This window comes from Rhipicephalus microplus, chromosome 1, assembly GCF_043290135.1.
Source record: "Rhipicephalus microplus isolate Deutch F79 chromosome 1, USDA_Rmic, whole genome shotgun sequence".
NCBI classification, from domain to species: Eukaryota; Metazoa; Arthropoda; class Arachnida; order Ixodida; family Ixodidae; genus Rhipicephalus; species Rhipicephalus microplus.
The window spans coordinates 106,983,939-107,128,117 of record NC_134700.1 but is presented as its reverse complement, the minus strand read 5'-3'; the positions used below and the strand labels follow the sequence as shown (position 1 = coordinate 107,128,117).

General features: G+C 44.5%; 2 protein-coding genes across 2 annotated transcripts; both read right to left on the bottom strand.

Moving 5' to 3' along the window:
• Positions 1–37,010: 37,010 nt before the first annotated feature.
• Positions 37,011–38,678, bottom strand: LOC142768734 (uncharacterized). Its single transcript, XM_075870742.1, has 4 exons — positions 38,398–38,678; positions 38,148–38,192; positions 37,995–38,036; positions 37,011–37,401 (listed from the first exon to the last, which is right to left on the bottom strand). Exons 1-4 carry the CDS (start codon positions 38,462–38,464, stop codon positions 37,232–37,234), a joined length of 324 nt encoding a protein of 107 aa, XP_075726857.1. The 5' UTR covers positions 38,465–38,678; the 3' UTR covers positions 37,011–37,231.
• An 18,310-nt stretch (positions 38,679–56,988) lies between these two features.
• LOC142796388 (uncharacterized) lies at positions 56,989–143,646 on the bottom strand. The gene is made up of 3 exons (XM_075886885.1): positions 143,229–143,646; positions 73,033–73,180; positions 56,989–57,956 (listed from the first exon to the last, which is right to left on the bottom strand). Exons 1-3 carry the CDS (start codon positions 143,392–143,394, stop codon positions 57,434–57,436), a joined length of 837 nt encoding a protein of 278 aa, XP_075743000.1. The 5' UTR covers positions 143,395–143,646; the 3' UTR covers positions 56,989–57,433.
• Between the last annotated feature and the right edge of the window lie 533 nt (positions 143,647–144,179).

Genomic DNA, 144,179 nt, shown 5'->3' with positions numbered 1-144,179 from the left:
GGTCGAGCATGTCAGTCAAAGTTTTCAATTCACAGTAAATCGCTTCATTAGATTTTAAGACACAGTTACTGATGTCCCACTTAGCATCCAGCAAATTAAAAAAATTAAAGTCCCTATCAAAACGACACACTCTTTAGAAAACGTGCACGACGTTTCTCAGCTGGCGCATAACATTCGGTTCAATTACAGGAGGCCGATGGAAAGCACCATCAATAAAAGTAGAACGATCATTTTGCACTATGCGGCGCCAAACAGATTCAGTTTAGTTGTTATCAATAAAAACTTCTTCGGACATCAAAGAACTCTTTACAAGAACGAAAACACCACAACCATGCGTTGAGCGGTTTTTCCGATACGTTTGAAAAATGCAAGGAAACAATTGAGAGCTCGAAACGGCTTCGTCAAGCCAAAATTCTGAAGCAATGACTATGTCGGTGTTCACTAACTTGATAAGGCTATCGAGATCATGAGCTTTCTTCTTAACACTGCGGCGATTCATCATCAGAAGGACAACATCTTGGGCGCCTTAGGGCTTTCGTCTCACTTTTTTGTTGTCGCATCACGAACGTCTAAATTTAGCGACATCCTGCGCATCATTATCCTAAGTGTAAGTTCTACCATCATTGATAAGCTTATCTAAAAACGTTTCACTGTGTGACCATTAGCGTTTTTTTATTTAGCGTATTTCCATAAGTACTTTCTTTTTCACGCACCTGCTTGGAGTAGTCGTCTCTATTGATAAGCCAAGATCCTTCAACTTGTGTGTATTTTTATAGAGTTCACCTTTTTTGATAGTTGTAAAGCCGTAGTATGACCGGTGTGTTTTTTCCCGCTTCTTTGTTCCAATGTGGTAAATTCTTTCAACACTCATTAAGGAGACACCCATTTTAGCAGTAAAAACGTTGTCTAGAATAATTTTACGGAGTGATTCACTCATTTCCCTGGTAGATTCCCTCATATCATATACAACCAAGTTATTACGTCTGCTTCTGTTTTCAAGATAATCGAGTTTCGCTTGCACCTGACCAATGCCTGCCGATATTCGATCCACTATTTTCTCACTATCTTCCAATTGTACACTTTTACCAGCTGGACACTTCAATTTACTTTCAATTGTATCTAACCTCTGATCTCTACGAGCAATGTAGTCGTCGAGCTTCTTGCTAACTGTTCTGATTACCTCAAGTATTTATTTTTGAATTTCAAGTAGATGTTGAATTGCAGAATCACCAGAGCCTGGGGTCAAATCAATGTCCCCACTCAGAAGCAATACCAACAAACACTCAACCACTCTATCACAAAAGGCTCTTGGGCAAGGCGACACCACCAGTCACCAAAAACTCGTGGTGCACTTGGAATAGGAATAGTTATTCACTAGCCTGCAGAGCGTACAATAGCACATTATTCCGTGGGCACATGCTGGCGGTGAAACCTTGTCCAATGCCGCTGAAAACGGGGGGGGGCATCTGGAGGCCTCCCCTGTCACTGTTGACAAAATCCCAAGTACTACGTCACCACCTTGACGATCTCCACATCCTCTTTCCTACTTTAGTACCCTATTCTCCAAACTTAATTTCATTCTTCCGTACACTTAGCTGACAAGCGTTACACAGCAAAGATAGTGCATGTATAAGTGAGATTTTTTTTTTCGGGGAGTGTCTTACGCGACTTCACCATAAGTTTAACAGTATATTCTTCTAGCATATCCTACAATATATTTGGCCCCTGCTGAAGAAGCCTGCGGTCTCACACGCGTGCACGTTACCAAAACACTCAAATGAATTCAAACTGAAAAATTGCAAAGACCGCGCTTGCATCTGCGGTCTACAGTTCTTTTTTTTTTTGCACCTTAATTGTCTGTACACGCTAAAAAACTCGGCAAAAATGTTTCGCTGCGCCGTCGCTTGGGTCTTTCTAGATCACCCTGAGCGGGTCGGTTGAGACTTGAATGGGCATCACACATTTTCTCCTGACAATAAGGATACGTGGATGACATGATTCTCCAATTATCTCTGCCGTCTGCCTGATGAAAAAGCTGTATAAGCTCAAGTCACAAGACGGTGTTTTACTGAGAGTATTTTGATTGGGTGGCCTTGCATCACGCCGTTACCGCTCAAAGTCTGGGACTTCTTGTCTGAAATGAAAGTCGTTTCACGGCTGACGCCCAAGGTGGGCTCTTAGACCATGTGCTGCTCCCATATCTCGTTGGGAGATCATTCCAGAGAACGATTTCATCCTCCAGCATGATAACATTCCTATACATAGTTGAAAAGATGCTCAGTATTTAAAAAGTCATGACATGTATAATTCTTGAGTGGCCTCCAGAGTCGCAAGACTTAAACATCCTTGATAATGTGTTGGGGAACGTTAAGCTTGCGCAGGCCCAACGCCAACTCTATGTAGTCTCAGCGGATGCACTTTGGGTCATTGTCCAGGAGAAGTGGGAGCAAATCAAGGCCAACACCAACAGTTGTCGGTTCCTATACCTCAGCAACCCCAATAGAATGAATGCGGTTATGGGGCGGGACGGGGTGTCACCCGCATTTCATAGTTGCTAACTTTGGAAAACTCAGAACACAAGCAGTGAACTTGGTATCCTACCGTGTGCAAGTTTCTTTACGTTTTTTTTTAACTGTACAGCATTCCAATGCTTCAGAAAAAGCTGAAAAAAAAACAAAATGTCTCAAGTTTATGAATTTGATACTTTCAGAGTGTGCAGAGCCGCCAGAATGCCCCGCTGTGAAGGCTTACTTGTCAACAGTTCACCTAAAATTAGTCGGGAGACACAAGTCTGATCGCGGCAACACGCTCCGCGCTTAAATGCGGGGGAAATGCAGAAACCTTTGCGCACTTGAATTCAGGCCATGGTAAATATTTTCAGGTAATCGACACTTCCCAGAGCACCGCTCAGTGGCGAAATTCTCTCGCAGACTAAAACACTACAAACAGAGTAAAACCAATACTCGAGAGTTTGGAACAATGCATACACAAGACCGGTATTCTGGTATTGAAACAAGAGGGGTCATCCACGTCTCAAATATGTTGACAACAAAACACGTTGCGCGGAGGTGAGCCCGCTTTTCTGCAGTATTCGTGGTTTCTCAGGTTTTTTTAAGTTTGCTTCACTCCAACGCATGCACGGTGCGTTCGAGCACTTCTTATCGACAAAAAGCCCCACCTCTGGCTTTTGTGTGCCTGTGTCGATAAGTTTCGATGCGCGGCCAAACCGTTAGCGCTGGCGCCCCGCGGAGCGAAGCCACGTGGCGCCATGTTCGTACTAAGAGTGGAAGGCCCTGTACATTATCCATATCACGACAACTAATGTCTGCGTCACAGAAGTGCGCTAAAAGGAGAAGAAATACCACGCTCGTTTTTTTGTGTGTGTGTTTTGAGAGCGTGGTGCTGGCCTAATAAAGAATTTTTAGGTACTGCTACACGCACACTAAAGAGTACCCAAATAAGTCATGAATATTCATAAGTTCTGTGTTTTAGTGAGGCCTTCACTATGCTACCCTTCTCTATTCGTCGGAAAAGCGTGGTAGCATCTACATACTTGCAAGGAATATTGTGCAACATTTTTATGCTGTGGCTGACGAAGATGAAGAATTATGCCTGAAACCTTTCTAAAGGGTTGGAGCATTTGATCACCCACTCACTACGCAATTCACATTGTGTAATGCCTGTTTGTTCCTTTGCTGTTCTAAAATGTTTTATTGCACAAGTTTACGTGATTACTTTCCCGACGTCACTATCGCATAAGGTGTATTTGCAACTGAGTTTCAAGTGCATATTAAATGGTAGAATACTGGGCTGGCACGCAGGAGACACTGGTTGGAATCCCATATTGTCTTTAGGGTTGTTCATTTGCTTAGTTTGTTTTGTGCGATGGTGGTTACGGACACTGCAGGCGCTGGCGGCGGCAGCAGACGACTACGATGCACGAGACCCTTGTTTTATTCTCGGGTTAAGAGACAAGAAGGGAGCTGAGTGGAACAATGAACAAACCGGGGTTAAAGGTTTATCATAGTTCAAATCAAGAAGAAGAAACGGGCATGGGTCGGGCATATAGCGCGTAGGCAGGATAACCGCTGGTCATGAAAGGTAATTGACTGAATTTCCAGAGCAGGCAAGGAGTTAGGAGGAGACAGAATCTTAGGTGGCAAGATAAGATTAACAAGTTTCCAGGTATAAAGTGGCAGCAGCAAGCACGGGACCGACTTGACTGGTGGAACAAAGGAGAGGCCTTTGTCCTTCAGAGGCCGCCGTCAGGCTTATGATGATGATGTCGCTTATAGTCGCGTAACGACGGCACCACTAATCTTTGATATGCCAGCCCCAGCAGTGGTAGGCATGTATATTATGCCGTAGATGACTTCCATGTCATGATTATCATGTTCGCACCGAGCGTGTATGTTCATCGTCCCTTCACGTCACAATATCAAATTTAGTATCTATGAAGGTAGAGAAATGGCTGCGAGCATGCTATGAGCGTAGCATGTAGTCATGTTTTATATGACACGATTATATTCATTTGCACGTTTGGATTTATCACTTACTTTTGTCATGCATTCACGCCACGTTATACTAAATTTGATATACGTAAAGCTAGCACAACGACCGCAAGCGCATCACGAGCATGGTGCATAGCCAAGTCCCTACATGAAAAAAATATCATGATTATCATGTTTGGAGCAGTCATATACCTTCGTTATCTGTTCACGTGATGCATCACTAAATTTCTATATGTGAAGCTAGCGAAATGGCCGCGGGCGCAGTATGCGCATATCATGTATTCATGTTTGAAGTGACACGCATTGTCGTGATTGTCGTGTTAGGACGTGTCACTTCTTTTGTCGTCTGTTCGCGTCTCGTAGTATAAAATTCGGTGTATATGAAGCTAGCGAAGTGGCCGCCAGTGCATAATGAGCGTGTCATGTGGCCATCTTCTTACATGTCATGCATGTCATAATCATCATGTTTGCACCAGTGATATACCTTCGTCGATAATTCACGTCACCTAATGCCAAACTTGGTATATGTGAAGCAAGCGAAAAGTCCGAAAGCGCGCTATGAGCGTAGCATGTAGTCTTGTTTTACATGATGCGCATATCATGATTATCCTGTTTGGACGTGTCATTTGCCTTTGTCGTCAATGCACGCCACGAACTACCAAAATTGATATACGTGAAGCTAGCGAAACCAGCGCGAGCACACCATGAGCGTATGGCGTGTAGTTATGACTCATGACTCACATAACATGCATGTCAAGATTTCCACGTGAGGATGAGCCACGTATGTTGGCTATGCAGTCATGTCAAACCATACCCATTTAGCAATATGTAAGGAAACGAAACCACCGCAAGAGCAGCAGTACCATGACATGTAATTCATGACAGTCATGACATACCTGTAATGATTTTCACGCATGTCAGAATTATTATGTTTGCAGCAGTCATTTGCCATAATCCACTCACGTCACGTAATACCAAATTTGGCGTATGTCAAGCTAGCAAAACGACCGTGAGAGCATCGCAAGCGTGGTATGTAGTCATGTTGTCACGTGACACGAATGTCATGATTTCTACTTGATGGCCCCACACTTATGTTCACCATGCACTCGTGTCATACCATAACAGTTTGCGATATATATGTGACTGAAACCAACGCAGGAGAAGCAAGACCATGATATGAAAACCCTGACATCCTTGACATACACATGATTTTTATAGTATGACTAGCCATTTGAGCTTGTCGTACAGTCATAGTATGCCATGCCGATTTTTATTGGTATGGCATAATGACCCATTATCGAAACGGTCAGGACAGTAGGGTTGAGAGCTGGGCTAGTTGGTGAGACATCATTTAACCATATGGTGTAGTAGCGCAATTTTCACGGGGACGAAGAGGACAAGAACACACGACACTCGCTACACTCGCAACTAATTTTATTTCAGAAGCAGCACATCATATATAACCCATAACCCTAGCGACACAGAAAAGAACTACGAACATTGAATCATTGCCAACAGAAGCTTTTGCGCAGACTCAAGCGATAGTACACGGCAGTTACGCTTACACTTTAAGATGACATAACTAAAAACAGCCCTAGGTAACATCAAATAAAAAAACCAAAAAAAATTTGCGGGAATTCACACGTGTTTGAAACAAAATTTTGAAACGACAAAAAGGAGAGTATGACACATGCAAACACTGATCTCAATTTAGTCCTTCGAGGTAGCTGGCTTCTCGGTCACTTAACGAAACCGATAACTGACTAATGCATCCTTCTTTTCTTTTTTTAATGTGGAAGGCTTCGACAATTTCTCTGGTTAGTTGGTTTCCATGACGGAAGACTACGGTCGTGTCACTGAACAGTGGTGAGCAGCCACACTGGGAACAGTGTCTCTTTATGTGAGAATGAATGTCAGTTCTTAATGATCGCTTGTGTTCTAAAAGTCGGGTGTTCAAACATCGACCCGTCTGGCCGATGTATACCTTTCCACACGTTAGCGGCAAGCAATACACGACTGATAGGCTACACTTAACAAACTTTGTTGTGTGATTTACCGTACAACTACCAGCATTAGTGTTTACTGCTATGGAAACTTTACGGTCTAGTTTGGAACATATTTTACTAAGCTTGTTGGGTGCCGAAAAAACTAGTTCTAGGCCATAGCGATTACCTACGTTTTTTAAGTTATGGGCAATCTTGTGCGCATATAGAACTGACACTATGTTCTTCCTGTTTTCATTACTTGTCATTTTTTTATGACGTAGTGTTGTGTAGATCGGCTAACAAGCTGATTAGTCACGTACGCAACAACTTTCATAAAAAAATGACAAGTAATGAAAACAGGAAGAACATAGTGTCAGTTCCACATGCGCACAAGATTGCCCATAACTTAAAAAAACGTAGGTAATCGCTATGGCCTAGAACTAGTTTTTTCGGCACCCAACAAGCTTAGTAAAATATGTTCCAAACTAGACCGTAAAGTTTCCATAGCAGTAAACACTAATGCTGGTAGTTGTACGGTAAATCACACAACAAAGTTTGTTAAGTGTAGCCTATCAGTCGTGTATTGCTTGCCGCTAACGTGTGGAAAGGTATACATCGGCCAGACGGGTCGATGTTTGAACACCCGACTTTTAGAACACAAGCGATCATTAAGAACTGACATTCATTCTCACATAAAGAGACACTGTTCCCAGTGTGGCTGCTCACCACTGTTCAGTGACACGACCGTAGTCTTCCGTCATGGAAACCAACTAACCAGAGAAATTGTCGAAACCTTCCACATTAAAACAAGGAAAGAAGGATGCATTAGTCAGTCATCGGTTTCGTTAAGTGACCGAGAAGCCAGCTACCTCGAAGGACTAAATTGAGATCAGTGTTTGCATGTGTCATACTCTCCTTTTTGTCGTTTCAAAATTTTGTTTCAAACACGTGTGAATTCCCGCAAAATTTTTTTGGTTTTTTTATTTGATGTTACCTAGGGCTGTTTTTAGTTATGTCATCTTAAAGTGTGAGCGTAACTGCCGTGTACTATCGCTTGAGTCTGCGCAAAAGCTTCTGTTGGCAATGATTCAATGTTCGTAGTTCTTTTCTGTGTCACTAGGGTTATGGGTTATATATGATGTGCTGCTTCTGAAATAAAATTAGTTGCGAGTGTAGCGAGTGTCGTGTGTTCTTGTCCTCTTCGTCCCCGTGAAAATTGCGCTACTACACCATATGGTTAAATGAGGTCAGGACAGCCTAAAGTCGCAGGCGGATAGATAGATAGATAGATAGATAGATAGATAGATACGCTTAAAGTCGCCGAAGTTCACTACGAAATGCTTCGCATATAAAAGCTTAGAGGGCGCTTGGCATCGCTTTGAAAAGTAGACCGTGCTAGCCTAATCGGAGGGTGTTGAGATTGCCTTTTCAGTCGATACTCCACCTTTGCTTCGCAGTAGATTTCTGAATCGTGGCTAAATGGAAGACAACGTGCAAGCACCCTCCTCCTGCTGCCACACATGTGAAGCGTCAAAACACGGTGAGGCGAGCGAGCACTCGTGTTCCTTGTGCCATCTCGTGGGGTGATAGTCAAGTTTGTGTCCCGAACCATTGCAATGTGCCTATCACGAGTGATGAATGGTGTGTATAAGTAGCTCGAGACAGTGAAATCATGTATGCATAATGCGTGAGTTGATAATACTGAGCGGGCGGTGCAAGCTTCAAGTCCTCGATCTCAATCATGCAGAACATTCTTTGTTATTTCTTTATTTGAGCCCTCTAAGAAATTTTGCTCACAGTAAATGTGGAAACACCAAGACTGACACGGCAATTTCTAAGTAATGACATCTTTAATACTATCACGTTATAATAACTAGCTTCTAGAGCGTGATGAGGTGTTTGTTTTATCAGGGCGTGCTTGGCTGACGTAAGGAGACTGAAAAGAAGTGGCATTTTAGAAGTTTTATAACGTTAGGCATGGCGTAGTGAACACCTTTAATTCATATCTCATCTTCAGTGGAAGTCTCTAAGGCTTTCATAACAAAGATAGTTATCAAGGTAGTCTGAACGAACAAGTTAAGGTTAAGCGCTTGTGCCGAAATGTCACCATTGTAAACCTATGCAGCCCTAACTATGACTCCTGCTGTACCTGTCTGCATATTCTCCTTCTGTACACTCTAAAAATACCCTGCTTAATGTCACACTAAACTGCAAATTTAAGCGTGATGCACATGTAAGTGACCCGTGGATGATGTTTCAAGCACCGCGTGACCAAAAGTAAGCGTGCGGTTTCTTCTGCTCAGCGGGAGTGCAGGGCTGCGTGCCATGGTTCTGTCATGTGCAAGCGCGGGCGAGCGGTGTACGCGTGTGCAACGGATATCACACACAATCCCCTGGCGGCAAGGCGTAAACATTTGCCGTCACGCCTATAGAAATCCTAATATGAGAGCCACGGTAGGCGGCGCCGTCTGCCTGAAGGGCAAGCGTTCTCAACGATGAACATGACGAGGCGCATGCGCATTCGCCTCGCCTGCTTCTCGCGCCTGTTGCGGCGAACCTGCTGCGCAACAGGCGCGATTTCTGCTGCACAGATGAATTTTCCTGGATTCGGTGGCCAGCTCAAGTTTCGGTTTCCGGTGCTTTGAACTACACAGTCAAATCGACAGCGACAGGCGAGGCCTCGAGATACGCCCCCCACGTTTACAGCGGCATTGGGCAGGGTTTCACCGCCAGCATGCGGCCACGGAATAATCTGCTCTTGTACGTTCTGCAGATTCTCGCCTTGTGTCTGGGGTTATCATCGGATGGATGGTCACCGGAAAGCCTGCTGCCAGTGATTTTGTCACCCGACGCCAATCAGCGCAGTCCTGAATTCTGCTGCACAGATGAATTTTCCTGGATTCGGTGGCCAGCTCAAGTTTCGGTTTCCGGTGCTTTGAACTACACAGTCAAATCGACAGCGACAGGCGAGGCCTCGAGATACGCCCCCCACGTTTACAGCGGCATTGGGCAGGGTTTCACCGCCAGCATGCGGCCACGGAATAATCTGCTCTTGTACGTTCTGCAGGTTAGTAAAAAACATTCCTATTCCAAATGCACCACGAGTTTCCGGTGCCTGGTGGTGTTGCCTTGCCCAAGAGCCTTTTGTGATGGAGTGGCCGAGTGCTTTGATGCTGCGTGTATGTTGGTATTGCTTCTGAGTGGGGACATTGAAATGAACCCGGGCCCTAATGATTCTGCAATGCAGGAGCTACTTAAAGGTCAAAAAGAAATACTTGAGGTGATGGGAACAATTAGAAAGAAGCTCGACGACTACATTGCTCTTACGGATCAGAGGTTAGACTCAATTGAAAGTGAATTAAAATGCCTTGCCGGTAAAAGTGTACAATTTGAACGTTGTGAGAAAACAGTGGATCGAATATCGGCAGGCATTGTTGAGATGCAAGTGAAACTCGATGATCTTGAGAACAGAAGCAGACGTAATAATTTGGTTGTATATGGGTTGAAAGAAAGTACTGGTGAAACAACTGAATCACTTCGTAAAACTGTTCTTGACGATATTTTTACTGCTAAAATGGGTGTCACCTTAATGAGTGTTGAAAGAATTCACCGCATTGGAGCAAAGAAGCGGGGGAAGAACAGACCAGTCATTCTACGGCTTTACAACTTTCGAGAAAAGGCTGATCTCTACAAAAATGCACACAAATTGAAAGATTCTGGCTTATCAATCAGTGACGACTATTCCAAGCAGGTGCGCGAAAAAAGAAAGCACTTATGGGAATATGCAAAATCAAAAAAAGCAGATGGTCACACAGTGAAACTTTCTTTTGATAAGCTTATCATTGATGGTAGGACTTACACTTGGGATAGCGTTGCGCAAGATGTCACAAAAGTAAGACGTTCGTGACGCGATAACAAAGAAGTGAGACAAAAGCCCCAAGGTGCCCGAGATATTGCCCTTCTGATGATGAATTGCCGAAGTGTTAAGAATAAAGCTGATGAGCTGGGTGGCCTTATTGGGTCAGTGAACGCTGACTTAGTCATTGGGTCAGAATCTTGGCTTGACGAAGCAGTTTCGAACTCTGAAATGTTTCCTTGCAATTTTCAAACATATCGAAAAGACCGGTCAAAGCATGGTGGTGGTGTTTTCATTCTTGTGAAGGATTCTTTGATGTCCGAAGAAATTTTTATTGATAACAATGAAACTGAATCTGTTTGGTGCCGAGTAGTGCAAAGTAATCGTTCTAGTTTCATTGTTGGTGCTTTCTATCGGCCTCCTGTCTTTGAACCGAATGTTATGCGTCAGCTGAGAAAAATTGCCTGCACATTTTCTAAAGAATGTGTCGTTCTTGCTGGTGACTTTAATTTACCGGATGCTGAGTGGAATAACGGTAATTGTGTCTTAAAGTCTCAGGCAGCGACATACTGTGAATTGAAAACGTTGACTGACGTGCTCGGCCTCATGCAGTATGTTTCCAGTCCTACGCGAGGTGACAACATTCTGGATTTGTTGTTTTGTAATACCCCTGATGTCATTAATGAAACACACGTTATTCCCGGTATTAGTGATCACAACGCCGTCTTTGCAAAGCTAACAAGATCTCGGGTAAATACAAAGAAATGCGAATCTAGGAGAATCTTCTTTTATAGTAAAGCAAACTATCAGCAAATATCAGCTGGTCTTGAGCAACAATTTCTGTCTTTTGAATGCAGTGCAGACGAAGCAACTGTTGAGCAGCTATGGCAAGTGTTTAAGGAACGCATTACTGGGCTCATTCGGCGTCACGTCCCGAGCGTCTCAAGCGATAAACTGAGTAAAATAAAGAAACCTTGGATTAAGGGGCATCTTATTCAGCTTATCAAAAAGCGCAAGAGGGCTTTTTCCCGATACTGCCAAAAAAAATCCCCTGAAAATTTTAATAAAATGAAAGATTTGACATCACTTTATAAAATGGAACTGAAAGAAGCCAAGAAAAAGTATTTTAAGAGTCTGGCCGCTGACTTTTCTAATAAGAAAAGGTTTTGGAAATATATGAGACGATGTGGTACTGAGAAGGTTAGCCCACCAAACCTACGTTACGGTGGCGAGATTGTAATTGAGGATCGAGATAAAGCCACACTTTTTAACGACTTCTTTAAATCGGTCTTCCGCCCACCTACACAAGTGATTGTCACGAATAAAAAAGAACAATATTTGCCTATGGGTGAGATAGAGCTTTCATTCAATGGCATAATGAAGTTGTTACAGCGCATTGACGAAGGTAAAGCAACTGGCCCAGATGGCATATCACCAAGAGTTTTAAAACTTTGCTCTGAGGCAGTGGCTCGTTACCTTTATGTTATCTATAAAAAATCACTCGATGAAGGCAAGCTTCCTGATGATTGGAAAATAGCTAATGTTGTGCCAGTTTTCAAAAGTGGTTCTAAATCAGACGTATCAAATTACAGACCAATTTCTTTGACGCCGATTTGTTGTAAAGTACTTGAACATGTTCTTTTTTCTGCTTTAATGAATCACCTGACTTCAATTAAATTTTTTAATCCTAAACAACACGGATTTAGACAGGGTTTTTCATGCACAACCCAATTAATTGAATTCTATCATGATATAGCATCAGTTTTAGATAATCGAGGACAGATTGATTGTTTATTTTTAGACTTCAGAAAGGCTTTCGATACGGTATCACACTCTATTCTGATTCAAAAACTGCAGAACTTGAACATTCATCAAACCATTTGCCGTTGGATTGCGGACTATTTAACTTCAAGAAAACAAAAGGTTGTGCTTGGTGGATCTTGTTCGTGTTTAGCTTCGGTGACATCAGGGGTACCTCAGGGTTCCGTACTCGGTCCGCTTCTCTTCCTTGTGTTTATTAATGATATTTCGGATACAATTAGGTGTCGTATCAGAATGTTTGCTGACGACTGTGTGTTGTATACTGAATTGACCGACCAAACGGATTCCACCCAGCTTCAGGATGACCTTAATCACGTGGAGGCATGGTGTAAAAATAATGACATGGTATTAAACACGAATAAATGTGTTCACGTCAGTTTCACCAAAAAGGTTAATAGATTTACAAATCAGTACATCTTAAACAATGAAGTTATTAGGTATGAACACAAATATAAGTATTTGGGTGTCACGCTTTCTGAGGATGGGGGATGGTCTGAGCACATTGGCAATGTTGTAAGTAGAGCGGGAAAAGCCCTAGGCTTTTTACAAAGAAATCTTAAACATGTAACCAAGGAGGTTAAACAGGCCGCATATTATGCCTATGTGAGACCAATACTAGAATACGCCTGTCCTGTGTGGGATCCGTTTAACAAAATACATATTCATGAATTAGAGCGCATTCAGTCGATGGCAGCAAGATTTGTTCTGGGAAAATATGGCCGAACTGAAAGCTCCCGTTGTATGAAAAGAGAACTTAATTGGCAATACTTACAAGATCGAAGACGTAATCTAAGATTAAAACTATTTTATTCGATATATAACAATAAAACGGGCATTAATGCTTCAGATTATTTAAAAAAAGCGTATTATCAATCCTCCCGTCATGATCACAAATTTAAAGTACGGCCATACAACCCCAGAACGGATCTTTTTAAGCATTCTTTTTTTCCGCAATCCATTGTTGAATGGAACACGTTACCAGCCGATGTAGTTGGCCGCAAGACTGCGGATTCATTTTATGAGGCTCTGTGCCCCCCGCAATAATGCCTAAGTGGCGCTGCGGGTTTTGTTTCAAATAAAAATAAAAAAAAAACCTGCAAATTTACTTCGAAAAGCTCTCAAAGGGTGCGCTTCTGAAAGACTGCATTTTAGTGGCTTTTATGGGTTTAAACCCCATTCAGGCACTGCAAGGCAGATACTTCTGTCATCTTTACTTCCGTAGACACTCTTGGCGTGCAAAGCAGCCGTTGCAAGTACACAAATTGTAATTGTGCTTAGTTAATGCGAGAAAACCCGCCACGGTCTGATGGTTCTTGAGCAGCCATTCTTCGCGGATGGTGTGTATACTGCGACCACTCACCTGCGATTCACGGACGGTTGGAGTATATAAGTAAGAACTTTAGTTATCTCTCTGTCATACTCATTGACAGCAAACATTGAGGATTTGCAACAGTTTCTTGTGTCAGCTTATCACGTGGGTAGTGAAACACCTTATATCGTTTTGCATCCTTCAAACGAACCACGGCTTCCCAAAGGCGTTTGTTGGTAAGTCAGTTTCAGCCTCCTTCGCGGTATTATCTCGCGCTGATTCTCTGCCGGACAATCAACACTTGTAAAGTTCACAACGTGCAGAGAAAAGAACAGCTTTCTGAGCAAAGCTTGCTGCGAAAAAATGGCCCATACCAGTTGTCACAAACAAGTGCTCAAAATAAAGCGCAACGCCAAATTCTATTGACAGTGACGATACCAAGCGCCAAATAGACGCCTCAAGTTCAACCCTAAAGAAACAAACAAGCATCCAGACTCCCCGGGTACTCTGTCTCTCTCCCTCGGAAGCGTAGTTTCGTCGACCAACATCCTCACATCAGCCGCCGAAAAAACCTTGCAAGAATGTCCAAGGAAAGGGGCGTGGTGATGCAGAGTGGCGTCACGTGTCACAGATATATCTCAAGGCGTCTCGCTCTTTCCCCAGCCTTCCCTATGCAGCGCGCCAACGAAACAATTAGAATTTTCTGGAATCTAGTGCGGAAGGTATGCGAGCAGCGGAGAAGGGAGATCAGGAGATGAAGCCAGTTTACGCGAGTGTGCATACGCAGGAGATGAAGACGAAGTTGACGCCAGTGTGCGTAGGCAGGAGATAAAGGAAGTGTTGCGCAAGCGTTCATAGGGTCTTTCCGCCATGTTGGCGAAGGCTTTTGTCCTCTGCGACAAAGGAGGTAATGAAGAGGGTTTCCAAATTAGGGGGGAAGGCTTGTGCTACAAGCAGAAGAGTGTGCTTACCACTCGCGAGTGAAGACGCGTGGCAGCAGCCGTGCGTGAGGAAGCCGACGTGTTACCGGCGAAGAGGTTTGGTGCTTGGAGAGCGGCCAAATGAAGACGCCAGGTTTCCTGGAAGAGAAATTTCTGTGGCGGCAGACTGACCACAGCGCTGGAGTTTGAGTGAGTGATGCTTGGAAGAGTACCATTCAGACTGTGTTTCAAGGACTTTGGACTGAATAAGTTTTCCAACTGTTTAGTCTTTAGGTGTCTTGGTTGTTTGATGCATGTGATTGCTTGTAGCGCATATTGTTGTTCGTGTCCGTTGTTTCTAGTGTAGTTGATTATATTGGGTAGTCCGTTGTTTGATTGGTGAAATATTGTACTGAATAATTGCCGAGTGTGCATATCTGTGTATCTTTTGATCTGCCAAGTTTGATAATATAATTTTCTTTGGTTTATCAACTCTTGGCTCTGACTCATTCTTTGGACCACGGCCGGCGTCTGCCAGCGCGCCAAACAGGACCACTTCTAAATTGTCCGTGCTTTCGTGGTGCAGTTCAGGGGGCTGGTACTTCAGCCCTTAGAATTAGCCCGGTGATCGCCTCCCTAATTAACGGGACCTGTAGCAACTATTCTGGCACCCCAGACAGGACGGTTTTTGTGCACAGTGTGTTCAAAGTAGTGATAAAGATTCTCGAGTGGTTCATAGTGCTATCGGAACAATTTTTGTGTGTTGCTCAGTGTTCTCGCTAACGAGTCTGAATTAGACTGCAATAGACTGAATAGACTGAATTAGGCAGGTATCTTTTGCACGCGGCTAGAATTTCGTTTGAGAAGCACCATGGATCTGGATAAGTTAGTAGCTTTTGGTGAAAATATGGGTCTCTCTGGCGCCAAACTACGGAAGTGAGTGATCCAGAAGAAGAAAGAGGTGGATAGAGAGAGTTTGGCAGCTGAGAAAGCCAAGGAAGAAAGAGTAGCTGAGTTGGATTGATTGAGGTTTGCAGCTGAGAGGGCCAAGGAAGAAAAAGCAGCTGAGTTGAAGAGTTAGAGGTTGGCAGCCGAGAGGTTGAAAGAAGAGAGCAGCAATTGAAGTTGGAGCTGGAGAGAGAAAGGCTGGCAGGTGAGATGGCGAAAGAAGAAAGAGAAGCAGAGATGGCTGAAATGAAACGGCACTGGCAGCACAACATAAAACTCGAGTGGCTCCGTTTGCCACAGCGAAGCGAAACTCCCATCCAGGCTAGAGTCGATAGCAGCGTACGGGAAGAGCATGGCTTCCGCATGAACCCACGCAAGCTGCTCGTAGCGTTTGGCCAAAGGAAGGACGACCTTGACGTGCACCTTCACAGATATGAGACGCTTACAAGGAGCCAAAATCGGCCGGAGCATCAATGGGCAACTGCTTGGACTACTTGCTTGAGTAGCAAAGTGCTCAGTGTGTACGTTGGGCTGACACCAAGCGGTGCAGCCAACTATACAAGAGTGAAGGCTGCTTTAATAATCAGATTTATATTTACTGTTGAAGGTTTCCGGTACAGATTTCGGACAGGAAAACCAGCTGATAAAGACACGACTATGCAGTACGCCGCGCGACTTATTCATTATTTCGACAGACGGACCGAACATTCAGGGACAGCACAGGAGTACGATGACTTAGATAAATCCTTATTAAAGAGCAATTTCTTACCAGTGGCCACCCAAGCCTGTCAATGTACTTGAAAGAGAGGAGAGCTAAGTCACTTGAAGTGGCCGACCAATGGAAGCACAAGGTTGCACAAATCAGGCCAAGGTTAAGAAGGAATGTCCCGAAGACTTGACGAAATTGGCGCCCGAAGAAAAGAAGCGTGCACAGAAGAGTGTTTCGCGATGTTTTCTGTGTAATAAAGGGGGTCATCGCGCTCAAAGCTGTCAAACCAAGTTTGCGAGCCCTGATGTAAAATGTTTCCAGTGTGGTCAGACTGGGCACAAGGCAGACGCATGTCGTAGTGGTGCCAGCAAAATCCTCCAAGTAGCCTGCGTGCAGGCGGAACCAAAAGTCGATGATGACGACGCCACCGACGGATTCGTAGAGTTGTAATTGGGAACAAACTTTCTATTGTGGGTGCTGTATCACGAAACGGTCAACCGGTGTTACAAAGGGGATTCCAACGCTGCCTGGAAAAGTTGCGGGCAAGAAGGTTACAGTATTAAGAGACACCAGTAGCCCCACTGCTATCGTGCAGAGAAACTTGGTTCGGGAAACAAACTAACAGGCAAACTAAACCGGTTTGCCTAATTGACAGTATGGTTCGGATGCTTCCCGAAGCAGAAATTGAGGTTGAAACCACTTACTTCAGCGGGAAGGTTACTGTCCTATGTATGGTGACCCCCCTGTACGACCTCATAATTGGAAACAACGACGGGGCATGAGGGCCGAGCGATCCCAAATGTTTAGGGAAGACCCTAAGATGGAGCCCTCGCCGACACAGGGACCGCAAGATGCAGTGGAAGAACATCGCGCGACGGATTTCTCGCGAGCTCAAGGTGAAGCCGGGGTACAAAAGACAGTAAACTGGGAGATTATCGTGTCCAACGAGAGAATGTGCTGTGCAGGTGGACTTGCGGCGAATCGACCTCAACCGACTAACAGTGAAAAGGTGAGGGAGTCGGCCAGCCAGGCCAGAAGTCGTGACGTGAGTATGCTAGTGAATAACCAGACAAGATTTGTTGAACGTTATGACCCGTAAACAGGGTCGAAAGCTTCAACGTTAGATGAGACGCCACGCCAGATACCGTCGTTTGAAAGGGCTCATCGGAACAGAAACAAAAGCAATAAGAAGAGATCAAGCGCGCACCGCAAGCAGGGGTGTAAGCGCAGCACTCAGTGCACAGGATAGGAGATTGGGTTGGATTTTCTTGCGTGTGGCAGTGTTGAGTGCAACAGGTTGTGGTATTATTGTTGTTATCCTGTGTCACAAGCGTCAATGTGTTTGTTGCGGTGACGTGATGTTATTGGTATACTTGTATAATTGTTTTTAAGAGAAACCTTTGTACGTCTGAGTTGCTGAAAATGTGTGATGGAGAGTTGTGCTCAAGTACATGTGGTTATATTTTATCTTTTGTGAAATTGGATTGCAATGTACATTGTAGCGAGTGTACTGCTGTGAATGTGACGCGCAATGAGCAATGGACTGTGTTACAGACTGCTGTTGTGTAGAGACTGTTGGTGCTCATTTGTGTGGTTGTGAATATTATGTGATAATAATATAAAAGTGGGGCAGTGTCACAAACGAGCACACAGAAAAGAGCGCACCACCGAATTCCAGCGACAGTGATGATACCAAGCGCCTGAGAGACGCCTCAAGGTTCACGCTAAAGAAGAAATCAACCATCCAGATACCCCGGGCGCACCGTCTTCCCCCCTCGGAAGCGTAGTTTCGCCAACCACCCAGCAAACGTTGGAAGGATCTCGAAGGAAAGGAGCGTGGTGTTGCAGAGTGGCGTCACGTGCCACAGACGGCTCTCGGAACGACTCGCCTTTTACCCAGCCTTGGCTGCACATCACGCTGGTGAAACGATTAGAATTTTCTAGAATTTAACGCGAAAGGCATTTAAGTGAGCAGCGGAGAAGGAAGGTTAGGAGGTGAAGCCAATTTACGCCAGTGTGCGTAGACAGGAGATAAAGGAAGTTTTGCGCAAGTGTTCGTAGGGTCATTCCTCAGTGTCGGCAAAGGCTTTTGTCGTCAGTTACAAAGTAGGTAATGGAGAGGGTTTCCACCTGAAGGGTGAAGGCTTGTGCTACAAGCAGAAAAGTGTGCCTACCACCCGCGAGCAAAGACGGGTTGCAGCTGCTGCGCGTGAGAAGCCGACGTGTTATCTACGAAGTTCAGGGCTTGGAGAGCAGCCAAATGAAGACGTGAAGTTTTCTGGAAAAGAAACTTTGGGGGCAGTGGACCGACAACAGCACTGGACTTTAAGTGATTAATTTTTGGAACAGTGTCATTCAGGCTTTGTTTCAACGAGTTTGGACTGAAGAAGTTTTCAATCTTTTAGTCTTTGAGTGTCTTGGTTGTTTGATGCATGTGATTGCATTGTAGCGCATACTGTACTTTGTGTCCGTTGTTTCGAGTGTAGCTGATTCTATTGGGTAGGCCATCGTTTGATCGGCGAAATATTGTACTGAACAATCGCCGAGTGTGCATATCTGTGTATCTATTAATCTGCCATATTTGAGAATATAATTATTATGTTTGGTTAGTCAACTCTTGGCCCTAACCGGTTCTTTGAACCTGAGCCGGCGTCTGCCAGTGCACCAAATAGGACCATTTCTAATTTGCCCGTGTTTTTCTGGTGCAGTTCGGGAGGCCGGTACTTCAACCCTTGGAATTAGCCTGGTGATCGGCTCCCTAATTAACGGGACCTGTGACAACGGCATCGGCCGGTACTACAAACTGACCGCCACGGAGAGACGGAAGAAGGAGTCGCGTCACTCCACCACGCACCTTTTCTCTTTTCTTCTTTGCGAGGATAATCGGCGCGTTTTTAAGCATGCACAGCCGTCACGCCATGATAAGTGTGGGAAAAGTGGTTCACACGTCATGCCTGCTATGCGTGAAGAATATGGTGCTCATCACTCTTAGTACGCGTGATCGGCAAGTGTAGAAAAATATGACGCATACTTTAGGCGCGTAAACAAACTTGAAAGACACGCTTCGGTGAGCATGCAATTTTTTAGTGTATATACACGACCGCGGTTAGAACTCCATGGTTGCGCGGTGGTTAGTTTAGTTTCATTGACTTTGTCCCATGAGCTTTGGGAGGCAAACCAGCCATCGGCAGGTAGCATTGCTTAAGTTTCACTCGGTCGAAGCATGTCCTAACGTATTTGCCGTGAAAGCAGACGGTACGGCGACAGCATGGTACTCCACGTATTTCTTGAGCGCCAGAGATAGTCGAGCCTTTCGAGTTCCTGTTAAATCATAAAAACACCGATCTCCATGTGGGCAACAGGCATTCGAAATGTCATTGTGACGGCGCTCCAATTGCCTTAAGACACTGGCAGTCACCACATTCATGGGCCTATTGCGAGAGCCATAGAGGCGCCTTGACTCCTCACTTTAGTTCAGCTGAAGGCTAGCCATATTAAGCGTTCACGCACGCCGTTTTGAGGCAGTGCGCGTTGAGAAAACTCGGTGGTCCCCGACAAACTTTTGTACCGGTCCGGCTTAGCTCCTGTAGCTCTCTGAAGCGGGTGGGCTGGCCAAATGTGAGAGCGTGGCTGATGTCGCGATAATCGGTAGCCCGGTTGACAATTTGGTCCGTATTGTCGCAGTGGCTTGTCGTCGACTACTCTCAGGTTAATTCTTGAATTTGAGCTCGTAAGTGGAACCGCGGACGGTCAGAGAGTGGTTCTTCTTACAGCGCACAGCCGACAAGTGGATTGTTGCGCTGTCGTAAAGAAGTTGACGTGGTACGGGGAAGCCGTCCTATGGCTGCCAAGACCCAGTACGTGTAGCTCCAAGTTTAGATATTTGTACGCCGCAGAGCTTGCCCAAGCCTCTTTGACATTAAAATGCGAAGCATTTTTTGGCGAAATTCGGTGACTTTGAGCGTATCTATCTAGCCGCATAGGACTTTTAGCTCTCTGGGCCGTTTTCATATTGATATCGATACCAAACTTGGTATGCACACTAAACGAAAATGACCTGAAATAACCTCAAAAACTGGGTAAACCATTTGTCCTCTAGCGCACTACATTTCCTGGGTTTTTTCACCACTTACTATCGAGGTAAAAATTCACTCTCATGCTAACTGAGTTTTTGAACGTAGGGAGAGTAGTAATTATTTACCCCAGTGAGGTTTTGAGCGAGTATAGAGAGAGTAAATGTTTACTGCCTTTCAAGGTTTTTAAGGTGATTTCTGGGAGCTAGTTCTGGTGGTAAAAAATAAAAATTGACGGGTGCATTCGCCCAGAGTCGACTAATTTATTAAATAGCACAATTGATTGAATTTATTAAACGGCAGAATTGGTGACACTTGGATTTACATACAGACAAACACGCACACACAACAAATGCAGAAAATACACCACTCGAACAGACTCACGCGTTGCTTAACTATACTTTGACAATCTGCTATATATAGGCACGACGTTTTGACCGGCTCTGTAGGACCGGTAGGAGAGCTCATTTATACATTGATTAACAACAACAGTTGAAGGTGCAAGCGTAAACTTAAGGTGGGCTGCAGGGAACTAAATGTCACACCGACCTTTTATTATTAATCTACCCAATCTCACCTTTTTGAGTATCCAATAATTACTTGGCACACCGAGCTCATGGCCCCACGCGTGTTAGCACTGCTGATGCACAAGTCCATAAAATATACCTAAGTACGCACAAACCATAGTGGCTCAATGATTTTCATTGAGCGACGGTGCACAAACACAGTAGCAGCACGTATTCATCACAACGGGCGTAGAGGAGCGGTGCACGCCTGCACGCAAGGTTCTTAACCGACGGTGTACTAGGCCTTTTCGAGGAGCACGGCTATCCGATGAAACACAGCTGGCGATCACAGAATACATATCCTCTGCGAATTTCGTCATCATTTCAGACACAAATGAACACGTGACAGCTACTTTACGGGGACGGGGCGGTGTATGCATACTTCCAACGAAAGACCACCATCCGGGTTTTCTTCGCGCTCATCGGCAGGCTCTTGCTGGTTCCGTCTGCCTCGCATCGGCTTCGCGCTACATGTTTGAGAACAGTTGGTGCATGAGGTGGGCAATTCGGGCAGCACTTTACTCACGCAGACATCGCCTACTGCGGATCAAAATATATGCGATGCTTCTTTCACCTGCCCCGGTGACACACTTCCACTGGTCACTGGCGGCCGCGGGTAGGTGCCAACTACAGAGTGAAGCATTTCGCTTATTGCTTCTCCAGTAGGCAAGCACGGGTGATGACACCAGATTGATTTTGTTACCACTGGCAGATATTCGCGATTCGGCTCGAAAGCGAGATATCCACGACGTACAGGTTCGGAGGTGCTCGGAAGCGCACTTGCGTTTGACGATGTAGGAAACAAGTGAGATCCATCAGCCCAACCAGACACACAGATACCGAGCTTCTTGCACCGTCTGTCTCCAAGGCACCACCACCGAGCAAAAGCCAACAATTTGCGAAAATATGCAGGACAACTTTCCACAGCAGGTTTTCTTTCTTTTTTTTCTTCTTTTGAGATCCCCCAACCCGTATTTTTTTCTTTTTCGTTCACAGAAGGCTGTTCTCGCTTGTTCTGCTTATGCTGCCCCCCGTTCTACTGAAAGTGCCTTGACTCTAGGTCAGTCCTGAGGCACGGCGATGCCGAAGAAAAAAAAAGATCTGTGGTCCTCGCGTACCTTTAGGATTCACTGAGAGTGTCACAATGGGGGGTATGGGGCGAATGGGGGGTATGGGGCGAATGGGGGGTATGGGGGTATGGGGCCGAAAAGCCACCGAAGCAGCTGCACCTTGCAGTCACGTGGTAATAAACTCTGAAACGCAGGTTAAAAATCCCGTGATAGAAAACTCCCTACGTGGTAAAACTAGATTTTGACATCTTTTTACTACTTGCCTGAGAGGTGGTGGTAAAACTATGTCATGTACCATCTTTTACTCCTGCACGAGGTAGTAATTTTAAACACAAGAGAGCTTTCAGAGGTCATGAGCCGAAAAAACCCCAAACTCGGATAGTTTTTGCTTACAGTGTGGCATAACATGATTTCACGAAGAACATATTTGGCTAGCCATTACGTGGCAATCACATATATTTCGCGAATGTCATGATTTACATTTCATGGTCCCGCAACTCTTGCTGTAGTTTCGTTCACATGGCATGTTGCAAAACTGTTATGGCATGATTGCATGGCGAACACAAGCGACAGACCCTAACATGAAAATCATGACATGCATGTCGTGTTACAACATGACTACGTGCCATGCTCAGGATGCGCTCGTGGCCATTTCGCTAGCTTCATTTATAACATATTTGTATTATGCGACGTGAATGGATGACGAAGGTATGACACTGGTGAAAACATCACAATCATGAGATGTGTGTCATGTCGGAACATGACTACATGCCACGCTCCAGACGCCAATACGATTGGACATGACTCAGTGCGCGTGCTCGCCAGCTTTCATTTAGTCGTGTCAGGCCATTGTTGCCCCGTTAGGCGCCGGTCCTGCCATATACTCGCAGGCTCGTGCCACGCTGCATTGCTTTGACGCATGCGCTATTCAGCGTGCCCGGCGTCCCTCCGTCACGCAAAGAGGGAGATGCAGTGTTGTCTGGGTAACAGATCGGCACGAAATGCAGCACGTCGCATTTACCGCCGGTTGTCATCGAGCCGCGCCGACTGACGCTTGTCGTGCCTGGTTTCAGACTATAGAGTGCTCGCGTCTTGCTAACGTGACGTCGCTGTGCCTAGCGTGCGCGCCTGTCAACAACACCTTTAATCATATTGAGCCTTTTATGATGCGCTCTTGGCCGTTTTTCTAGCTCCACATATACCAAATGTGGGGTTAACCTCAATTGATGACAAAAGTATATGACTGGTGCAAACATGACAATTCGGACACCCATGTAATGAAAGAATATGACATCATACCTCGCTCATAGCGTATTCATGGCCGTTTCGCTAGCTTCACATACACTAAATTTGGTATCACGTGACGTGAATGAATGACGGAGGTAAACGACAGATCCAAATGTGATAATCACGACACTGAAGTCATGTACGGTATCTTTTACTTCCACCTCGTAAGGTTGTGCTGTTTTAAAAGTGGCATATTAACATTTCTCATTCGTGCCTCGCATATCATCGATTCCCACTGTATGTAGGATCTCCCAATTTTCGGTAGTTTTGTTGTATTTTATTTAGTTTTGGTATTTGCGGCAAGCGGCGTGAGGCCTTCACGTGAAAAAAGGTGGCGTCCTTGTGGCGAGTTTTTGATCGACCATGTGTACTGTTCTATCAGAGGACCAACAGGCGATGATTCGCCGAGAGTTGTGTAAGGGCGGAGCACCGAGGAAATAAAAAGAGGCCCTAGAGTTCTTCCAAGCATTCTGAACCAGGCGTGTGGTGTTAGCACGGTCAGCTATGCCGAATCCCATAGGATCTGCCTACAGAATTCTGTTCATTTCCAAAGTGCTTTTTTTTGACACTTTGTCACACACAGGTCCAGTTTATTAGGGAGGCGATCGCCGGGCTAATTTCAAGGGCCGAAGTATCGGCCTCCCGAACCGCACCACGAAAGCGTGTACAATTTAGAAGTGGTCCTTTTTGGCGCGCCAGCGGACGCCGGCTGTGGCCCAAAGAACAAGTCGGAGCCGAGAGTTGATAAACAAACAAATTATATTCTCAAAATTGGCAGATCGAAAACAATACACGAGAATGCACACTCCACAATAGTTACATACAATACGTCACCAATCAATCAACACACTACACAGTACAATTAGCCCCACTCGAACAACGGACACAGACAACAATACGCACTACAATGCAGTCGCATGCATTGAACAACCAAGACACTCAAAGACTAAAGGGATAGAAAACCTATTCAGTCCAAAGTTCTTGGAACCAAAGTCTAGATGATACTCTTCCGAGAATCACTCACTCAAAGTCCAGCGTTGTTGTCGTTCCGCAGCTCTCGAAGTTTCTCTTCCAGGAAACCTCCCGTCTTCAATTGGCCACTCTTCCAACTTTAACTTCTTCGCCGGAACACGTCGGCTTCACACACGCAGCTGTTGCCCCGCGTCATCGCTCGATAGCGTTAAACACACACTCTTGCCGGTAGCTCGAGTCGTCACCCCTCAGGTGGAAATCCTCTTCACCTCCGGCCTCGTCCCTTTGGACCAAAAACTTCGCCGACTACACGGCGGAATCCCTACGCGCTCTGGCGCTCACTACCATCTCCTTCTGATTTCTCGTCTCGGCCGCTCGATTAAATACCTTCCGCGCCACCTTCCAGAAATTTCTCGTCATTTTGTCGGCGCAATACGCGGCGAAGGCTGAGGGGAGAGTGAGACGGTTGGAATGCCCTCCCCGGAGGATGATTCAACTCGGTATGACCAGGCCCCTTTCGTTCTGGAAAAATCGAGCGCTTGCCCGGCCGCCACTGTGGGGTGAGGAGGTTCATCGCTTCGCCGCTTCCGAGAGGAGAGGCGTCGCGCGCCCGGGGAGCCCTGGATGCTTGTTTTCCTTTTTTTTCTTTTGACCTCGCGGCGTTTCTCCCGCCCGTTGTCGCAAGAATTTGGCGGCGCGCTCATTTTTAGCGCTCGTTCTGTGACACACTTTGATGTCTGTTCTCATGTAACCTTTGTAGAGTCTGTACACAAGTATCTCTCAGCCTACTGGAGCTTCTTAAGTTTTCCTGCTTCTTCTTCAAGCGACCAGAAAGTCAAGCATCGCTATTGGAATAGCGGCAGCAGGTTTTGTCTTTCATTTTGCTATACCACCTCGGGTGGTGCGTCTCGGGCGCCGACTGGTGAGAATTGATTTTTACAACATCGCAAAGAAACTGGATCTTACTCCTTCAGCAGTGTTCATCGCCACAAGCCGATCTCGTCGATACCAGCCGTTCAAGTTTAAAGTGTTAAATTTGGCGCTGCTGCTACGCCACAGTATCGGCTGCTGAAGATTGTAGTCATGTTTAGGGGGTCGCTGTGTTTTACATCAGCCGTGCACTTCATATTCTCAAGGTAAAGATCTCCCTAAAAGATCTCGCTAAAATGCCAAGCTTACCGCATTACGACAAGTTTCGTAATCATATCCTGCTTTCCGAACATAAAACCAATTGATTGATATGTGGGGTTTCACGTCCCGAAACAGCCATATGATTATGAGAGACGCCAAAAAAAGCATAAAACCAAAGAAAGAAAGTCTTGTCTGTCACTGTTAGGTACAACAGCGAACACATATTTGAGTGACCTTCTGAACTCCCCCATATGAAGTTCACTAAACTGAAAATTTATTTGAACAAGCAACCGTATTTGGAAAAGCAAATATCAAGTTGTAATATTGAATGCATTTTAATTTTTAACTTATTATGGGATAACTATTTCGACTTTAACCCTTCAAGCCAAAGCAGTAAAAAAGTTATCGAACGAGTCTACGTTCCTGGGCTATGTGTCTGACGCAGCTTTTAACTGAGGCGTTAAGTTTCACAAATTTGTAATATAGCACGAAAGGAGTGATATGATACATTTGAAACCGAAAGGTAAGCGCTTGCCTGATGTCACATTTCCCGTAAATTAGGGAGGCGATCGTCGGGCTAATTCCAAGGGCTGAAGTTTCGCCCCCCCGAACCGCACCACAAAAGCGCGGACAATTTGGAAGTGGTCCTTTTCGGCGCACCAGCGGATGCTGGCTGTGGCCCAAAGAACAAGTCAGAGCCGAGAGTTGATAAACAAAACAAAAATTATATTCTCAATAAAGGCAGATCAATACAATACACAAATATGCACACTCCACAATAGTTGAGTACAATAGGTCACGACTCAAACAACGTTCTACTCAGTACAATCAGCCACACTCGAAACAACGGACACAGACAACAATACGCACTACATTGCAGTCGCATGCATTGAACAACCAAGACACTTAAAGACTAAAGAGATAGGAAACCTATTCAGTCCAAATTTTTTGGAACAAAGGTCTGGATGATACTCTTCCGAGAATCACTCACTCAAAGTCCAGCGCTGTTGTCGTTCCGCTGCCCCCGAAGTTCTCTTCCAGGAAACCTCGCCGAAGTTTCTCTTCCAGGAAACCTCACGTCTTCAATAGGCCACTCTCCAAGCTTCAAACTTCTTCGCCAGAAACACGTCGGCTACACACACGCAGCTGTTGCCACGCGTCTTCGCTCGATAGCGGTAAACACACACACACTTGCCTATAGCTCTAGTCGTCACCCCTCAGGTGGAAAGCATCTTCTTCTCCTGCTTTGTCTCTACGGACAAAACCTTCGCCGACTACACGGCGGAATCCCTACGCGCTCTGGCGCTAACTTCCGTCTTCTCCTGCTTTCCCATCTCGGCTGCTCGAATTAATACCTTCCGTGCGAGATTCCAGAAAGTTCTCGTCATTTCGTCGGCGCGATACGCAGCGAGGGCTGGGGAGAGGGCGAGACGGGTCGAATGCCGTCCGCGACGGCTGACTCAACCCGTCATCACCCCGCCCCTTTCCATCTAGAACATTCTAGTGCTTGCTCGGCCGCCGTTGTGGGGTGAGGAGGTTCCTCGGCGAACCTACGCTTCCGAGGGGGAGAGGGTCGCGCGCCCGGGGAATCCTTGGATGCTTGTTTTCTCTTTTTTTTCGTTGACCTCGCGGCGTCTCTCCCGCGCGTTATCGCAAGAATTTGGCGGCGCGCCCCTTTTGAGCGCTCGTTTTGTTACACCTGATAAGAACAACCGTTGCCGTTTCGTCGAGCTCATACAAAAGTGGGTGTGAGAACTGTGATGTTCTTACTCGAAACAAAGATGAACAAAAAAAGAAAACCAATGACGCAGAAAACACGCAAGTAGCGTCATTGATCCCTCTGCCATTAAAATCAGTAAGACATGAAAATAAGCCGTGTCTTCACAAAGCTATATAGTTGAGGATTTATTAGGCATTGTTCCACCACAAGGGCGAATGAATGAATTATACAGTAACAAAGAGCAATATCTCTTGAACAACTGCAAGCAGTCCGAAGCTTGCTGGGCACATCTCTAGCAGAAAAAAATTATGAAATGTGCATGCACGGGAGCGCGAATTAAGAACTGCAACGTATCATCACTTGAAGCTTGCTGCTCAAACACGAAGAAATACGCACGCAACGAAAGCGCAAGGTTATGAAGGATGAGTGCGAACTAGAATCACCATTGTTACTTTGTGTGTCAGCAGCGCATTCATTTCGAGAACGCGGCCACTGCGGTGATAAAAGTGGCACTCGTGCACTCTTTGAAAACCCCAGTAAATTTAATGCATACTTATGGTGGAAGCACAGAATATCAGTGAAGGCCTTATTGAACGTTTTGCGTGGTAGTGGTTTATTGAATAGGCTACAGCACCCAAGCTTACTACCCTTTTTTTTGTGCGTCTATTTTTCTCTCCTTTTTTCTTCCCATCTTTGTCCTCTATTTTTCTTTGCTTTAGTGCAGGATAGCAAACAGGATGCTCGAGTTTCTGGTAAACCTCCCCACCTTTCCTTTGTTTTATTCTATCTCTACTGTGGAACCACAACTTGTATTGAGCGCCTTATTTTCCCTACCACGAGATAAATGTGCGACGGACAAGCTATCGCATCATGTCGAGGGCGCGCATCGCTACGAGAGGGGCGAGATACTTTACAGCGCGCCCTCCACACTAGCTTAGCGTTATCTCACTAGCGATGAGAAAAACGCGCTGAACTCACTTCGCTCAGAGTATCGCCACTGGTATGTGGTGTATAAATAAAGAGCTCACTGTTAGCTAACTGAAATATACGCGTGTTGTTTGGTTGAGTGATTGCGCGCCACGCGCTGTAGTGAGATGTAGCTTCAACGCCCAGTGATGAAAACTCTTCTTGTAGTTTTCTCTGAAATCTCTTCTTAGTTTACAGTGTACCACGTCATATTCACGACGAAAATACGTCAGGGAGCCAGGGGACCTCAGCAGAAAGTGTTTTTTGTGTTTTGAAAAAGAGACAAGAGAAATAGAAATAGAGAGGAAATGCAGGGAGGTTAACCATGTTTGGCTCAGTTGGCCACCCTACACATGAGGTAGGGATAGGAGAAATAAAAAAAGGAAAGTTACAGGGAGAAAAGAAGAGTAAGAAACAGATGAATAAACAGTCAGCGCGAGACTACACGGCATGGTCTCATGCCGTTCTTTCGCAAGCGCTTGTTAAGTCCGGTTGTCTTTAGAGCACAAGAAAGCTTTCGTGGTCTTGCCTGTATGTGAAACCGTTCGTCAAGGTCCCAGAATTTTCTTTTCTGTAAGTGGTCGTGAGTTCAGCTGATGGAACTTGGCTTCCAGAAGACGTTGTTCAGACTGGTATGCTGGGCAGTGGCATAAAATGGGTTCAAGCGTCTTTTCACGGCGCAAATGTTGCATGCCGAACTTCTCGCTATTTTAAGGAGACAAGAATGCGAATTCATCAATGCCACACTCGACCTCATGTGACACAGAATTCTTTAGGCGTGTCGTGGGAGCCCAGATGGCATACGAAGTTGCAAGTTTGGGTCGGTTGAATACAGGTGCGTTAGAGAAACCCTGCTGTGATGGTTAACGGACGTTCGTCACTATGCTTGTTGATAGCGGACGAGAAATCATTAACATGAACTTTTTATTTCATGGCATGGGTGGAACGGCTGACGACGCACGGATACGCTACCATGTGCAGCGCCGTTTAGTCGGACGTCGCGGCCAACCCAGCCGTCAGGGTCGCAACTCCGGAGGTCCTGGATCAGGCCACGGCTCATGACGACCACACCTGGTAGGCCTCGTCCACGAACCTGCTCTCGGCCACTGCACCCAGGCAGGAGCTATTCGGCAGGTCTTGGCCTTGGACCTTGAACAGACACACCGGAGCTCGACCTGGCCGACACGTACGGGTCTCACGTCCGGCTCAGGAACGCTGCCATTAACTCGTCCTCTCGAGCGGCGCACTGCTTCGTCTGCCTTCGTGGCCTCCACGCTCGAGCTCGCTTTCCCACGTTCCCTCTTCGTGGCCAGGCAGGGCACCGCCAGGTACCCTCGTGTGCGCCCTGCAGCTCATGAGCTCGTGGCCCACGTCCGAGTCTGGCGCGTCGCTCGGCACCGCTCGGCGATCCTAGATTCAGCCAGCAACTCCCCTGGCATCTGAATCCTCGGCCACGCTGAATCCTCGCCCGGCTCCGTGCTCCTCTGTGCGCACTCCCGCGTCTCGCCCGGCAGAACATCTCGCTCGTCCCTTGCCGATGTGCGACGCTCTAGTGACACCGGCGCTTGGTGGCATGAGTGCGACTACGGAGCAGTCAACCCGCATCGGAGACGCGATACTCCATGCGGGGCATGGCCAGCCCGTCCAGCGAAGAGCGTGCGCCGAGACGCGATGCTCGACGCAACCGTGACCATTAGCCAGGCCACGTTCATCGCTGTGTCGAACGGCTGACCATGGAGACGCCTCGCCGAGATCCGCGATGCCCTCGGCAAGGAAGAGAACAGCAGGCCAAGCCGCGCCCCGAGATGCAGTACTCGTGCCGGCAACGCCGCCCCAGCTGGTAGTTGGACGGCAGTAGCGTGGACGGCCGCGTTCCTTGGCCGGAGCCTGGATCGCCTGCGTCCGACGCTTCGGCCCGCTGTCTCCCGTCTGCCGCTGCTTCGGCTCGTCCCCAGCCACAAAGCCCACTGCCACGTGAAGGTCGCCCGTGGCCCAATCGTGGCACGCCACCTCTATGGGCCACCACAGGTCATCAGCTGATTCGCTGACACTCACGCGCACATTACACGCGCCTTGCCCCGCACTTCCGTCGTTGTCGTTTTCTTCACTCATCACACCTGCGTATTCCATTGTTGCTGAGCTATACGGCGAGGAAGTGATGGTTGTCGCCTTGCAGCATCCGTTCTAAAGAATGGTGTAGGGGTTACTAACGCTCACATTGCTGGTTTTCACCTCACGCAAGGCTGCTTTTTCTTGGTGGCATTGAATGCAGATGTCATGTTGCACTGCCACTGATGCCGGTGAAAGGGTGATTTAGGCGCGCGATGCACTAGCAGCGCCAGCACTGCAGAACGTGAAAAATTGTTCAAATAATTTCATGAATGACTCTGGGTGAGTAGAGCAAATTCTTTTAACTGAAATATTTAAAATTAAGATATTTGTATAACTTGAAGATGCCTTAGCAATGTCAACGAATATTTTCTCAAACGCATCGTTTTAAAATATTCGTTTATTCAACACTCCTACAAGTGACATTCCAGTGTCGTAACAAATTTACCGTCCGAAAACAAGGTACAAGCTTACAAATGCGCAACCAAAGAGAATTGCACATAGAGCACGCGTGATTTCGTTACCGCTAAACACATTCGATCACAAACCTCTATAACCACTATGAGATACGTGATTTATTATGGTTGTACTGAAATGATATATTAACTTCCTAAATAAAAACCAAAATCTCGCATTTCCATGTTACGCTACAAATTATACAGATGTTTGCAGGATGTTGCTCAGCAGGTATTCTGGCAATTAACGATCCAGCCTTCCAGCATATTAACACAACATTTGTTCAGTTTTGCTTTTATACTTCGAATGAGCGTGTTCAAATGCACACCAGAAGTTGCTCCATGTTGCTTAACTTAATGCTACATTGTGAAATGAAGATAAAGCATTTCAACGTATTTCGAAATAAAAGTGTTCTTACACAAATAGTTCCTTTTCCTTATCGAAATACCCAATGATGCATGAAAAGGAAACTAGTGCATGGCCCATAATTAGAATTCATAGTTTCGAATATCCAAATTCCAATAGGATTGCGTTTCGACTACACTTTTACCTTTCTGCTGTGACCCAGTTTCAAGCCTGTCTCAAGCATCTCTAATAATGAGCTTATTCTCACAGTCTCAAAGCTCTCACCTCAAGGACTGCGAGAGGTAGTTAAAGTAATTGTCTTGGGCAGTTGTTTCAATAACATCGCGATATCTTGTTTAGAATAGGGGAGAATTTTTGGCGAAAACAAAGGAACTAAAGTGGCACTGAAAAAGTGAAAAATCCTATTGTCCACTAAACGACTTCCCGCAGTATCAAAAAATCAAACGTTTCGCTCGCAGCAGCATCAGTAGCAGCAGCAGTAGTGGGCTAACACTTCACGCAGCGCCATTTATTTTGTCACTGCCGCAAAACAACTTTCCAGAACTGGGTTTCTTCTAAACGAAGACAAAATAAGGATTGCGTGGAATAGATGTTTCGGCTTCATTTTCGCACTGCGGCCATCCCTCAGTTCTCAACCTTTCCAACACACAGCAGCATCCTCCCGACACTTCAAGCTTCCAGCGCGAAAATTATAGTGCGGTTAAGTGTCTCGACACGTAGCCAAACGCTGCGAGCAAATAGGATTGCTTTGCTGCCGCTGGACGCTCCCTAAACTGTTCATTCGGACGCCTTTCTATGGTATGTACTGAGGCTTGATTTCCCCGAATGAAAAAATTTCACTATGAATTGTCCAATGTGAAAAAAAAGTAAGTGGAAAGCAAGTACTGCGACATAGACGTACGGGACTTGGAAAGTCGATTTTATGTATGCGTTTGGCGATTTTATCTAGCTAGATTTTAACTTCTCCTAAGTTCCTGTCCGTGGCAACCATCTCACTCACGGAATGTCGCGCTATTTTATTGCTTCTTTTTTTAACGCCGGCAAGCTATTTACAGCGTTGCATGTTGGGGCTTGCGTACACTGTTCAAGTTTTAATAAATGCCATTTCTGAAAAACAGATAGAAATATCATGTTATCATGTTGTGGCTGGCGTACACTGTTCAAGTTTTAATAAATGCCATTTCTGAAAAATAGAGAGAAATGGAAATAAAATAAAAGACTGTCATGGAGCATCGAAAACGCACTAACCCTTCCCGTCACTTTTATATCATGGTAACAAAAGAAGTGGTGGGTAGGGATTCCACGAAGCGCACATGCCGCTGTCTTAAAATAGCCTTCACAGATAAAGGAATGGCCGTCTAGACTCGGCAGACCCGTTTGTAAGCTGTTGAAGCTGTGCAGACTCTCCGTCATACTACTTCCCAGTGCTGCGGTAGCTGCCAGAGACCAACAATTTGTTCATTGAACGTGCCACTGACCTTTCGCTCGAGATAAAGAATTCACTCATCTGGGGATGTGCGTTCTGCGAAGGGGCTCTCCTAGTCGCTCTTCCTTCCTGCATCAAATAGGCGCAGTGTTTGCGTTTATTCTATTCGAGAAGAGTGTACACCGTTTTACGGTATTTATATCACGTAAGAACGCTCAAACGAAACGAAAATGCAAAAATACCAGCACGCAGGGAGACGTTAAGATACTTCAGTGATGCTAAATAACTAAATTCTTCTTTCAGTTTGCAGTTCACCTGCAGATAACGCTTTCCTTGCCCCAACCAGGGTCATCAGTGTCATTGTTATTAACAAAACCTGGCCCTGATCTCACGTATATATATATAGAATGGCATACTACAGAAGGCATATATAGAAGGCATACTATAGAATGTCTCAAGTATCACGCAGCACGAGTTAAACTAAAAAAGAGCGTCGTTACGCAAAGCACGCTCAGGGCATCTTGTTCCAAGTATAGTGTTGTAGTCATTACTAAGTTTTTTTCGGTAACAAGATTTGCGAACTTATCTAAGTTATCCTTTCGAACTCGACAAGTACTTGCCTGATCATTAAATTGTCAATGAGGCATATCTAGGCATAATAGAATAGGATCTCACTGCGCTAATTTCAAGGACCCACTAATTATGTACTCTGGCTGACACAGAAAGCAGGAGAAAGTCAGAAACTAACACGTGACCACGCTCCTACTCCCAATAGTTGGCAGCGCTATGGCCAAGTCACATCTCATTTTTCAGATTTCGTGGGTTTTATTTATTACAACCCAAAAAGGCAAGATGTGAGTAAGTACTTAGTTAAAAATATCACTGTTTTAATGCGTTTGAACTCACCAACATGTGCCAAATCAACGTTTGATGTATCAGGCGCGTATTTGTTGCCATGACAACATAATTAGGAGTAAATGAGAAAACCTCCATAATGAAAAAACTTTAATAATAAACAGTATATTGAAAACAATATGCACTAGATGTCTTTCGTGTAACAGCGTTTATCGTTTATAAAATCATGCTGCTTTGTACTTAGGACACCCAAATAATGACGTGGCTGAACTCGCACAACTCCACATATTGGCTCGTCAGATGAGATTTTTTCTTCAAAATCAACGCAAGAGGGAGTCGCGTTACATGTTTGGCCAAGTTTATTCATGCATAGTACTACTGGCAATAAGTGCATCTCCAGCAGAACCTTAACCTTCGTAGCCAAACCTTGTTAGGTATAACAATATCTCTGCTGATGGTTTCAGCCTCTCGCGAGCTGTGGAAGTGAGGCTCTTTATGTTCGACTGATTCACCTAAACTGTTTTTAAGGCGTAATTATAACACAGCAGCAAGAACAAACAAAATAATCTTTTTTGATTCATCTTTGGTCTCACTGCGCGAACGCTCTTCCTAACAAAGGAACCTTCTCTTGATACAGTGCCTCTCTTGACCCTAGCAGTACCATGCCTTATAAAATAACTATCATCTCTTATTTGGCAAGCTAAACTGCAGTATACAAAGGTTAGGTCATAGGCATAACCAGTTAAGCTTACCTGCGCAGCTGTTAGTCAACGATTCAATTGATTGGTTTGTGGGGTTTAACGTTCCGAAACCACCATATGATTATGAGAGACGCCGTAGTGGAGGGCTCCGGAAATTTCGACCACTTGGGGTTCTTTAACGTGCACCCAAATCTGAGTACACGGGCCTACAACATTTTCGCCTCCATCGCAAATGCAGCCGCCACAGCCGGGATTTAAGGTTGGTGCACACCGGCGACTAGCCGTGGTCGCGCGACCATTTGCGACTGGCGACCAAATTGCGAGCGACGTTCACACCGGCAAGGCTTCATGCGAGCGACCGGAAGTCGCAAACCTGGAGAGTCACGTACAGATCTCGTTATCAACGAGAACTTGGGCGACCGGCGACGATCAGCTGATCAGATACGGAGCCCGCTGAGCGCGATGCGTTTGTTTCTGACGGCTGTGTTTGCGTAGCGTTCTCCCGGCAGCATCATAGACTTCGAGTCGAGTGATGAAGAAGAGGTTGTGGCGGTGCTGATGTGCTCAGCCAACGTGTCAGCGCTGGCAGCACGAAAACGTTCAAAGCAAGCAAGGCGGTGGTGGGTGAGACCGTCCCTTCGCTCGCGAGAAGTGGCTGGCCACACAGGGCGTCTGCTTCCCGACTTGCGCTCGCACGACGAGGATTATTTCCGAGAGTAAGTTTATGGTTGTTTTACGTGCTTATAAGATAGTGCATAACATGTTATCTCATTCTTTTTTTGGTGGTTAGCTTCATGCGGATGCCGCCACGAACGTTCGACACATTGCTCGAACTGCTGCGCCCCGCAATATCCAAGCAGGACACAAACCACCGGCCTACAATTTCGGCGCACGACTGCCTGGCCATGACCATTAGGTAAGAGCGTGTGGTTTGAAGATTAATATGCTGTGGCTTGTGGCTGCGCTTCGCTTGTAAGGAAGTTTCGTTTGGGCGGATAGAACGAATTGCATTTATGACGTATGTGGGCTCGATGGTGCAGTCGTTACTGCGGTCGGCAGTTTAGGCGTAAATGACGGGTTTGATTACGGCCGCATCGATCGCCTTTAGGTGGAGGCGAAATGCACTTAAGTTGGCGCGTTTGTTGCGCACGTACGTTAAGAATCTCAGGTGGTGAATATTTCAAAACCATCTGTTGAGGCTTATTGCGTAATCAGTACGTGGTTTCCGCTTGTAAAATCACAGAAAATGGGATTCTGCGCTACACAATGACATTACATTGTGGACGTGTCAGTTCCCGTTTTCTGTTATCCTGATGCACAGGTACTATACAGAGCGCAATTATGATGTTATAAAATAAGTGAAACACAGTCCTCAGCTTTGCGAGTACAATTATGCACAAATTTTTAGGACAAATTGATGTGCTGTTCAAGGCACTCAAAGAGTATTCTTGCCAAAAATATTTTTCAGCATCGAGGAGGGAGGAGGTTCAACCAACCACCCTTTATGTATCTGCATGCACGACGGTGTGTGTTTGCACAAGTACACATGCGAAATTTCTCACAAACGTGGGCAGCATTGAACCCCTGCACCTTGCTACAATTTTACGTATGTTCTGTAAAATTGACAGTGACACAATACACTGTGGACAGTAGCGCAGTGGCAATACATATTGTGGACGGTAGCACATTCTGTGAAAGCAATTTAAACAATAGACTTGAGTGATGTACGTTTTGCGAAATAGGTTCTCCTTGAATTCACAGCTTTTAAGAAATCCATGCTAAGCAAATTGCTACAGGTACGTTTAGGTTGCCCTTCTTCAACCTGAGTGATATGAGCACGTACGCTCTTCCATGAAAAGGTTGATGCATGCTTATGATTCGCCAAAATGTGTAGGCACAGAAATATTCACTGCATATACGACAGCTTGCGGAGTGCACAAGCAGTGCGACTGTTCGCGACCAGTCGCAAATGGTCGCGCGACCGCTCCTAGTTGCCGGTGTGCACCAGCCCTAATTAGGTTTAACTGTACAGCGCAATCGTTCTCTCAAAAGTGTGCAATGGTTTTGTCCAAATGCGAGCAGTTGCTGACCTTGGCTGTCATGGAACTTGACATATCGAAATTTCTAAAGTTAGTCAGTAAATATGCATTCTATCAGAAGCTGTGATGATGCCGTAGAAAATAGACAGCAGAGGTAGCGCTCATTAATACATAAAAATGAGGAACACTTTGGCAATGTAGCGTCATGACTATGACATTGAAATGCAACTATGCGTGAGATTTTCAAGCTCAGCATGCTCCTTTTACAGTGTGTGTCTTCCATCATGGCTGTTCCGACAGAAATTTCACGTGGCACTTATGCATTTTAGGTATGCCAATGAAGTGCGAGATAAATTGGCGCACTACTTCGTCACAGACGGTCAGGTGCCTTGGCAGGACAAAGTGGTGAACAGCACTTGAGGCGTACAAGGTGAAGGTGGGTTGTAAATGCATTTTATTGCTTACAGAACTTATGTACATAGCATCTTCTTAAGCTAAACAAACAAGAGAAAAATCACCCGTGACACAACAGATACATTACGCGGAAAACTGTCATACCCAAATACAATCATGAAAACACAAAAATAAATAATTCATGTTAAAATATTTGAGTTATTGCACGGTTATCACTACAATTATCACAGAAATAAGTTGCCCTAAAGGGGTCATGACACCCAATTTTCAACCATAATGTGTGTTGTATGAGCTGATTCTTGTATGTTCACATACAAGCTGGCGAAATTCGAGCAATTTGGTCAAGCTGCTAATTTTTAATTGCATATTTTTATAAACGAGCTAGTCGCCTGACAGTTGGGCAATACTGACGCAACCACTATCCATGACATCACGAACCGCTTGCTCGACAAGCTGCTGCACAGTGTACAATCTGGCAGACGGTCGTGTTCCGTCATCAACTGCGCTTGCAATCAAATTTTTTCGCATTGTTGAACTCTCCACTAAACCTAAATGACTTCCAGGGGTCGAAACATGGCTACTGTGTCAGCAATGTAGCGCTGGTACTTGCAGCAAATAATTTCGGATGTCAAAATGGGTCCTGTGAATGTGCAATGCGTATACCATTTGCCATTGCTCCTTCGGCTTGTGACGTCTCGCACGCCATGACAAAATGGCGGTCACTTGTGGTTGGTTGAGTTTTAGGAGCCAAGCACTTCTACGGCATATTTTTGATTAAAATGATCTCTTAAGGGCCCTTTTCACACGTGTACTAGCACATTTTACTCTGTAGTTTTGTTTTTTGCTGACAACCGTCAATTGTTGAGTGACCAGTCATGACCCCTTTAAGTTGAGACTAGAAAAGTGAACACAAGATAAAAAAAGATGGGTGTCATTGACATTATACAAACACTTCAATTTGCTTCACTGCTCTGATGCAATTTTGCCTCTGCTTCATACAGCATAAGTTCTACTGCATGCATTACATCTTGTGCAATGTGCACTGGTAGCTCTCTGAGGCGTGCATCGGTACGTAGAGCGAAGATACCAATGTTATTTTTTTTGATGACCCCCTTGTTCGCTCTGATGTGTTCAAGGTGCTCCATGCATGCTTGCGCCACAGCTTCATGGCTTGTGCCCTCTCCTGCATTGCTGCAAAGCAAGTGTGATCTGCGATTCATGCATATGAATGCTTTAAGGTTGCATTGTTACTTCGTGAAGCACCATTTAGCAAAAAAAACTGTGTGAGAACGACAAGGTAGAAACAGAAGAAACAAGACAGAGCACTGACTTTCAACTGATGTTTGTGCTTTTCGGCACTAAGAAAGAAAAAAATATAGAGGAACTGAAGCAAATTAAATAGCACACTTAAAAGATAAATGTGTCAATAGGGCGTCTACCTCTCTGTGAGAAATAAATGGGCTTTTGATCTTTGAAACGGACACTCGTGTTTTGGGACAGGGTGCTGATGTTCTGATATTAACGCCTAAATATTACGGTAGTTACATGGGTTCTGTCTGCCTTAGTATAAATGTGCCCACAATAAAAACATCAGTTTAAAGTCGGTGCTCTATCCTGTTTCTTCTGTTTCTACCTTGTCGTTCTCACACTCTTTTTTGTTACTATGTCTGTGTACCAACTTGACCGAGCGTTAACCTTATAAAGTTTTGTATTTTGTAGCATGCGCAGGATTGTTAGAAAAAAATCTGCAAGTTTATCCTCTAAGAGTTAGCAGTATATCTCACCTAGCGCCCTCGCAGGTCCGTTGTCGTCTTGACGAGCGTGACCTGCAGTGAATTATACATATTGCTTAAATGTACAGAAAGAGATCCTTTTCTAAAAGTTGTGATTGTGATCTCTTGCCAGGATCACCTAAAATAATTTTTTCGTTTACACACCGTTTTGATGGTGGCTGCTCTCTTGAGGTGGTTGCTGAAGCATCACTGCAGAAGGAGGCAGTATTATTATACAACTTATAAAGTGTTACAATTGCATGCAGCAGAATCTGGTGGGAAAACATTAGGCACATTCTCAAAATGTGCTAGAACATGAAGAAGGTTACAAAACATGTTTTTAAGATTTAATAGATTGGCTATCTATGCATGCCCTTCATTTGTCATTACTTAGGTGGATTCATAAAGGTTTTACTCATTGCTGCAGGTGTCGACACCAGTCTCCTCAGTTGTATCAGGGGTACGTTCCGGTTCCGCTGCATGGCTTGGCCGAGGCGGTGATCTGCAGTGATGAAAACTTCTCTCTATGTATTTGATGATGCCACTAGTACATGAACAGTTTTAGGCATTCTTCGGGAGTTAAAATGCCATTATGATTTCACTCAACACGAGGTTTATTTTACACTTGCGTTACCTCTTGATTGAGCACTGCTGTATGGAAGGTGTGCATACAGAAGTTTAATGTGCCTATTATGTTAATAAATTCTATGTAGGTTGCGCATCTAAATGAGATATTGTCACGGAGATGAAGTAAAGGTAGAGGAAAAACTCAAGCAGCTGATAAGCACGCGAGGGTGTTAATCAGCCATTGTGAATCTTGCCTGTGGGTTTTCCCCTGTAAGCGCATTTTGTACAAAAGTCTCTAACCCCGTAACAATATCTCACTGGCTATGTGAATGAAATTTATACAGTCAATCCTAAATGGCTGTGCAAACGATGAGTCTGATGAAACTGTGCCTGCTGTCATTATGTTTCTTGAACACATGCTGCATACGACTTTTGCAGCATCATTTTACTGCTAGGAATGAGTGAATGCTTCACATTATTCAGCTCACTTGTATTGCAATCAGCACTGGGCACTTGTTCATAACGAATGGACATGATTGTGTTGCCAGTGTATGCAGATAATGCATTAGTTTGCTTGATTGCGGCCTGTCGCTGATGAATACTTTGCTTTTTCAGAAATATTTGACGTTGTACAATAACCACATTCACACAGAAACAATGCCTGTGCCCTCATGTATTCCTGTGTGCTTTTGTTCAGTGTTGAGTGCTGAGTATATTTAAAAAAATGCAGTGGTTTGAGCAAGCTAACGACCTGAACACCGCCTTTCAGGCACGCTTGTATTTTTTCATAATTTTGCAAAGTACAATCACCTAGTAATAAAAAATAATTTTTCTAGGGTCAAGTCCATGCGTGTACAGCTTCAAGTGCATGCACATGGTACCGAAAATTTTTGTGCATGCTCACCTCTTGTTAGCCTCTTCTGCTGTGATGTGGCTGCTGCAAGAGAACATGCAATATGTGATTCTGTCAGTGCTACTGTTTGCATTTTTAGAGCATTTTCACTGTTTTGCTACAATATAAGTACTTATGCTGCATTCTTGTAATGAATATGTGCAACGCTTGTCTATGAACAGCCTCATGGCACATGCAATAAGCGATCTCTTTAGATTTTTAGATTTTGTATTAAGCCTTCCTTCTTTTGGTAAATGAGAGCCGAGAATGACACAGAAAGTACACTCAATTCTCTCATTCTTACTGTTCTGTCTTCAATATTCTGTTTTGTGAAGCTGTCCACGTGTTACTTGTACGGTATGCTATACTTTTTGCGTTGTGCTGATGCATTGTGCTATGCTAACCAAAACATTTAATTTTCTGTTCAATGGAGGGTAAGCATTATTCATTACCTTTGGTCAATGGCACTCATGTTGCATAGTACCCTAAAAGAATAATGCACAGAGTTATTCTTCGTAGCTGTAGCCACAATTACTCGACATCAAAACAGCCCATTGCCACCATGTTCATGATCACATGCATGCCCACTGTGAATTACCTCTTGGGACTTCTATGTTTATGTGCCGTGTACTTATGTGTATTGATATGTGTGTATTTATGTGTATGTATAACAGTCATGTGAATTAAATCAACTTTTTTTGTTTAAAACTCAATAGTCAGCTAATATTGAACTTAAGCCACAGGCTCAGATCTCCTCCCATTAATTCAAGCATGGCCTCAAAATGGGGCCATTTTATTGTTGGAATGTCGGCTGCTCCGGCTCCACTTCTTTGTCTTTCACGTATGTCTTGTTGTTTGCTTTTGAAGATATCACGCAGGTTCTTAAATCGTTTCTCAACAAGGACACCTGAAAACAAAACCCTTGCTCTAAGAATGTATTGTGCATACTGTATTGCTGATAAATTTTCTACTTTATTTCAGCACAATTGTGAGCGGTCTTTATTTTCTTTGCCCAGATCATTTCGGCTGCAGCACCCTAGAAATCTGAATATTGGGCATCAAAATGAATCGCATGCCATCTAAACTTAAGTATTGGTAGGGGCTTAAACATTGCAAAATCTCTGCCCATGATTGAGGAAACCTGCAGCCGAGGGTTCCAGATATGACGCCCACCTAGTGTTTTCGACCGTCCACCTACATGTGCACGACATCACAGCTGACGCAATGATTAGTTGCGCAAAGAGTTATGTACACTGTTTCTTGAAGGTAAGCATGTCAGCCAAGCTATTGTAACTAAGAGGCTGTTTATACTGTCGGCAATTGAAGTTCACTTGCAAAAAGTCTATTTCATGAACCAGCACATGATGTCTTTATCACCTTCATAGTGAAACTTTCTAAGCATTACTGCATTGTGCAAAACTTCACAGGTGAGTATATACCATTGGTATCGGCCAAGCGAAACTGTCGTGTACAGCGGGAGCGATTGTTGTCAAACAAAAGCAAACATGTTAAATAACTTGAAAAGAAGGATGAAACTAACTAGAGCAAGATGACAATTCTTGAGAAAAAGAAATGCAGCAAACATAGTATATGACTAAAAGTGTAACATAGAGCGAGAGGAAGGAAATTATAAAAAAATAAAGGGACCAAAACATGAAAACATACCAACACATACAAGCAGACATGAAAAATTTGACTTTAAAATATAGGAACAAAGAAAACAAACAAAAACGAAGCACAGTTGGAAACGGAGAGATATAACCTCTGGGAATAAAGGAATAATCAAAATATAAAGGCACCAATAGACAAAAACACAGGAGAGGAAAGCAACAGTTGTGAAGAAATGAGGATTAGATATGGGCCACATTGCAGAGGAATAAATTCCCCCATCTGTGCTTTCCTTCAGTGTTCGCCCAGCCCCTAGAACACTACCATATCTTTTTTTTTTACGATTGCGTGTCATTTGGCATCAACAGCATGTCTGACTCCCAAATCCGGACATTTGAGAGTGCTGATAAACATGTTTTGTATGTCTTAATTACACGCTCCTCTATGGAGTGCACAAAATGCGCTCGAAGCAGAAGCTACTTTGCATTCTTTTTTAAAACAGCACAACTGCAATGCATAGGCAGAATTAAAGCGTAACACCCCCCGCCCTCCCTCACCGCGCACTAGATATTATGCATTGCAAATGCCGCACGTTCACAAAAGCACACATTCGCTTGGCCAGACGATGACGTACAAACACAGCAAGGAGCATGCGCTAGGTGAGTTGGCAACTGCGAGCAGTATTTCGAACGTCTGAGCTTTATTATCAGCTATACAATGTTCTGTCATGTCGATTTCGATGTTAAACTCGGAAAGTCGCGAGAACAAACGTGCACACAACTGCGCTCGCATACATCACAGTCAATACATCTCATGCAAACTAAAACCTTGCAGTACAAATACCAATATTTTCATTCTTCATTCACTGGCAACGCCAGCCATGCAGTACACACCTGTTCTTGCTTATATAGCTACTGAAACAAAAAATCTCGGTACTTACTCGACATGCCGAACATGCTTCCGATCTCTGCCCAAGCCCGGTCCTTCTTTGTCCGATCTTTAAAAGAAGGGTGCCGCTTGTCATAAAGATATGGGTACATTTTAATCGCGTCGATGAGGAGCTCGGCCGAGTACCCAAAGCTGGCCGTGGTGGCATTCGCCTGATGGGAGGAAAAATCAACGGAGGAACGTACGTGTCGTTCGTACCTCACGGCAGTAGGCAAGCGCAACGAGAAAAAAAATAACATACGAGGTGGCCGGATGTAAACAAAGGTTGACGTCAGTTCTGGTCTTCGCTGATTGGTTAAAGTGTTTTGCGACTGCAGTCGCGCGACCAAAAAATCGGTCAGGAAGCGACTGGCCAAAACAGTCGCTTTGCGACCGTTTGCGACCGTTCGCGACTGCTTGCGACCAGTCGCAAATGGTCGCGCGACCGCGGCTAGTCGCCGGTGTGCACCAGCCTTTATCCCGCGACCTGCGGGTCAGTAGCCGAGTACCATAGCCACTAGACCACCGTGGCGGGGCGTCAACGATTCAATGAACTTGTAAAAATATGAGCTGGCAAAATTTCAAACAACCAGGGGATTCCTCGCGTCGATTTTAAGAGTTTAACATGATAGCGAATAGTTGTCCCTAGTGCGTACTATAGCAACTTCTTGCATACCTTTTACTGTATAATCTTAGTCGAGAAGTTCAAACGTATGATACAGCAATCTGATCAATAAAGTTATAGGTGAATTATAGTAGTGAAGCTTTTGCATATGGCTTCATTTTGTAAAATGGGTAGCATGTTTGAAAGCACAAGGAATTACGCGCGTGAAATTTTTTGAACTTGCTGCAAACCCACTACGCGGAATTAAAGGGCCAGTAAACACGCTCTAACGTGTTTTTTTTTCGAGTCCCCAAACGAACATGTGCTTCTTCGTTGTGCCTGACCAACCTCCTTTCAGGCGCAGTGACGTCAACTTGGTGATCGATGACGTTCACTTTATTACTGTTTGTTAAGACCAATCGAGGAGCAGCGTGCTGCGTCACGTCGCGCATCGCCGAGTTGACGTGACTGTGCGTGGAAGGCGGTCGTTCGGGCGTAGAAAGTTGCGCCTGGTGTTTAGGGGGGTGTAAAAAGAAGTGGAAGCTTGTTCATGGGCCCTTTGATAGAATACTTGAACTAATGTGGGTGTCTTTTGTCGGCGGCTCGAAATTTCGCTATAAATATTACCTCAGAATGACCTAAAGTAATTCATTAAAGATATTCAAAACATAGTTAACTGATTTCAAACAGTCAGTTTCCTTAAAAAACCAAAATCATATTTTTTACTCATCCTAAACGGAATGCCTCCAGGTGGCGTATTAGGTCCCATGTTTTTTTTTACATATAATACCAATAATATTATTTATACCGCTCAATTCATCATATACGCCGGTGACGGTACTTTTTTTGTTTCTGGTCTGGATTCAAAGAAATTATTTTCACAACGCAACGATCTACTTGGTAAGCTATCTGAAAGTTTGATTGCTAGCTGCCTAAAAATAAGTCTTACGAATACTAAAGTATTGTTATTTCACAATAAAGACAAATATTTGACACAAACAAACGGCAATTTTGGCTCCTAAAGAACTGTGAATCATTGATGAAAATGATTTTTTAGGCGCTACTCTCTCTTCGCACCTGATTTGGGACAAACACTTTGAAAACATCTTCAAACAACTGCCAGCAATCACATGTGTTTTGTCTATATGTAGGTATCTTCTTCCATCGATAGCAAAACATGAATTTGTATGCCTTCCTTTCTTTCCTTTAAATTATTGCAGTTTCCCGTGCTGGGTGACCAGTGAAAAAACAAACATTATCAAGAAATTTTTCATGCGAGTTAGGATTATTCCAGACATTGATTTGAGTTTTTAGAAGATTGCCCGGTAAGGTTCTTGTGTTTGCGCCCTGTCCGGTGGCCGGCGGCAAGCCTGCACACCAGTGTTGCCAGTGTAAATCTCTCCGCTTGCCTCTGACTACCTTCCTTCCAGTGACTCAAACAATGCTTACCAGATGGCGCGCCGCCACCCATGGCATCAGTGTTCCGCTCGACAAATTTCACCTTTGCTCGTCTGACGTGCAGTCCCTCCACGCACAGGTTCGTGACATCGAACATGATCCCGTTCTGACCGCAGCCGACTTGATCTATTTCACGTAGGCATGAAAAGCTGGAAGCATGCACGTCAATGGGTTCGTTCCAGTCGTGTGCACCAAGGTAGCGGAGCATCCTGCACGCGGTGTCGGGATCTACGTCAAGCCATACCTGATGGTGCTGAAGATGTCGCGTTGCCAATAACCAGCCCGAGTCTTGTTGGGAGCACACCGCTGCAGTGTGAAGCTCCCATTCTCATCGTTTCACGGTCATGTACTTCACACCGAACTCATCAGAAGGAGACGTCACCAAGTACATCAATAGGGCAATACATCGATACAGGATCGAGTTCAAACACGCTCCCTTCTTACTCGCCACAGATGTGAACGCTAAAATTGTGCAAAGCGATTGGCTAATTAAACACATGATATCACGTTACGCTCTTCGATGCGTATCGTGCGACTGCAAACGTCCCACCACCATCTGGGGTCCATGTATCGATGTTGCCTTCTATAACTTTCCATTACGTCCCATTATATATGCGTCTTTGTTAACACACTTTATGGATCATGTAATAATCCTAAAGGGAAACTAGTTCCGGAGCTCATGGGACAACGCCCGTCTTGTACTTGATGATGATGAATAGTAGGCTATTGTGGCGCAAGGGCCATTGGTCGCCAAGCCCACAGATGTCCTTTGGTGTATATATGATGTATATAGTGCATGCATCGTAAAGTAATATTTTTTAAAGGAAAACAAGTGCTTGAGCTCATCGAGAAACCTCCTTCTTTACAGTAGAAAATAACAACTCTTCTTCATATAAATTACATATATTGCCCATCAAAATGCAAGTCGATAAACATTTTGTATGTAATGTATATATAACAACGTTTTCACGTGTGTATATGATTGTAAGAGACGTGTACGGAGGATTCGCAGGTTACACGATCATCTTGGAGGAAGCTCCTTTAACATCATTCACTTTGTGGATATGCCAATGGTCTTTTTTGGAGACAGCAGTGCCAGTTTTGCTAACTCATAGAATGATTAAAACTACAATATCTCCACACTGTTCACCTACGTCATTCTTTTTATTTCTGTGCTAGTGCCTTCAAAAATTTCCTTGCGCCTACTGCATCTTTGCCTCCGAAAGCCTCTCCTGCCAATGCCAGAAATAGTGATATGTGGTATGTCCTTTGCTTTCGTAATAAATATAGGCCACTATCACTACAGAACTACGTGCCACATATTTTAAATAAACACAAAACTGTCAATTGATTTTTAGCGACGGAACTTCGGATGCATTTTGTAAACATACGACGATGGAACGTAACTATTATTATTCGGAATAGTTGTATTTGATTTTCTCTTATCACAGCCAATTGTGTACGATTTCTGATAACGTTTGCGAATGTTTCTGCATTCTTGTGCATCCATTTTGTTTGAAGTATTCTTTATGATACTTATATCTTGTTTTGTATTTTGCATAAGTACTAGCCGTTTTCTTCAACTTCTAAGAATGTTTCAATTTTCTTCAAACAACCACCACACATGTCTTGTAGCAGATCATTGACCCAGTCAAGCTTTTTGCCAGTAGCTTTTAGGTAATGGTATCCGTCAAAACCCTTGTATTTCTAGAAATATACCTATTCGGTTTTTTCTACATGCCATAGTCTGAAACCTGTATACAATACTTGCGTGTTTGTAAAACATGAAAGTACTTATAGTGATTTCCAAGCAGAGGAATGTATTTTCTCTGAATTTCGAAGTAGATCCCCCGCAGGGGCGCCTGCTTAAGTAGGCGTTTGGTGTGTAGCGACACCACGGACCCGAGCTAACGGGGGAGTTTCTACTCCCTCCCACGCCTAGCCGTGCGTGGCTTTGCCGTGTCCGGGGAAAAGGGGATCCTGGGGGTTGAGCCGACGCTGGGTGATTGGACCTTTAAGGCCCCCCGGCAGAGGCAACACACCCCTTTGGCCCCGGCTTCAGGTAGACGGCACCCCTGGGCTGACCCACCCAGGGGAAATCGGCAGTCGCCTTTTCCTATCTCTCTCTCCCTACATCTTCGTCTTTAACTCTTACTGTTTATCTGTCCTGTCTTCTACCCTCTTCTGTTTACTTCCAAACTTCCTGGCGGCGAGGGTTAACCCTGTGCAAATAGCCTACCTTGGTCTAGGCGCATTGGGTTATAGTTGCGTTGTACGGCTGGCGTCTGCAGGTTTTAGCATCCACAAACTTGTAGCGTCCCCTTGTTGGGCTCCGTGGTGGGTGGCCGCCAACGCTTCTGAAGAAAATTAAACTGGCATGCATAAAGCATTTCCCCTATTAAGTGATCGTGCCGCCTTAAAGCGTGTACGCACCGAAGACTTAGGCTTTTTCAACCGATCAAGTGAAAACTTCCCTCATTTTCATGTTATACATAGTGAAATAAGCAGCAAGCAAGCCAGAACCGTATCACCCTTTGTAGTAGCCAGATGTCTCACAGAAACTCTTGGAGCCGGGTACAAAGTTACCAAAATGGCCAGCGGAGACCTCCTCCTTGAAGTCCGAGGAAAAGAACAGTTCGAAAAGCTACAGAATCTTTCAACTTTTGGTGACACTCCCATCACTGTAACGCCACACAGATCCATGAACACAACCCGTGGAGTAGTATCTGATGCTGATTTGCTCAGCTTGACTGAAGAGGAACTTCTGGAAGGGTGGAAGAGTCAGAATGTGACCAATGTACAAAGGATCACCATTAGAAGAGACAACAAGGCAACACCAACAAAACACCTAATACTCACGTTCGCTTCCAGTAATCTCCCAGAAAGTATTCAAACAGGCTACACAAAGACGTCGATCAGACCATACATACCTAACCCACGTCGTTGTTTTAAATGCCAGAAGTATGGCCATGGCTCACAAAGCTGTCGTGGTCACCAAACTTGTGCACAATGTGGAGTGTCAGGCCACAATTCTGACAATTGCGAAGAACCATCACACTGTGTGAACTGTGGTGGAAATCATGCCGCATACTCACGGTCTTGCTCATTTTGGAAAAAAGAAAAGGAAATCATCACACTGAAAATTAAAGAAAATATTACATTCAAGGAAGCAAGACGAAGAGTGTCGCCATTTTATGGCGCTACATATGCTGATGCGGCGCGTCAGGGGGCAACGCCGCACCAGCCCTCGCCACTCCTTCGGCCAGCGCAGAGCGAGCCGACGGCTGTGGCACCTGCCCCCAAGGCGGCAGTAGTTCAGGCTACTCCGCCTCCTAGCGAATTGAGGCCGAGACTCCAGGGTCCTCTGGTCTCAAGGCCTCCCCTCACCAGGCGAGGCCTAAAATCCGAACCACGAGCTCGCATGTGCGGGCACCCAGTGCCTCTGAGGAGGCAATGAATACAACGGTACCCTTGGTACCAAAAGAGCGGGGCGCCTCCTTGGAGCGCGCCAAGAAAAATAAAAAACCAATAACGGGGCCGGACAACCGTCCTGCCACCTGAATTATTGAGCTCACTCCAACACAGGATACTCTTTGTACACACAGCAGCATCTCTCTTGTTTAAATATGCAGACAGAAATACTACAGTGGAACATCCGAGGCCTTCTTCGAAACCTCGATGACTTACAAGAACTCCTCCATGAACACAATCCAAGAGTGCTGTGTGTACAGGAGACACACCTAAAACGAACTAACACAAACTTTTTACGTAACTATATAATCTTCCGAAAGGATAGAGATGATGCCATGCTACCATCCGGTGGTGTAGCGGTTATAGTAAGTCAAGGTATAGCATGCACACAATTACCCCTTCAAACTTCCCTCGAGGCGGTGGCTGTCCGAGCAGTTATTCTAAACAAACTTGTCACTGTTTGCTCTTTGTACATACCTCCGCACCACCGTCTCAAAAAACTTCAATTCCAGTCTTTAATCGACGAACTACCTGAACCTTATCTGGTCCTTGGGGACCTGAACGCACATAATGGTCTGTGGGGTGACTCGCTGTGATGCCCGAGGTCGTCTCATTGAAAAATTCCTCATTTCATCGGGTGCTTGTCTGTTGAATAGGAAAGAGGCAACATACTATAACCTTGCCAACAAAACTTACTCTTCCATAGACCTCAGTATCGCATCTCCTTCACTTGTACCATTACTTCAGTGGAAAGTCATAAATAATCCATACGGAAGTGACCATTTCCCTTTAGTTTTGAGTACACCAATAACAAATGAATGTCCTCCACATGTTCCCAAATGGCTGGTAGACAGGGCCAACTGGGAACGATTTCAAAAGCTTACTCACCTAGATTGGACTGACATATGTGGGTTAGGCATAGATGAAGCTGTGCAGTACATCACGGCTTTTCTTACTGACGCAGCAACCAAGTGCATTCCACAAACATCTGGAGTGCCCGGCAAACGACACGTTCCGTGGTGGAACACTGAGTGCCAGAATGCGCGAAAGGAACAGAACAGGGCATGGAGGTTGCTGCGGAACTCGCCGACAGCGGAAAACCTTGAGAGCTTTAGGAAAATAAAATCTCGAGGCAGGAGAACGCGTCGGCAGGCGAGAAAAGAAAGCTGGCACAAGTTTTTATCAGGGATAAATTCATATACACAAGAGGCTAAAGTCTGGAACATGGTTCGTAGGGTAGTAGGAAGACAAGTACACTCACTCCCACTCGTAAACACACAAGGCGATAGCCTGGAAGATCAAGCGAACTTCCTTGGTGCACACCACGAGCAGGTGTCTAGCTCGTCACACTACACTGAAGCTTTCCAAAGACACAAAGCAAAGATAGAAAAGCAGAAACTAGAATCCAAGTGCACAAATTACGAGGAATACAACCAACCTTTCAACTTAGCTGAGCTACAAACATCACTAAACTCTAGCAATAATTCTGCTCCAGGCTACGACCGTGTCACATATGAAATGTTGAAAAACTTGCCGCTCGAAACGCGAAAAACTTTACTCTCTCTATACAATGCTATCTGGCTTTCAGGTACCATCCCTGCTTCTTGGAAAGAGGCTATTGTTATCCCTATTTTGAAACAGGGCAAGGACCCTTCCTCAGTTTCAAGTTATAGGCCCATTGCACTAACCAGCTGCGTTTGTAAACTTTTTGAAAAAATGATAAACCGCCGACTTTTGCATTTCCTTGAAACACACAATCTGCTCGACCAATTTCAGTGTGGGTTTCGGGAGGGTAGATCCACCACCGACCGACCATCTGGTGCGTATCGAGGCACAGATCCGAGACGCTTTTGTCCACAAACAATACTTCCTCTCAGTGTTTCTCGATATCGAGAAGGCTTACGACACAACATGGCGTTTTGGGATATTAAGAGACTTGTCTCACCTGGGTGTGCGCGGTAGAATGCTTTCCATAATCGAGAGTTACTTGTCCAATCGGAAATTCCGCGTCCGTGTGGGCAGTACTCTCTCCCAAATATTTGTGCAAGAAACGGGAGTACCGCAAGGTGGTGTGCTTAGTTGTACACTTTTTATTATAAAAATGAATTCCTTGCACCTGTCCATCCCCCGCAACATGTTCTATTCCACATATGTCGATGACGTCCAGCTTGGCTTTAAGTCATGCAACCTAGCAATGCGTGAGCGACAGGTTCAGTTAGGTTTAAATAAGGTCTCCAAATGGGCAGAGGAAAACGGATTCCGGCTTAACCCAGGAAAAAGCGCGTGTGTCTTGTTCTCTCGAAAGAGGGGCATGCACTCAGAACCCCACATTGAACTGAACAGCCAACGTCTGTCTGTGAATGCGGAGCATAAATTCCTAGGCTTAATCTTGGACAACAAGTTGTCCTTCGTACCACACATAAAGTATTTAAAAACAAAATGTTTAAAAGCCATGAATGTTATAAAAGTGTTGTCACGTACTACGTGGGGTAGTGATAGGCAATGCCTCATGAACCTCTATAGAAGCCTTATACGTACCCGCTTAGATTATGGGGCCGTTGTCTATCAGTCTGCCACTCAAAGTGCCTTGAAAATGCTGGACCTTGTGCACCATTTGGGCATCCGCCATTCTACGGGTGCTTTTCGCACCAGCCCCGTAGAAAGCCTTTACGTTGAGTCAAATGAGTGGTCGCTTCATCTGCAAAGAACCTACATGTCCTTTGTATATTTCCTTAAGGTGAAAGCAGACAAGAGGCACCCCTCATACTCTACTATTAATGATCTGTCGAGCTCCATTCTGTTCCAAAACAGGCCTTCAATGAGGCAGCCCTTCTCAGTACGCCTGAAGGGTCTAGCTGAAGAAACTGGAGTGTCACTTGAACACAGTTTAATGGCTCCTGTAGCATACCCGCCACCGTGGCAGTGGCAGATTATAGACTGTGATGTGTCGTTCCTAGAAGTTACAAAACATGCGCCTATTGCCCATATCCGAACATACTTCCTGGAACTTCAACACAAATACACACGTCCTGAGTTCTTCACAGATGCCTCCAAGACTAACTCCTCTGTGTCCTACGCTGCTGTCGGCCCATCCTTTTCGGATGCTGGCCCTCTACATCCACGCACAAGTATCTTCACAGCGGAAGCTTACGCGATACTGGTGGCAGCTAAACACATCAAACAATTACAAATACAAAAAGCAGTAATTTATACAGACTCCCTCAGTGTGGTAACGGCTCTGCACAGTCTTAAAAAACAAAAAAACCCAGTCCTTGTCTCACTTTACTCCATTTTGTGCACACTCTACACACACAAACAACATGTTGTAGTGTGCTGGGTGCCAGGGCACCGTGAGATCCAAGGCAACGTGAGGGCGGATCAGCTCGCTGCATCCGTCCATGAGAGCACCGCCATTACATCTATATCAATCCCGGCCCTCGATCTTAAGCCGTCTCTCAAACGAAACCTCAGGGACTACTGGCAGAGCAAGTGGGAAACACACACACAAAACAAACTACACGTTATCAAGCCACACCTTGGCCATTGGCCACCAGTATCAAAATCACGTCTAACAGAGGTAACACTAACAAGACTCAGGATAGGACACACATACACGACACACACACATCTTTTATCCGGTGGTGATCCACCATTGTGTGATAAATGTGGTGAGACATTAACAGTTCTTCACGTTTTAATTCAATGTAAACATTTAGACAGTCTAAGAAGACACCACTTCCCACTATCCTACCGACAACATTTACACCCTTTACACCCTGCAATGTTCGTCGGTAGGGAACCGCTTTTTGGTCACAAATCACTATTAGCGTTTTTAAAGGAAATTCATAATTTTCATATCATATACCCGGGCATACCGTAGCACGACCTCTCTTGAGAGGTTTTTGCTGCGGTGGCTACACAGGAAAGCACATGCCTCACGGCCCTTGGACGCAAGGGTATGAACGAGTGAGGCACTTGTGCTAATGCCATACATATCCACCATCGTCTTATTATCACCAACTTTTGTCATCATTCACACCACACACATCTTTCACGGCATGGTCATCATTTTATTACTTGTATGTTCTTACCCGCCTTATCGCGAGGAATTTTATGGCCCTTATACAGCCGCTTATCACAACCATTGTCCATATTTTTAGCAAGATGAAATGGCGCTCTTTGGCCAACAAATGGCCCTTGCGCCAAAAAACACCATATATCATCATCATCATCATCATCATCGAAGTAGATCCGCGGTTATGTGATAGAATATCTGCCTGCCACGCAAACAGTCTGAGTTCAGTGCTCCCTCGGACCCGGAAACAATAGTTATTCGTTTTATTTTTATCTGTCTCGTTTTTTAGGTCACGCGCAAGATGAATTTTTCTCCCAACCAATGACACCCACGCTTACGCGAATGTCTACGTTGGTGCCTACGCTGGAGTTTCAGCGATATCAGCTATTTAGCGCTAACGCGTCAATATTAATTACAGTACTATGCCTTATCCAAAATATCCGAACTCCAGTGGCATAGCTGGTTCAAAACTTAAGTGACCATGAACGTCGTTGCATTATGTGGTGCCGTAGCGTAAGATATATTGTATAAAGTGGCCTGCCAATGTTACCGTACAGTTTGCGAGATTTAAATTCAAACAAGAAAATTTTTTGAACAACCACCCAAAACAGCATTTTGGGTGGTTGTTCAACAACTCAACAGCAAGCCTAATAAAAAAAGATAAAAATTTTCTAGATGTGTTGGAATGAATGAGATTTGGGAAGGTCAGTGTTGGCAAGTTTAAGAGTGAATACCCAGATGTGTATTCAGATGATATGTGAAAATTGTGTGGCTGAACTCACACATCACTTAGACACATTCTCTGAAAATGTGCAGTTTCAGCAGAAGAAAATAGAACTTCCCCAGAGGAGGCTGCGGCGTGGTGGACAGCTGAAACTTCAAGATCAACTGTGGGCCATCCAGCAAGACAGGGTCTCCGGTTCTTCTCGGGGGAGGCCTAGGGCCAGGCCTCAAGAAGTTCTTATCACCACCACGTGTTTGAATGCCGGCTTGTGAATTCCCCACCGTCACGCGTTACATATGGCAGAATCATCATTCGCCCGACTACGATTTTTAGGTGCAGAGGAAAGTGGTGCTTAGTGACTTTTTTTATATCGCATGATACAATAATTGAACTCGTCAAAGTATTAAAGCCTTTTGATTCACATTTTACTCATACTGGTACTCGGACAATCACAAAAATTGGTCGTGAACCTCAGTCCCACTGACCTACAATCAAAGCTACTGTGCGCACACACAGTGCATCAAGGGTTAACACCGCACACCTACTCGATACACCAAATACCATTTCACTTCCTTACTGGTTTGTCTTACGTAGACTGAGTGAGAATAATTATTGCGGGCCCGTTATAAGAGGCAACTGCCGTAGCAAAATATGTGCTGAAATTTCACCCCGGAACATATAAATAGGGAAAAACGATTCCACTTCAACAATGAGAGGGTAGTGAGAAACAGCGGGGTTATTGCAAAACACTTTGCGAACAAAGCACATGTAAATTCATGAATTCTGAAGTGATTGCATGCAAGTTTGCAATTGTCATGGGATTGAATATATTCCTTCACATTTATCAGTGGTTACGTAAGTGCACATCCTTTAGCAAGGTTGTACAAAATTTCGGGAAAATACATTTAAAATTTCACACAATGAGAAACAAATCACCACGCTGTTCATTTCTTTATCATAACTAAACCTCAGTCTCAGTGTCTGTCTGCCACACAAAGTAACAGGGCGTCTGACGTGAAAATGCTTTGTACATCAGCTCGCATTGTAGCAAGCGTAGAAAATGCTTCTCGTGCTTCTCAGGCCGCGGGTTCCGCGAGAGTGCTAGCTCTACAGGGAAGCATCGATAATCCAAAGTAGTGCTGTACTTATTGATAATAGCGTTTTTGTCTAAAGCGAAAAACAATGCGCACTTTTCTTTTTTTTCAGTCGCTTTGTATTCGTCTGTACTTAACTGGAACCGCCTTACCCTGAAGGCCGAGAGAATAAGTAAGCAGTGAATACACTACTTTACTCTATGACAGGTACATAGCAGCTATTTCGTTCCAACTAGTTCAAGCTTTCGGAGGATGAATTGTGCCAGTCGTCCGACAATATAATTTTTGGTCATTGTTCCCAGAAGCCATGCTATCATACCGCTGAGTGTCATAAGCCTTGCTCCCCACTGTCAGCCTTTGTTTAAGAAGCATTTGGTAAAAAGTGTCTCTCAAAGTCTCACGCAGATTGCATGAAAGTTTGTTGAGGTGATGTTGTACATATAATAATTTCGAATAACAGGAAACGGTGGTAAATGTCTCGAAGAGCCTAAGTGCTTATATTACTGGCATCATAGCATGTATAAGTAAAGTTATCTACAAAAACGTGTTAGACACAGTACAGGCAAACAGTGGGAATGAAACCGAGTCGGAGATAACAACCACGCACATATGCACAAACCTACAACATAGACACAATAATGACCACGCAATATAAACATATTTATCATGCCATCAAAGAGAAGACCAGGGTGTAATCAACACATGTCAATAAGTGATCTCTGAAGAGCCGGAACAGCGAAATTAAGCCTGTGTTCTTAGGGTGAGCTGTAATACGATAAAGCACCCCCTTGTCAAGCCCTCCTCAAACCTTCAGCAATCCTACCTCTTGCTCATAAACATTTTTACGAACTCTACAGTGCAGTCTCATTTACATTCGTGCGTTTATAAGGTTCTCAATGGGCACCACAGCGGGGAGGAATGTACAGGCGCCGAATGTATTGCGTAACAGTGAGGACGAAAATCCGACTTTTCGACTCTCATAAACAGCAATCCTCAAGACATATTATGAATGTTGTGCACACACCTGCCTTGTTAGTATTCTTCGTTGGTGACCCTTATGCAGAAACATACCGTCTGTGTGTATTCGCAGATGTTGTTGACTTCACTGACAGATAAATTTGAAAACGCCTTACAAATGCGTTACCACGTTGTTATTTTATGTCTTTCGCCAGCGTTTGGAGATAGCAAAAAACGAGCCGTCGTACGCCCAGATGGTGCTCACGTAGAAAACAAGATAAATATTCCCAACAAGCACGCACACGGCTTGACTCACCGATGTCAGTTGCAACCACTCTTCCATGCAAGAGATTACCGTGCCGCCAAGCAAGAACAGAGACACATGGATCGTGCCTTTCAAATTAAAACTCTTAACTTTTTTAACGTAGCCTGTTGTCCCATACCTTGCCATGACTTGGAATTAATCAAAAATCGGAGTGCACAGACAATTGGCACAGTGACTTGCCAAGCGGCTGCCCACTAATCCGCGCGTGAGACTTGCGTGCTCCTCAAGGAGATCGTTCAGACAACTTCCCCTCTGACGGATGTAGTATCGAACACATGTCAAATACATGCGACACACAACGCCTATATAGCATTGTATGAATATTTCGACATGCTTACTATTATTGTACACAACACTTAAAGATCCTCTGAAATGGTGTCCCGAAGAGGACACAATTCCTTGTGAGTTGGTGGTGTCCTTTACGGGTCATTGTGTTGGAGCATCACTCCTGCATAAACGTGTTGGGTGGTATCTACAAGTGCATATTACAGCCCTGACCATTCAAGATGCATTCAATATGAGGAAACCCCGGGATATTTTAGTTTTCTGAGTGATTCATGTCCTCAAAGATTTCGTGCGCTTTGCGATGACCTTAAATACTTATTGAATTCCCTAGCTCAGGTCATACTGTGCGACGAGGTGAAACGCTGCATTCAATGCTATTGTGAAAATAGTCTTTGTAAGATTTATCGAGCTTCTGAACTTTAATTTGCAGTCGACGTTAACCAGGAGAAGCGCTAAGTGGTCCATTTAAAGAGAGGGCGTGTTCATTGTGTTCATTGTGTCATGTGTGGCTTCTGTTCTGAGTGATGTTTAATCAGCTCGTTATGACGAACGCATACCAGTGAGGTTTGCAGAGACAGACACCGGTAATGTATTCCGCTAGGTTGACGACTCTTTTAGTCATTTACAGTGAAGAACAGTGCGAAACAGTGCAGAATGCTGTTGAGAATTTTAGCATTTTTTTCTGAGAACATGACTAACATGCCACTGAGGATGAAGTTCTCTGAGAACAACAAACTTTGATTTCTTTACCTTGAGCTCATGTTTATGCCAGAGCATGTCTGCTGAGAATACGCTGCCAGCTCCCAAGCTCTAACACGTTTTAGTTCAGTGCACTGCAAGCTTGCTAAGTGAGGAATCGCGAAAGCACGCATGATGGCATCATTGATAGGGTCCTCTGATTGAGAGCGATTTCGGCAGCCAAGTTAAGAGGCTCACAAATGCACGTTTTCTTAATCGATTGCTTTCACACATGGCAGAATCACTCCTGAAAAAATTGAAGCTGGTTAAGAATACAAATACACCATTCAGGAAAAATCAAAGCTGACACTTTTCTGCCGCAACTTCTGTGTACAATGTTTTACACTGCTTAGGAATAATTGCTGAAATCATAAGGTTGAAGGTTGGTTAAATGGTAAAAAACAAGGTAGGGTCTATTTTCAAAAGAGTCCATTATGAAGGATCTTCAAGTGTCGGATGTAAAGGAAAGCTTGCGAAAATTCTGGAGGATGTAATATAGGTGTTGCGTATCGCATCTCTTCATCACGTGGACGACACTTTATCAGTCAAATGGAGCGTTGTCTGAACGATCGCCTTAGGAAGACCGCGAATCTCATGCGCGAATCAATGAGCAGCTACTCAGCCCGTCACGGCGCGAAATGTGTGTGTAGTCCAATCTTTGATGAATGCCAAGCAATGGCAATATGTAGGAACAAGAGGGCCCGAGAAATATATCAAGCGTTTTTATTTCGGAAGGCAGGAATAGAAGGAGGATGTGCTCTATGTGGTAACTTCTGTTAACTTGTTGGACAATGAGTACAAGCATCTTTTATGTTAAAATCCAATTTCAAGACTTGAATAAGATGTTTTGCCACATGCGCCACTATTTTGCCTTTTTTGTGTGTGTTATCTTATCGTCTTCTTGATTGTATATATATTCCCAAAATATGTTCAATTAGGTGGTTGTAAGTGTGGGGTATGTCTTCAACGACTTCTTTCCGAAACTTTTTGCACGCTAAGAAAGTATATTTCTTTTAGAATGTCATTCATTAGCAACTGCTGTTCTTGCGTTCCGAAATGCAGATTGCTTGAAATAATTCACCCTGTTACATCGTTGTACACCCCTTTTCTGTGACTGGAACATATTGATAATGTGTCACTATGTTTGAACAAGAGAGCTTCCATAATAACTAAAGGTTAATAGTACCGTTCATATACCTTTTTCAGACAAGCAGCTGTGATTAGACATCCAAGAATCTGGCTGTCTTTCGAAGAAAAAATAATAGAAAAACGTCGTGCCTCTTAGTCGTGAAGTTGCTTTTCTCTGTAGAGTGCATCCCCCAAAAAAGAGCGCGAGCAAGTTTATTGACAGAAATACATTCAGAAGCTCCGTAAAAGAAACAAATATAGCTACTTTCAGTAAAACACTACGTTTTGTATTTTCACTAAGATCAACCAAAATGCACAATGCGAGGCTTCAATTCACGAAGCGCTCCTCCACCAGCCACCATTGCGCGAAGACGACTGGTCTCGGGAAATAAAGCTGTCATATCAAAATTTTCAATTTTCGTGGTAGCGTTTGTGCACATATGATCGAAAAATCGTCAATCGGTATCAGCACCGCTGCTCACCACCTGGAGCAGAGCGTCCACATGCAGTCTACAAAGCCAAAAGCCTAATCACTCTGAACACAGTCAGAGAGCGTCACCACGACGGCGGTGGGCCTTTCACCGCCGCCTCACCACGGCTACCTTCCAGCATCCTTGACTTCATACTTGGGAGAGTCCGGATCGTCCTCGTCGTCCGCATCGGCATCGTATCCGTTGATGACGAAGGGCTCAATCACGAAGCTCACAGAACCAGAGCGCACGTGCGTGGGAGATTGAGGAGAGCTTGATTGCGGAGAAGAGGACGGTGCCGATCGAGGCGAACTTGGTCGCGGTTCGGTCACCACGGGAACTTGAAGCACCGTTGCAGCGACGGCGGCAGCGCCAAAAGTCACTCGACTGCCACGCCGAGACCCTTCTGTGCCGGAACTCACCGACAAGGACTTCTTTCGCCCTGGATCGCGCACTGCTGTGATTTCATCGACGAAGTGGTAACCCCCGGAAGAAGAGGACGAAGAGGCACCTGGCTTAGAGAGGCGCCGGGAGTCTTCGCCACTTTCAGGTGGTCGCCAGCACGATGCTTCCCCCGAGGAGGAGTCGTGGGAGAAGAACGATGGCCGCTCACCCAGGCGGCCTAATCCGTCCAAGCGTCCCACACGGGTGCTGAAAGCAACAGGCCGCACGTTAGTCGGAGTGGGCTGTAATTCATCCAGTGACATACCATCAGCTCACTATATTTAACGCAAATGTTCAAAAGAAGATGAAAGCTTTAACGGTCGTAAAATCGCAATTCGGGATTGTCTCTACAGCTAAGTTTCACGCTGGGCATCCCGTATTCATTTGAAGAAAAACAAGCCTTTCATTTTAATTTTCGCTGACAGTGACATTCATTATACAACCATATTTAAGTACTTAGCTCCCTAGACATTTTTAATAAATACGGTATGAAATTCGGTGACGACAATTCGGATGTATGTCGCGAAAAGGGTGTATATCGTTAAGGAACTGAGTGACGCTGCTATGTTTAAAGCAGATATAAAACTTAAAGTGGACGCAGGCTTGACTGCCGCCGCAGCTAGGTGGAAGAGCATCGGATGCGTTATTCGAAGGTCGCATGTTCCGTCCCGGCCAGCTGTGAGCGATCTTTTCGTCCACAATTTTTTCTTCACATTTGCATTATAACTGCTGTATAATAGCCCGTACACTTATCTTGGAATCATTTTCTGTTAATTCTTACCATTATTGCGTCTGACCAAGCAAACGAGCTTTAAAACTTATACAGATCTCACCGTGAATACAGTATCTGTCACTTGAGGGGTTCATGCTATAGTCAAACCTGAAGTTCGGGATTGTTGGCTTTTAACTAAATACATATTATAGTGGAAGAAAACAAAGACGTGTAACTGTAAAGTTTGAGTCTTGTGGTGGTCGCGTGTGCATCTTCCTGTGTCCTTGTTTTGTTCCACTATATTGTGCATTTCAACAGCTTCGAAACACCCCAGGACCATTTCCTTCACTTAGTTCGTAGACAAATATTTTGTTGGTTAGCTACGAAATGGCAAAGATCACATGGTAGTTCGAGCACCCTTACGAAACGAAAAATCTAGGTTCACTGATATGGCAGCGAGTGACTATGGCTAAGACTTTAATAGTCACGTATGGATCAATGTCCATAAAAGAAAGGGAAGTTGCCGCCGCAGTTCAATTATAACGACACTTATTGTGTCATATATACATATCGCCAAAGAAGCACGCAGGGACCCTTCCGCAAATGCCTAAGACGACTAAAAAACAACGGTCATACGCTGTTGCTGTGTTATTTCACTGCCATCGTTGTGCTTTAAAAATTCGTGTGAGTATATGACCTGGCTGATGTTAATGATGATCATTATGATGACCATAAGAAGCCCTACCTTTTGTAATAGGCGGGAAGTTTGTCATCAACAATTTGTTACCTAGATCACGAAGTTGTAGTGGTATGATGCCTGGCGTGTTTGTGTTTTTCAGCCCTGCAATGGGCGTGGCAGAAGGACACGCTTCGCCATACTATCAGCACCACACAACCATACTATCGGCCTGACATAACGACTGCCTACTTCTTTTAAAGTTACCTCAAGCGTTAGCAAGGCTCTGCTGACAGCAACAGAGAACACCTCAGTTTGAGTTGGGTTTGCACCCCTAATAAGATCACGTGTCACACGTGGGGACAATTTTTAAATTCATGAAATGCTTAGGCGAAACAATAGCCGGCCATGCAGGCCAGGCTAACCCCACTTGCTGCAACAGCACCACCACCATCAACACCACCCATTATTACAAAATCCTACAGGGTTTTTTAATAAGCAATACAGATATTTTCTTTAAAAACTCTAGAAGTAAGGCACTTGTCCTCCCCGCAGTAATTTCTTAACCAAGGCAGATAAATTTTGACACTAAGTACATCACTCATGAAAAAATATTTAACAAAATATTTTGATAAATTATTAGTTATCAATTTAAAGGTTTATTTTGATACGGCGAAGTTGTTCTATGTCACAAACTATGACCAGCCTAGGTTTGTAAAACTGAAACTATCACATAAAGTTTCAAAGATCCGTCGTTGGGCTTCCAAACCGCGAAGCCGGAAAAACCAAAACTGAGTGCATTATTCTTTTGCGAGAAAGAGAGACGCCACAGCTGGTACAGTGTCAGGGGAGTGGATACCGGCTATCTGGATTATAAGCAATTAATAATTGTCTACTTGTTGTTCGAGTCTGGCACTTTTCAGAAGTTAAAATTAAAACGAATCTGATAACCACCGCTCATCCCGCGTGAAGGGCCATAGGTTGGCACGCTCAGTTATTGTTTTATGACACATCGAGCTGCGGGGTTCTCGCACGCTGTGCCATCGTTCGAATTACGTCAAGGGAACTTCGCGTGTGACGCAGCACAGGAACCACTCCTCAGGAACCACCAGTTCGTTCACTTTCGGTTTCTGCGGCATCACGGTCTTCTAATTCGGCGATGGACCCCTGAAACTACTCGCAATATTTTTTGGTTATTGAAAACTAAGTTCGCCATAGTTCTTGGCATAGAAAAAGTTCGTCCTATAGGCAAACGCCCGTAGATCGATAATGAACATTGTAATTTGAATAATTTGCCTTGTATCTGCAAGCTTCGCTGCAAATAAAATAGCTTCCCATGTGGCCCCTAACGTTTTGCATTCCCTCAAACAGCGCTTCCTCTATGTTGAGTCAGCCGAACTTGGTTGGCATTGATCAAATAGAGGCAGCTCTGCGTTATTTATGTGCACGCGTCTTCCATCAAAACAGAATTATTCAACCTATGCTCAAATGTTTCTTGTGTGGTGGGCAATGTCTCGCAAGGGTTTCTAACATGCGGACAATAATTTTCCTAAAGAACGATGTGGACTCTGCCTTGCGTGTAGCTAACGCCAATTTTATCTGTGAATGTTTGGACTCCTTCGGAGCAGTAATGCCAACAAGCTTTAGTGGAGCTGGAACCCACTATGTCTCTCTCCTGCGACGCATAATGAGCTAAGCGTTGCCCAAAATACCTCCACTCTATACCACACAAGCGCACGTTGTAAAAGCACTTACTATAAATAAACGGTGCTGTTAGTGGTCAAAGAGTCTAACGAGGTACTGATGAAGGCAATGATGAGTTCTGGCTGCGCTATAACAAGTTACGCGGACAAAAAATGGATTTAGCGCCTCTTACTTGGCCGCTATCGCTATAGACTTACTTGGCTGCAAAGAGCTTTTCTAAACATTGTGTCGACGTACCTGGTAAGTGTGGCATTTTACCTGTTTACTAAAAAGAGCCTAGTGGCCCTCTAAACAGTGAAATATATTTTTGCTGTACTTATTATTCAGTTATCATTCACAAACTATGCTGGGGCTGTTGATGTTGGCGCTAATAGGACAGCTATCGCATCAACACAGTTGTCCGTATGCAGCATTTTGATATTTATTGTAGCACAGATTATATTTTCCAAAGCTGCTTCAATCGCTGTCCGCTTTAGGTGCGGCCAACTAACTACTGCAGCCGTGAGATCATGTTGGCTGATGTATACGTGTCACTGTTCCTCTTCACGTGAGCAAGGCATAATTGTACAGCAGCTAGCTTTGCAGCCAAAACCAAGGTGCACTGTGCACTGCATGCTTGAAGCGATTCTAAAAGTAAAGAGCCTCTTTAAATTTGTAATTAAAATCTTTGACCGAATTTCTTTTCTTTTTTGACACTACCTGAGGACAGTGGTACACATAGGTACTATTGATGCGCGGCTATGAAGTCAGTAGTATATATAATTGCGATTTTTTTAATTATATGTTCTACGGAGTTTCCTAAAGAGAGTGTAAAATATTTGCCTCAGTTATTCTAAACGTTGTTCCGTAGAATAGAGAATTTATTTTGTATTCAAAGGTTTAAAAGTTCCTAAAGGTTAAATGTTTTTGTATTTTAAAAGAACCCCATGTTGTGAAAATTTCCGGAGCCCTCTACTTCGGTGTCTGTCGTACTCATATCGTGATTTTCGTATGCTATACCTAATAAATTGCTCCAGTGTTGCTGGAGAAAGTTACTTTTCTGCTACGCCCTGTTTTTTGCGGACGCCGCACAAACTCAGCACTACTAATGATGCCTCTTGACCGGAAGGACATTCATAGATTTTGTCCCAAGTAGCGACAGATGGATACCAGCAGCAACCTGTTGCACAATCACAAACTTCGTCGATAAAGGCGACGTCCACGTGCTAGCTGCGGCGCAAACGCTGGGGTCGCTAACGGCGCTCTCGGGAATAGCGCGGGGGATCTTCTGATGCAGCTTGTGCATCGGGTAACTGTGGTTGTTCGATCGACTAAAGGCTTGTTCATCTTTATTTCCTTTATCCGCAGGGGCTCATTTGCCGGCTTTAGTTAACGCGTCACGCAGTAACATCAGCTGCAACACGGGGTAATAAAGTTTGATTCGCTGAGTGCGTAGACGGAAGCATTAGTGGCGAACAGCTTACACGTAAACAAGCAGCGCTGGTGTCTCCTTCAATGTTTCTGGCAAAGAAAATCACTGCAATAAAAAAATGAAAAGAAGGCCGCTTCGTACTGCGGGCACCAAGCTGAAGGAACTGCGAAGCCAGGCTGCCTTTGTTGTCGCTATTCAGTTTTCTCTTTCCTTCCTGCTCTTTTTTCTTCTTCATTTTCGATGTTATTTTCTTTTTTTTCGACTTATTTCTGTTCATTCCCATTTTTCTTTTGTTTCTTCTTCTTTCTATTTCTCTTTTGCTTCCTTTGTTTTTCTGTTTCTATACGGTGTTTTGCCTCCGCCACTCCAAGTGATGGTAGCATAGAACAGTTTGAGCCTTTAGGTGCTCTGCAACTGAATTCACGAAGACGCTCGTGGAACAAAAGCAAAGAGACCTCTCCTTGGCGTTAGCGCGCCCTCGATGCGCGACGACGACAGCACGCGACAGAGTGCGACAGCCTGGTCCTCTTAACACCCCACCCTTAAGAAGCTGCTTTTAGTTATCTGTCGTAATCTGTGAGCTCTTCTTGTAAAGCTCGTCCAGAAAAGAGCAGTGGAAGTTAAGTGCCAGTGCCAATCCATTGCGCTCTTTCCGTCTTCGCTTCTTTCATTCCTGTGTTCGTCCGAGTGTATGCGCAACGTTACATACCATACACTGTTAAACCAGCTCGCACTCGATAACATTGAGCCTCTGTTATGTGCACGCTCAAGAGAAAACAATGAAAAAGAAGTGTGCTGTATTCGCCACCCATCACTATATTTGAAAACAATGAATGAAACTCAACAACAATGCTATTGAGACACAGATTGTAGTTTACATGTCGAAACCTCTACGAAGGAAAAGAATCCATCACGTAATAAAAATAGTGCACAGCAATCTGTTCACTTTCTCCTGTTCTTTATATCTAGTAAGTTTTTTTACTTAAGCGATTTCACAAAATGCTCACCTTCTGCGTGTATTCAAGTAACTCGCTCAAACTTGAACGTTCGGGAGCATACTTTAATAGAAGAATAGCATACTCCAAGTCCCAAGAGTACATTTATCACGCCGAAGTACTTTATTGAGTCTCAGTTCTTTCTTTTTTTTGCAAGAGGCCGCCGACACCAAAACACATAGTCGACGCAGTGACTGAAATGCAACACGCGGCTCGGATGTCAACCGGCGACCATTATCCACGCCGAGTGACCTCTGCGGGGTGGTTGTGATTCTTAAGTGAGAGAAAAGAAGAGAAAAGTGAGCCCCGCCATCTGCATCTAGTCCGACACCTAAGCGGTGGCTCACAAGGGAAGGGGATAGAGAAGAATTCAAAGGATAGAGTGAGAAGTACAGATAAAGAAGAGAAGAATTGGGACACTATCGAAGGAGTCCGAGGACGGGTTACCACTCAGCGACAGCTTCGTGGCATCAGGACATTGCGGAGGGCGAGCCAGTCGACCAGAGCGGCGCTGCCGTCGGAGATCGCGCAGGCACAACCGTTCGGCACGGTATCCAGCTAACGAGTCCGAGTGACTTCTGCGTAGTCATATTTATTCGGTATTTCATGCATATTCTCGCTTTTATCGCACGCCATAAGACTAGAGAGCGATTTCCTGAGGGACCACATGTCTGCGAAAAATAGAAACCGTTATTTGTCAAGAAAATCAAGCAACGGGTTTTGGTACACGATCTTTCTCTGTCTGTATTCATGAAGTAGCAGTGTCCCACATCCACCAAAGGTAGTGATGGCCAAGGGAGAATAGACGGAACACTATTCTTGAGCACTCCAGCAGAGCAACATCTTATTGACTGATATGTAGGGTTTAACATCTCGAAACCACCATATGAATATAAGAGACGCCGTACTGGAGGGCTCCAGACATTTCGACCACCTGGGGTTCTTTACCGTGCACCCTAATCTGAGCACATGGGCCTACATCATTTTTGCCTCCACCAAAAATGCAGCGGCCACCGTACAACTTAGTGGAAGGGCTCCAAAGACCAGACACGATGTTTTTGAAGAGCTGCCTACTCGCTGAGGAGCTCAACTCTAGGGGATAATAGTCAAATGCTTGTGCTTAGCGCCCCCAACTTCCAGGTTTTGACGTAGTACCTACGTTTATAATATTATAATTATCAACAGATTAATATTTGAACACTTCCTCGACCAGGGCGAACGGTATACAGCAAGAGCGAGTGCGTTTCTGGATGTTTCATTGTTTCTTCAGTTCATTCAGGGGAACCGAATAAGAAAAACACCTTCAAATATATTTGCCTACGATTGATGTCATTGGAAACATGTTCAATAAGTGGGGCAGCAATGCTGGGTAAGCGCTTTCCAGAAACATTTCATCCAAACTATACAAACGCGTTCGCTACCTACCGTTAGAATATTTAGTGTTTCATCGATCATTGTTGATGCTTTTGCTATACAGCCGAAGAGGCAGTCTCCTTGAGGTCGCATTTCTCAGCATGGCAGCAGCTTCTATTGCTGGCACAACGCAAAGATTTTCCTAAATAACCTTTAACGTGTATCCGGCAATATTGTAGTGAAAAGAACTGCGCCATCCTATTCTATATTCTCGCAAAATAGGCACAACGCAATATTTGCTGTAAAGGGTTTCAAAGTTTTCTCCTATTAAAAAAAGAAGAAGAAAAGAAGCGGGCGGTTGATTATGGAGGCTGCAATGATGCGAGTTTTTCGCTTGGCATTTGATATAGAAACCGTCGTTTCAGTGTTACACTACTGCGAATCAGAACTGCTCGTAGAAAAGCACCAAACTGCTATGCTGCAAAGCAATATGCTGAGATATACGACATAGCTACAGAATGTAATAATAATGTGCTTTATATTCCGTTGACGCATCTCGAAAGTGTGTGAAAAGAAGCGGAATTTCGCTGGCTGAGTTGTTACCTGACATTTAAATCTTCGGCATCACCTCGCGCTCCTTGTTGCTCCTTCGCAGATGTATGATCTGGAAAACACACACACACACACACACGCACACACACACACACACGCACACGCACACAGCCCCGCCGTGGTGGTCTAGTGGCTAAGGTACTCCGCTGTTGACCCGCAGGTCGCGGGTTCAAATCCCGGCTGCGGCGGCTGCATTTCCGATGGAGGCGGAAATGTTGTAGGCCCGTGTGCTCAGATTTGGATGCACGTTAAAGAACCCCAGGTGGTCGAAATTTCCGGAGCTCTCCACTACGGCGTCTCTCATAATCATATGGTGGTTTTGGGACGTTAAACACCACATATCAATCACTCAAATGAACACATACACACGCACACACACCCACACACACACACACAAACGTTTCATGTGCACAGGGCATTCTTTGCAATGAAAAAACTGACACGCACAAAAACGAGATGGCTGTTCTTCAGGAACAACTTCAGCGAAAAAAATAACAAGAATAACACGGTTTGTTGCAATTATAAGGCTACATATATTTCGAAAACTGTATGTCACTATTACGGAAAACAACTTGATATCTCGTCATTAAAACCCTTATTTTCGTTTTCAAAACAGTGATTGTAAAGTCTATCTGCAGTCGATTATTTTGTGACCAGGTAACATGGCATCTGCCATCGATTATTTTGTGACAAGGTAACTTATGTTTAGTGTTTTCATATAATGGTGCCCGAAACGGAGCATTCGGTCTCCAAAGAAGCTCCTAATAGAAAAACTAGCCGTGCCGAACAAAACAACGCTGTACTAAATACCTTTCACATTTACTGCTTACATGTTCAAGCTTATTAATTAGGTGGGACACACGCCTGGCTTCTGTTTATCACATTGTTCATTTCTCATGCCGCACAATGCACGGTCATGAAGTAGTGTAATGAGCGGTTAAATGTGTTTCGCAATGCTTTTTTGATAGTGTGGTTTTCCTTGAACATCAAGCAGTAACAGACGTCGCAAGAGTCGCTTCCGGCGTCGCTTATAAAACAATTTCGACGAAAGCGGCCCCAGCGAACGCGCTGCCGCAATAATCATATTGACGCCGTTTACTTCGCTAAGTCGCTTCTTCGGCGCGGCGTTGTTGCATGAGTCATACATCGCGGCTGATTCGGTAACGTATGCAGAATCCACCCGGCACCGGCGCTTGCAATTATGTTCGCGATTTATTGCTGGTTGGAAGGCTGCCAGATCACCTCTACGGAGTTGCTGTCGGCACTCAGCCTCCCAGGCCCGTTTTCGCGCCTCATCTACTCCATCAGCCCAGTGAATGCGAGCTCTCTGACATGCTAACTGTCCGCATTCTCCCAGAATCGTGCCTGGCTAAACTATGTGGAAGTTTTCTGTAGAAAGTGATGCGCGCGTGCTTAGTGCTGCGGCAGCGACGAGATAGATGACGTCTCTGCCAACGCAGCCAATGGCACGCTTGCTTGGGTACGTACGACGCTGAGCACGACGTAACTGGTAGTGCAGCCAATCGAGACCGCTCGTGACACGTGCGGATGCCAAACAGTGTTTCGTTTCTTCTACCCATAAAAATCATAGCATATTTAGGAGGTGAGTGACGACCAGTTGGGCTCTCCACAGCCGTCCTCGTGGTAGTACGAGTGCGTGTACGTAAGACCAACAAGGAGTCGGCAAACGTCAGTGCCTCGTTCACCGACGTCTGAAAGCTTAACATCGTTCAGATGTACGAGGCCAGACCACTTTATATGAACGCAAACACGAATGAACGGACTGACTGACGGACGTTTCGGCCTACTCATCATCATTCACTCTGTAGATATGCTGTGGCACCGTTTTTATTGACAAGCAACGCAACGCAACGCAACTGGCTATACTACTACGACTACGACGACACTGTTCGTACGACCAATGGCGTAAGGAGATTTGCCCTTAAAAAAGCTCACGCCTGCAAATAATGTAAGGAACGAGGACAATCGCTTTCTGGTAATTCAGAGAAGGACTCGATAGCCTTTTGAGGCGGAGGGCAAAGACGCATGAATCTACACGAAGTAGAGGTGAAAAGCCAAGCAAGGATAATTCGATTGGAAGGGAGTAAGAAGAAGCATTGCTGACCGAGACGAAAATTCTGCTGATTTGGGTATAATAAAGTTACCTATAATCAATAGATATAGTTAGCTGTCAGTACAGATAATATTCGCTATACATATTGAAAGAACATGCAAATTATCAGTTTTATTGGGACGTTATCTGGTAAAGAGCGAAGAAATGGTACAGTGCAAAGTGGAAGACGGAACCAAAGTGTAACATCTTTGGTTCCGTCTAAACAACTAGCCATCAGAACTGCTATGTCAGCTTTTAGATAAGCAGGGATAAGGGGACGAGCACGAGGGGCGGGGAGGGCTGATGTGCCGTAGGCTGCATATCACAGTTTTTCACTGGACGCAACTTTCCTATACTTATGTTGAGTGACGAAATGAATACCTCGAAATTGGAACCACGCCCGAGGGTGGCCACTGGGCAGGTGGTGTGGCGTCTTTAAAAACGCAGCAATTAAATGGAAATAACTTATGCTGGGAAAAGTTCTTTGGAGGTGCTTGGAGAACACTTTCCATGGACGTTAGATAGGCTAACGATGTTGAAGTTGAATGGATGTATGCATATTCTATGGAGCTCATTGAAGTTATCACTTCAGAACCATAAAATTGTTTTTTAGAGGTGAAGCTCCTAAGGGTGTGGGTCTGTCCTTTCTCAGTTGTCGTACATAGCCATGGGTGGCACATACCCGCTCTAGAGCGGGTTTGTGCCACAAAGGATGTGAGAGGGGAGTCTGCGGTACTTGAAGTGTTTATTAGATTGACGCAAGGAATTACGCATGAATGGACGGATGGACGCATGAAAAGACGCGCAGAGTGGATATGTGCCACAGGTGATGCGAGATGCGAGACGATGGTACTTGTAGTATTCACTAGATGGACGCACGGACTGATGGGCAGACGGATGCGCAGGCGTATACGGACGGTTGGAAGCACGAACAAACGCACAGACAAATAGACAGACTCACTGAAGGATGCATGCAGAGATGGATGACGCACGCATGCATGAAAGAGGCTAGATTAAAAGTTTTTTAGCCGAGAAAATGTGTTCGTGCGTGGCCTGGAATCCAGGCATTGTTGCTGAGATATTGGGCAAGAATTGCCAGTATGCTGCCTTCAGAAGTGCCTCATCAAGAAAGCCAGGTCAATTCAATGGCAGAACCAGTTTAACAGTCCCAAGATACATCTTAGTGGAACAAAGAGACGGAAATAAAAAACGTTTTTTTAGGGCTCAGTGTTCAAGATATGATTTGGGTTTAATTGTTACTGCGAAGGCACAAAATGCGTCTGATAATGCGTGTCATCAGTAAGCATTTTGATATATCTTAACATGCGCTTTTCCAAGGTCTTGATCGATGTTTACAATATGCCAATCTTAATAACTATTTGACATATTCGACGGGTGATTTCTGGCATTGCTTGGGAAGACCAATGAATTCCGTGTTTTTTTTTTATGGTTACTGCACATTTCAGAAACGTACGACCTTTTTTTCTCCACAAAACGCATATTACTGCTTTATATACTACATACTTATTATTTTGCGTCTGCTTGTGGCAACCGTACTCATATGGTGAGCAACTGTTTTGGCTTTACCAGCCCTAACGAAAGCACCATTATGAGGCGCCGCATATTGGAATGTTCAGGATTTGTATGTACCAAGAATTGAGTCCCCAACACCGTGCTTAGAAGATCGAAACTGCAGCAGCTCTGGCTTCATGGCAATTGACACGCAAAGGGATAAAATCTTTTGAACATAACAACATCATTGTTTGTGTTGGAGCGCTGCGTCAAAAACACTTAATGTAAATTTATTCATTGAATCCGTTAGTTGTTTTAGACGAAATATTTACCTGAAATAGCAACATTTGTTTGCTAGAGTTTCAAGACCTCAGTTAGTTGGGCTACAGCTATTTAAATATCTACGGCCCAAAAGAAATGTGACAGCACTGACAACTTACTTTTTTTTTCTAAGCGGTTTTTATCAATGGAAGACTCTGAATGGTAACGTTGTTTCGATAAGTATGGCCTCAAATTCATTTCGGGGAACAATTAAACTACAAGCACTTTACAACTGTAGGGCCTGGTGTTGTCAAAGGAAACGGCAAGCTATCACTCATAATTTATCGACACAAACTAACTCTAAGTGAGGTTTATTGTTCCTGTAACAATTAGTTCCTCGTAATAACGTCGCTGATATTTTTCGCGCTACTACGGCAGCTTAAGTAGACAATTATTAGTACTGGAGACAGGTATCAGGAGGAAAAATGCCACACGGTAACCCACGAATCATGTCTAACAACTTTAATTGTTCATTTGGGGTTTCAATAGTCCCGCTGAGTACTTTTCACAGTGTGAATAAAAGATCTCAACTATAATTAGTACGTCTGTGTCTACTTATGTCTACAGTCACATCAAAAATGAGTTATTTCTGGATACATATTTCTGTGTTGTTTTATTTATTTTTTGAAGGGGATATGAAAGCATATTGCTACAGAACAGGCTATCACTTCAGTGATAGCCTGATCTGTAGCAATATGCTACATTTAGACATTCGACTAGACTAATTCACCGCAATGGCTATTTCTGAGCATCTAGAGTATATGACGACAGATCATTCCTGCAATACTCGTTTATCCCAAGAGCAGTAAAGTAAAAAAACAATAAGATGTATTTCTGCTGTTAGAAAAAATTTCTTGATACACACCATATAAACGAATATTTCTAAACCCATCATTACTGTTGAATCATTTAATATATGTATACCTTATAAAGGCCACAATTCATAAACTAAACACTCATTTATCGAGTCTATCTGCAATGCAAACGACATATTTTGTTTGAACGTTTTTGATGCTAGAAACAGGACTTACACAAGTTCACTTATTTGTGACTGCTCTTTCATTCCACAAATAGTTAAACCTATTGTGTACACTCAAATTACCATGCTGCACTCCAACTAGCATCTCGCAAATCCGCCTTCTCTTGCGCAATAGATTGTCCAGTCGCAATACATTTCAATTTCAATAGCCTATGACAGCTGCTTCTATTGTTCTGTACGCCACAACGCCTCGTGCGTACAGCTTCAAGAGTTGCACAGAATGTACGCCAGCTATAGTCTTCCGTCACTTATAATATCTTGGTAGGTACAGTCGCCCGATTCCAGCACCCAGAATTTTTTTCCTTGCGTTTAGACTCGACTTATCGTTTACTGCATGCCTAAGTGACGCTCTTGGGCGAAGAGGGTGCTACCCAAAACCACAAAGTTCATAGAATGCTTTAGTAAACTGAGTCGCACTCGTGCCACTGATTACTCTCTTAATCAGCCTGTATGGTCGGTTGCTCAAGCTGGTTCTCCTATATGCTACAGGCTATGCTTCTTTCTCTCTCTACTAAACTGGGGCCACTGTTTCGACGAACCTTGCGGCGAGCATATTACAGAGCGGTGCCGTGGAGACACTGATAAGTGACGCAGATTTTCACCTCGCGGTAAATAATTGTGTAGCGTAAAGGGCGTGACAGGCTAATAGCCCTGGGGACTGCCCTGTTCACAGGAAGAAAGCTCTAATTTATGTCGTACCCACGGTGGCGACCAACTGGGCGCTACCAGTGAAACTCATTAGACTGGTCGCCATAAATTGGGAAAAGCGCGTCAGCGGAACAAAAGGCTAGAATGAGTGGAAAGTGCACGACATTCCTTCGAAGTGGCTTAAGACAATGAATCATACCGCAAGTTTCATGATGCTCATTTGACTGTAACCACTGTCTCGTTCCATGAAGCTCTGCTTGTTCTAAACGCAGTCTTGCTCCGTCCTGTAATGGTATCTGTAGCAATAACTCTTACATTTCGCAGAAACGTCCTTATACGCTTAAGTACTCCGAAAAGAGGTCCTTATCCTTCTGAAGATATCTGAATTTAACAAGGGGTCCTTACGTCCCTTCGAGTTATCTGAATCAGCCGGGAAGCAATTATTCTCGTGTCTTGTCTGAAACGATGCTTGTTTTTCTAACTACTGTTTGGTCAGGGGCTTACTTGATTCGATAAGGAATAAATTATTATAAGGCCTTTTCTATAGGTTTTTACGCGGTTGCTCTATTGAAAACGTCTTGTGTGGAATTGACCAAATATGTCACTGATTTAAGAAATTTTCGCAGAGTCCAGAGCGCGTGGAGTATGCACTTGGTTCTACCTTAAGCTAGCCGATGCTTTTATAAGCCATATAAAAACTAACATGAAGGCAAAGAGTTGTCCTGCATATTGATTCGATAATTGCGTTTGGCAATACTATGGTCAATCAGGGAGACAGGCGCAAAGTTTTCTAAAGCATTTTATTGTGCTAACAGTGAGCCAGATCATGTTTATATTGTAGACAGACGTTTTTGCCTTATATTACGACCAGAAAGTCACTCTGAGTTTCAGTTATGAATATATCCTGCAATTCATACTTTGGCTGTCACTTTTAAGATGCGCGCGTGCATCAATTTTATCTAAGCAATCACTGGGAGCACCTTGTTCACATGAATATTATTTGACTCAGTCTAAATGAAGCCTTATGGCACAAGAGGGGCTATACCATAACGCTACAATGTCATCAATCTCGAAACTCAAATTTTTCACAAAATCAAGGGATATCGCCAGCCTAAGCGATCCCCTCCTCCCTTTTTAACTCTGTATTAGCCCTGCAATAACTATATTCATGCATAAACACCTTGCAATAATGGTTCTGCTGAAGTGATAAGTACCACATCACCAGAAGATACTGAAGCCAGTCCTCTCGCAGTTCTCCTTTAGCCTTGAGGAATGCCACCACGCTTTTCCCATTTTCCCCAATCGTACCGCATCATTATAACATTGTGTGGGATTCGAAAATCCAAAACCACTCTAAGAGACAGTGTGCTCCGCGTCGGCAAAAGATGAAGAGCCTGAGATGCTTGAACTTCATGGCCGTGTCATCAGCTCAGTCACCCGGCTAATGCATTTGACTCTATTTGGAACCTTTTGTTCCCACAACTTGGTGACTCAGACGTCATGAGAAAACACATCCTTCTGATCTCGAGCCTTCTGTTTGAACAGGATCCTTTTGTTACCACACCATGATACCATTACACCATAGCTACTGTTATCATTGGTGGCAATTTTTTCCCTAATTGACTGGCTGTTTTCTGGCTGTTTCTGGCAGTTTCTAAACTTTTGAACTTTCTTATTCAAAATTGTTTTATTTACTCATCGATAGTAAAGACTCAAAACAGCGCTCATTTGCTATTTCACTACAAATTCACGATGCTATTAAATAACGTGGCCACTTTGGCTACTTTTTGCTGGAGCGCTGGGGCTTTTGTAGTCTACCCAATGGCACAGCTAATCGTAATAGAGGGATAGAAAAATTTTGACCATCTGGTGTTTTTTTTTCAACATTCACTGACATCTCACAACACACGTCCCTCTTCCCTTTCACATTCATCGAAATTCTTTCAGCTGCACTGGAGTGCGTGTTGTATGGAACACTGGGGGGCTGGTTAAATGACGGAGAAAACGAACTATTTGCCTTGCAAATTTAAAATCTGGACAGGTGAAGAATACGCTCCAGGAAGAGCACGGTGCAATGCAGCAGAGTCCACACGACTCAAGTTCATCACTAGCACAGACTGTAAATGCCTAGTAAATATATACCAGCCAATCCTTTGTTTACACCTTGACATCATTACAGATACATACCTTGCTCCACGCAGTCGGGCTAGACGCTCCTTCCGGCGAAGCCTCTGCGCCCGGTATCGCAGAGCACAAATGACAGCAAAGGCCACAATCGGAAAGCAGACCACCGACGAGATGATCGGGATGAGGACGGGCCGGGCGTCCATGGACACTGCAAGGCAGGGCAAACGCGAAATCTAACCTTGATATTCGCAACATTCGAGTATATCGACTTCAGCTTGGCGGGATCAATCAGCCGCCCCTAATGTCGACACGGCAAGAGGCAGGAGCTATGATGCTGTATGTATTTGATTATTAAAAAATTCAGTTCGCTGATGCCATGACTGTGAGTTCTAATAATATCGTGCCGTGTTTAAAAAAACGGCTTGAAGTGCCTGCGCATGTCCTAATAAGTGTAGTTAACTAACTAGTCAGGTGGTTTTTATGCATTCGTTGAAGACGACTAAAAGGCAGCAACAGCTTTCTTGTGTCTGCTCAGTGAATAGTGTTTGACTCTCTTCTGATCTCATCTGATTTCTGAAGCCAAGGTTATATTGCCCTGCCAACAAGATCGTTCCAGTTTTGACCAAGTTGGCATGTCACGCGGTGATGTCAGCTTGCCACGTATACGTGACACAACGCCACTGTAATTTCATCGTAGTGAAGCAATTACATTGTTACGTATAATATATATGACTTTATCATAGTGTAACAAGGGATCTCTGATCACGCGACTTTCTTCTCACTCGTGTGAAGGCTGACGATCTTACAGTCACAATTATGGGACAAAGGCACGTAGCCGCAGAGAAAACCTCTTTGATATGGCCCCCAGCCCATCAATGTCTCACTGGGGAACGAGAAGGCGCACGTGAACGCCCTATGGTTCACTTTCCGGTCGACCGCAGCTGACTCGCCACCTCCACGCGAAAGACTCTTCTCCTTCGCCTGAATAAGAACGTTCCAGGTAATCACCTCGCATTATAACTGCCATCGTGAGATTTTTTCAGAGGCAGCTGAACAGCTCCAGAAAAGGGAGGAAATTTCATGGCGAAATTTTAAAAACGAGGTATTTCCAAATCCTTGGATGTAGAGTAAATTGAATTCACAATCTTTAATCCAATATGTTCGCAGGTCCAAGGTGTGCGTAGCATGGCAGGTGAAGTGCACATGGTCTAGCCCCCTCAGACCCGGTCATAGCAAATTTGTCTAATATCATATTGAACTTTCTAACGCAATGCACCACGGCTTTCAAAGCGCTTGACTACTCCTGGAAAGCGTTTTCTTTACTACTTCTCAAACCTGTGCTGCCGTCAGTTGAATATGTTCAAGTCAGTATTTATCCCGCCTCTCAGGATTACTCAAAACCGCGGAATTCTGTGCGAACAACTTTTGCGGCTGCTGCCTAACAAGTAAATGAATTTCTCAATGTTTAATATACTAAAGCATGTTCAAGCACTCATAACAGCTCATAGGATGTTGAGGCACATAATGGAATTCATATTTCTGCAAAAAACGCAGTAGTTTTGCATGAGTTTCGTATTTGATAATTTCCAATGTAATAGTAAATACATCTGAAGGACAACATAAACGAGGCAGTATTATCTTGCGCCCTTTTGGCACTATACAAAGAGCAATACATTTTTTTGCTGCAGTTCTCTTCTAAATACATTCAAACTTCAAGTAAATTAGTATACATTAGAGAGTTCACTTTCTTTCTTAGACACAATAGCAATGAGATCAAGCATACAATCACGCCAAACAAAGTGCATGAAGGAGGTGTTATTAAAAGCAATTGTAATGTAAATGTCAAGAAAGATAAGCGTAGGAAAAGATAGCTTCCCGTGGACAGGTACCAAATCTACGACCTTCGGATAACGCGTTCAATGCTGTACTAACTTAGCTATTACGGCGGCTATCTCCCCATCCACATTGCCGGGTATATATGAGCATTAAACGTGATAGAGTCAGTCAGTGCCGCCAGTAGCCATGACAGCACGTGTGGAACACTCTTCAACCGTCAGTTTGGCGTCACATACCGCGTAAATTACGAGTCACTGCTGAGAAATAATCCCTCGTAGGCTACCCGAATGCACCAAGTCTGCCAGAACGAAACCCTCGCTATGAATGTAGGAAATAGGTGCATATTTCAGGCTCATTTTCTTTGTTAGATGCAACAATATTGATGTCGGACAGACAATGATGCTAAGGAAAGTACAGGGGATGTTAACAGAAGTATTTGTAATCTATATCTTGTAGGAGTTTAGGCTTTGTGTTTAGCCCAGAACCCCTAGGGCAAGACGTGCTCTAGACTATAGAACCATGTTTATTGTCTAAGCCCCAGCCGCAACCATCCGCTCCCAGCGGCTGCCACGTGCCGCGAGTGCACCCACGATCGTCCTCCTTCTCTTCCACCTTCAATCGGCACGCTGCTGATCACCGCTTTCATACCAACATCTCCCCTCGAAAAAAGTAAAGAGGAGGATGCCGCTGAAATGGAGCGACTATCTCTGGCCACGCAGACCACGCGGGACGCACTAGAATACATGCAGGGGCAATTCAATACGCGCAGGGGGGTCAATGCCTCCGCCGCCGCCCCAAGACAGAGCCGCACCCGGGAAGCACCTGACTCGCATGACAGAAATCCGATGCAACTGGTGCAGCTTTGGTCTCGGCGAACCGTAAGCCGTAGTGTGTCGATACCATAGTAGCTGTCCAGACCTTTCACGTGCGTGTGGTGGCCACTACTCTAGGTAAGAGTCATTGAACACCGGCGACCTTGATGTAACGTTTACATCAAGACACAGGCTTTGCTTCGGTGGCCAATTTTCGGCTTTCGCGTATGTTGGTACCACAACAACTTTGAGAGGTGTGTGCCCTGACATTATAGTGGTCCCCATGTGCATTGTTGCTAACCACCTCCCATACCCCGAGTTCAGCTCAGCTTAGTCAACAGCATCGTCACAGACTGAGATGGTTTTTTGAATGATGGTATTATTGGCTTACCAGGCTCTCCTCCTTCATTCCTCTCGGTCTTTTCAAACTTCGCAGTGTCATTCTCGAAAAATTTCGCAACGGTTGTCTCGTCCGTAGCACTCACGGCACCATCCAAGTCATCTACGAACTTTCCATGATCGGCGGCCCCATACAGCATCTCATTCTATTAACCATCTCGGTTGGTGCCTCGCCCATCTTGTAGTACTCAACTTCATTCACACCTTCCGAGACTTCACTGTCTGTGCAGTCAGCTGTTTCTTCACAGGCGTATGTGCGGTCGTCACCCACTGTGTCCTTCTAGGCTCCCTCTACGTCAACGGCCGCCGCTTCAACATCAAGGAACTCCTCCACCTCTTTGGCATCGTGGTGAAGTTCGTGTAATCAACACTCACCCCATGCACTCCCCATGCATTGCGTTGCCTACGTGTTCTGTGGCCTCCAAATTAGTGTGCTGCCCTTTGTCAGCGTGATTTTTCTTCACTTTCCACCTTTTTTTCGCCACCTGAACCTTCCCATTTGCGTCAATGACTGCTCCTTCCGAATCCGCAACGTCGTCTCGCCATGCGGTATCTCCAAGCCCGACGTGCGCCGCCACGCCAACCACGGCGACGTCCCACTCGCTGGTCCGGAACTCACCGGTGTCCGCCTTACCGCCTCAGACGTCATCTGGTTGGTTCATTTCTAGTGAGCTCCTCTACCGCTGCCGCAGTCTGCGTGGCGTTCACGTACTCTGCGCCTATGTCCGCGGACGCGTTCTCGCAAATTTCGCTGACGTCTTATGGTGCCACTACGACGGACGAGCCCACCACGTCATGTGTGCCGCCTGCGCTCTCCTTGGCCTCTATCGCAGTCTCGGCAAGAAAGAAGACCTCCCTTTAGGCAACACTCTTGAGGTGCTATTCGTGAGCCCTGTGATTCTTGCGGAGTGCTGGTAAGCCAGTATGGTTGGTTAGTAACAAGTTTATCAGTAGTCTAGCAGATGCTTTTGCCGACCGAGCCTTAGATAACCTGCGTGCGGACGTCAAGGCCTTGCCAGACCACCACCTCGTGGCCTTGCTGGACAGCCCATTGTTGGTCACCGAGGCTTGGTTAGTCGCCACGGTTGGCCTCTGCCAAAGGCAGCGGGCAACCGCGGCAAAAGGGTTTCGTATTTAGCACCTTGAGGTTTTTGGTACAATCCCAGAACATATGAGTGAATGTGGCAACTGCAGTACGAATTATATATATATATATAATATATATATATATATATATATATATATATATATATATATATATATATATATTATGACGACTCGGTTGTAACGAGGTTTATTGGCCGTGAACTCGGGAACGAACAAGCGCAACCGACACGAAGAAAGCGCACGTTCAAAGACGATGATGATTGTCAGCCAGAACAGATGATGTTGATTGACTGCTGTTCAGATGAGGATGAAGCGCATAATAGATGCCTACACTGATTCCACTCACGTGGAGGCGGCCAGCCTGGCCGCTGCGGGCGGGTATAGTCAAGGTGACGAGGAGCGTCGTGTGAAAAGCTTCATGCGGGAAACGTGTACAATTTCGGTGCTGCAGTAACGGCGGTCAGTTGGCACGACAAGAGGCGTCACACGATAGTTGACAGGTGAAGTCTGCTCTAAAACCACATATGGGCCCATGAATCAAGGCTGGAACTTGTCGCAGAGACCAGGTGTGCGAATTGGTGTCAATAGCAGCACATCGTCACCCAGTCGGAATGATACCACACGATGAGAGGTGTCATAGACGGCCTTCCTTGCTTGTTGCGTAGCTTCCGTGTTCATACAAGCGCGCTGGCGGCAATGGGCAAGGCGAGAAGTATATTCTTCGCAAGAAGATGGTGATGGAGGACCATTGCTGTTGAGGAAGAAAACATCGATAAAGAAAGTAGGTGAACGTCTGTAAACAAGATAAAACGATGAGTAGCCGGTTGTGCGCTGAACAGCGGTGTTGTAGGCGAAAGTGAGGAACAGTAGAAGTTTATCCCAGTTTCTGTGATCCGGTAGAATGTATACGGCGATCATGTCGGCAGGGGTTCGATGAAATCTCTCGGTCAGACCGTTTGTTTGAGGATGGTAGCTAGACTCCATGTTATGTGTAGTACCGGAAACGCGAAGAACTTCACCTAAAAGCTGTGATAAAAACACCTTTACACGGTCACTTAGAAATACACGAGGAGCACCATGACGTAGTATTATGGCCTGAAGGACGAAGTCAGCAACTTCCGATGCTGAACCAGTAGCTACTGAAGTTGACTCGGCATAGCGTGTCAGATGGTCTATGGTGTTGACCATCCATCCAGTTCCAGCGCCAGTAGCAGAAAGTGGCCCATCAAGATCGACTCCGACGACCTCGAAAGGTGTTATAGGGCACGTAATTAGCTGTAACTGACCAGCCGGGGGGGGGGGGTTGGGGGGAGTCGGAAGTTTTTCGAAGTTGGCACGGAGAGCAGGAACCCACGTACTTTGCTAGGCTGGCAGAAATGCCAGGCCAATAAAAGCGGCTTCGAATGTGGTCGTAGGTTTTGTGAAAGCCGAGGTGACCAGCAGTCAAATCGTCATGAAAGGCGTTAAGTACATGGTGCTGAAGAGCGCGTGGCAAAACAGGTACCCTGTGTTGACCGTCAGGATGATATATGTGACGATACAGCACACCGTCTTGAAGCTTGAAGTGCTCGAGTTGTTGACGAAGGCGTGCATTGGGTGGACGCGTAGCTCCTGAGAGGTGGTCTATAATGCGCCGACATTACGGGTCAGCCTGCTGGCGAGAACTGTAGGGTTGGTCATCGTCGATTGGCGGTTGGTACAGCGAGGCGAGCAAGGCAACAGAAGTGGAAGTCACGTCCGCACTGGTGTCGTTGGAGGTGGCAGCTGGAGTGTCCAACGAAGCCGTAGGTAGTGGGCAACGAGAAAGAGCGTCGGCGTCTTGATGTTTTTTGCCCGATTTATAAATAATCTCAAATTTATACTCCTGTAGGCGTAAAATCTAACAATCCAAGCGTCCGGACAAGTTCTTCATTGTAGAAAGCCAGCATAAGGCGTGGTGGTCCGTTACGATGGTGAATTGATGGCCGTACAGATAAGGACGGAACTTTTGTATGGACCAAACCACAGCGTGGCACTCCTGCTCCGGTAGAATGTATACGGCGATCATGCCTGCTCAGTGATGGTATGGTTCTTTTCGATAAACGTAAGCACTCAGCTAGCGTATGTGATGACCTTTTCCCATCCAGAGTTATCGCGTAGGAGGAAAACAGCACCTATACCGCAACCGCTGGCGTCGGTATGCAGGAGTGTCTGGGCGGTGTCATCAAAATGGCAGAGTACAGGCTCTGACGTCAAAGCTTCCTTCAATGGGTCAAACGCCGACTGACATTCCTCGGATCACACAAAGGATGCATTAGAAGCAAGTATTTTGTGAAGTGGCGCAGCTATTGAAGCGAAATTTCGTATGAAGCGACGAAAATAGGATGCGAGGCCAAGAAAACTTCGCAAATCCTTAAGTCTTGTGGGGCGTGGAAATCGAAGGACGGCAGCGATCTTTTCGGGGACAGGGCCAGTACCGTCCTTGCTGACGACATGACCGAGAACCTTGATGGATTTGGTGGCGAAACGGCATTTCTTAGTGTTGAGCTGCAGACCCGCGCTGGCGAGGCATATTAGGACGTCATCCAAGCGCCTCAGGTGCTGAGAAAACGTTGATGAAAGATGATAATGTCATTAAGGTAGCAGAGACGCGTCTTCCATTTCAGACCACGCTGGACGGTGTCGATTATGCGTTCAAACGTCGCGGGCGCATTGCAGAGCCCGAAAAGCATCACGTTGAATTCGTATAGGCCATCGAGGGTTGCAAATGCCGTTTTTTTCTTTGTCGTCATCGTGCATGCAAATTTGCCAATATCCCGAACGCAAATCAAGGCTTGAAAAGTATTCGGCGCCTTTCAGTGAATCAATGGCGTCGTCGATGCGTGGCATGGGGTATACGTCCTTGCGTGTGATGTTGCTAAGTGCCTGGTAATCAACGCAAAAGCACACGGAGCCATATTTTTTTTCGTACCAAAACAACAGTAGATAACCAAGGACTAGTTGATGGACTAATTATTTCTCGTTGGAGCATGTCAGTGACGTTTTCCTTGATGATTTTTTGCTCAGCGAGAGACACGCGGCACGGGTGGCGATGTACAATAGATGTTCCCTCCGTCTGAATGCGATGCGCTGCAGTGGTAGTTCGGCCCAACGTTGAAGAGCAGGTGTCGAAAGAATCGGCGTGTTTCGTTTAATAACGCAAGCAACTGCTGCGCCTGCATAGCTGTTAAGTCATCAATGTATGGGCTGTGAACAGATAGGATCGTCCAGGATTACTCATAGAACGGTCGTTCGTAGAGGCAGGTTTAAGTGGCGTTACGCTGACAGGCTCAGAATCCACAGCACAGGCTACTGCAGTGCCCTCTGGCAGGAGAACGTTCTCTGGCGTTTCATTCGTAGCAATGACGAGCGCGGAGCCATGGTGAAAGCGTGCGAAACCTGACGCAAGTCGACGAAGGGGACACCAAGACGTCACCGTGGTCGATGTCCTTAGAGGTCAGGGTCACATTTCATTCTTGATTTGGCGGTAGTTCGAGATCTTCGCGAGCGAACAGGCGTAGTGGCTTGTAGACGCCTTCGTCGAACATGGAGCCCGTATTAGTTAGGTGCAAAATCTGTTCACCACAACATATAGCGGCTGAAGAAGAAGATAGGAAGTCCCACCCTAGAATTAGCTGGTGAGAGCACCGGGTAAGCACAGTGAACTGTATGTAATGCAAAATGTCATCAATAAAAACACGAGAGTACAAAGAGCAAAAGGGCAGATAGTGTTTCCCTTGGCTTCGACTACATTGGGTCCATTACAAGGTGTCATTACTTTTTTCAGACGTTTGCACAAATCATACCTAATCACAGAAACTGCAGCACCGGTGTCCACCAAAGTGTCCACGAGAACTCCTTCCACCATAACAGAAACCTTGTTGAACGGGCGTGCTGGATAAATATGAGTCCTACTGTTACATGCAGTTTCTCCTCCGAAAACTGGATCATTTAGTTTTCCGACCGGTTGTCAGTCGTAAACGAGGCTGGCCGAAAAGGAGAGGAGGAGCGACGAAAGGGTGAAGGTGATCGGCGTCGGCTTGAACGGTAAGTGTTCCGCATCTCAGTCGACGCGGGCAGAGATGGAGACCGCTGCTGTCCAGATAAATAACGCCGGGCGTAAGAATACCCACTGGAAAAGTCCCGTTCGCGCATGTCGTACCCGCGGCGCTCGTCTTGCTGGCGCTTGCGGCAGAAGCGCGATATATGGCTATGATACCCACAGTAAAAACATGTTGGGCGAGACGGGTGCCAAGGCGGGTAGTAGAGGGCGTTCGGCGCACCGGGAGATAGCGCACTCAAGTGGACAGACGGAGGGTCGGATGGCGTTGGCCGGAAGTGGACCGGTGGTGCAGCGGCAACCGACTTGAATGATGGCAGCGGCGAAGTAGAGGTTACGTTGCAAGGAGGCGCGGCCGCAACTTGCGCGTACGTTGGAGGGCTAGACGGATGTGGCTGTACGTAGGCTGGACCGGTGAATGATGTTAGTTCCTCCCTTACGATATCACACAGGGCCATGCTTGAAGGCTGTGTGACAGATGGAGAAGGTGGTGAGATGCCCATTCATTGGAGTTCTTCGCGTATGATCTCGCGTATCATGTCACGCAGGACCCAGTCTGCTGTACGGTGTTCATCATTGCTTGACTGAAGGCGAACAGAATCAAGTTCTTCGAGACGCTGGCACGTAGAGACGACGTCAGTGACAGAAGTATTCTAGGCAACAAGGGAATTGTAGGCAATGCTTCCGATGCCCTTCAGTATGTTGCGCAGTTTTTCCGACTCGGACATCGAAGAATTGACGCGCCGGCAAAGAGCAAAGACATCCTCGATGTAAGATGTGTATTACTCGCCGGGATGTTGTTGGCGAGTATCTAGGGCCCTCCTCGCTAGAGCGGATCGAACGGCTGGCGTTCCGAATACTTGGCGAAGCTGCTGCTTGAAGGCAGGCCAGTCGGTGAGGTCGATCTCGTGGTTCAAGAACTATGTCTTGGCAACGCCCGTGAGATAAAGCGATATTCGGCGGAGCTTGTTAGAGTCGTCCCAGTGATTAGTTGCGCTTACTCGCTCGTAGTTATCGAGCCAGTCTTCCACATCTTCGCCGCGAAGGCCAGCAAAGATCGGAGGGTCGCGCTGGTGGTTTCCGATGTAAAGAGGAGGGGCTTGCGGCGCAGAGACGGGAGCAGAAAAGGCATCCACCCACTCACTCTGAGACATAGTGGCGGACTGAGGGTCCAAGCGGCGGCCTGAACGGAGCTCCAGCGAGTAGGCGTCATGAGGAGAGGTACTGAAATCGTCAATCCACCTCCACCACGTATGACGACTCGGTTGTAACGAGGTTTATTGGCCGTGAACTCGGGAACGAACAAGCGCAACGGACCAGAAGATGAAGCGCACGTTCAAAGACGATGATGATTGTCAGCCAGAACAGATGATAATGATTGACTGCTGTGCAGTGAGGATGAAGCGCATATTAGATGCCTACAATATATATATTGTGGTAGAGTTTGTTAAACAGCGAAGGAATAAGATATTGTCACGGGGTCGTGACAATATCCTATCCCTTCGCTGGGAACGTGGCAATATATGTCCGTCTGTAACTGTCATAAGGCCACCGCTTGCTTCCGGACTTCGTCGTCCCGAGACCTTCTGACCTCGTTCCGGGTAGCCGCACTCTCGTCAACAGCCGATGCGAAGCAGCCAAGTCACTTTTCTCGTGGTGCTGCCCATCGGGCAAGCTCACTGAGCCGGCGTGCGTGACTAGCGGTATGCCGATCTAAGAACAGAAGTACTGACACGCTACGTTGACATGCCACAGCTCGTCGGCAGGTGGTGTTTCGTAGTAGGGCTCCATAAAGAAAGGCTCCTCATTTCCCTGAGGCTAGCCGACAAGCTCCCCGAGGGAAAGGAATGAGCGACCCACCTCGGGCCGGTAGTTGCAGCCTTCAGGGTACCTCCATTCCCGGAATGCTGCGACAAGCCGATTTCAGGGTTGGAATGGAGGCTCAAGACATCGCCATCGTTCCTCGGCACCGGCAGGGCCACTGGTAGGACCCACTAAGGCACATTGGACTCCGAGAATCGGCTAACGGTCGTGTTCATGAAAAGGTCTTCGAAGAGATCAAGGACTGATTTCCTCGTGTCTTGGCCGGGAGTGGTGGGAACGGTGAAATATATTGTGAAAAAGAATAGGTGAAAGAAAGTATAACTTTCCGCGGGCAGGGACCCGACTTGCGAGATTTGAACAACGCGTTCAATACTCTACCAACTGAGCTATCAATTGAGGCTATCCCCCCTGTTCATTTTGCGGAGTATATATGTGCATTGAACAGGGAAGCGTCAATCAGCGTCGCCTGTAGCCATGACTGCGAGTGCAGAACACTGTTTATCAGCCTTTGGAATGACAGGTTTTAGAAAGCAGCTGCTCGGCAACAAGCTGCATGCCCTCTTTGCCAGTGGCATTGATGTTTCTGCACCGGGTGCCACTTGTTGCTTGAATCCAAGGCAATGACCAGGCAGACACGCTGGGCAAAGAAGCGCATCATGCCGATATCTCTGCCTGCCACGCCGTGGTCGCCTCAGATTTTGACACTCACACTGAGGTGGCTACTACTGAGCTGCCACCCCGCTGTTCGTTTACCAGGGTGTAATGAACAATTCCACTGCCTGACCGGGTTCTCTTCTGATGAAAACGGTTCCTTTCATGCAGGTACGCATCGGATGCTCCTGGCCTGTTACTCGGTCTCAACGGCTTGACATAGCCTCGTCACCCTTCTGCATTGAATGCGCTGTGGACGAAACCAATAAACACGTGCTCTGTGTATGCCCAGTGCTTCAAGCACAACAAGCCGCCTTTCTCGCCGCATTCCCTCGCCGTGGTCTACCCACGGTTGTAGAGAAGGCCCTCATCTTCTCTGCAGAGCACCACACCCAGGTGTTTAAGGCGGATCTTTAATTTTTTGGTGACACTGCACTGAACGACCGGCTATAAAAGCTCCTTGCCGCACCCTCGGTCATGTACGTCAATTCTCTTCTGATACTCTGTTCTCCGCATTTTTTTTTCGCCCACGTGTTTTTGCTATTTATAGCCCTCACTCTATTTCTTTACAGAAGCTGAACCATGCTCCAAACAAGAACTGCAGAGTATGCGTTTTAACTTAAGAAACTTGCATTTAGACGTCTGAAAAAAAGGACCCTACCGTGCTCGCCACTGTACCACGACATAACTACTGGGAGTGTGTAAGGGGAAGAGAGCCTTATTACTTTCTCCCCGCTCAGACATTTCCTACAGAAGATTAACCATTGAAGCTGAAACATGCGGCCGAAGTGTTTATCTTAGGCTGGTATCTCCTTTGCCTTTTTGTAGCTATTCATTCTTCATCTGAATCATCACAATCGTTATCAAATGTGCCCTTCATACTTTGCAGTCGATGCTGTAGGCACGCCTGAATGGCTTCTAGGGGTGGCACTCTAGGCTGCGAATCTTGTCATCTCCAGATATATGGGCTGAAAAAACATGAGGAAACTAACGTAAGTGCGTAAACTCATTGAGATAGGACAGCCTAGCATCCAGGCCACCGACGAAGGCAGACGGTCATCGCGAGAATGACATATTAAAGGGACACTGAAGTCAACTATTAAGTTGAAGTTGATAGTTGAACTAGTAGTCCACACACCGTGTAATGCTACTTTTGTGTTAAGGAAGGCCGTATTTTGAAATAAAATCACGTTTTAGTGATCGGCATCTGGTTAGCGCACTTCTAATTACCCGCCTCAAGAAGCGGGCCAACCAGACCGACTCATGTCACTGTTGCCATGCATTACTGCGCTAGTAGCAGCAGGCTAAAAGCAGCGGAAGCCACAGCAACAACAATGGCCATTGATGAATTTTTCGTCATTGGCGTCGAGATTGCAGAGGATTTTGGTTCAACCTCACACTGCTAGATGGCAACACACGTCTCGTGTAACCACGCGAACATTGAATCTTTGAACCGATCGCGCCATTCCCTATAGTAATGTCCGGTGGTTCTTTTTTTTTCCTGAATCAAATACGAACGAACGAGCAGTATTTTATAGCGCCTCTTGATGCTCGGAAGGTTCTTTACTTAGTGCAGTTAGATCGGCTACTGGTGATTATTTTTAGGCGCTATTCTGATGTCATCAATATCATTTTGAAAATGTCCTACTGCGGCGCTTGTGTTCTTGTGCATTTACCTTAATTTTTCGTTAAGTAGGGCACTGTTGAAAATAATGTACTTTTAGATGTTGTCATACACTGAGCTTTCATCTGACGTAAATTCTTATTTAACTTTTGTGTTCCTTTAAGTAATTTCGCCGTATTATAGTGGTGGATTGCAGAATGCAATCCACTACTATAATACTTTTCGAAGCTGTACTATAAACTTTTAGAAGGTGCAGAAGACACAGCTGCAGAATGCACTATTGAACGCCGTTTTCATAGGTGTTCAGACGAAATTTTGGATTAGTCTGGTATTGTTGCTTACTTTCATACCTGAGTTATGGTCCGCCCTTATATATACGTTGGTTAAAGATGTGAAAAAATATACGGGTGCACGGGTGAACAAAACTGCGTTTTTTATTTCTTGCAAATAATTAGGTTGCTGTAACTGACCACAGGTTTGTCTGGTGTTATGTGGCTAAACCATGTCCACTTCGTCTATAATTCCTTACTAATTCCTCACTTTTTAGACGTGCATTATTGTATAGTGGATGATTTGTCAGTATTTTCCTAGTGCACTGATGTGATACCGTATCAATTTTGGTATATATTTAGGTAGCAAAACGTTCGGAAGCATACCATGAGTGTGGCATGCAAATACTGCCATTCATGTCATCATTTTTAAATTTAAAACGTGCTATTTATCCTCTTCATGCAATACCAACTTCGGCACGCAATACCAACTTCGCTGTACATCAAGCCAGCAAAATTACCGAGAGCGCATTATGAGCGTAGTGTGTGAATTATGTTCTAGGTGACATGCATGTCGTGATATTTAGGTACACCTAACTTACCATCTGAAAATTATGTTTGTCTCAAATTGACGTGTAATCAGTCAAAAGCACATAAAGATCGTAGCGGGTAAAACACGCTTTTCACGACTGTCGAGAAATTATTTGCACGTTTACGTCTGTTTTTCATGTTCTTTGTATCACGTCACTAATTGCCAGTTTGGTGTATATCGAGCTGGTGAATCCTCACTGAGACGACCATGAATGCGGCATGTAAATGATGTAAAATGGACGGCCTGATTTTCATGCTACCATCTGTCACTAGTCATGCTACCATACAGTCACGTCACGCAATACCAAATTCGCTACATGTAGAGCTAGTGAAATTGCTGTGAGCCAGAACATGGCGTGTAATACATGTCGTACACAATATACATGTCATGACTCTCATGTTACTACTACTCGCTTATGCTCACGATACAATACCATCTCTCAATACAATATTTCATACACATCCTGTTAGCGAAAGGGGTGCGAGTGGATCGTCACGGTGGCATATAAGGTAAGCAGTTCATGACATGTATATCATGATCTTTGTGTTTGCACTTGTTGTTTGGTTCGTCAATTCTAGTATAGATTCTTTTGATTAAAAAGCCCCGAACACCATATCATTACATTATGTAATTCATACTCTTCATCATATGCCAGTAATGTTATGCACGTTAGAACCTGTTACTTATGTTAGTTATAAATTATCTATAGCTATTTTTGTATTAATTGTTGTAAGAATGATTGACACAGCACCAAGAACATGACAAGTAAATCATGGCATTCATAACAACAATGCAAAAATCTTCATCTTATGAACTCCCATTTAAGCTTGTCGTAAAGTCATATTAGAACATACGATTGTCGGTACACATTCCAATAACAAAAAAGTTAGCAGATCTCATGTACAGTGGGAATCGGTGATATGTGAAGCATGAATGAGAAATCTTCATATTTCACTTTAAAATCAGCACACCCATAAGAGCTGGTGGTAAATGATGGCACACATGAGTTCCGTGTCATGACTATCATGTTTGGATGTGTTTGTTACCTTTGCATCTATTGACGTCATGTGATACCAAATTTAGTATATGTAGAGCTAGCGAAATGACCGCGACCGCATCATGAAGGACCCAATATACTCCAGTGTGGCGTTGACGCGCGCGCACATTGGGCGCAGCGACGCTACGTTTGCAAAACGCGAGCACTCTTCAGAGTCACGCCAGGTGCGACCAGCGTCCGTCAGTGCGGCCTGACGGCAACCGGTGGGCAATTCGACATGCTGCATTTCACGCCGATGCGTTACCCAGACAACACTGCGCCTCCCTCTTTTCGTGACGGAGGGACGCCGGACGCGCTGAAATGCGCATGCATCAAGGCAACGCAGCACTGCGCGCGCCTGTGAGTATATGGCAGGACCGGTGCCGGGAGCGGCAACGCCGGCGTGACTCGACGTAATGAACACTGGTGAGCACGAGCACTGCGTCACATCGAAATGTATTGGCGCCTTGACTGTGGCATGTCGTCATGTTCTCACATGACACTCATATCAAGATTAACATGTTTGCACTAGTGATATACTTTCATCATTCACTGACGTCATGTAATACCAAACTTGGCATATGTAAAACTAGCGAAATGGCCATGAGCGCATCATGAGTGTGGGTTGTAGTCATGTTGTTATATAGAATTGAATTGTTTATTCACAACAACAAAGTTGCGAGGATGACCAGGCAAAAAAGCTGCATTGAGCTGCTTGAGGGGAACATGGCAACCTCATACACTGGGCAGCTTCACAGTGGTCACACAAAAACATGCTATACATCACTAATGAACTAACTTAAAAAACACAAAAACAGTAAACATCCATGGTCGGAATAAAAAAACAAGGTCAATATAGAAATATTTGAAAAAAGGGGAAAAATAAGCGAAGTGCTAAAGACAGAGAAAAAGACAATCAAATAGGCCCTTAGCAGCACAAGCAATCACATAAATACGTCGCGTAGCCTTTTGAGCGACAGAGTTGATACACTGAGGCAATTTTCTTTGTGTAGTTGATTTAGAACAGTAGGTAAACAGGATTGTAACATTTGGTCACCGTATGTAGTTCTGTTTTTGTTAACAATCCAAGACTCGAAATGACGAAACATATAAAAAGAATAATGCTGCTGTAAGGATGCCAATATGACACGCATGTCGTGATTATCATGTTTTTATGTCTGATATACCTATGTCGTCCGTTCACGTCACGTAATACCGAGTTTGGTACATGTGAAGCTATCGAAATGACCGCCAGCGCATCATGAGCGTGGCATACAGTCAGGTTGCTACATGACACGCATTTCATTATTATCATGTTTGCACCAGTCGCATACCTTCGTCATTGATTCACGTACCGTAAAACCAAACTTCGTATATGTGAAGCTAGAGAAACGACCACGAGCGCATCATGAGTTTGGCATTTAGTCTTGTTGTTACATAACACGCATATCATGATTTTCATGTTAGGGTCTGTCGCTTGTGTTCGACATGTAATCATGTTATACCATACCAGTTTTGCAACATGCCATGTGAACGAAACCACCACAAGAGCTGCAGGACCATGAAATGTAAATCACGACATTCATACCATCTACGTCATGATTTTCATGTTATGACGAGTCAAATATGTTCTTCATAGAGTCATGTTTTGCCATCCAAGTTTGGGATTGATACCATTATCTAAACGGCCAGGAGAGCTAAAAGTCATTGGCAGCCTGATAGACAGATTAGATAGATAGATAGATAGATAGATAGATAGATAGATAGATAGATAGATATCGTCGTCTCATTGAGACAGATAGACTTAATGTTACCAATGAACGCTAAGAAATGCTCGCACATAAACGAGGTAGGAAAGAAGATTCAGCAATAGTCTTGTGCATTTTAACCTGCGAGGAGAAACCGGTGATACCGTTTTCAAAGCTTTTTGCAGAGGTTTTAAAAGAAGAGAAGATTTCCGAGAAAGCCATAGAAGTTATTACAACATCAAAACGAAGCATCTACCACGCGTATGTATTGATTGCACTCGACGGCACGAGTCTCTGCTGAGTAATTATGCTGGTGACGTTTACCCCTGAGGACATATGCACCAGAGACATATGGGGCTTTTCCACAGGCCCGTCAAAGCAAGGACGCATTCCCAGCATTGCGGTGATATTTTTATGCACTACAAGCTAGTACGAAAATATCTGTTACTTCATCGCAGCGTTACTAGAGCAGAGGCTGTACACATCGGAAAAGTCAAGCCAATACTTGCGCTCAAGGTTACCAAATTCACCTGCTCCGAATCACACCAACTGATCACCCATACATATGCACGTGCTGTTATGTTCTATACACTTTTTGCCCTTCGTAATGGGGATGCATACGAGAGCCTCCTACCATAAGCAATAACGCTGTTACCAAAAAGCAGAGAAGCCCAAGCTGTCAGATGCGGACCTGAATATTCAGCGTAGATTTGATAGAGTGGCCTCGAGAGACAGCCATAGCCGTGGCTGCCCGGAAGGAAGAGTCCACCCACCTAGAGAATTTTCCGCCTGTCTTCTTGGTAGCACTGAACGTCAGAACGTTACTCAAACTTGGAGCCAATATACCGACCGGGAGACGAAGCGAGTACTTACAGCAGCCGCTAAAAGCATCTGACATTTCCAAAGATTGCGTCAACGTCGAAGTGCTTGGCACAGCCACGCTGGAGCCCTTGCACCTTTCTCCGTTCTCACCGCGTTCAAGCGAATTAGTTTTAAAAGTGATCTCATCGAAAAATTCTTTGAAATAAGCCTGCAAAAAGTTCATGCAAGTCACGCAGAATATTGCACATATAGAAGGGGCTGAAGATTAACTTCGCCTCGCATCGATGTGTACCGTGCACTCAGAAATGTCAAAGCGCGAGCATTCAGTCTTTCTTCGTTGGTTTGATATAGAAAGAAACCTGCTATCTGGCTTTCTGCATTAGGCAATCGATGTGGGTCGATGCAGAAAGAAAATAAAACACACGTGGCAGGAGAATCACGCAAATGCTCCGCTTGCTCGTCATTCTTGACAACTGAAGCAAGACTAGGTGATCTCAGTATGTGAACGTCAAAACGAAGTTCATAATAAACTTGAAATGATCTCCCGGTTCTACAATACGCGATAGAAATCACATTACATACACGCCTATAGAAGATCATGGGAAAAAGTATCTGCAGATAACACACGAACAACAGGATATGTATTTTGCAGAGCAAAAGCGCGAATTGAAGAAGTTATCAACGCATCGTTTCATTTGTTAAAGCTGAAGTATCTAAGTCGCACATAATTAATCTAAGTCTCTGACATTGCTGCCAAACCCGCACTCCCACGACCTCCTTTCAGCTTCTTCGGCTTCAGTTGGAAGGAGATCTGCTTCACATTACACAGTTTCCCTTACCCCAAGCGAGTCAGACGTAGTCAGAAGCATGATTGATTTGTGGGGATTAACGTCCCAAAACCACTATATGATTATGAGAGACGCCGTAGTGGAGGGCTCCGGAAATTTAGACCACCTGGGGTTCTTTAACGTGCACCCAAATCTGAGTACACGGGCCTACAACATTTCCGCCTCCATCGGAAATGCAGCCGCCGCAGCCGGGATTCGAACCCGCGCCCTGCGGGTCAGCAGCCGAGTACCTTAGCCACTAGACCACCGCGGCGGGGCGAGACGTAGTCAGAAGCAGTCAGCCGTCTTCATTACGACGCAATGGAGACTGTCGCTGTGTATTCTCTAGTCAGATAAAACCGGCAGGCCTACGCGTGGCGCGCGGCCCCTTCACAGCGAAGGCTGGAACAGCGGCCTTTCTATACCGTTCTTCAAACACTGGTCGGGCAACTACTACAACCACGCTTCCATGATATATACTGCGTCATAAATAGCCATAAGATTTTTTTTCTAAGAAAGCTTCCTCTATATTATTATTCACCATTTTTCAGAAAAGCGTGGTAGCCACCACTCACTTGTATGACATTATGTGAATTTTCGGATGCCGTACCTGACGGCTACCATAAATTATGCCTGAGGCTTTTGAAATGGGTTGGAGAATTCAATCACCAACTCGTTACGTAATTCGCATTGTGTGATGCCCGGATACTACGTTACGGTGCTAAATCGCTTATTACACATGTCTAGGCAATTCCTTATGTGACACAAAGACTGCATAGGGCCAGCTTGCAGCGGAGTTTTAAGCCCTGGCTTAGCACGGTGGTAGTTTACTGAGCAACCACGGTAAAGGCTTCGGTTCAATGTCCATTCTGTCTGGTATTTTTTGCTTGTTTAGTTTTCTTTTGTGCAAAACTGGTTACGAACACTGGTGATGGCGGCGGCGGACTGCTTTGGCGCCAGGATCGACCCTTGTGATCTCACCAGCTTTCACAGTAAAAAAAAGAAAAAAAACTTCGGAATATAAATTGCTGCAGTAAAATAAATATTACGTCATAGTAACAAGACGTGCATTTTAATTGCATGAAAAATTGGTGATACGCGCTTCCTTTAGGACCGCAGCGCCTACAAGAATGCACCTACCTTCTACATCAAACGCAGCAAAAGACCGTTGTGCATCCATTCCTAAGGGCTATCTATATCTCTTCGCACCGCTTTGCTTGCATCTACGCATGGAGGAAGGAACAAACTGAGGAGAGACTGTTGCCTTACATTTTGTTAATGCGGAAGTAGAGAAGAGTAGAGCACTCTTCCTTGCAATGCTGCACACGCTACGGAGGATCGCGCATGCGCAACGGCCGCCAGCAAAATGTAGGGCAGCCGCGCGAGCTAATGTCGTACGCGGTGGGCGGCACGGCCGCTGCCATCTGATAAATCATCTTGGAAATCGAAACTTTTGGGCTGATTAGGAGCAGACGTGCGGTGAATCTGGCTTGTGGACTGCCTCTGTGCCATTTGCAGCCTCATTACGGCTCATATTGTGAATTTACAATACACTTGCAGCTTTGCGTTGAACGCGACAGGAAAATGGTGTGAACGGCGGTATAATCTCCACGATAGGATGTTTTCCTCTGTAGATACGGAATTTTCGGGGTGTAAAACGTAATGTAAATGTGAAACGTTAATTATTTTTGTCTTGATATTAAGCTAGATGAAGTACCTCCAAATCATTCTTTGCCATGTGTACCCCTATGCGCGCGCACGAGTAGTGTTCGGTGCAGCGCGGGTCGGCTCACTGCAACCACACCAAAAAAAAAAAAAACTTGGCCATAGATGAGGTTAACGCGCGCCAACGTAAACAGCAAGCGATAATTCAAGCGAAAATTTATCTTACTGTGCCAGGCACATTTATTGTCTGACTCGGCAAGTTCCCCTGACAACAGTGGGCCACGCGCTGCTTTCCGATACTCGTGACTGTCGTACACAAGAACGGCTCACCACCACTTCTCGAATCAAGAGCCATCGACGCTGTTGGTCTCCTTTAGAAATTCTAGGCGTCCTTCGCTGAGACACGCAACAGCATAGTGCCGAAAGAAAGCAATGAAGCTAGAGCACCAACCATTTTCGGAGAAGTGGTCCTGAGCTTCGAAAATGACCGCTTTCGAGCTCAAATGATATGAACTAAACTTGCAGCTGTGAAAACCAATGCTCAATGTCGGCTTTTATTGCATTGCATCATCTGTGGAGTGCAACAGCTGCAAAATACGCATATTGGGATCTAGAGCCAGCTATCAACAACGCTGTCATACGAGTGGTAGTGCACACGGCACGAGACGCCGGCGTGCCCACCTATTCCCAGAACCCCTCTGCAAAAGCACGTGACTTCCATCACAGTTTTTGCTCTGGTCCTCACAATGCGGAGGCTTCTTCTTAGCTTTTCTTCCTTAATGCATCTTCCCTTGAATCGGTGCAACTCGTTCAGTTTTTACTAACGCTTAATTTTCTTTAGCGCGAAACCTGTTGGGAGATCACAATTACGATCGTTTTTGTTTCGCGGTAGCGTCTATCAAAGTGGTCTGCCCCCAACTCAGCCATCGCCGAGTCAGAGGAGGGTGACGATGTCTTTACTAACCTTCGTCAACGGTCAATTTGAACTCGTGATGGCATGAAGAGATGATGAAAAAACATGAACTCTATTCAATATCCTGCACTGTTATGAGACGTTACATCTGTACACAGTGGTAAGTGGACGATATTCTACTTAAGCTGTCAAATACAACTTGGAAAGCTCCAGCGTTTCAGCACATCATTCGCCCAAGCGGTCTTCAGCCTCTTCGAACAACAAAGACACCGCTTCAGTGCTTTGCTCTCTACACCACTATCAATTCGTCGCGAAGAACGATCCTGAAACTGTAAAAAAAGATCTCTGGACAGTTCGCTAACGCAATGCATTCAAAAGCCTGTACTTCCCTTAATTTTAATGGGGGTACACGATCGCAGCGTCAGATTCCTCTCTAGGTAGTACTCTATGATACTCTATGATCTACATAAACTGAACGTGAGACCTTTTTTTTTTTTGACGTGAGACAGGAAAGTTGACGAGACTTACGCCATAACGCAGTTGCGATGACATCTATCACAATTTTCCATGGGGTTTAAAAAAGCTCGCTTGATTACGAAATTGCGAAAATGCGTACTAGAGCTAAATCACACAGTTGCCAGCATTTCAGCATACTTGGCTTAGTAAAGAGCCCTGCTTTATAGACGAATTAAAATATTTTAGCGCGTATGATTACCTAAGCTCTCTGTTTACTTTTCATTTAACGTTACTGTTTTGCTCTCCCTTCGACAAACAGTAAGGTGCAATATCTTAATTGGTTAGACTTTCAGCACAACATTCGTCTGCAATATTTTACCATGGATCGCTAAAGTTATTCTATTGCTCAGAGGCCACTTTTCTAAGGAATAAGGTGATCGCTACAGAGCCGAATTGCACGCACAATGCCACGAATGAATGTAGTCACACAATTACGCCCCTCTTTTCTACGTCCGAACTAAGATAAGAACTGTGTCAACCATTGGGCTCTCCAACAATATCGTCAGCCTGAAAGATCGCTTGCAAATACTTTGCTCCCAGGGTAAACAATGAGCTCCCATGCACTGTGCTTTTCTTAAACACGAAGTATCATTTGACTCCTGAGAGACCACACATGTGATGTTGAGAATTGTCGCCCAGTGTCCTACGCACTTGTACCACATGCGCAAAAGGGTTGCCGCTACATCGCAGCAGAGAATGCGTTAATCATCGATGTTGGCCTCGGTGTGACAGAGGTTACGGCGCACTGTTCTGGCCTTATAGTTATGGATTTTATATCGGCCGCAGCAGTCGCATTTAGATGGGGGGAAAACGCCGCAGGCCCCTGTGTTAAAGGGTGTCAGCGAATGGTAAAGACCAGAAAATGCTCGCAATTTCTGGATACCTCCGCTTTTCTGTGCCTCAAAATCTTATCGCATATCTTTATCACACGTGACCAGATATAATATTATTAGTATTATACAATCACAAATAAGGGAGATAAGCGATGAGAGTGCTACTGATATATCTGATAATCTAGGTGAAACTAGGTATCAATCACAGGACAGACCGAAACATAACTCACGTTTATTACCGTTCTTTGCGCCACATAGTGTGCACATAACAGAACACTGTCGATACGTCCACCGCGTTTGGTACAATCAATATGTAGAGGTTTGCGAACTTCAAAATTCTTCTTTTTCACTTCTTTGGTGACCGTGATTTGCGTTATTCACTTGATGCTTCCTGCCCAGCCAAGCATTCAACGAACTCGTGAATCTATCTACCCTGTGATGCCCGGAAAATATTGATATGGTATGAGCGGGGCAATGTTTTGGGAACAAAGGTAGAGGAAGAGGAAGTTACTTGGTTCAGCATAAGTTCGCCATCATCGCTGATCGTCGCCTGATCTTTCCTGTAAATAAACATAGTTAAACTCAATCTAACCGTAACAGTATGTTACTGTATCATAGTTTTCAGAGGATTCTTATCAACCGAATGCAGTATGATGAAGATAGTGTCTCCAGTATCGAATACATGCCTCGTTATTAACTTCGATAGCGTAGAGGAATGTAGGCAGACCGCCTGACTGGGCAATCAGAATGACGACCGAATAAACATGAAATAACTTTTGGGATGCCCACGTTTTTTTGCCTGTATAATGCTGTTAGAAACTTGACAAAGTACCCTGTTTCGTACTGTTGGCAGGATTATCCTGATCAGTAGCCCCCACCGCGGTAGTCTAGTGCCTAAGATACTCAGCTACTGACCCGCAGGTTGCGGGATCAAATTCCGGCTGCGGCGGCTTTAGTTCTGATGGAGGTGGAAATCCTCTAGGCCCGTGTGCTCAGATTTCGGTGCACGTTAAAGAACACCAGGTAGTGAAAATCTTCCGAGCCCTCCACTATGGCGTCTCTCATAATCATATAGTGGGTTTTAGACGTTAAGCTCAATATATCAATCAATCAATCAATCAATCTGATCGACAGCCACTACCCTCTACAAAAAACAATGCCAACTGTTACTGCAACGACGTTACGCTTAATACGACGAGGTCAAGCGCAATACGTTTACGAGAACCGGGCTGCATGGTGCTGCGATGGTTGATCGGCCGTGGGTTCACCAACTACTGCAACAGTTTTGAGTTTGATCAACACCGATGAACACTGCAGCGTGCCTTCAGTAGACTTCATCACCTCCCTTACGCTAAGGAAAAGATGTTCGCAGCCTCACCGTATCGTGGCATAGCAGATAGCCATGTGAGCCCGTCTTTATTTTCTGGACGGTACTGACGTAAGTAATCTGGTGCAGCTACTCTGTTCTGTGCAAGTGCATTGTGAATTTCGTACACTCATGCGTCACATTTATCTCTTTTTTGGCGCCTCATCATCTTTCCCACGTGTGAGATAGAAAAATGGACGAACACGCGTTATAAGTCTCTACTTTGCTCTACTTTTATTCAGCCTCTCTTGACGCTGTTTTCTTAAACTCTATACTCTTACAAGCCAACTTCCGCTGCCAAAGACGCAGATTTGTACGTCATTCTGTTTTTTTTTGTTATTCCTCTTGTTGTTGGTCTTTTTGGTGTTGTGAGCATGTATGGTCATTGGCTACCAGTGCGCTTCTGCGTGATCCACCATGCCTTTGTAATTCGAGCATTGGCTGGCAAGTGGGATTGTGTGCATTTTGTTCACGAAAGCAGTGATCGCATTTTAATGGAAATGCAATTCGATGCACACCCAGGTCCCTATATTTAGGTGCATGCGAGGGGACCTGAAGTTGTCTACATTATTACAGTGTCACCAACGTCGTATTTCAATGCAATATTTTCCCAATGATAAGGCTACAAGTACTTGGCATGTGTTTTCAACCCAATAAAAGAAAATCTTGGACTCACTGTGTACTAATTCTTTATGATTGACGAGTAATTCCGGGTAAAATCCATTGCAATCTAGTGCGCCACTTTCTGTTCCTTACGTTCACACGCAGCCCAACCCGATTAAGTTCGGGATGACACGGTGTTACGTCGGAAATGACCACGTCTGTGTAATGATCGTGAAAGAACACAACCTTGCTCTGATCAGTTCAGACTCACCATTCTGCCTCCAAAGCTTCTGGTTGTGAGCCCCAAGCTACTATCAAGGGTTTCACACTAGCGCTAGTTTTCCTTCTATGTGCGGCTCAATAAAGAAGCGCGGCTTTATATAGATCTTAAACATCAGTACAGAAGCTTTTGTGGTCTGTGTGACGAGGTCTCACGATGTCGGAATCAATGTTCTGGAGGCTGAAAAGGAAGAGGGCTGGCGCGACTCTATAAGGCATTTTTTTCCTGGCCTTACAATGTCCCCGCAAGCTAATCAAATTCGAAAAATGCTCGCCATCAGACAACGCAAAGGAACGCTCCCGTCAACCGAAAGACAACCAAAATGTAGTACCTTATCAGCGCAAACGCGTCGACAAGTATTCACGCCTTGACGTTGCACTACTGTATATACATTCTATGAAAACATTGTATGACTTCGGTCGGAGCCATGCGGATAAACTAAGAATACAACCTGACATTGAACGGTATGGGTGGCATCAGTTATAGAGAAACGTCTAATCTGGATAATAATCTTCTTTCCAGTTTTTATTTTCTTTTTTATAGTACGGAATCTGCTGTAATTTGTCCGAACCAAGAACCTGTACACTATTGGCAGTGGTGTTTGTCGACGTTCTTTTTAGCATTTCCTTTCTGCAGCTGTGTTTCTGCAGCAGCTACTAGGTGTGAGGACGTACATCGGCGCCACCATGCAGAGACATATCTATGAAGTGCAAGCTTTCATTGCTCCGCCAGACCTCTCGGGCAGAGTCCACAGCCGCTTTCCCGTCTCTTTGTTTTCAGTATTTGCTGTTGCACTACACTCCGATAAAATCAGTGAAATATTATTGTGGTTTCTTGAGTGACTAAACAAAATGCTGGATATTTGCCCGGAAAAATGTCAGAATCCTTATAATGGCTGACTGCCAGCATCGCCAGGTTTGGCCACCTATTTGAAAGCCAGGGGACGGGGGGGGGGGGCGGCGAGCATACTACTTTCATAAAAGGTAACGATTCAATCCGGATCAAACTGAACCACTAAATAGCCATTTGCATGTACTCGTGGCCAATAAACACATTTTAGCAGTGCGAAGCGCTTGCAATAAAGAGACTTCTGTAAATTTTTGTTCACATCTAAAGATGGGCAGTCATAAATACGGCAAGCTTGCGCAAATTAACATTCCTGTTCAGCACACATACCTTTATGAAGCGCATTCTACGCTTTTTGATAAGCAACCCAGAATTCTTACAGCAGTATGCAGCCACAACTTTTCAGTTATTAATGGAGGCAAACGCAAGAGTCAAATTATCACGCGTACCTCATTCAGAGTTGCAGCTAGGTAAAACTTTCAGTTAGCCAAAGCTTCTTTGCGGCACAATGTTAATATATATCTGTTGCATCTTAAACGTACATTTTCTGCGGTTGTCATTTGGCGCGTGTTCAATCACCATCCAGGCACACAGGGGCGGAAAATTTCGATGCTTCGCTGAGTTCTGCAATTTCAATAGGTGGTCAATCACGATAGAAAATTGCAATGCCGATAACGATAGCACACGCACCGTGTGGCATCCGGTCGTATTACTTTGGGCCAGTTAATAAGCATGCTTCAACGTATTGTTTACCGGGATCCTAATAACAGTTTCATGTTTCAGTAAAGACACCAGTTTTCAGCGTTTATAGCTTTTTTAAAAAGCTGTATTATATTCCGTGGTACCTGTTAGAATGTCACTCAGTTCGCGAAGCCGATCATGTTTTCGCTTCTAGCTCAGTACAACATTCGGAAGAAGAAGTGAGAATGGCTATGGGTTCATTCTACAAACAATCTACAAGCAAGGAAGCACTCGAGCTGAATTCGAAAGTCACGAAATGAAGCCCTTCGTGGTCAGAAACACACATGAAGACATCTAACATGGACACCCGAAAGGGGGGTTAGCACAGACTATGGTATAAGCTACCTTAGCGGGAGAAGTACCATTTAGCTAAGACGCAAGCAACACTTGACAAAGTACCCTGTTTCGTACTGATGGCAGGATTATCCTGATCGGTAGCCCCCACCGCGGTAGTCTAGTGGCTAAGATACTCAGTTACTGACCCGTAGCTGTAAGAAAGAATGATGTAAGAAAGAATGCTTCGTCGAACATGCTGGCTGAACACGCATAACAACTGGCCACGAAACATACTGGAATAAAGTAAACATAACACAGAAAAGCACCGGGCTTCTCGGCGTTATCTTTAATTTCGCACACTTCAGAAAACGGCACACCTTCTCAAACGTAATGACCAGCTTCCCACAAACCTACCGATGTTGCTATGTCGTATTTTAACACATACATAACAATGCTGTTTGCGCATTCATTACTTATTGGGAACGGGGCCCTAATGTAAAAACTCTAACGTTCTGCCTTTACGTAAACATTTTTAGTCGGTGTTCATTTTAATTCTACGATCTTGAAATAACAGCAACCACACTAGTAACAAGAACAACAACAGAAAATAAAGAGGTGACATTGCCATCACGCACCAGCAAAATATTGTTGGAGGTATAAGTACAATATTACTCTTTTCTCCTTAATGTACGCAACACACTTTGGAACGCCACCCATACCACTTACAGCCCTGTTCCAGGTTGTGTTTTCTCGAAAAGGTCGCACACATAAAGCGAGAGCAAAAGAATGTTGAAAAGTGGAAACACCAAAAAGTCGCGTTTGAAAACAACGCATGCAGCCATCCACTTCCCTTCGCCAAAGCGAGGCGAAGTCACAAGACCCAATCCTGCGCGTCTCAGTGATTGAAGCGCCTACGCGTCTGCAGTGGTGGGCCTCGCGCTCATTACATCTACGCGTCCTAAATGCTATATTAATACGGGCGCTAGCAGAATGTTTCACCCTGAGGGCAGTCGACGTGCTCGCACGTGGATTAAAAACGCCCTGACGAACTATGGCAACCCTGTAATGAAATGACAGCGTAAATTCTTTCATCCAGATTTACTTGTGATGGCGATGGGATAATGTGGCACTTAATTCTATAGAACAGCCGCCAAATTTTTCCAGAGCATGAAAAGGACAATGTCCTTTTTCATTTTGCTGCAGCAACAATTTCGTTCATGTTATGCAACGCTTTCTACGCAGAAAGCACATTGGCCAGTGGCAAAAGAAAAAAAGAGAAACCTACGAATATTTTTTTTCTTTGAAAAATAAAGCCAGAAACTATATTTTCATATGGTACTAAAGATACAACATAGTAATTTCACAACCGATCACTGAAAGAAATCGAGTCGAATCATGTGATTACTATTCATTCCGATGACCTTTTCGTTTGACGTCCGATTACTTCGTGAAGATCGCAGGTGACTCAGGCAATAAAAAACTCGGCGCAAGTACAAAAGCAAGCTCAGTGCATGATTTCATTTATGAATGTCTTCAGTAATCTGACGCTTTGGAAGCGTGGTTCAGTTATTTATTTAGCATGACTGTAATATGAGTGATGTTTCGTGCCAAATATTAGGCGCTTACCACAGACGCTTGCGTTTCTGAACGTAATGCCTTCAAGCCACGATTTTGTTTTAGGGGTTAAGCTCCTTAGAATGTGTGTCTGTACTTCCTCCATGGTTGTGATACGTAGCCACTGGTGGCACATACCTGCTCCTGAGCGGGTATAAACGAACTGACAGACGCATAAACGAACGGACCGACAGGCTAGCAGAAGGACGGATAGGTGAATGGATGCGTGAAGCAGACATGTGCCACAGGAGATGCGAGATGGCGGAGTGTTCACTAGATAAACGTATGGACTGACGGACAGACAGACTAGAAGACGGATGGACAAACGGATTGACGCATGAATGGTCGCATGGATGGTCGCGCAGACGGACGGAAGCAAGAATGAACGGATGGGCGGAAGCATGGACAGGCTGATGGATACGCTTTACCACACTCATCATCATTCACTCTGTGAATATGATGTGATTATTTTTTATTTTGAATGTCCTACATTTTCCGTCTGCTACAACACGGCTGCGTGTTAAGTTCAGTAAGAACAGCAAGATTTCTGATTTAAGCTCGCAAATGGCGCATAATTGATCGCCATGCAGTTTAATATTAGCAGTTCAAGGATGGTTCTTAGTCTGGAGCAGCATAGTCGACTAAGAAAGCCGCTGCAAAAGCCTTTGCGTGCACAGCCTCTCGAATCGCTTGAAATAAACGCCCGGACTCTAAATGGAGATGTGGGGCGGATAACCTGCATTCGAGCAGGTTATCCGCCCCCGAAAAGCTTGCCAGAATGTACCGAACAGCGGGCGCACACCATGAATAAAAAAGAAGAGTGTGCTGTGTGGCCTGACATCCCGACCTATTGCATTGCGGCAACAGCTTCACTCAAACACTAGGATCCCGCTTTGTAAAAAAAAACATTTTTTGCATAAATTTCTCACATTTCTATTTGTATTTCTTTCCGCTCTTTCTATTTTGCTTCTCCTGCCCATCAAATTATTTTACCCCACGCCGGGCAAGTCGGCGGTCATGTTCTGGAGGCGAGGCATAAGAGGACAAAGATAAAGAACATAACACGTGCCGATTCTTGGTGGGGATAGTTTTCTGCCAGCGAATTATGACGGACGGCTGGTATAGATAGCCCTGCTGCTTGTGGATTCCATACACGCCAACACCATGACTTCAGTGGCCATAAAAGACTAACGCTGGCATCATCTGTTTTGCTATCTTTCCTCTGTTCACAAACACAGGTCCTCAATGGCTGTTAATCTTGCGCACCGACGCATTCTAGTAGCAATGCCGGCGAAAAAACCCTTAGAGTAGCCGACTGATTTTGAGCAGTTTTCTCCCAGTGACATGCCGAATATTTCAAATGTGTTTTCTTCTGAGCTACCACGCGACCTTTAAAACTTTTATTTACCTTTCAGCGCCTTCTTTTTACCTGAAAGCAGAAAAAGTTTTTTCTTACTCCCGCACAAAAAAAAAAATCTCAGCTTACCTACGGAGCGAATGATGATGAGTGAGGCGAAGCTTCAGAGGGTTTTATCGGTAGACAGTGAATTCGTCCATTCGTCTGTCTGTCTGTCTGGCTGCCACACATTAGCGCTACCTGCTAAGTCATCCATAAACTAGGTCGTGAACTAGGCGGCCATGAACCGGTCACAGTAGAAGGACGCACCCATGGGTTTAAGAGATTCGACCCTAGAAATAGACTTTCTGCTCGGTTATCAGAGAGCGATCATGGAAGTGAGCAGAAGTTTCCTGGAAAGGAACACGTGCTGGAGCTGAAGCAATTTCGAAACCACGCGAAAAAGCGAAATTTACTAAGCTTGGTATTATATGCTGCCTCAGTCCGCATAGCTATAAAGTCGACTTGGCTAAAACAGATAGGTTAAACTCTGGATAAGACTCCCGAAATTTAATGTGTAAGAGATAGTCGACTGTATGGGTTATTTGGTGTCTGCCATCGCCAAGCCCTTTTTGCTACCTAGAGGGAATCCTAAAGTTTATATTACGTGTCTTCAAGGGGAGTCTCGAGGAGGCGTAGTGAAGTGCCTGTAGTGTACGGAATTTCTGTGTAATGCAGCCCATAAATTTTCTCCAGTGTTATCTGCAGTGCTTCTCAATGCGAAGTAAAGCACTTCGGTCATAGGATCAAAGACGCTAAGCAGCGATTTCTAAATACTTGAGTACGCTTACGCAGATGAATAACAAGTTAGCCAGCACTTGTCCTTCACGAAATGGTGCCAATAGATAATGAAATCTTGAAACTACCAGTGCTCAAGGTAGGTTGGCAAGGTTGCATAACAGCGTCCTAGTTGTAGTCTTGTATGGCCTATAGCTAGATTACTTTCCAGCCAGCTTAATACAACTTTGCCTTACCCCCAGCCTCTGCTCATTATAACACAAAATATTAATACGTATATGCAACTTAATTTCGAGTTCAAACACAGTGGTCAATGAATTGGTTAATAACTTACTCAATCCGTTTATCACGGCACCGCATATAAAGTTTAATGCATGAAATATAAAGACAAAGGTCCAAAAGTACGAGATGTCAACAGTATTTTTGGTACCGAGTTCACATAGATAATTGAATATTCAGGATCAGGTTGAAAATTTAAGCCTAATTGAACGATACATTTACAACAACAAATCACTGAAACGCGTTGGGCAGCTCAACATCAGAAAAATTTCTTAAAATGTTATTTTTAAATATTCATACGTCTACATAATCAGATTAAAGAAAAATAGATTATCAACTCCTAAAACTTCGCAAGGAGCGTCGCTTGACAAAATTGTAAGCATCACCATCCTTGAGTTGACAACTGGTCGGCTATCAGCAATTTGAAACTTGACAGAGCAGTCGAGCGAACGGTGAACGATGGCGTCTTCCAAGTTTATTTACGTAACTCTTAGACGTGCGTAACAAGTCACGCTCGCTTTTAAGTCACCGACCTGTATCCTCAGCACCGTTATGACGAGCGCCGAACACCGAGTTACGCCACAGACGATAATCAAACGTTTCGACAGTCCCAGCTGCCAGGTATAGGCTAAGGTATTGATTGATTTGTAGGGTTTAACGTCCCAAAACCACCATATGATTATGAGAGACGCCGTAGTGGAGGGTTCCGGATATTTCGACCACCTGGGGTTCTTTAACGTGCACCCAAATCTGAGCACATGGGCCTACAACATTTCCGCCTCCATCGGAAATGCAGCCGCCGCAGCCGGGATTCGAACCTGCGACCTGCGGGTCAGCAGCCGAATACCTTAGCCACTAGACCAACGCGGCGGGGCTAGGCTAAGGTAGGCTCAAACAATATAGCTAGCGCAAGATCTAACAAAAATTGTTTGTACAGCTGTCACTGCAAGAAAACAAAGGGTGTAGGGAAGCGATATTCCCCATGAGTGTTTATATGCAAGAGCATATCGAACTGGGTTTTGTAACAATATTCTGAAAGAATATTTTCCAAAAAAGGAGCATCTGGGCTCTTGCATAAAGGCTAGAAGTAAATAGGACACGCAAATAAACTTTTCCGTGGAACGCTATCATGCTCGTGTTCTTTTCTTCGACGCGCGATGCTATCTATGTTGTTTTTTTTTTATGCGGGGTAATACTATGCTATACACTTCGCACATGTCTCTAAATGATGCCGCGGTCGTTATCTTCACTTATGGTTGATTTGGTTTTTGCCCACAAAGCATGTGAGGAATGCTCAGTGCAAACTGCGCCTTGTTGTTGTTTTACAAGGACCGCGATTATAGGAAACCAAAGCTCAAGTTTGTGGAGCGTCGCCAACACTGCGCGTAGATCTGGCAACGAGCTCTGCAAAGTTTCAGGATAGGCACGGGATAGATGGCAGGGCAGTCAGTGTGTTTTCCCGAAACAGAAGCGCGTGCGATACGCGCGGAACGCGTTCTGCAGTCAGTGCGGGGAACTTCGGAGCCGCGTGGTCAGCTTGGCGCGCTAATAAGAAACGCTCGCTAAGTGAGGTTGCCTTTCGGCGATCAATAAACTTATTTACCAACCTACCATCAGCGATAGAAGAGGCGGCCCCACGGAAGCGTCGGCAAAATCCGAAGTATTCCTTTGTTGTGGGGTGCCACAATAATGCAGACAATACCAAGGGACGTTCTTCACGTGTGAAGCTGTATCAGTTCTTTAGCGAGTCACAGCCGGCGAACGCAGTCGCGTTCACGAAAGATAGAGAAAGCATGCATGACATAAGAACCGAAAAAAAAAGCGAGTAGAACACTTCATCTTAGCTCGCTGTGGTTAAAGCTCAGCTTGCTGCTTCGCGGCAAAGTCCGTGGTTCATGCTTCCGCAGCATGAAGGACATGACTCTAAATCTTTTCAGACTTTTTATAGCCATGACCATGTAACTTTACTTTCTATTTATACTCTAGCACGTCGCAAATGTTAGCATCTTACAGTACACGGCTGCTACTCCTAGGTACCACGTCCAAAGAACAATTATATGGTTTTCATAAACGTCAATGCAGCATATCGATAGAGTACACGGCTTCAAGTCGCCAGAATGAGACCTAATTCGAGGTATACGTCATACATGGTATTGTGACAGACCTGATAAATACATTTTGCAGTTGCTCGGTCGTCCTCTTCTTCCGTCATCTGTTGACTGAAGAGTTTTACTCCTTTTGCTAAATTCACTTCTCGGAAGTGCTTGTCCACCTCAGAGATCTTTATGAAACCGCACTGCAGGCGGTACATTGCGGGTTGACTCAAACGCACCGCGCGCTCTTCGCTGTCATATCACTGTCGTGAGCCGTCATAAGGGAAGCGTAGTGGTTGTTCGTGAAACATTATGGAGCATGTTATTGCGAGCTCAAAGGCACACAAGTTACCATGACACGGTTTCGTGTGTTTCACAGCCGCATTTAGTAATTGCACACACACACACACACACACACACACACACACACACACACACACACACACACACATACACACACACTAATACATAATAATTCTAAACTGAATAGTCGAGGATTGTGAAAACCAAGATTCAGCTTTCTCGTTCGAATTTTTCTTCTGTGTTTTCTGCTTCATAAAATCAATTACTAATAGTGCACAAATTAGCAAGTAGACAAAGGGTACAAAATTGCGTCCCTAACTTACTGCAATAGTCAGCAAACTATATTTCGTCTCCTTGTGACAGAGCGTGGCAAAGTATTTTTGAGCTCTTGCTACAGTTACCTGGAGTATCGGGTTTATATTAAAGCATGAAACAAGAAGAATGAATACTTCTCTCTAAACCAGGTCCTGATAAATTCCCCAACATATTATGAAACCACAAATAAAATCGAAGAACAATATTTGTTATTTTTAGCAGTATAGGGTAGTTTCATAAATAGGGTACCAGTATAAATAAAGATGAAATAAAGTGTACGAAACAACAACCTTCCGAGCCCCGCCGTGGTGGTCTAGTGGCTAAGCTACTCGGCTGCTGACCCGTAGATCACGAGATCGAATAGTGGCTGCAGCGGCTGCATTTTTGATTTAGGCGAAAACGCTGCAGGTTCGTCTGCTCAGATTTCGGTGCACGTTAAAGAACCCCAGGTGGTAGAAATTACCGGAGCTCTCCTCTACAGAGTCTTTTACATTCATATGGTGGTTCTTGCACCTTAAACCTCACATATCAATCAATAACAACTCTCTGACAGTATAGAGACCACTTCTACAACATGTGGATAACGTGTCATATGCTCTATCAATTCCACAATTATGGAGGCTGACCTATCGTCAATTGAATTAAGACTATATGTGCATGTAGCTCTGCAAATATTGGTAGGTGCCAGACGTCACGTTATTTTTTTGTGAGCTCGCATAACGGAATTTCTTATTTTGATAAGCTGGCAGCATGCTAATAAACTCTTGCATGCTATTAATGGCACCGATTTCACCAAGATGAGATTTTGCTAAGACAGGACCGATCAAGGTCAAATGCTTCAAGCGCTGAGGCGTTTATGTAGAAGCAACCTCATAAAACTAATCGGCAATGAAAGCGCGGTCAGCATACAGGCAACAAAGTATATTCCGCAGCATTTAGCTAGTCGATAAGCTGTGCGAATAGAGCGTGCAACACGAACGTACATTTTATATTTTTTTCTGTTGGTCATACTAGCGAAGTAACTATTGCCTTAAAATCAAGTGATATATGATAAATTTCATTTGCGGAACTGGAGGTATCACATATATGACGTCAACAAAAGTTTCGGATTGCGATGTTATTCAGGAAACATTTTCGAGGTGGCTGTTTGACAAATGGTAGTGCCTTGGATTGGTCAAGAATGTGTCCTAATAGCTAGATATTTTCTTTTATAGAAGTGGGCCAGAAGGCAAGTTTAGTGCCTAACAAGAAAAGCGTATTGGTGAACTTCGGTACCACATTCAGCAAGTTTATGCAGACAGACCGCACGAATGCTTACATGATGTTGCCGTAAACACCTGCAATATTTCTCAAAAGTTCGTAAATAAATGTAATTTGTAGCCATAATTTCAGCATTGCCTATTGATTGCCGGACTTTAAAGACTATATTACATGTTGCTTAACTAATTTTAGTAAAATTTCACTAAGTTCACAAGAAAGTTTTAAACCTTATTTACTTAGTACCCACCACACTTACTTAGGTGTGGCTTTGCTATGTGGTGGAAATTTCATGCGAGCAGTCGGAAAAAGTACCTCTTTCCACAACTAAGCACGGGTTTTCATCATTACAACAGGTTCATTCTTCAACGTGCCATGTAAAAACAGGATTTACAGTCTAGGCGCGATTTAGGAAAAACAGACCACCGATGTTAAAATTGCTGAAAAGTATTAATAATGCTCAAAACGCCTCCGCAAAGATCTACCTCTATGGAGTCACGAAGACTAATCACGTGTCAAACATTGTTTGGGTGAATTTCTCCGTTTAGTTTTCGTGTGAGTGTGCCGGTATGAGAGAGTGCGTGTGCGGGGAAGAGGGTTCCAGCAAACTCGCAAACGTATTGCGAACTTTGCTTGCTTCTCCCTTCCTTGTCTCGAGGGGTGCCAAGATTGGACAGTTTCTGAACTCTTGGTGAGTTTCACGCGATATACAACAAAAAAAAAATGAATGCTCGAACCTGTCATTCATCGTCGTTGTTTTTCTGCAATTCTTTATATTACATTGTTTCCTGGCATTTTGTCACTTTTCAAGAGGAGGTTGTTCGCCTTGCTATTTGAGAAATCACGCCGCTATAATTTTTCCAGAAAGCAGGCCCTTGCCCACCGAGAAGTAAACAAGCAGAAAATAAAGGAGAGCCGTTTACTGCGGTGACACATTTTGCTTTTTCAATAAATCAGTAGAACGTCACACGAAGGCGGTCAAGTCCTTGAAACGACACATTTTATAATTCAGCATCTACCATTCGACATCGCAGACATGACGGAAAAGGCTATATTATATACAGGAGGACTCCTAAATAACAACGAAATATTCTCTCAAAGCTGTATAGGATTCATCCCCGTTGTCATCAACAGATTCGAAAACATATTTCCTTCGTACTTTCTCGAAGCAAACTTGCTCATCCTGTTGCTCATGCTACAGGTCATCCGCCTGGACTTAGCTACCATTGCCGTATCATCTCGAGCTCTTTCTTCCACTCTAAGAACAACTACTTACTCACGAAAATTGTAACAGTACTGCTAAATGTTTGTAAAATAAGTGGTATATTTACTGAATTCAGGACTAGCGTATTCCAAGCCCACATCTTATAGGGAGCAAACTGAGAGCACGCCGTAGATAATCAGAATTCACGGCTTTTTGCGGTAGAAAAAGAATGTTTTGTTAGGTTAAGTCCAATATTTGAGCATATGCCCGTTATGAAAGTAAGATGAAGCAGTACTAGCAATAGTGCAAGTTGGCACAAACTTCATTGCTTCGGAACCGCGCGAATGAGTAAAACGATAAGACATAACACACGCCAACATATGCCGATTCTCGGCTGAAATCTTAATTTACAAGCACAAGCAATGCATATAAATCTACACGTGTCTACGCAGAATAAGAGCAAGAGGAAAGCATATCAAGTGAAACCTCGGTAATACAAATCTTGTGGGATCAATTAAAAATTTCTAACCACCCTGAACACATATCACCAGAAAATATGGAGAATAATCATGCGAGGAAAGAAAGCTACTGCACTTTTTCATTCATTTTTTAACGGCCGCAGTGACGTCATGAACAGCTCTGAATAATTACCAATGCAGTTTCTAGAGAATAATTATCATCCTTGCAACCGTAAATATATAAGGTCAGTGCAACCATCTGCAAATAATTAAACAAGTATATGAGCCGTCCCAGCTTGTGTCCCTTGCTGAGAGTTGCACAGCCAGGTGCACAGCTTCCAATCGTTTTCAAGCGAGCTACCGTATACGGGCGTCTGCGGTCGTTTAGTAGAGAGGGACGAGCGGTATCCTTGAAACATTGTCCTTATGCTTGAAAAACACATTCCTATCACATTTCAACCCACTATGAGGCTGTTTAGATGGATCTTGGCGCACATACATGTTCAAATAAATTCTTCACCATGCTGTCTAGCGCGGGTGAAAAGAGACTCCATGGGGCACGAGCCCGTTACATGACAAAGTTATATTATAACTATTATTTATCAGGTGTATGTTTTTCCATAAAAAATGTCCATGTGTACAAATTAAATTCTTGTTTCTATAAACGGCGACGCATAACAAGGTCTTCCTGTAGACACGGTTTTCTGCATACTTGATACCGCATATGGGACATCTTCTCTCGTGTAGAGCTCTGACGCGATATCAAAAGTTACTGTCGACTTCTTTTTCCTGAACTTTATTTGATTTTCTCGTCGACGTGTTTGAAGTGTGCATTTTATGCGAAGTTTCGTATTATAAGCAGTCATACAAAAACTTAGCTTTCCGCGTGGCTAGACACGATACGGATCGGCTCCTATTTTACTTTCTTGTTCACAGTTCAAATAAGGGCACCAGTCGGTATCAGTGCAGCTAAAGAAAGGGCGTGGCACACACTACCTTTTTAAAATTTGTATTGTCAGGGAGAGCTATCACAAAGGCGCCTTTGTCGCATTTACCAGGTTCCCGCTACGTGTCTAAAAATTTAAATCGAATTATTTTTTTTTTCCAGATAGTCACACTTAAAGCCAGTGGGTGAGACGTCTTCTGAAACTTTTGAATGTAAAACACTCAATCAAACTCTCCAGATTCTCCGACCATATATTTTAAACAAATTTGAGAGAGCCAGCTGTCACATACTCATCGTAACACCAACAGAATATTAAAAAATATTTTGTCGGATGCTGTGTACAAATTGTTTTTTGTTTTTGTTCTTATGTGTGTTATATACGTGTAGTACTTGATTCTTCTTTCGCAAATGGCATAGCTCTATCGTTTCATTCGTTTGTTGTATGCAACCGTCCACCTTTGTGTGCAGTGCTTTGTATTTTGATCGTTGCCTATGTTTTAGTTTTTTAGCCATGTGTTTCGCATGAACATATTTTGTTGAACTTCAGGTGCTCAAGGTACAATTTCCTAGCTTTGGGTCTGTAGTCTCGTCCCCCTTTCATATATACCACAAATAAGAACAATTATATTTAAAATATTGCGAGGGAAAATGCCATTGGCAGTCAAGAAAGCAGCACTGGTACACCGCTGTCTGTTCCGCATGGCTTGGCCAATAAAAAAAAAATGTCAGTATGCGAACGCCTTGCTGGATATCTTTATAATGTGTATCAAAATGTATTCCTGTATTTTACTATTGGTGACAAATCTGTATTAGGAGGAGAGCTGGGTGTCTTTCCCTGTTTCTATTTAGCTTTTATTTCTTGATTTTCGTTCTCTTGTTTTATCTCTCTGAATTTTTTTTGGTTTGCTTCTCGTTATTGCGTTCTTCTTGCGGTCTTGCTGTTTTTTTTATACCTTTCTCGTGGTTCTTGCTTTCACCTTCTTTCTCTTTCTTTCCTTCGGGATATTTCCTTTTGTAAGACTTTGTTCTTTTTATTTATATCTATTTTGACTTCTTCTTTCTTTCTATCACTTTCTCTCTGCTTCTTTCTATTTCTGGTTCCGATTTCTATTTGTTTTCCTCTCATTCGCTCTCTCTCTACTTCCCGCAATTCATGGGCGCCATGTCGGCCAGCCCAGTTTCATTTAAAGCGTGCACCTGCTGCAGTCGGTAATATGGTGTGCCCGATTCCTATGGTGCATAGCCACTTGTGCTTTTCCGAGCTTTTGCGGCCGTTGTAAACAGTACCACAGTTAAAACTCTGCTCAAGGTAAAACATAGCCGTTTGTTATTTACTCAAGCAAGCAGCAAATGTAATATATCAGCTGCGGTGTTTACCAAAATTCTCGTCTGAGTGCGAAATAATTACTGTGCGTAAAGTTGTTCCACGATGCCTTTATTACGACAGTCATATCAGGTGATCAAAAATTAGCCCAATGGTTACTCTAAAATTCAGCACTTGGCAGCACGTACACAACACCCTCAAAAACCTAATAAGCTAGAGAGACAAGAAGTAAGACGATAAGTTTTAGTGTCAGGCACCTAATTAACTCCAGCGAATGTGCAAGTTGCATTCAAAAGTTAAAAAACAGCCGTATTCCTACGCATTTCCACGTCACAGAGTTCTGTTGCATAATAACAAGTGCTCTGAGAGATCTGGTCGCAAAGTTTTATTACAGTCTGCATGATAACGCGCGCAAGACATTTAGGAGTGCACAGAGCATGTCAAAGATTCCACGTTAGTATAAGAATGGCTGTCATGCAAATCAGTTTCCGAGTAAACTTTGTATGCTGCCTTTTTCGCTTTAAGCCAAGCCTTACGATCTATATCGACGTCTTTGAACAAGTTGTGTAGTGTGGATTTTGTAGTGAGGTGCATCACAAATGCAATATCCGGACACAAAAGATCACGTGATGTGATGGAGCACCCTGCGGGACCTCCAGTCAATTATGTTTCCGATGCCATAATGGCTAGCGGTGTAAACACTGTCATACACGAAAGTATGGAGACGAGCAGGGGTGAATCGAGACATAAGTCACCAGAGGAGACAGACAGACAGACAGACAGACAGACAGACAGACAGACAGACGGACAGACGGACAGACGGACGGACGGACAGACAGACAGACAGACAGACAGACAGACAGACAGATAGATAGATAGATAGATAGATAGATAGATAGATAGATAGATAGATAGATAGATAGATAGATAGATAGATAGATAGATAGACAGACAGACAGATAGATAGATAGATAGATAGATAGATAGATAGATAGATAGATAGATAGATAGATAGATAGATAGATAGATAGATAGATAGATAGATAGATGTAAAGCCTAGTTTTGTCGCAAGTGGCTTGGGGTGTCTATACGAACGTCTTTGCTTGCCGCATCGCATGGGCAGACTGTGCTGCGTGTGACCATTGCGGCGCTGACAAAATCATCGAACATATTTTGTGTCGATGCCCTCGGTACAGCTGTCAGAGACAGTTCCTGTCTGCAGTATTCGCTCGCCTCGACGACCAGACGCTTTCCGCAAGATTACTTTTCGAATGCCGAAAAGATCGAGCTTCACGCCAAAAAGCGATGAAGGCCCTCCTGAAGTTTCTGCGATCGACCCGCCTGGTCGGACGTTTGTGGCATTCTAGTCTGTTGCTGTGTTCCCTCTTCCATACCGCTCTTTCTCTCTCTCTCTCTCCCGACAAGTTTTTTGTGTTATTTTTCTGTGTCCCAATCCCTCTTCTGTGGTGCAGGGTAGCAAACAAAATACTTGCTTTCCGGTTAACTTCCCTGCCTTTTTATCACACTATATATCTCTCCGTCTCTCTAACTTACAATGTTCCTCACCTAACGAAGAAATATCCTTTCCTTGACAAAATCATAGGGTTCACTGTTGTCATCGGCCCAAACTGATCAGTTGATTCAGCAAACGAACTCACTCAAACAAGGTTTCCTTGAAATCAATGAGCGAAGGTACAGTCATTTTCTCTTATACAGATTTTTACCTATACCTGTACAGATTTACTATACCTGTACAGATTTTTACCTGTATGTACCTATAATGATTTTTCCCTGCGCAAGAACCCAAACGCTTTGTTGTGAAAACAACTATAGCCACTCTATTTACGACCGGAGCTTTGTTGTCACGAGGTCGTATGTCGCGCCACGAACGAATGCAATCGGTATTCCTGTTACGTATACTGCATCGTGCCAGAAACAGTGGTGGCTGCTTTGAACGATTCTTGGTTTATGCGTCACATAGTGCTAATTAACCCACACATCATTGCAGCTTGGTGTCGTCGCACAATCACTGCGTTCATGCTCTTAGATATGGCATATCCGTTACCTCAAACAGCTGCGATTTATCATCTACCAGGCATGCATCTCCCAGGGATGGAGTACTCTGTTTCTGGGCAGCTCTTTTTAAAAGTGCAAACTTGAATTGTTGTCAGAAATAATGCTGTACCATTTGTATGAGAGGAAGTTGCAAATTTAAATTTTGTGGAACGACCTAAAATTTATTTGTTTAGTTTGAAAAATTGCCAGTTGAACTAAATAATTCGAGTTTGGCCAACACTTTGTTATATAAAGTCTGAACCGACTAATATGCGGTCAGAATACCAGGCTATATTCTAATATTCTTCCCATTTTTAGAGATCATAACAGTATTCTAGTTATTATGAGTGCTTATAGTGACTACTATCATCTCCTTTTGTGTCGTCGTGAATTAATCAAAGAAGTTGAAATTTGAAGGCTCTTTATATTTGTTCGAAACAACCTTATTGATAACAAGCAGGCAATGGTATCAGGAACAGTATAGCGGGTGCTACGTGTAGAAATATAATATTTGCAACATAAAAAATCCTATTCCATTTTGTAGACAATGTAGTCTTAGTTACCTTTCACAATGCATTGCCACAGCCGCACAATTCATATGCAACAGTTAAAATTACCTAAATTAGCAATGGCTAAATTCAGGAAAACCATAGGACCATTCAGGAAAACCATAAGACCTTGATATTAAGTGGCCATCTTTTGCAACTAATATGTTATGACATAATTACATAATCTTGAGAGAGATAAGTTTATGTTACTATAGAACGTGTTTGTATGTTTTCAAAACGTTAAAGGATCAATTTTTATAGTGTACTATATATGCTCAGGTTTCGTACTGCACACTCCTCAGAAAATTTATAGCAAATAATCACACACAAAAAAGAAATACTAGCCGTGAAATTCTCAAGAGGGTAAATAAAAACATGTATCTCAAGATAGCCGCCATCTGCTGAAATCAATTTTACACTTACAAAAACCTGGCAGGCGCAGCCACCGAAGCCAAACTTTCCGGAAGAAACGTATCCCTAACGGCTCTTCGTGCTTCGATAAAATGGACGTGTAATGAAACTGGCAACGCTCTTATCAGAAGCGGCTTCCGAATAATGAGTTTCGAGAAATCTCGGTACTCGTTCACCTTAAGCACAGAGGAAACCGGAATCCCGCCACTCGTGGCTAGGCTCATTTTCCATATGTATTTCGACAGTTCGCGATACCGCGCATCGCAAGCCCGGACTCTCAAAGTACACGCGGGCAGCACCAAGCATCGCTGAACCTATCTCCACACACACAGGGCGGAGATGCTTCGGGGAATTCGAATTATCTCGGACTCAGGTAACGGGTGAGGGGAAAGCGCACTACGGCTAAGCCAATCTCAGCGAGCGGACCGGTGTACACGTCGCTCCGAAACTGCAGGTCTCAATAATGGATCACCTCTCTCCTGTTACCTTCCGCCGCTTCCGGCTATTTCTGGACGCTTCGGAGAACCTCATCGATCCGTCCCCTTTTTTCGCCGGAACTGAAGCCCCGGACTCGTGGGTCGCCAGTTTTTGACTCCACGGGTTATCCATGTCGTGGCGTCTATACTGACATGCACTCTATGCAAAGTACCTGGGTCATTTTGAAGAGCATTCTATGCATAAACCATTTTAATTGTAGATATCCCGCTTGCAACGTGAGTTAAGACAAACTGTATTTTGCCGAACTGATTTGCTATTAACGTGTGTTGTCTGTGTTTTGCATAACATGTCTGAGATAACAACGCTTTATGTCGTCAGTGGGCGCTTCTGCGAACTGCAGGTCCAGACTTCAGCAATTGTACACCGGAAGCCAGTCGTTATCTCTCATTCAATAGACATGCGGGACTTACTCGCATCCACGGTTCCTTTTTGAGGCTCTGCATGACCACAAAAAATCAAACTAAACTTGAGATTCTTGCAGCAAAGCTTTTTGGATTAGATTTATTTGTGAATTACGATGCAGAAAATCAGTGCGGGGCTCTTGTTCGGGCAGGAAGAGATTTCAAACTTCTAATTACATGATTCTTGATGTCGCTACGCGCCCGAGTGAGGCTGCCACATAGTGCGAATATTAGCAATATTAAAGGCTTCCAGCACGTTAGCTACCGCCACTTACAGTGCTTAAATTCCCGGAATTTATATTTGCATGTCTTTCCGATGGAGGCGGAAATGTTGTAGGCCCGTGTACTCAGATTTGGGTGCACGTTAAAGAACCCCAGGTGGTCAAAATTTCCGGAGCCCTCCAATACAGCGTCTCTTATAATCAAATGGTGCTTTTGGGACGTTAAACCCCACAAATCAATCAATATTTGCATGTCCTCACCGACTAAATCTGCATAACTGGAAAGTGGTTGTGTACACATGGTTATCGCGTACAGTGAGCTTAGAGCTTGATAAGTGACACCATAAAAGGGCATCAGCAGCTTGCTCACTCCAAACGCACCAAATTGTGGTTTCGAATAAACCAATTATTTAATATTATTAAAAAGGTTAGCTGGTTTTTGTAACCAGTGAGTCATAACTTTTAGCCCTGCAGTACTGATGCAAAGAGATACCCGAATAGTATGAGCCAACCAATCTCTTTTGAACTTTCGCGTTAACTGACCGAAAAAGACGTATGAACCTTTTACAATGTAGAAATTAGGTTGCTCTTAAAATAATCTTTTTACAAAATATCAGTGTTTTGAATACATGGTCACTATCAACCACAAGAAGTTTGCGTCCATGATGAAGAGAAAACTTTCAAAGCATTGCTGCGTCTGTCTATCAGTGCTATTTTCGTTGGGATAAGATGTATCGGGTGCTTAGGCTAAGCGAAACATGGCTTCAGTAAAGCCCGCTGAAGCAATCCGCGTACTAATCAATAGGTGGCTGCCTTTGTTCTCTTGTAGTTGTAATACCTCAAGACGCCGGAAAAGCACCTGTGGGAACCCGCGCACATGTCTCTTCTTTCGCGTTAGTGGATTTGCGCCTATATACAGGCTGGTAACAATTTATGTGGTTGCAGATGCGTCGTCATAGAAATACCGCTGGTGTATTGTGCCCATCAGAATCGCCAAATTTTTTGTCTGGTCCGTATTCATTGATTTTACGAGTAGTGTAATTGAGTATGCTAATTAAAGAATAGCTCAGTGTATACTAGTAAAAAACGACCGTTTAACGCTTTTTGTATTGCACAATATTTTAAAGTTGAATGGAGGGTTGCTAACAGGTTGTCATAACAGGTTGCCACCCAGATGCAGATGGACATCTCTGAAAGAGAATGAAAATGTAACAAAAGCAGGAAAGTTTAAGGGCTGGCTTCCTTTTATTTTCGTTGAGGGAGCCCCAGCCAGAGTTCACACCGACTGTCTAATTCTGATAAGCTTGATGCATTGAAGTACTACATATCATTGGTAATCTGCGGGCCTGTGAAAAGTTCGCGTACTGCGCAACGCACGAAAAACAAAGCTATCCATATTCACTGTTCAAAACGTGAAGGTTTAAATGCACAGAAATACCGGATAAAGTGAATGGGAAGACAACCACCAGCAGAGATTTCCCTGCTCAAGTTTGTCTTGTCACCTACTTGAGTTTATTGACACAATTCATAACTACGAAGAAGGTCCCCTAGATCTTTCTTTGCTTGACTATCTGTTGCTAGTAAATAAAATAGAGAGGAGTTAGTATGAGGTAACCATTAGCGGCGTGTTGTGTGTAGTGCAATAATTGCGGCTGACGAAGAGTGCGGAGACAGTTCCCGACCCGACAACTAACGAAGCTGATCGCTTCCGCGATGGCGAACGCGGGAGACCTGCGCACGAGAAATAAACGAGACTCCTTCCTTCACAAGGTTCACGAGCGAAGCCGTCAAGGTCGTCCCCGTTTGGGACAAGAAGGGGAAGGCTTACTCGGAAGAGCGCCTGGCGAGAAGCAGGCCAGGTGCCACCGTCTGAGTTTAAGTCATTGTTGGCGTGCATTTGCGTTGAGAATACCGCGGGGGCGCAACCACTGGGCTGACCATGGTTGCGGCATGGAGATGAGCATATCCTCCCCGGCTTAACCTCATTACCAAGTGTTGTTAGGATGGCGGGGCGCCTCGCTTTCGCTTGCACACCTGGTAAGCGCATAGAGCCCAACGGTGTACTCACGGCTCTTAAGGAGGCTTCTACAAAGCAACATTTATTGAGAGAGCTCACGGGGCTCGAGCGTGAGAATGGCCACCGGCGGAGGTCAGCCTAGTGTGACACAGAGTCTGACACGTGGAGAACTTATCCCCTATCGTGTTGCACTTCACAGCGTGATATTTACCAATGAAGTGCCTGTTATGAAAGTGTTTCTGCGATTGGTTGTGATGATGCGAGCCCCAAAGTGTGATTGTCTTGTGTGAAAACCCTTTTTTCAACCGAGGGCTAAAAAGAGGATGTTTGAAATGGAATTGAAAGAGTGGAGGTTTGGGCTTAGATTCGATTGATTGATTGATTTGTGGTGTTTAACGTCCCAAGACCACTATTTGATTATGAGAAACGCCGTAGTGGAGGGCTCCTGAAATTTTGCCCACCTGGGGTTCTTTAACGTGCGCCCAAATCTGAGTACATTGACCTGCAACATTTCCACCTCCATCGGAAATGCAGCCGCCACAGCCGGGATTTGATCCCGCGACCTGCGGGTCAGCAGCCGACTAACTTAGTCACTAGACCACCGTGGCGGGGCTCGGGCTTAGACTCGGGCAGACGCCTGAGGCTGGAATAAAGCGTCTCTTTACCGGACTACGGCTCTTCCTTCGCACTTCCACTATGCACTATAGTAATCGAGGGGACCCATTTCGAACCTCAAACATCTTCTCTCCTTAGCTGGTGTAGAAACTAGTCGAGGAGGAGAAGGAAATTAACTAGAGGTAATTTCTTTGTCTACTCCTATCGCCTCTACAAGTACGTTAGCTGACAGTCAACGTGTTTTAACAGTGTAGCGTGAAAGAGCTAGTTTCGCAGAAGTTTCGGCGTCGGCGTGAGTGTCGTTGATTTGGAGGGAGAAATCATTCTATCAGTGATCAAAACATTACAAACATGCAAAAAAAATCAATAATGCAGTTTCCGGGTCCGTTTGAAAAACAGACCTGGGCCATCCGCCTGGCAAGTATGTTCTACTTCATAGACCAAGATTTGTGTCTGTGTGTGTGTGTGTGTGTGTGCGTGTGTGTGTGTGTGTGTGCTATGCAAAAACGCTATGTGCATGTCATGCAGAGGAAAGAGTTCGCCTAACGTATGGATATTGTGTGGTAGAAGCGTAGAACACCTATGGTTTCAAAAAATGTGTATCGACCAAGGAGTGGGTGTTTTAGAGGAACACACACTGACGATATTTAATCGTCATCAGCACCATCAACAAAGTAAACAGCTGCGTAGTTTCGCTTGTTGCCCTACGAACGCGCAATGAATCCTTAGCTCAATCGCAAAAGAAATAAAAATGGAGCAGAGAGCACTTAACAACTGCGCTTGCAATAGGCTATAAGTGATGATTTGACAGGCCAGTGTTACGCGCAAAGTCGTTTTCTTACGACATGGCTCAGGCATGCAAAAGGAACCGAAGCAGGCTCGCATTTAAGAAGTTAATGCACACTAAGCCCGATTACGCAATAGCGATGTTCTCTTGAAGGTGAAGCTCACACGTATTTCGTTCTATCACTTCCTTTTACATTACGACGAGCTAATCACTCACTAGAATCTCATACATTACTGGTGACACACCCAGTAACCTCACACAACATGAACTTACACCACGAACATAGCTTAGCCAACACGAGCAAGATGACGGGTATATATAAGACAGAAATAAATCGGAAAATCTTATAGGCTCGATTATCTATGCGACATACGCATACATAATCAATACAAATAGGCAGGATTGCTGTTGGCTCGATTAAAATGTTCTAGAGCTTATCTTTCCAGAGCCAAAGTAGCCGCATAGTATAATTTTATATATATTTTTTTTATATATAGTAGCCAAAGTAACCGTATAGTAAACAACGTATAGTATAATTTTGAATTACAAACTGAACAACAAAAAAGCACATCTTCTTTACTTTTTGCTTAGTTTTCAAGTAAAAGCAATGATTATGTAAAATAATAATAATAGTAACAATAATATATTGAGAGTAACATATATATTATTGATAGTACTATCATAGACTTTACGTCCCGAAACCACCACACTGAAAGACAAAGTTAGCTTGGGCCAAGTCATCATATAAGTACACAGGACGAACGAAGCCAATGATTGTAGCTGAGCGATCTGCGTCCATTCAGCGACGCACGCTCGCTTTACGAGGAATCGCGCTCTGGCGCTCCATGCATGAGGCATGCTTAGAGTCTATGGTGAAAGAAAAGCTTCATTTTGCAATGCAGGCACGCCCTGTGTTCTCCCCGTTTCCTTCCAGCACTCTCTACCTCCCTCACAATAAGCCTATTTTTTTTTTGCTGTCTTTGTGCTATAACATACACGAAAAGGCCAGGCTTTATCCTCTCATGTCCTGCTATCTTCGATTTCGTCTCCCCCCATTTGCTGTCCATGATATACCAGATAGGAATTTGCTATACTCGGCACTGACTGCGTGACTTTAGGCGATGCCCTAGGATGACAGCATATACGGTGACAGCATACTGCCTTCCTCTTTATCCTCACTTCCTCTTTCGGCTTCCTTGCTATACAAGGCTACGCTGTAGGTGGGTACGCTACGCACGCTTCTGCCTGCATAACGCCTTACACAAATATGTTTGGGTTAATCCCGTTATTTTTTTCTTTTCCTCATACTCATTCTTATCTCTGCCGCCCCTTGCTATACATATCTTTGTTACTCAATACCATCAGCACACAAAAAAAAAGAACGAAAACACAATAATGTTCACGACGCAGTGCTTGTGTCGAGCACTTTCTCATGTTTTTGTTTTTTGTGCACTGATCATGTGGACTATGTTCCAACTAGCCCAATTCGCTACTCCCTATGGCAAAAACCAGTGGCACTGGCCCGGCGCCATACCTGATTACTGCACCAGTGTCCAGTGTGGCGCTGACACTGGGCAGTGCCACGCTGCACGATGCACGCTTGCGCTGCACACTGGGACACCCATTATCGGCCAAAATCTAGCTTTAAAATTGTGTTTACACTTTGTGGTCATGCGCACATTGTAAATAAGGCTTAGACACGCACGCATTGGAAAAAAACAACAAAAACTGAATGAGCCGCAGTAGAACCTATTACCTTAACACACTAATATTTTGAGCCAGACACGCTGCCCACTACTCCACACCTGAAACACGAAAACGAGTTTATTTTTCTTCCTCCTGAAAGTATTTCAGCTATCCTATATTTTGAATTTGTCGTTTACATACGCAGTGTTTCGTCTCATCGTGCTTGCGCCAAATTTGCGATTGGTAACTTATTCTTTGCAGGTTGCCTTGGATCACATCCATCTGGCACGTTTTGCCGCGAAGCTTGTTAGCGTAGCTGCAGATGTGTTACGGCAATCATAGTGACTCGCTATGCGGTTAGTCATAGCTATGTATAAACAGCGTTCATCTAAACTTCTCAGTGAACACTGTATATTTCGTCCCTCGGTAGTTTGGAAGTATTTTCTGTCCCCCTCGTTTACATTCCGCGAACGACAGCCGCAGCAGTTCACTCTAGCCGAAACGGCCACTAGTCGTAGGGCCGTACTTCTTGTTCCACGGTTGCTGTGAAGATCGTAGATATTCAGTTAGAAAGAGTCTTATAATTGTTACAACGTAGTTTTGATCATAAGTGACCCATGAGTGGTCATATTTTCATCTTCGATTACACAAATCGGAAGCTAAAAACACCAAGATTGGGCAATGCAGTGGATAACTGCGGCCGGGGTGTGCGGCTTTCTACGGTACGAGCCGCAACAACTCAGTGCAAGAGTAGGTTGGTCTTGATTATTAGGCTGATATTACTGTCATGTTGTGTTGCGAATTCTTAGTTCAATCAATGCCATTTATGAAATACATGGACGAAACTGAATCAAACTTCAAGAAAAGCGCACCGGCGCCAAGGGGGGCATCAATGGGTGGGATGGAACCTTTTTTACGAAATTCTTGCATGCCCCCCTTTGCCCCTCACCTCCAGGAGCAAGCATGGGTAAAACACGATGCATAGGTTCTGTGCTCCCTGCCCCCCTGCAGGAACAAAGTTGTCAATTGTCCCCCCGAATCAAAATCCTGGCAGCGCTACTGACCCGTGCGATCAACATATGAATGCTTTAGCGTACTCGCATTCATTGCATAAGGAAACTGAAGCTATATACGTGTAGCACATAGATGAGAATACCATCATATTCGGTAGATTTTACGCTTGACATGTCACGATTCAATATGAAGTCTTACAAAAAGTGTGCCGATCGTGCCTAGTTTCAGTCAATGTGCCGCTAACGTTATCAGTGTGCGGTAGAGACGGTACAGCGTGAACAGTGCCTCCCAACGCGCTTTAAGACACTGGGCTACGCTGTACAGTGTGGTCAAATGCAGTTAAGCGCACTGGGTGACACTGGGCATGCTGCACAGTGTGTCTCAGTGCCTAGCGGCGTGCTCTAGTACAATGGGACACACTCCACAGCGTTTCCAGCGGCACCCAGGGAGCTGAAACGCACTAGGGGATATTGGAAACGCTGTTTTTTTATAGGGTTATAGCTTTGCTATACAAAATTCCGCCTGCCTAATACGATACATGACTATGCTAGGCTTTATTCTCTTCTTTGCTGCTTTGTATCCTTCTTTCTCGTATTACTCCTCCTCGCACTGCGAATGAGATAGTGTACGATGTTGGCATATTCACTTTCTTCATTTCTTTCTCCTCGCCCTCAAATCGATGTACCTCATCTTCACTTCCCCTAACTGCCTCCCTGCTATACATGGCTATGCTATACGTTGTCTCACCTGCTTTTCGCCAAGTGACGACGACGTCGACGCCATACGGCAGCCTGAGCCCCTAAATGGCTCCGCATTTACGATGATATATGAATCCTGATCGTGTGACCTATTATTACAAAGGCTTTTTACCATGATTCAAAATACAACCACGTGAAAATAAAAAAAATAGACAAGAGAACATGAAAATACTACGTGTTGAAGTTTCTTTCCATCCCAACACTCTTAATATACTTCTGCATAGGTTCTAGATAAAGCAGTCGTAAAGATATGTCAACCCTAACAGGCAGAGTGTTATGTGGAGGGGAGCTGTCTCGCGAGCTTTATCTTCAAAAGCAACGGCATTTTTTATGTCTTCGCTTAGTTAAGTGGGATGCATCACATTTAATGGAAATCATTGATTTGTTCCGGATACATTCTTGCTATAGGTTTCAAGGTTTTTCCACTTATGTCTGCCATGTGACGCCGTTTCTGCATCGCACTTTCCACCTACACAGCTTATGCGCGTCGGGGTACCTATCGGTCGAGGAGGTCGTTCGCATGAACCCTTTTTTCGATTACCAAACAACTATACTGCTGAAACGAAGCAGGCCATTCCAAACGCGGGACTGGCATTTGCGAAATGTTGACTACAAAGGCTTCATGTGTCTCAGCTGCCGGTCTTCTTCTATTCAGAGAAAAATTGTCTGTGCACTCACACCGGCAATCTCTTCATTGGTGAACCGCTGTGGCGGTTAAGGAGTTGCACTGTTAAGCGCTTGGTTATTGGTCTACAGACAGCGTGCGCCATTTTCAATGTTGGTTATTGTGCGTGATTTTCTGAAGCTTTGTTCGTGCTTATAAGAAGTTACGGAGCCTCTGCCACCATCGTTAACAACTCTGCCTTTGAAGCCTCGCACCCTGCGCTCAATTCTCAGCGGTAGGTGATGATTGTGAGTATTGCTAATAATTAGCGGCAAGGCGTATGGCACGTCGGGAACTCTTACAGTGTTTGCACCATTCTTCCCACTCACTGTTACCTCTAGCTTTTTTGTATGGCTCCACAACAAAATGAAGAGGATTTCGATATGCATTAGCTGGTATGATGAATACGTGGTAGTTTGTCAGAAGCATAACTTGTCAGTCAAGTAAATATGTTATGTACATTCTACCTAGATGTCTCGTGCTTGATGCTCGCGACGATAAGGACACTGTACCAGTTGGATGTGCTTAGATACAGTCTCGGTTAACTGAGGTTTGCTATGTTTGCTTCACGGGAATTTTAAGAATTGACATCGCACGCTTTTGTGGATGGCTCGTGTTAATGTGTTAGAACAATTCACGATGATCTTTCAAAAGCATTTCTTGCATCACCGGACCTCAGCAGTCTCCGTAGTGTACACGAACTAGATTGCACCCGGCGCGGTCGCTTATCATTTCGTATCTTATTGTCAGTGACAACGGAATAGGGGTCCGAATGGTGCTTGATGCTTTATTGGGTGCCTTTTTTTTGCTGCAGTGTCGTCGGGTGTCGTGTAATTTCTTCAAAAGGTGATCGTGCAACGTTATCTCAGAAAATCACCTGTATAGGTTCTGCATGCCAAATACTGAACGATTTTACGCGAATATGTAAAGTTTCTGAATTGTTAAGGTGATAACAAACAAGCCTTGATGATACCGACAAGAGTTTTCACATTTTTTCCAGCCACGGATTTCGAGATTGACAACACTTGCTTTAATGGACATCACAACAATGTCACGCAACGTGATATTGCGTTAGGGAGGAGGAACCTTACCGCAACCACATTCAAAACAACCATAGAATGGTAATGCTACGGGTTCGAAAAGGACAATGTATTTTTGAAAGGTTATATTTGAAACTAAAAATGCAAACATGTAACAAGTGATTAGTACAAATAATTTTCACCGACCAGAATACCAAATTTATGTGAACTGACATAAGATTACATGCAGCCGCGAAAATTAGCATTTGAGGTATTTCGTAACAGCTTCAAACAAAGCATTAGCTCATAGTTCTACAGGGTACCCTTTCAATTCAACTGATGCAATAAAATAAAACATTTTCATCTGCTACGATGGTGGCCGATTAGTGACGCTGTTTTTTCAATGAAAGTGGAGCATCTTCAATGAAAGAGGAAAATCGAAGTGCATTGTTTTCCGAGCATTTGGATCAACAATTACAAACAAAAATTTTCAAACGCGTCACCGTCTTGGTGATACGATTATAAAAAAAGTACCTCTCAGCAATCAAAGAATTCATTGCATTGGGGTGTCCCAGTCGGTACTGAATAAGGCCTTCAAAAATATAATAGCATTTGGAATTTGCAGTATATTAGCCCTTGAACGCTGAATCTAATACTTATATATTGAAAATGATCACGCAGCTTTCCTTTTTACTGGTGCAGCTGACATGAAGCTGACTTCTTTTAGTCAAACCAAGGGCGTGCACCTTTTAATACCCCGAATTGTCGAATTATTTTTAACCACGATCAATAGATAGCAACACCACACTGTAGGTCCCACTTGCATGCAGATTAGTTGAAGATTGCTAATGATTTAAACCTAGTGGCATCCTAAATTATCTATGTTAGTGTGTGTGTAAGTGTGAGTGATGTTTGAGTTAGGATGTGTATACAAATATATAATTATTTATCTATCACGTTCCATCCGAATCCCGGCTGCGGCGGCTGCATTTCCGATGGAGGCGGAAATGTTGTAGGCCCGTGTGCTCAGATTTGGGTGCACGTTAAAGAACCCCAGGTGGTCAAAATTTCCGGAGCCCTCCACTACGGCGTCTCTCATAATCAAATGGTGGTTTTGGGACGTTAAACCCCACATATCAATCAATCAACGTTCCATCCGATTAAAGCTCCAGGGTCACCAGAAATGCAGCCTAGGCATCCAAAATTTTGAACATTCTCTCGCAAGCTAGTACAATAAGCACACTTTAGAGATAAAGTTACTTGTTTGAAATTAGGTGCGTTTCGCTTTGCTGCTCTGACACTTAGTTGTTGAAATCTTTTTTTTCTAGTTTGTGAACATGTAGAATGCAGCCAATAATTTCCAAAAGATCTTAGTGTCGCCCCTATATACAAGCCTTTTAGCGTCAACACACTGTGTTGAAGGCTCCTCAGACGAACAAGTGCATTATATGAGAATGCAGCTTTCAACCTGAGCTCCGGCAAGCAGAACCAACTGCTACTACGATGAGCCCTGCAGCTGAGGTATCTGCACAAGTACTGATTTCTCGCGATATTAGTTCAGTAGTTTTACTCAGCAGTATGTCAAGGGATAAGATTAGTATATTAAGAAATACAGCTCTGTAACAAGTAAGGCCGCTTTTGCTTTTAAATGCGAAGAATTTCTTAGTGAAGTTCGGTGAGTTTGAGCGTATCTATCTATCTATCTATCTATCTATCTATCTATCTATCTATCTATCTATCTATCTATCTATCTATCTATCTATCTATCTATCTATCTATCTATCTATCTATCTATCTATCTATCTATCTATCTATCTATCTATCTATCTATCTATCTATCTATCTATCTATCTATCTAGCCACTTACGACTTTTAGCTCTCCTGGCGTTTTCGATAATGGTATTCATACCATAGTCGCAATGGCGTAACGTGACCGTAAGACTAGCATAAGTGACAAGTCGCAACATGAAAATCATGACATGTATGCCAATAATGTCATGATTTACATTTCATGGTCTTGCAGCTCTTGTGATGGTTTTGTTCAAGTGACATTTTGCAAAACTGCAATGGTATGACATGACTGCCAGGCCCTACCACGGAAATTATGAGATGCATGTCATGCAACTCATGACCAAACGTTATACGCTCATGGTGTTCTCGTGGTTGTTTCCCTAGCTTCGCATATACCAAATTTGGTATTGCGGGACGTGAACGAACGACGAAGGTATATCACTGGTGCAGACATGATAATCATGAGATGCGTGTCGTGCAACAACATGACTATAAGGTGCACTCATAAATTCACTTGCAGCCCTTTTAATAGCTTTATATATTCACCTTAGTGCAGGTGACTTCATTGGATGACGAAGGTACACGACTGGTGCAACCACGATAATTATTATATGCGTGTCATGAAAGAACATGAGAACATGTCACACTTATGATGCACTCGCGGCCGTTTCATTGGCTTCACATTTACTGAATTTGGTATTGCGGAACCTGAATGATCGGCGGTAGTAAATGACACATTCAAGCATGATAACCATGACGTCCGTGTCATGCAGCAACATGACTAAATGTCACACATATGATGCGCTCGCGGCCTTTTCGTTAGCTTCACATATACCAAGCTTGGTATTACGTCACGTGAATGAATGACGAAAGTATGTGACTGCTGCAAACATGACAATCTTGAGATGCGTGTCTTGTAAAAAATGACTACATGCTACACTCATAGCACGCTCACGGGCGTTTCAGTAGCTCCACATATACCAAATTTGCTGTCACGTGACGTGAATAAGCGAGAAATGAATGACGCGTACAAACATAATAATCATAATATTTAAGTTATGTACCAAATAATTTACGTCTGCCTCGTAACGGTATGCCGACTTTAAATTGACATACCAACCTTGCTCATTCGTGCTTCGCATATAATTGATTCCCATCGTACGTGGGATCCGCCAATTTCCCTCGCTTAACTGCAACAAGAGACACTACGCAGAATGGGGCGGATCGTCACAACCTTCAGAAAACTTTCGTGCATACTTAGTATTGCAGGTTGTAATCTAGAAAACACGTCTAGAAGTCTTAAACTTGGGCTCTAGATTAGAATCTAATATATGTACGCGCAGTTATGGTGACATGATGTCTTAATTGCATTGTGTGCTTGAGGGCAAACAAAGGTTTTCAAAGACAGGCGTCAGTAAATTTGTGAAAAGCGTTTGAAATTTGTCATATCGAAGAGGCTTTGATTTTGATTTCAGTATGTAAAACACGAAAATGCCTTTATGAAGTGTAATGATTTAACGCCAAGCCCAATAGTTTTTAAAACTGTAGTCGAGTATACAATGTACCAATCAAAACCCTCTTGCAAAGTTTACTGCTAAATCAAGACGAGCAGCTCACGTGAAGCGGAAGTTTTCCTTTCTTGAAGACGTTTCTCTCCGAAGACATCTGAAACTTCGCAAGCTTACGTACCTATTAACTGATGAAACTGAATACCACGTGTCAATCTATGTTTCACTTATTACTAATCCTAGATTTTCGGTTGAATCTAAGTGCATTGATGTGGTTGGTACAGCGATTTATAGCTGCATTATGGTTAAATCTGGCGTATTCTTTCTGCGCTAGGATGGCGTTGTATTATCGAAATACCGGATGTTCACAGTTGAACATTATGGTTTTCTTAACCTAAAACTACGCACTTGGAAGAAGATGAAAGATATGTTTGCAGGGTGACTTGTATATCAAGGAGGACACAAACTGGGACAACAAATATAGTTTTCTGTGGCCCAACAAAATATATATTATTAATTACCTTGTCGGTGACTGCCGTAGGCGAGCAGAAATTTGCAGAAAAAAGTAGAAAAAAGTTGGAGGCAGTCACGTTTCTAGACAGTTGCACTTGGAATAATTCTTCAAGCATGCTGATGCTGCTGTTACCACCTTCACTGAGTCATGGTGAGGGTGGTAACCAAAGTGACCGATTGGGCCAGTGTGTGATACATGATCCAAGCTGTGCTTATCTTTGTCTTTTTACCGTCCGTAATTTCTAATATGTAGTATACTTAGGAAATGGTAATAGTTGCAACCTTTGCCGTCACTAAAGCATTTCGTAGCTGTTACGACACCAGCATTTATTATTAATTGTTAGTAGCTTATAAATGTTTAAAGAAGAAAAATGATCTTCCGTATTAACATATTTATTTTGGCGCATTATCTTTCTATTGGTAACACTGGTCAAGTTCATATCAACTCATCAGCTTTGGGTAATTTTGCGTAGTGTGGCATGAATGCGAAAAGTGCAGAGAAGTAGCGAAGTGCTGACGCTTCATGCTGAATCCACGATGACTGGAGTATTTACAGCCTCTACTTTGAAGATACATGTCTTGTATAGGGGAAAACATGTGCTTCAGAGATGTGAACTTAGCGAATTACTAGCTTAGTATAAGTGTGTTTTTGGGCGTAGCACAAGACTTTTAATGGATCTTTTTAAAAGTTTGTTATATAAAATCTATTTATTACAAAAGTGCTACAAAAGCATTAAGAAACCGAAACAAACTACCCAACTCTCCAATACATTCTCAGTGCATTTAAATGATTCACTGTGCCAATACGTTTGTAGTTGAACAGTAATAATCGCTTTTGGGGTGCTGCATGCCAAACCAGGGTGCTATTACATGGCACGACGTAGTGAGACTCGAAACTAATTTAGACCACCTCTTTATTTTTAATATGCTATAACTTTAGTTTTTTGTACTTCCCTATGTTTGCTATCAAAAACGCGTGTATCACCTAATCATGATTCATTAACTTCTAAATAGCAGAATGACGCTTACACATATCGATTGTGGTCTTTAAAACAAATGTAGTTTTCTTGTCCTACGGGTACCTGCTGCATAATTTTTCTAATTAAATATGATGTGCAGAACATCCCTTTTTAAAATTAGAACAGTAGGTGTTACCTACTGTTTTAGATTGAAATGCTAACGGCCGGGTAGCAAAAAGTTAGTAACGGCTGCAGTTACTACTGATTTCCTTCCAAGTACTGTGTGCTAAATTTGGTATCAAACAGGCTGAAAGAAGTATTTAACGGTGCAAGAAAGGTAGTAAGTGTTGCTTCTACTTTTATGTACTTGCCATTAATACCTTCCATAAACTTTATTGTAAGAGTGTACACCTGAATTGACAACTAAGGAGTTCTTTTCAGTCGAACATGGTAAAAACATATGCATGCATGATTTAGAAGAGCGTAAAAAATGTCAAGTGCCGCCAAATGTGCCGAATCAACAATGCAGTAAAGCGAATGTTTTCAGTGTTATTATTATGTTATACTGCGAAGTAACTAACCATTGAGCCACCCGTTAAGGTTAGGCCATAAATACGGATGACGCTGAACTTGGTTGACATGTATTCCATTCTATGATGCAGGTACTGAATTACTGGGTAACTGCAGAATCGATGACCCGCGGACAATTCACGGAAACACTGTTTCACATACAGGCACTTTCATTTAGGATACATGCTGCATCCAAGTAAGCGGCACATTTTTGCAAAAGTGGCCGCTTACTAGCTTAAACCAATGTGGAAGCAGATCAAGTGTGAGGTGTACAAGCACATATGAATAAGTATATATCTCCCGTGCGTGTGTATTTTAGGGTCGAAGCTCCTCTTAGTTTAACCTTGTCATGTGTCATGCGCAGCCGAGAAAAAAAAGAAGGCGGTTTCTCCTGAACAGATGGCACTGTCTCATAGAAGTATATAAAAACTGCAGTTGAGGGAGGATATTCTAGATGGCGCTGTACCACTACTCTCAGACGGTCTGCTGCGCGGACTGTGCCTGGGTACGCTGAGAATGAGTGCCTCTCTCAGTCTTCTGGATAGTCGCGTAAGGTTGCAGATCGTTGGTAGGGCATGGATGAAACAGAGCGGCAGGCGCATTGAAAACTATTGCGCTCGGCTTCCTAGGCTTGCGTCTCGTCGGAATTACCTGCGTTGCCGTTTGCATTTTCGAACGCGGTCGTACGCATGGATGCATGCGCGGAGGGATTGACACATGGACGAATGGACAGACAGACGCTTCGTCCCACACATCAGTCATCATCATTCAGTCTGTGGATATATGCTGCGATTTTTTTTTGTTCTAAAGTTGTCCATCATTTTCTGCTGTACTCGTGGTGTTAACAACGAGTGGGTCATTTACAAACAGGTGTTTTTCTTGGTAAGCACCACAAGACATGTCTCATTTATTGTCCAACCTGCAAGTGGACTACGAAGGTGAAATTTTGACCGGTAAGGAAACATGGTGCAGAAATTTTTGTCTTGCGGCGTGATTTTAGGTGAAAACCCGGAATGAACAAAAATAGAGGAAACTGAGAAGTGCGATTCTTATTGAATTTCATTTACTTAATTTGTTTCAAGCCCTGCAGGTCTGATGACACTGACGCAATTGTTACGTTACAATTGAAGCTCCTTGACGCGGCGCGGAACCCAATTTATCAATGTGCATCAAGATTTAAAGGTCGTCATTCCCACGAACCATCCCTGGACACGAAGATCCTTTATACGTATTGTAGCTTCACCTTTCTATGGCGCTTTCTACTTTTATCAAAAGCGCATTTGCCCGCGTAAATAAGCGTCATCAGCTCCGAATGTGTCACAGAAAGCGAGCCGAGAAATATCACACGAGCCTACAGCAGACTACGAAAAAGCATATGTCTGCGCATACATTCGTATTTCGTCATACGTGCACAGCCTTATGTCCGGCGGTCATGCATCGACCGCGGCGTTTTTGCTTGCGTCAGACAGATGTCAGGAAGGCCGGTGTCGACGCCATCTAGGTCCGAATTCCGAGCATTGTGTTTCCAGTCAGTGCCTGTCATGCATGGCCAATGTGAGGTTGACAGATTGAACACGCCGCAGTGGCCTGGTTGGTGTGATTAGTGGCTCCTCACTGCGGCGAGGTTCTGTGTTTGTGACAGGTCGTGTATTTATTACTCCTTTTTTTCTATTGATTATTCCCCCTAACTTTTTATGTCTCTTCTCGCATATTGCTCCTGGGAGGGAGCGATGCAATGCTGCATTTTCGCTTGAGCTTATTCTCAGCTTTCGCGGAACGGTGCACCCTGAATGTCAAGCCTCGGGCATGCTTGATCCCCATGTTTATATTGGACAGCTCCTCTTTGCATTATGAAATTTTGCTGTCATGGGCTTACGTTTCCCGTTGAACACCGCGAAAACGCTGCTTCGAGGCTTTACAATACAGTCATTGATGACTGCCACCTCAACCGCGTCCCCTAAAACACTCCTAACACTCCTTTCCTTCCGCTTATTTCCTTTTTTTCTTTGAACGACAAAGTGCCGGTGTGGCAGAACGCAGAGTGTTTGAGTTCTATGGTGTTTTGTGAACACTTTTCATTTCGCCTGTTCCGCAGTCTCCTGCAGGTGTGCGATGGAGGTAGAGCCCTAAAAAAGACTACCGGACACCGGAATGACAGTGAGTGTTGCTTCCAGGAAGCGATACAGCTCCGAGAGTGGCACTGACAGTGATGACACCAACCCTACAACGGCAGCAGTGATGATTCAGGGGTCGACAATTTCGAGCTTGTGAGAAACCACAAGAAAAAGAGACGAATTCTGTGCACGTCACCCAATTAGAGTGAGCCCACCATGCTATCTTCGCGGAATACCGAGGTATTAACCATCCTTTTTATGCCAGTTCTTGCATGAGACAACATGAGACGCCATGGGACAGAATTTGTGAAGTAACAGAACTTAATGGGATGAAAGTCCGCTCTCATATATCGCTGGGCAAATAAGTGAGCACTGGTGTGATATATGATGTTGCCAAAGTCATTACCAACTCGGACCAACCAGTCTTGATTCGGCCGGCTTCAGAAGATGCCATTATTACAAGTATATGTCGTATCGAGACATCACGAGGCGGAAGAATTACATTTAAGGGCGAATCATTTCCATCACACGTGAAAGTGGGCCACGTCAGTGCTGGAAGTTCATGAAGTTAGATCACGTAAGTGGTATGTACACAAACTCTACTATCTGTTCCCGATGCACAGGTCACCACAACAAGGACACGTGCCAGACCACGACTCTGAAGTGCTGAAACTGCAACGGGCTACATGATGCCTCTTCGAAGGACTGTCCTTTTATTCGAAAGGAGCTAACAATACTGAAGAAAAGGGCCAGAGATGACATCTCATACCGGGAAGCAGCTGCATCCATTACGCAACGACGGTCCCGTCGCCGGCGCTGTACCAAAGCCACCAAAACCTCGTCGCCTCGCGAAGCACGCCAAAGATCATCTCCACCTCCCCCACTTTGGCCAAGCGCTGTCGATTCCAAGAACAAAGGCGCTTCTGCTAGCAGTGGAGCTGACGCTTCATCTTTATTACCCAGTCAGAACTCAGCCGTTTTAAAGGAAAACGATGCCTCTACCAGCAATGCAGGTGACGCTTCGCCCGAACTCCCAAAGACACATGCGCCTGATGAGAGGAATCAGACTTCGAAAGTGAGGGACATTCAATCGGTGCCTCATAACTTCACGGACGAAGGACAACTTATCGGCATGGTCAGCACCCTGGTCAGAGCTATGCGCGTGCTGCTGAGCAAGATGCAGACACCGACAGCTCAAAGCGTGTTGCAACTGCTTGACACCATGACTCCAGTTCTCACAAGCCTTCAGAAGTCTGCTGCTTGAGAACGCAAGTGGCACCATCATGGCTTCACCATCGCTGAGGTTCTGGGTGCATGTAACCACGCATACAAGTTAATGCAACGAATGTGCTCAATTGATTAAGACACGGACATGACTCACCGTCTGTGATGTTAAGAACATAACTGCCGTTTTGTCGATGGCATGAGTGACATTTCTCTCCTGTCTCTCCTTTAACTTTTATTCCCCTTACCCTCTTCCAGTGCAAGACTCAGCCTTGGTTTACTTCCCTCCCTTGCTTTCATGCTTATTCTCTCTCTGTCCTTCTTTTTTTTCTAAGTCCGTGTTTCGCTACCTTTCATGGGCATGCCTTTTTGGTGTCTCTTAATTTTCCGCCAGTGTGTCAGACAGCTTCTTGGTTCATTCCCCCGTCTTCTGCTTTCCGTTTCCTTACTTTATGAATTCTTATGCGAGCACTCTCCCACGAGCACTCTACCGCGGTCAACCTCAGACTGACCTTTCCCGAGGAGCTCTTACTTCTTGCAGCGTTGTGAGATGCAATATGCTCCATTCGTGCATGCTCCAGTGCGCATTTCTTGTATGGCATCCCCTGGGAGCACCGTAACCATTACTTAGCGGCCTGTGTATTCTTTATAGGTAAATATTACTCATATCCAAGTACAACGCTTAAATACCTCGCCGACAGAAAGCTCAAAAAAAATAGCTTCCAACGTTGTCTTTTATCTTCAAAAAGACCTGCCATATTAATTGAAGCTTACTTTCTTTTGTTTTTTTCGCAATAGCCAGGACGCATGATGCGAATGCTTCAAAATAGTGATCAGCTTTCCCAGCCTGGCAGCGGAGCATTAAAGGATAGTGGAGGAGGAGGAAATAATTTTATAAAGAAAAAAAACGGCAAGATGTCGAAGACTTGTCTGCTTCCCCTAGGTGGCAGCCATGAGTCATTGAGCTCTGACGGCATCCTCGGCTTGCCTAAGTACGTCGAGTTGCACTTCTGGGTCTGCGCTTAGCAGTGCGGTGTGCCACTGCTCTAAATTGCTGTATTTTTATATTGCCCTGTCACTGAGTGGCAAGCCCACACTATGTGATTGAGATCCGCCCTTTGGTTTCAGAACTTTCACAAATCTGAGTATATCTCTGGGTAGATGTAGTAAAAAGTTACCGGGTTCGGGAACGTGTTAGTTTGTAAGAGGTGCCATGCCGTCACCTGCTGCTTATTGAGCGAGGTATGTGCCGGGGGTAAGCGGACCCTTCCTAGCCTGTAGTGTTTTGTAATCTCTTCATAACTAATCATGCGGTCCCTCTCCGCCCCCGGACTTCGCGCTGCGCCTGTTCGGCGGGCCAGCTCTCGAGCCAGGTCTTGCGCGATTTCGTTTCCGCGGAAGGAGGAGTGAGCAGGTGCCCATACAATATGAACTACCCGCTCGTCGCAAAAGTTTGCAAGAATTTTTAGCGTTTCCAGTGAAATCCTTCCCTTGGCATAATTTTTAACAGCGGTTTTGGAATCGCTGATCAAAACTTCGGCCTTTCTGGAGGCTAGTGCTAGTGCTATAGCCACCTCCTCCGCCACTTCTTTCTTATCTGTACGTACACTGCCACTGACGTTAGAATCTGTTTGAAGATTTGTAGCTACGATTACCATGATTCGACCATTCTCGTATTCTGCTGCATCTACATAGACCACGTCCCGGGCGTTGCCAATCTTTTATGTAGGCTTTTCGGCCTTTCTATTTTTCTAGCGCAGTGATGCTCAGAATGCATACTTCTAGGTAATGAAGGCACCACGATATGCCCCCTTGCCTCCCGCGTGATGCCCTTTTTCACCCCATGTTGCACGTTGTACGTGACGCCAATTGTGTCCAAAATATGCCTTCCCGTAGGGCTCTGGGTTAACCGATCATACTCTGCTATCCTGCGCGCTTCTATTAGCTCTGCGAGCGTGTTATGTAGCCCTAGAGCCAAGAAATTGTCATTCGACGCATTTAACGGTAGACCTATTGCTAGTTTATGTGCTTTTCTAATGATGCAATCTATTTTGCTCTGTTCGGCTGCGTTTAGTTTAAGATATGGGGCAACGTACACGATGTGGCTGACTACAAAAGCCTGGACAAAACGAACTAAGTTGTGTTCCTTCATACCATAGTTTTTGTGGGCTATTCGTTTGATCAGGCTGCTTGTTTGGTGGACGCTGTTTGTTGGTGGATGGAGCCTAATAGTTTCTCCATTGTGCACATTCTCAGATATACGGAGGCCGAGAATTCGTAGGTTCGCTACTGTGGGTATTTTACTTCCCCCTGCAAAAATCGTGATGTCTGGCCTTTCCTGTATGCTTTTGCGTCCCCTACATGTGGGCCTATAAATGAGCAATTTCGACTTTTCGGGAAAACGTTTTATCCCCTTAACTACTACATATCTCTCTACAGTGTCAAAAGCTTCTTGTAATATGTTTTCAATGTCACCGTCACTCCCACCAGTCACCCAGAGGGTGATGTTGTCTCCGTATATACTATGTCTGAGGCCCTCAATTTGGTCAAGTTTTGCGCGTAGGCCAATCATCGCCACTATAAATAACAGGGGATACAGCACCGAACCCTGTGGCGTCCCTTTACTCCCCACTTAAATCTCTTCAGACCTTGCCTCTCCGACCGCATTTCTTGCAGTGCGGTCGGATACGAAGTCTCTCACATATGCGTAGGTGCGCTGTTCTATCCCCAGTCCCTGATGATTCTCTAATATGGCTCTCTGTGGGATGGTATCGGGGGCCTAAGTGAGATCAATGACAAGGTTAGCCTTAGAGTCTAAAGATCTGGTCCCCACGTCGAGTATTTGATGCCTAATCTGTAACATGATGTCCTGTGTTGATAGTTTACGTCTGAAACCGATGATGGTATCCGTTCTTCTCCAGGTAGGTAGTGAGACGCGTAAGGATGACGTGCTCCATGAGTTTGCCTATACATGAAGTCAGTGAAATTTCTCTAAGGTTATCCAACTGTGCTTTTTTTCCCGGCTTCAGAATCATAATGACCTGAGCAGTCTTCCAATGACGTGGAATGGTCCCACTCTCCCAACACTTATTCGTGTACTCAGTGAGCGCCTTAATGAATTCGTCGTCCAAGTTACTGGGCGTTGTAGCGATGAAGCTATGCTTTGACCCAGCGGGTCATTCGCCCCGCCGGACCAGTGCCAAAAGGATAGTCTGGCCACGGCTGGACTGAGCAAGCAACAGGGGCTGACTACACGAGACGGCGCCCACTGATTGACAGTGGCGCCAACTGTGTGGAATGTTGCAAAAGAGGGTTATGGAGCCACCACTCTATCTCCCGCCTGGGCCACGCATCACGTTGGCGCGTTAACCAGCAGACGACGACGGCGCTGGTCAAAGGGCTCTCCCCAGAGGATTCCTCGAACCTGCCACCTCTCGAAAGGGCGTGCTAAAATCTTCCTGTGGGAACGCAGCGCGAGGCCGGCACCAAAAGGGTCGAGGCGCCCGTGCGTCTTCCGCTCTCCCCCTCTTTGTTCTACGGCAGTGCTGCGACTAGTGGCAAGGGTGTGTGTGTATGTGCAAACCAGTGTTGTGCCTCTATGAACATACATGACGGGCGTGTACATTTCCGAGGGCGGTACTTCACTGAGAGGAACGTCCACATCACCATTGGTCCGCATTGTTTTGTGTAGTGATCCCCAACCTAGGTACCTAGGTTCCTAGGTTGAGGGAAAAAGGGCGTGCAGCGCCTCGCCCAACTCTCTTCTGTCTTCATCTCGACAACTCACTGTAAAGATGTAAATAAATCCGTTGAGTTTGCTCAAAGCTCTCCTCTGGTCCTTGGCTCGACGGAGCGACGGCGACCGGCCCCGCTACCCGCAGACTGTGGTCGCCACGACGCGCTACAGCGTGTTATTAGTTATTTTATCAGGTTCCGGAGCAGACCTCGGGTTTAGTCGAGCAAGTTCAAATCTTACCTCAGCCTCCGTTATATCAGCATCAAGTATAAGGTTGTCCTGCCCCTTGTAACCGCAAAAGTGGTTCTTTTGTTGCGTCTGCGAAGTACTTTTTCGTAGCTCGTGAAAGAGCTTCTCGTCTGTTCTTGCATTGTTATGTATTACGTGTTGCAGCTAATGCCTCTCTGCAGTCTTTGTACTTTCCGGGTCTGCGAGATTTCGGAGAATGTTCCAAGGTTTGACATCTTCATTTCTCTATCCATCAGGTTACACGTGGCTTTCCACTGTTGTTGGGTCAGCAGATTCGCATGGAGCTCTATCTCCTTGTCTAATGCAGCTACTTTCTTTCTTAAATTACGATTGTATTTTTGTCTTTTCCAGTGCTTTCGAAGCTGGTCCTTTCCTCCCAGAGATGCAACAGTTTGCTGTCCATCTCCGCCATTCCCGCTTCTTCGGGAACAATTTTAGTGGCTTTCTTGACACTGTGTTGGAGCTTTTCTAACCATTTTTATATATCTACTATGGTATCATCTGAATCCTCCTCTCAAATCTTGTGGAAATAGTCCCTTTCTGCAAGTGCCAGTTGTCTGCCTTGCTTTTTTTTTTGAGTGCCGGCATACACTGTTGTAACTACAATATAATGATCGCTGCCGAAATTCGGCTGCGTGTTTACCCAATGCGAGTCTGCTACGTTTTTCGTAAAAGTTAGGTCCGGTGTTGTGTCATTACTAACGCCTATTCCACAAGAATATTGCCTATTCTTGTGGGCTCCTCAGGATTTGTTATCAGCGTAAGGCCCCCGTGTTGAGCGTCTGCCCGTAAGTTGCGTTCGTTTATATTCTCGACAGCTTATCGCCAAGCCGCGTGCGGTGTGTTAAATTCACCGACTATGACGAGAGTCTGTCTTTCTGCTACGCTCAAGTCTTTGCGGAAAAGTGGACCAAGCTTGAGCTTCTGTCGGGTTGGGCTATAAATGTTAAGCACGAAGAGGCTTTCCTCTTTCTTACGGGAGGGTATTATTTCTATAAGGACGTGGTCTATGCTGTGCACTCCGGTATCATGCTCTACAGCCGTGAGGTTTCTATGCACCAGACTTGTGACAGTCGTCTTCTCACTAGAAGTGCTATGCAACTTGTACCCCGAAAACTTTGCCGCCCCCCGGTCTCCTGCAGGGCGATGACATCTGGTTCCTCCCTGTTTATCACGAATTGCTGCAGGTCCCCTCGTTTCCTACGCTCCCGCGGCGATTCCACTGCCAAATAATGTACTTGTTACGTGGCGCCATGTTTATTGACGGGATCCTCTCCGGTAACCTTGCTGGTTTCTATTGCTGGTGTTCTGCTATATGGTTTTAATTTAGCCGGCCCCGCACCAGACGATCTAATGTCCTTCGGCGTGCTCTCTATCGCTAATACCGTGTGCTCGAGTCCATCAAATATTTGCTTTATTTCAACGTACATGCAAGTAATTTGGTTTTGTATTTCATCAAACATTTCTTTGGAAAATCCCTTAACTTCGCTAATCGAAAAATTACCGGCTTTTTCTGCCTCTTCCTGCGCCCTCCTTTTGAATGGCGTTGACTCCCCGCTCGTTTGCGAGGGAACAGATGTTGGGGCTCAATTAAGCGTTGGTATTTTGCTGACAGAGGGAGTGTTAGGAGTCGCACCCGCGTTGCGCACATCCTGAAGCTTCGCATTTTTTTCTTTCAGTTGCTTAATCTCTTTTTTAAGCGTTAGGTTCTCTCTAGTGATCTGTTTTCACATTTTTTTAATCTACATCATTTCCTTTTCTAAGGTGGACCCTATGACATTACTTGGAGAGGCAGTGCTGGACACCACACTTGCAAAGCTCACCTGCGTGCTGCCGCTCCCTCGAGTGGCTCTTAAGTGGGACCTTGGCCTTGATCTTGATCTCGGTTTGGAGCGAGACCTTTACTGTCTTAAACAATCTCCCCCAGTAAGCTTTGAGAAGGATGCGCAGTGGTCTCGTGCGAGGCTGTTCGCACTGTTTTGCCTGTTAGTGTCCTTGTCCGACTGCTGGCTGGTTGTTGTGTTGTGGTCCTCGTCATGGCATACGCCGACTTCCTTGTACTGGTAGCAGGCATCAGTGCACGCTGCCCGTGCTTCCTCCTCGTCTCGCCTCGTTCGTTCCCAGCGACGCCTGCAAACCAGGTACGGTATCTTGTATCTTGCCTTACATCTCTTGTCTCCAGTGGGGTGATCTTTGCCACATAACTTGCGTTTCACTTCACAACGGTGATCTTGCGCTGGATTACCACTTCCAAATCCCCTGCACACCTTGTCGTTGGGGTAGGGACACACATCTGCTCTATTACCAAGTCTCCCACAACCATAGCAGACATCTAAGTGTTTTCTGTAGAGCGTGCACTTAACGAGCATTGCTCCGTACCTCACATATCTCGGAACGCGAAACCCCTCAAACAGCACAATAATATTGTGCGTGTTTCCCATTCTTTTCGCATGAAAGACTCCTGGGTTACGTGGAGTGACCAAGTTGCTAAGGATGTCTTCTGAGTTCTCTTCCTTGGACACCCCTCGTATAAGTTCCTTTGACGTGGTCTCCGGGGCTGCCCTGTATGCACATTTCCCAAATTCCTAGTGACCTCCATTCGTGCATGCTCCAGTGTGCATTTCTTGTATAGCATACCCTGGGAGCACCATACCCACTACTTAGCGACCTGTGTATTCTTTCCTGGTAAATATTACTCATTTTCTAAGTACAACGCTTAAAGACCTCGCCAACAGAAAGCTCAAGAAAGGTAGCTTCCAACGTTCTCGTTTATCTTTAAAAAGAACTACCATCATAACTGAAGCTTACTTTCTTTTGTATTTTTCGCAATGGCCCTTAAGGGGACCTTTGCAGGGTGCGACAACGGTGTCTACGTATTTTCGCCAGGCACCCCATCAAACAACCAAAATATATAAAAAATCAGGTGCAGGTATGGACTGCTGCTCACAAAGTGCAGCACGTTACAAAATTAAGGTACGTGAAAAATTCAAGAATGAATGCCAAATATTCGTGTCTAATATTCGTAGTGTGTGCTGAAATAAAATCATTTTTTGCAAAAGGCTTTCTTGATGAATAACAGAAGCGACATATCAAATATGATCCCGATAAAGAGTACAATCACAATTAAAAACAGCATTCTTTACAGTTCACAGCAAAGTACTTGAACACTAGTGAATGTACAAATAGTTAAACAGTATCAGCTGTCCGTTTACATCCTGCTTTTTTTATATATATGATGCGGAACACGGAAAAAAGTGCGCATTGCAATGTTTCCCTGTTTTCACAGTCCTAAAAAATCACAGCATATCCACAGAGTGAATGATGCTGAGCGGGGTGCAGCGTCCGTCGGAGCATCCATGCTTCCGTCCATCTGTCCGTCCGTGCTGCCGTCCGTCCATCTGTCCATTCGTGCTTGCATGTGTCCGTCCATCAATTTTATCATCCGTGTAATTCCATCCGTCCAAGCGTCATTCCATCAGTCCGTCCGTCTATCCACTTGCCCGTGCTTCCGTCCATCTGCCCATCCGTGCTTGCGTCCGCCTGTCCATACGTCCGTTCGTTCTTCTGTCTGTCTTTTCATGCGTACGTCTGTTAGCTTGTCTGCCTCACTTTCTGTCGTTTGTCGTCTGTCTGTCTGTACACAGCCCATCCGTCCGTCTGTCCACATGTGCGTCTGCTAGTATGTCTTTACGCCCGTCCGTCCTCCCGTCGTCTAGTGAACACTCCAAATACCACCATCATCTCGCATCATTTCATCATATACAAGTTCCGGAATCCTGCAAAATGTCATCTCCCTCACAACACTTTCTGATGATAACACACACACACACACACACACATATATATATATATATATATATATATATATATATATATATGTAGATATATATATATATATATATATATGAATATATATATATATATATATATATATATATATATATATATATATATATATATATATATATATATATATATATATATATATATAAAGGGAAACAAGTGTATACTTGAGGGCTCGTTTTTCGTGTTTACACAATATTAATGAGATCTAACAGACAATAATGCCAAGGAAGGTGAAGGGGAAGTTACTAGGGCAGTTGTAGTGTAAATGAGAAGAAAGAAAAGTGGGTGGATAGATAACTTGCCGTGGGAAGGATCCAAACCTGCGAGCTTCGAATAACGCGTTCGATGCTCTACCACTGAGCTACCACGACAGCCATCTCCCCAGCTACTTTATTCGGTATCTATGTCAATTTAAACGTCGGAATGTCAGTCAGCGCCACTAGTAGCCATGGCGGCGAGTGTGGCACACTCTTTATGAGCCTGTTTGGCGTCACGTAGCACGTGAACCTATTACTAACTGGCAGCTGACCAATAGTCCCTCGTATACATCCTATAGGCACAAAGTCTGCCAGTACGAGACCCTCGTTAATGAATAAGGGAAACAAGTGTATACTTAAGGGCTCGTTTTCCGTGTTTACACAATATTAATGAGATTTAACAGACAATAATGCCAAGGAAGGTTCATAAAAAGTGTGCCACATTCACCGCCATGGCTATTAGTGGCGCTGACTGACACTCCCACATTTAAATTGACATAGATACCCAATAAAGTAGCTGGGGAGATGGCTGTCGTGGTAGCTCAGTGGTAGAGCATCGAACCCGTTATTCGAAGGTCGCAGGTTCAGATCCTGCCCACGGCAAGTTATCTTTTCACCCACTTTTCTTTCTTCTCATTTACATTACAACTGGCCTAATAACTTCCCCTTTACTTTACTTGGCATTATTGTCTGTTAGATCTCGTTAATATTGTGTACACGAAAAACGAGCCCTTAAGTATACACTTGTTTCTCTTACTCATTAACGAGGGTCTCGTACTGGCAGACTTTGTGCCTATAGGATGTATACGAGGGACTATTTATTGGTCAGCTGCCAGTTAGTAATAGGTTCACGTGCTACGTGACGCCAAACAGGCTCATAAAGAGTGTGCCACTCTCGCCGCCATGGCTACTAGTGGCGCTGACTGACACTCCCACGTTTAAATTGACATAGATACCCAATAAAGTGGCTGGGGAGATGGCTGTCGTGGTAGCTCGTACACTTTACTCGTACACTTTAGTACTCGTACACTTTACAGCACGTACCCTAGAATAGTAGAAATGGAAACCGGTTTATTTGCAACATAGCGTACAACGATATACCCCACGATTGCCTTCCGAAGAACTTGAAAAAATGAGAGATGGCTGTCAGACGCTTTTTAAGTCCTCCCATGGTTCTTAAAACCAGCAAAGGTCTCCATCATTGATGACGCCCAAGAATCCGTGCGCCTTGGCATAACAAATGTTTTGCTCATTTACAGATACGGCATAAGCCGTCATTAATGGGCTTTCGTTTACACTCGACCAACGCCAATTTTTCAGGGAAATCTGCAGGCGTTGTTTCAGAAAGTACGGTGATATTGAAGTGGCGGTTTTTTGGAGCCTCGCACGTACAGGCCGTGTTACACCTTACGTCAAAACAAAGGTATCATCGGCGTAAATGAATTTTTGAACTGAACTCAGTATACGTTCCACAAGGCTGATTAATAGAAGGTAGAATCATCTGGGGCTTAGGATGCCGCCTTGGGGAACGCCTCGAGGTGTGTAATGCTGAAAAGATGACCAATCATCGGTCCTCACAAAGAATGATGAATTTTAGCTGATAGCTACAGGGCGCTCATTAATGTTACCACAGCCCCCGCCTTCTCTTGTTTCGAACACTTCGGTGGGCCCATTGATTCTGCAGTGTTTTGGGCGCTTGAAACCACAGAGGGTATGCTGACAGCAAGTCACTGAAATCGTGTGTGAATTTTACAGTGCACCTCTCGCGAGGCAGCACCTATATTGTAAGAAACATGACCGTTAATGAACCGCGAGAGACCATGATGAACGCGGAACCCTTAACTTCTGCCGAGGGCATGACAAACAGTTTCAGGTAACACGGTGTCGGAAAAGGCTGAAAGGCATGTGATTGGTAAAGCAAAGGTATAACACTTGAGAAGTGCGCTGATAATTTCTCATATGTGAACACTGCTGCTAGAATGAATAAATGACGATTGTGCTTTTCCTAAACAAAGATTATATAAGTCAAGGTGACGTAGTGCAGTAAACTTTGACTATTGCTTCATTGCTTCATTCAGGCAATGTTTAAGCATTCTGTTTGGAGCAGTTTCCTTGAGGTTTAAAAACGAGTGCTTCTTAGACTCTGTTACAAGTTTTGTGTACATTGCATCTGGGTGTCTGTTCGGACTACTTGTAAAAAAAACACCGTATTTTTGTATGGGATAACTTTGTGGTGAATCGCAGTGAATAACACCACGAAATTGAATATTGATAAAGTGCAGATAACGTAAAATAACTGTTTAAGCAAAGCTAGTGGTAACACAGTAAGTCACAACCCGTAATATTCCAGGAATGGCCGGCCGCCTCTTGCCTAAAGAACTACCCTTTCACGGCTCTCAAAAAATAAAAGAAGGGAAATCGTAGCATACTTTTTTCGCACAAAGTTAAGATCGCTAGGTGATTATATATGCTGTGGATCCCCCTCCCCTTTGAATACCAATTTATTTGATTTGAAGCAAAATTTCGTTACTTTCCAGGAGATGTCAGGCATTTTTTTTGTTGTAGCTACGCGCGTCTCGTGCAAAATTACTCTTTCACATGGCAATAAACATGTAGCGTATACAGACAGAAACACAAGTTATAGCGCACGTACAGCAGTAGAAGCTAGCTGTAATCAATTAAATTCTAGCTTATGCGCATGGGGATTTTAAGAAGCACTCACAGACGCCTTCTCTGGGGTGGCTTAGCTTGCTCAGGAAGAATATAATAATGCAGGTGTGCTCGAGCTGCTTGAGGAAAACTTTCTTTTGCAGGCGGTCGATAAAAATATGTAAAGATAACAGCTTCGATTTATGAGACCAGGAAAACCTGGGCTCATACATGTGCTTACTGGTATTATTCACGAGAAAGTCGTCTACGCTCTATGCAATTGGTAACAAGATGCCTTTTTACTTGAAGATCTTGGTGAACATTAGCGGCACTAGATATGTAGGCTCACTCATTCCTGTCAAAATTTGTGATGGCCACCACACTGCCAATACTAATGCAGCAACCTCGCAACAGTTCAGAAAAAGAAGTAATTCCTGGGCGCATCATTTGCTAAGACTGGATAGTTTATATTTGATATCGTGTTTCAAACTTCTCTTTCAGCACGCGCTCCGTGGATACGCCATAGCAAGAGTTTGAAGAAAATTGTTCTTTTACCTGTTGGCTTTGGTGGCCTTAGTGCGTTTCCCAGCCTAGGAGGTGTAGGTCGCGTGCTTGACCACCACGCCGCACCCTCCATTGTCGTAATGGTAGCTGCTGCTGTTCCGGGTGTGTAGAGCCCTCTGCCGATTTCGTTGATCGTGCTGTTGAAAGCTGAACGCATGGCCAGGAAAGGGTCCTAGGCGTAGCGCCATACTCCCATTCCGTCTTCACTCTTCTTGCCTCTTAAGACTCGTTTACCAGAAGTTGGCCCTTATGTTTTTTCAGAAGTAACTGCTTCCGTTCGCATGGTGGTCTATAAAAAATTCTGGAGTCACTAAACATTTTCCTATACCATTTCCATTTCGTAAAGAAGTCGATTCTTAACTGGAGTCCCTTCACCATAGCTCACTCTAACACAGTGCAAACTGAATTCTCTCGTGCAAGGATTACTAGCAGCTAAGAGAAGGTTGACTGTTTCATTTCCTAAAGCCGATACCTGAGCTCTTTCAGGAGAAGTGATCGAAAAAACTTCTTCGAAAAGAACTGTAATCTTATGGGCTAACGATGGCGTGTTGATACATATGGTACCCTGTGTGTTAGTAGAGGGCGCCTACATTTTACTCTGAAAGTATTTTTTGGAGATTAGCACTTCGCGATAAGAATAACGCATGCTTCTTGCCTGACTTTCGTGATGTGTTATAAGGACTCAGGTGATTCTTTTTCTTTCCAACCTTATTCATAATAATTAGCATTTGGATATACTGTGACATAAAAATTTTTTATCTTCAGTTGCAGTAACGTTTAATTTTTTACTACACCGCAGTGATGTGGTGGCACAAGAAGCCACGTAACGTTCCGAAATTTTTGGATATTCATTGGAAATGTAGCAAGCTCTTGAGAAAGGCGGCCATCTAATTCAGAGCAGACCATTGCCATTTTATTTTTAAAGTTCCTGCATCTTCCTAG

Bases quoted from the DNA above. Each gene is read 5' to 3' on its own strand.
- LOC142796388 (XM_075886885.1), bottom strand. From the start codon at position 143,394: ATGCGTTCAGCTTTCAACAGCACGATCAACGAAATCGGCAGAGGGCTC. The intron at 73,181-143,228 runs GTAAAAGAACAA...CCTGCCTTGCAG, and splicing joins AAGGCCACCAAAGCCAACAG to TGTCCATGGACGCCCGGCCC. The intron at 57,957-73,032 runs GTATGTATCTGT...TGTTGCTTTCAG, and splicing joins GCCCGACTGCGTGGAGCAAG to CACCCGTGTGGGACGCTTGG.
- LOC142768734 (XM_075870742.1), bottom strand. From the start codon at position 38,464: ATGCAGCGGAACCGGAACGTACCCCTGATACAACTGAGGAGACTGGTG. The intron at 38,193-38,397 runs GTAAAACCTTTA...CTCCTTCTGCAG, and splicing joins GTCGACACCTGCAGCAATGA to TGATGCTTCAGCAACCACCT. The intron at 38,037-38,147 runs GTGTGTAAACGA...AATTCACTGCAG, and splicing joins GAGCAGCCACCATCAAAACG to GTCACGCTCGTCAAGACGAC.